The 144,179-nt window shown below is 38.8% G+C and overlaps 3 protein-coding genes and 1 long non-coding RNA gene across 10 annotated transcripts; 2 read left to right on the forward strand and 2 right to left on the reverse strand.

Annotated features, from left to right (window-relative positions):
• The first annotated feature begins 3,092 nt into the window (after positions 1-3,092).
• LOC134679254 (hemicentin-2-like) lies at positions 3,093-18,602 on the forward strand. Its single transcript, XM_063538143.1, has 15 exons — positions 3,093-3,225; positions 5,103-5,148; positions 6,319-6,392; positions 8,673-8,826; positions 9,512-9,684; positions 9,869-9,982; positions 10,865-11,062; positions 12,147-12,301; positions 12,373-12,517; positions 13,524-13,675; positions 14,197-14,404; positions 14,840-15,046; positions 16,396-16,557; positions 16,735-16,826; positions 17,899-18,602. The coding sequence occupies exons 1-15, from the start codon at positions 3,093-3,095 to the stop codon at positions 17,998-18,000; spliced, it is 2,115 nt and encodes a 704-aa protein (XP_063394213.1). The 3' UTR covers positions 18,001-18,602.
• A 12,443-nt stretch (positions 18,603-31,045) lies between these two features.
• LOC134678734 (longitudinals lacking protein, isoforms H/M/V-like) lies at positions 31,046-86,224 on the reverse strand. 5 transcript variants are annotated; one of them, XM_063537414.1, is made up of 10 exons: positions 86,078-86,224; positions 81,741-81,780; positions 79,684-80,256; positions 78,937-79,068; positions 77,938-78,113; positions 72,442-72,577; positions 63,372-63,438; positions 33,054-33,223; positions 31,936-32,081; positions 31,046-31,472 (listed from the first exon to the last, which is right to left on the reverse strand). In XM_063537414.1, the coding sequence occupies exons 3-10, from the start codon at positions 80,245-80,247 to the stop codon at positions 31,280-31,282; spliced, it is 1,584 nt and encodes a 527-aa protein (XP_063393484.1). In that variant the 5' UTR covers positions 80,248-80,256; positions 81,741-81,780; positions 86,078-86,224; the 3' UTR covers positions 31,046-31,279. The 5 variants fall into 5 exon arrangements, with proteins under 5 accessions (XP_063393484.1, XP_063393482.1, XP_063393481.1 ...); XM_063537412.1 differs by lacking the exons at positions 31,046-31,472; positions 31,936-32,081; positions 33,054-33,223 and adding an exon at positions 54,782-57,359 and having other exon boundaries at positions 72,442-72,571; positions 77,947-78,113; XM_063537411.1 differs by lacking the exons at positions 31,046-31,472; positions 31,936-32,081; positions 33,054-33,223 and adding an exon at positions 54,782-57,359 and having other exon boundaries at positions 77,947-78,113.
• Positions 41,301-53,645, reverse strand: LOC134679482 (uncharacterized). The gene is made up of 2 exons (XR_010100333.1): positions 50,594-53,645; positions 41,301-50,552 (listed from the first exon to the last, which is right to left on the reverse strand). It is a non-coding gene; the product is annotated as an uncharacterized LOC134679482 (long non-coding RNA).
• Positions 86,225-87,070: 846 nt separating the features above from the next.
• Positions 87,071-117,207, forward strand: LOC134678729 (serine/threonine-protein kinase PRP4 homolog). 3 transcript variants are annotated; one of them, XM_063537398.1, is made up of 11 exons: positions 87,071-87,224; positions 93,021-93,085; positions 95,046-96,033; positions 98,178-98,315; positions 99,842-100,084; positions 102,856-102,944; positions 108,672-108,818; positions 109,847-110,000; positions 111,208-111,322; positions 112,299-112,675; positions 114,309-117,207. In XM_063537398.1, the coding sequence occupies exons 2-11, from the start codon at positions 93,075-93,077 to the stop codon at positions 114,513-114,515; spliced, it is 2,469 nt and encodes an 822-aa protein (XP_063393468.1). In that variant the 5' UTR covers positions 87,071-87,224; positions 93,021-93,074; the 3' UTR covers positions 114,516-117,207. The 3 variants fall into 3 exon arrangements, with proteins under 3 accessions (XP_063393468.1, XP_063393470.1, XP_063393471.1); XM_063537400.1 differs by having other exon boundaries at positions 87,101-87,120; XM_063537401.1 differs by having other exon boundaries at positions 87,173-87,190.
• Positions 117,208-144,179: the final 26,972 nt, after the last annotated feature.

Below are 144,179 nucleotides of genomic sequence, written 5' to 3' on the forward strand. Positions count from 1 at the left end.
GCCCATTATGGATCGCTTTATCCACATTTATCCACGTGATAAAACAACTGTCACTTTTTAACTTTGCGGGATAGAAAGAGACGGACACCGTTTTATCACGCTGTCACGTAGACAAATGCGACCATCATATCCGTACTGTATGGCCTATTATTATGGATACCTTTATCCACGTGACAAAATATCCGTCACTTTTTAACAGAGCGCGATAGAAAGTGACGGATACCGTTTTACCACGCTGCTGTCGTGTGGAACGAACATCATATCCGTACAGCCATGGATACCTTTATCCACGTGACAAAATATCCGTCACTTTTTAACAGGGCGCGATAGAAAGTGACGGATACCGTGTAGAACGACCATCATATCCGTACAGCCGGGCTAGCACATGATTAGCGCGACAGTATCTCGCGGCGAGATAGACTACCCGTTAATAAATGAAACTAATGCTAATAATGTTTAAAAGAAAGCTTAAGTGTCATATTTGCGAGATTTTATTAATATAAGAATATAATTATTATTCCTTTATATTAGGTATTATTATATAATAACACGCCAGCTGGCAACCCCCCTTTAGGGCCTTTAGAAATCGGCTGCTGTACTTTATTGGCGCTCGCAACTCCAGGGGTGTCGCATGCGCGTTGCCAATCTTTCAAATCTACTAACAATATGTTAATTAATTGTACATGCATAATTTAGTAATTTCTCATTTAAGTGAATTTTGTAAAAACTTTTGAGAAATAAAGATTCTCAAACCTGAATGAAAGAGGGACTCGCTGCGAGATACTGTCGTTAACTGGTTACCCAAGATACAGGCTATGCCTAGTTTGGGGACCCCTGAGGGCCTACCGCGAACCACGTTCGACGTGTTGCCTCTCTGTCGCGCGTGTAAATTCGTACGTAAGTGTGACAGGGAGGCAGCACGTCCAACGTGGTTCGCGGTAGGCCCTCTGTTCATACAGTTTTATATAAAAGTGTCGTTGTCTGCATGCAACCTTGACTTCATGTATGTTCCCACTGTTAAACCCATTTTTATACACACGAAAAATAAAAATAAAGTCATTTTTTTTATTGAGTGCTAAAAGTTACTGAACTCTGCTCTGCAGTTTACAATTTTACATGCAGTGTGACGCAGCCTTAACGACGAGGGTGTAATTTCATACAGATTTTATTTCTGGCTCAAAAAACTAAAAAAATAATCTAGACCAAGTAATATTTTAATGGATTTGCAGTAAACATGATTCCCTTACCTTTCAGTTCGGACTTTTCTTTATTTTTTCCATTTCCCCTTTGAATCGCTTAACTCACAAAGCAAGCACTTCATCAGAAGATTATTACAAAACAATCGCTTATTATGAAACGCTGCAAACGTATTTAACCCTTATTATTTTGAGTTAAGGTTCATTCATTTTTAATAATAAAAAAACAAATACGAGTTTTCGTGAATAAACAGACGAAATATCGCCGACAAGACCTCCAAATGGTAATTGCAAATGCACCTCCCTTTAACATAGAAACGGATTAACTACCAAATATAACACAAGCGAAAATAAACTCTATGTATAAGATATAAAAGGTTGATTTTAAAACAGTGATGTTTAGTCTACTTTCCTCTTTGATTGGCGCAGCGAATAATATAATGAAAGAGTTTTAATGAACTCCTGATATGCAGCGAGGGGAACTCGAACTAACCAATCACTAAAGGCCTTAAGTTCGTTACATTTTCACCAAATACTAACCTTTTTTACTTCGGCCGTGTGATAACCGTGTAAGTATATTTTTTGTCAATCAAAAATGGACTTTATTGGTAATCCGAAGGGTTGGTTTTGCATTGGGGTGTGTGGTCACCTTTAGAGGGTAAGTATATTTTGTAAGCAGACACCGAGAAACTTACGCGCGGACAGACATAATGTGGATTAATATTAAATTACACGTTTTGTCTAGTAAGGGTGATAGTGATAACTGACTGGTAATGAAAGACTGACATTGTAAGGGAAAATGTAGGTGCAGTCGAGTTCATAAGTAAACATGTTTAATAAGCATAAACATGTTTATGTTGTTGGTGTTCGCGGCGTTATATGAACGGCGGGCCTATCATTAAATACTTTTGAAATCTTTGATGTAAATATATTTTTGCAACGTTAGCCTGTAAAGATGTTTATCAACTTGGCCGTACAGTCGCCATCAGATATTTCGGAACGACCGAGGTGGTCAAAAATATCTGAACACGCGCTCTAGCGCCTTGACAATAGAGGTGTGTTCAGATATTTGTGAGCACCTCGGCCGCTCCGATGGCGACTGTACTATGTAGACTGTTATTTCCCTCACTCAAAGAAAAGAAAGCAAAAGTAGCAATAAGTAAAAGGATTGAACAAAACCGGCCAAGTACGAGTTGGACTCGCGCACGTACCCAAAGGGTAAAAACGGGACCCTATTACTAACACTCTGCTGTCCGTCTGTCACCAGGATGTATCTCATGAACCGTGACAGCTAGGCAGTTGAAATTTCACAGATGATGTATTTCTGTTGCCGCTGTAACAACAAATACTAAAAACAGAATATAATAAATATTTAAGTGGGGCTCCCATACAACAAACGTGTTTTTTTTTGCCGTTTTTTGCGCGTAATGGTACGGAAGCCTTCGTGCGCGAGTACGACTGGCACTTGGCCGATTATATTCTCTTCGGAATAACCGCCTTAGCCTTACCGTGCTATAAACTCCGAAGCCTGATGGTTTTGAACATGCATACTGTAATTTATTTGATGGCGATACAGTACGGATACGATGATTATTCTGTCTACGTGACAATGTGATAAAACGGTGTCTGTCACTTTCTATCCCACGGTGTTAAGAAGTGACAGTTATTTTATCACGTGGATATAAAGCCATTCGTAATGCGCCTGCTGGGGTTTTTAAGCTATAGTTGGTCAAGTAGATCTTGTCAGTAGAAAAAGGCGGCAAAAATGGAAAATTTATGCGCGAAGAGATATCGTCTCATAGAAAATTTGAATATTGCGCTTTTTTCTACTGACAAGACTTGCTTGACCATCTATATTACTTAATCATAGGAGAAGCACATGTTTTTAGAATTAACATGAATATACCCTGTTGGCTTATCCACACTAATCCACCATCACCTGAAGGGCGCAGGAACGCGCCCACGAGTCATTCCGGCCCGGCCACCGGCGAGCCCACTCGCGCCAGCACTCGCCAGCTGACACGACCAGGTAAGTCTTTACTTACCTAATTAGTTGAATTACTCTTTTTGGTATCTCTTGCTAATGCAAAGCCTACTTAGATTTTTTTTATATGTACTGCAAAGGAAATATCTTAAGTAAAACACTGATTTAAACTTTTACGATTATTATCTTTAGGTATTTAAATAAAAGTAAGCAAAATCTACCCTCAAATGATTCCTAAAGCTAATGAAAACATTACATGATCGTATTAGCGTAAAATTAAGTTTTAAATTTACCCCCGGCGTTGTCTCTGTGATCTCGGAGAAGACTGGCTAAAGTTGACATCAACAATATCATAATATCAACGTCTTTTAGGGGCGCGAGTAAGTTTTATAACTTTTTAACTTGACTTAACATTTCGTACTTACCTGACTTTTTATTTTTTACTTATACTATTTTTGGCTCTATTGATTTTCATTCTCCAAACTACTGGAGCTACTACGACTACGACCGAAATATAATTTATAATTTAAGCAAAACAGTTTTGCTTGATGATTAGCAAACATATACATATTATGTGACGTTTTCAATCAAAAGGTACCACATCGGTAACACTATGATGTATAAATGTTTTATAATTCTGTTACATTTCTTTATTATAAGTACCTTTGTACGTTTGTATCTACCTATAATTGTCGGTACTGTCTTAGCAAAGCGATTGTATATTATATTATAAATAATAGAATAGAAATATCAGCCTATATACCTATGTCCCACTGCTGGGCACAGGCCTCCTCTCACTCGCAAGAGGGCTTGGGATATAGTTCCCACGCTGGCTTTAATAGGGATATGAAATGAATGCAGTTAATTGCAAAAACCGTATCATGACACTCAAAACGGGTCGATCCCCCGCGCCCTGGCCCCAACCGATCGACCCATTAGACCCATTTCATTAAAAAGCGCTAAAATCGTCCCAATCACAAATTACAACTCAATGTTATGACTCACTCTTTGCGTGTCCAATGCACTTTGGTAACACCAGTATATCTTGGACTTTCTACCCCCTCTTGTCTTTGATAAAACTATTATATTGCTTAGAAAAGCATGTAGGGGAGGGGTCAAGTTGAATTCGTAGGTGTTTTGTTTTAAATGAATCATAGGGGGCGCGTTTTGAATACGCATGGGATGTTTTTTTGATTTTTTGGTACTTGAGGCCTTGGATTGTTGTTTATAAGGCTGCAGGAATCTTTTTTGGTACTTAGCGATTTTTTTTTGTTATATGGCTGCAAGATGGAACTAGATTCGTTACTTTGTATTGTATACACGGTGTAACATGAGTAAACCGAATAAATTTAACAGCGTATTCCTGATCATATTTAGAGACAAAAATGTCCTATAAACTTTTTTGATATTCGCCTAGTTTCAGAGATATTATTAATTTAAAAAAAACAAGTTCTTATTGTTACATAGTGTAAAAGGCCTTTTTGATGGTGATGTTGCTGCTATGGGACATAGTCTAAATATCCTTATTGATAGATGTCAAAAAGTGACAAGTAACACTTTGCAAAAAATAGGTTCTACGAAAAAAAAATGTAAAAATCAATTTTAAGTGACAAGTTTGCCAATAACATTTATTTTTTATGTACAAATACATTAAAAAAACAAAAAAAAAAATTTTTTTTGGCGAAATTGACCTAAACTCATATTACATTTTTTACTTATTTTGACCTCAGAAATGCGTGGTTAAAATTATTCGGTTTCCTCATGTTACACCGTGTATATACCTCGTCTGTTTATAAGTTTTGAGACGACAGAAAATTTCTTAAATTAACGAAAGTCGATTAAATATATTTCAAAATGTATCATATTGTTTGTATCTCCTTGGATTTCAATTCACGGGCCTAGAAATCCCGGTCTTTTGATAGGCTTGCGTGGGGACATAGATGTCTTCCCCGCCACAATACAAGCAAGGTAATTAAACATTGCTTATTCAGCATAATAGTCGAAGCATTTCTCAATATTTCGGTGTACAATTTGATATTTCATATACATATTACAATTTTCTTTTAATTCCGATACTTTCCCGTGAGTAAACGCGCATTTTCGTGATCGTGCCGGAATCCCTTAAATGCCAACATATTAAATGATTATAATAAAAAACATAGAAGGCCATTTTAAAATAGTTTACATCATGGGTCTCTATTAACGATAATATGAAAAACTTTACGTTATAATAGTTTTAAGTCATAATATAATTATTGTTTGTCCGAATTTTCGTTAAGAGTCATATATAATTGGTTTATCTCAGAAACGCGTAACTTTTCAGGATTGCCATAAAACCTAACCTAAGCTATCTATATATAGAATAACCTTACAAAAATCCTGAAAAGTTAACGGTTTCAGTTTTATAACTAACGATAATATGACAAACGTTATTAAGTTATGAGTCATAACTTATGACTTAAAACTTTATGGGAAACAAAGGCACCCCAGTTTACATTCGTCTCAAGACTTATAAACAGACGAGGTATAATATGTTTTCACTAATTACGTTTAAAAAATATATATTTTATTATACAAATCTGTTGATAAATGGGAGATAAAAAATAATAGGTATTAAGCGTGGAGCAGAGTGATCTCATATTAAGATGGAGAAGTTACTTATAATTTGTTCTACAATCGTTTTTTTTTTTTAATTTTCATAAATAACTCGTAAACGGTAGCCCACAGCAAAATAATATCTGTTACGTAAATAATCTGTTTCAGATTTCTTATAAAATACTTAAGTGCTACTTTTTTTCGCTGTCAATGTCAGGATCGTAGCAAGAGGAAATCCGTGGTCTCTGCCTACCCCTCCGGGAAATAGGCGTGATTATATGTATGTATGTAATACCCTATTTTTGGTAAAATACTTTTACCAATGCCGCAGTAGGTATCTGCATATTCTTGTGAACTGGTTATTACTAGCTCATTTTCCGTGCTGCCTTAACCTTGTTTTGTCCCGGTCTGTAGAAGTAGAGGGTAGGGGGGGGGGGGGTTAAGTAGTAGTAATAATCACTTTATTGTACACAACACAGGTTCACATAATATAAAACTTAATACTTTTAATACATATTATACCTGCATAACGTTGTGTTGCAGACCAGACCCCACAATGCTGTTCCACGGCGTGATCTTCGGGCTATTAAGCATTCCAGTATTTTGCATCGACACAGGTACCTACTTACAATATAGGTACCTACCAAAGAGAATTTGAGATCTGGCGTCTGTCGGCGTCGGTCCAGCGCTATGGAAAATGACGTCGCTGCGCAGTTGCGTCGACGCTGCGTCGACGTTGCGTCGACGTCGGCCATAGAATTGTAGACGCCGACGCTCGAAAGACGCCAGATGTGGGGGGGGGCTTACTGTCAAGGTAAATTATGTAGCTACAGTTCCTACATTTACTGCCATCTTTTGACAAAAGATTAAAATTGTTAGAACGCCATTTGACTTTGAACATTATTCCTTCACTCCATCCATCCATCCATCCAAGCCATCTACTCCAAGTAGGCCAAAGGTATGGTGCAATCTTTTCGAGCGATGGCGCCATAACCTTTGGCCTACAGTTGCGTAGATGGCGTTAATTTCAATATGTAACATATTAACACATATCAGTGAAATAATAACGATCAAAGTCAAATGGCGTTCTAACAGTTTTAATCTTCTGTCGAAAGATGGCAGTAAATTTACAGTGGCTGCATATGTTAAGCTGGAAACAAATTATCGGACACGGCTGACCGTCGCGGCTGACGGGCGCGACTTAAAAGTGTGCACAGTGTTGAACATCCAGCGCGCCAGATTTCTGTCGGATGTCCGAAGGCTCAAGGTCAGCACAAGGTTTCGTCCACGGCTTACCTCCGATAGTTTGCACAGTGCAGTGTATATTCATTATCTAGATACCTATAAGTCGCGGCTGTGAGCGGCGTCCGTCAGCCGCGTCCGATAATTTGTTTCCACCTTTACTTTGACAATCCGTCTCTATAGGTACTCTACTCTCTTTGATGCCTACCACAGATTAGTATATGTTATAACATGCCTACTAACTTACCTAAGCTAATAAGGCTAATAACCACCAAATTATTATTTAGCCGATGTAGCTTTATTTGACGTTCATAAGCGCATTTTGTAATATGCCTACTTGGACAATAAACTATCTTTATAGGGTATGAGACATAGATATATTATGTACAGTCAACTACAAAGAGATGTATGCATGTTTTCACTTTATTACAATGCAGGAAAGTGTAAAAGTGGATACATATCTTTTCACCACACCAGCTCGGAAAGGCTTACTTTGCACTTCAAAAACTGATAGCAAAGTTGCATTTTATTCACATGTGAGACAAAGTAATCAGAAATGACTTTTAAATGATAAATATTTAATTACATTCATTTGGATTTGATTTGGTTTGATTTTATTTGATATTTTACATTTAATATTTGCTTCCGGTTGGTGTGGTGAAAAATTTTGTGTTTCACTCGGGGGCAAATTTTGTTTAACCCTCGTGCTTTGAAACCCTCGCAACGCTCAAGATTCCATTTTCGAACCACTCGCTACGCTCGTGGTTCAATTTTGGAATCTTTCGCTTGCTCGGGTATCAACATTAGCACGAGCGGATAAACAACAACTTTGCCCCCTTGTAAAACAAATAACTATTGTAGTCGACTGTATAACTGGCTTGCTAGCAATAACTAAGTATAGGTAACTCGGAGTAATTAACAATGGAGCCGCCATTAACAGGCGTTCCCCTCTGTCGAAAATAGGCGGCCAATGGTCAACCTCATGTCAACCATATGTATGGACTGACGTTTATCTGACATGACGTACCTATACATTTGATGTGCCCCTCCCCCGCAAAAAACGGCAGACTATTTTGTACCGAAAATTTTAGACATGGCGTCTCCGTTGGTTATATCCTCCAAGATAGGTAACGATAGTGTAGGTAGTTGTGGTCGAATATAGGTATTCCGTATTTGAATTGAAATTACCATAGTTGCTTCTTTGTCAGTTTGCAAGTTCGAGATAAGTACTTTTTATTTAGCAGAGAAGTTTGATTAATCCTGTCCACATATACTTAATTTAATAATGTGATTGAACGGTAGGTATACTATATATTTACAACTACATGCAAAAGGAGCTTAACTCTTAAGTTCTTTACTGATCTCATTTCTTATCTTATCACCCTAAATATTGATAATAATGAAAATCATTTCAACACATACGTGCGAAATTCGCAACGAGTGGCGAATATTAAAACAAGAAAAGAAGGGAGTGTTTTAAAACGACACAAGTTGTGAATTACCTATTCGCACGTGTATCGTGCAACTTTGTACAGTTCATATGGCCCTTTATATTTTCGACGTAGTTACGTAATGTGCTTATTATAGCACCTGGTGTCGTAATGGAGCACCAGATGTACTGTAAAGTAAATAAGGACGATTGATGTTGTCGACAGAAGTGGTGGTCCTCAGAGCCGTGAGAGGCCACGACGCGCGGCTGCCCTGCGGCCAGGGCAAGGTGTTTCTCGACGGGCCTGACGCCTACGTGCTGTGGCTCAAGGATGAGAGGGAATTCCTCTACCGCTTTCCTAACGAGGAGACTCAACGAAGGTACCACGTGAGCCGCACGTACCCTGCGGGCATTTAGTAACTAAATTTAGTAAAATTTTAGTTTTAGTTACCCATTTTGCATGCCAAATTCGGTGAAACATGCACACCTACTGGCACAATCGGATTAGGTATAACCTCGAAATCTCTAGAGCTCTCTAAGCTTTAATGTTGCCTTACACCATATTTTCATACAGAACGTAGATTTAGAGTAAAATCCATATTTTCTCCAGGACGGTACACATTTTCCAAGATGTCCGAGGTCCGCAAATGTCAAATAGTGCAAATAGTGTAGACATGAAAAACAGACATTTAATTAACATCAATACCAAATTTCAGGACTCTTCTAGAGATTTCGAGGTTAGTCCTAACCCGATTGTGCTATATCTTATAGCAAGGCTCTCCAAACCGGCCCGCGAAGCGTTCCAATCCGGCCCGCCAACAGCGGTCCAATCCGGCCCGCGGGAGCCAGGCTCCAGGTGTTCAGCCCTATCAGTATCAGTTCAGAAGCAACCAGATACCCCCCCCCCCCCCCCCCCCTTAGGCGCAAATTCTGATGCCCAATATGGCCCTCAGGCAAAAAAGGTTGGAGACCCCTGCCTTATAGTATCTTATTAAAATTTTTAATGGACAATTAATTATCTTTCAGACTCAACCCATCTGTCGCTAACACACTCTACTTCCCCAGATCACTTTCACTAGACCAAGTGTTCGGCACCACGTGCATCGCGGGCGCCTGCCACGACGACACCTCTCTCCTTCTAAAGCGCGTGAGCGACAGAGACAGCGGCGTTTATCGCTGCCGCGTGCACTATCAGGCTTCGCCGTCGGTGGACTATGTCATCGATATAAGACTGGTTGGTGAGTAGTAGAGTACGCATGGTTCTGCACCTATCTTTGTGGTGTTGTCCAAGTTGCCTAACGAACGACTGTTATTTGAAATTATGACGTTTAAATAGCACTTACACAGTCTGTGCTATCAAAATCGCTGCCAACTTAGCTTGGTAGGTATAATTCAGGAGTTATAGAATCACGAATGTTTCAGATTCTCCGGGTACCCCTCAGATCTACAATGACGCTGGTGAACCACTTCACAGAGGTCACATCCAGCACATCAGCCTCGGAACCAACTTCACTTTCACCTGCGAAGTTGCTGATGGTACGATTGTAGATATTATTTATTATGTATTGACTGTACTCGTAAAAGAGAGACCCTAAACTAGGATATTCCGAGCGACGGTGTCTAGTGGCTGCTGCTCGACGCAACGTTTATTTTATTTATTTATTTATTTTTATTTCGTTATTTATTAAAAAAAAACGTTGGCGCAAGTCCATTTTCCGTAGCGCTGACTTAGTATGGGGGGGTTTTCAAATGTGAACGTACTTTACAGTTTTTAAAGGAGATGTATTAACAAATTATCTTAATATAACGTCTCTTACAACTTACAACCGGTCCGTAATTTTTTGCTAATCGTTTTGTTAACGAGTATAAAATTCTCGGACGACTGGCCTGGCCTAGTGGGTATTGACCCTGCCTGTGAAGCCGATGGTCCTGGGTTCGAATCTCGGTAAGGGCATTTATTTTTCTCTTAATTTCTGAATTAGTTCCTGTGTCATGGATGTTTTCTATGTATAAATATAAGTATGTATATCGTCGCCTAGCAGCCATAGTACAACCTTTGCTTAGTGTGGGGCTAGGTTGATCTGTGTAATATATCCCCTGATAAAAAAAACCGGCCAAAAGCGAGTCGGACTCGCGCACGAAGGGTTCCGTACCATTACGCAAAATACGCCAAAAATACGTTTGTTGTATGGGAGCCCTACTTAAATATTAATTTTATTCTGTTTTGTTATAGCTGCAACGGAAATATGTACATCATCTGTGAAAATTTCAACTGCCTACCTATCACAGCTATAGAGCCTGGTGACAGACAGACAGACAGACGGACAGCGGAGTCTTAGTAATAGGGTCCCGTTTTTACCCTTTTACGTGCTTACTGTAGTACAGCCTTAAATCATACTCTTTTTCTATGTTACCCAGAGCCTGACACTCTCCTCTTCTGGCGTCGCAACGGCGTCGTGATCGAGCGAGCTGAGGCGTCGCGCCCGCGCACGCTACGCGCTGCGGTTAGCGTGACGAACGCGACGCGCGCCGAGCTCGACGCGCACTACGAGTGCCTCGCGCAGAACGCCGACGTCACTGAACCGCTCAGCGCGAGCGTGCTGGTCACTATGTATTGTGAGTACATAAGCTGCTCGTAATAGTTTTACTTTTAATATAAGTAGTACACAAGATGCCTCTGTGTTTTATTATACATATGAAGCTGCGCGGTGTTTTCGGCTACTTTTTGACCCCCCTTCCCCCTGGTGATATTTGGTGAGGTTTTTGGCTAGAAACAACCTCACGTGTATTTTTTTGAATTTTTTTCATTCGACCTAAATTTAAGAAAAATTGTATTGTATATAGAAAATCTTGTTTATTTTTCTATTTTCGTTAAATAGATTTGCTATTTTGAAGCGCAGAGTGAAGATTTATATTTAACGAAACCGAGAAAAAGAATCTACTCATGTGGTAGGTGTTTTTTTCATAGTTTCTTTCAATGTAGAAAAATACACGTGAGGTTTCCTTATACCCCCCTCCCCCAACGTGATCTATCGTGATTTTTTCGTGACCCCCCCACCCCCTATCGACGGTGGTCTGTGCACAAGCTCTGTAGTTTATACAAGCGGCGTCTTTTCTAAAACAATCGCCAGTAGTCTCGTTCTAAAACAATCGCCAGTAGTTAGCAAGAAATCGCAGTAACATTTGAAGATTTATTCGGCTAGGTACATACACTGCGGCGGTAGCTTGGTCGCATTTTTAACGCGTTGTCATATCAGTCACGTTCTAACAAGTAGGTAAGTAAGTGCAAAAGTGACATTAGTGACAGACGAAAAAAAGGAACCATGCTGCCACCGCTGATGCAACTAGGTAATAGTAGAAGTTATTCGAAGCTCGCACCCACCACCGTCGACGTTTTCTTTGCCTTTTGCATATTAATTAATATCTTTATTAAATTATCACAAATAAAAAAGAATCCAAGACGCACAACTTCATTCGACGCCATGTGAACATGCAATGAAAGAAAAGTGAATCATTCACTCAAGTGAACATTCATTCGAGTGAACCGTCTGATCCCACCTTAAGTGACGCGCGTGCGACGGATTTTACTTACAATTTCACCCGCGCGCGTGCGCCCGCTCTGTGCACGCGCGCAACAGTGGCGGACGCCCTAAACGTCAGCCGGGTTTAACCCGATTTAATATATGTAATTTAATTTCAGTGCCTCCTCTAAGCGTGGAGATCCGCCTAAACAACAATGTAGATTTTGAAGCCGGCCAACCCCGGGTGGTGGACTGCGTGGTGGTCGGCTGCGTGCCTCCCCCCTCCATCACCTGGCACCTGGGGGACACGCTGCTGAGACCGAGCGTGCATAAGGTAGGATGAGAATAACATCGAGGCCGGGTAGTATTATATTTACCGTCAAATAATAATTATATAATTTGCAGGAACTCCACGACGGCAACTACACAGTATCCTCATTGACACTAGCGCCATCTCTCCGCGACGGCGGGCGCGAGCTCGCGTGCCGCGCCCACAACTCCCATCTCCCCGGGCTGGTGTTCCAGGACCAAGTCACCCTGAACGTGGGCTGTGAGTTGTCAATCCCGGTTAGCTATACGGGGACACTGGCGCCATCTGTCGACGGCGGGCGTTCAACTCACACCTCCTAGCCTAGGGCCGGGTGTTCCAGAACCAGCTCACCCTGAACGTGGGCTGTGAGTGTACTAAGTATTCCTACTCCACGCTAGATGGCGGCACCAATTAACCGTTATGTTACACTTCGTAGAATAGGCATTTGTTCGCGAGATTTAAATTATAGTCGCACCAAGAAAAGTCTGCAGCGGATTTGATAGCCCACGCAGTGTAAGTGTTATTTATATGTCATAATTTCATAGAAGTTTGACGTTTAAAATGACACTTGCACTGCGTGGGCTATCAAAATCGCTGCAGACTTTTCACGGTCTGACTCTAGTTATTTGGAAATTCCGGGCGCTGATCGAAATATTGTATCCGTTACTAAGCATTCACAGTTTTAAATCAACTCTAAAAAAGTTTATGCTCGAACACCAATTAAACGAAGAGTGCCTCAAACTTGAGACTAGCTACATTTAAGCACCCTTGACGCATTCCTAGTATTACTGCTTTTCGTCTCTTCTACAACCGCCACTCATTTTAACTGTCATATTAACTGTAATTTTAGTTTTATTATGTAATATTGTAGTCATAATGTGTTCTTTTATAATTTAGACGTAATAGTCCATGGCCCCGACGGAAGACCAGCGCTAGCCTTTAGGCTAGCACCTGCTGAGTCGGGACCATTTCGTGACCGTGGTAGTATTACCTGTTGTTTTATCCATTAAGTTTTGTCACGAATAAAAACATTCTATTCTATTCTATTCTATTCTATTTTCATGATGTGGGTGGGTGTTGGCAAAACTACTTGTTTTGCGCTCATTTATGTTCTTGGTTAAAATAGGTAAGGGTCAATATACCAAAGAGTTACCTACCTATACTTATATATTATATATACATAGGACAAACTCTTCAAACATAATCTCGCATCAAACATGATCGAACTTGTTCCTAATCGCTTCAGATCGTCCAGTGTGCCTGTCAAGTGGCGAGGAGACCATCGGTGCCGTGCCCGGGGAGGCCGAGACAGTAACCTGTGTGGTGGAGGCGTCTCCGGAGCCCCTGCAGTTCAGCTGGACCTTCGCGGACTCTCGCACCCTGTACACCAGCGTTAAGGTAGTTCCTGACCGTCCAGTCTGCCTGTAAAGTGAAGTGGTCTTTCAAAACGAATAGGGGGTCTCCAAAATTTTTTGATTTAGTTAATACTTTCGGAAATAATCGCTCCGAAAGAAAAAAATATGTGTCCCCCCTCCTCTCTAACTTTTGAACCATAGGTCCAAAAATATGAAAAAAGTCGTCATAGGTACGCTTAGTAAATACTTTCAATGAAAACTATAGCGAACATGATTGGTCCAGTACTTTTTAAAGATGTTTCTTCTAGTGTTATGTTAGTTAAATTGTACGGTTCCACGAAAGAGAAATCATCACTTAAAGCTACAAAACCCATATCTCCCACACTAATCCATACAAACACTTTCTGGGCAACAGACGAGTAGGCTTGAAATAAACTCCCAGAAGACATATGGTTTGGGCACAAATTGTGAATCAGTTAAAAAATAAATTAGACGGTAGATAAATGGTTACAGGATTCGGGGCTGTTTATTAAACAATAAATAAAATTGTCCAACGTTTATCAGAAACTGCCGGGCCACCAGCACCGCTACAGCTCGACGCTGACCTGGCTGCCGCGAGCCGGCGACTACGGCGCGCTGCTCTGCCGAGCGACGAACTCGTTCGGCGAGCAGAAGCGCGCGTGCGCGTACGCGGTGGCGCGGGGCGGCGCGCCGCGCCCGCCGCAGTGCCTAGTCAGGGAGGCGGGGACTCTGAGGATTCAGTGCAAGAAAGGTGAGCTTCTGGAATGGACGTTAGTTAGATGGCAGAAAAGACAACACTAATCCTAAACCGTGGAGAGCTTGAAATTCCATTCAGTGGAGGAAAGATAAGTTTTGGTGTCAGAAGTCCAAATTTACGTTTGACAGACACGACAACGCACATCCTTAACCACCGTAGGAAAGACCCGGATATCAACGTATCAGAGATAAACGTATATTCTTCAAATATGCCACTTAGCGCCTCTTGCACCATCCCACTAACCCGGGTTAACCGGTTAAACCCGGGTTAACCGGTTAAACCCGGGTTAGTGGGATGGTGCAAGAGGCGCTTAGGAAAGTTAAGAATAGTTGGAACAACCCCTAGGAAATAAAAAGTCGGCGTCGTCCCACATTTTCTTGGTCATAAATTTAAGGTGTCAAGACTGTCAAGGCATATTAACCGTTTCAGATTGGGACGGCGGGCGGCCCCAAACCGTTCACCTCGTGGTCCGCGATTCCACCGGTACGGTGGTGACCAACGCTTCCGACGCCGCGGGCCACTTCCAGCCGGCGTTGGCCGGGCGCAACCTGAGCGCGGTGGTGTACGCGAGCAACAGCAGGGGCCGGAGCGAGGAGGTGGAGTTACAGATGCAGAATACGCCGGCGACCGCTTTCGGTGAGGCTTTAATGATATACGGATTTAAAAATAAAAGATTTTATCGCTGGCCTCGATCGATAATTTCTCGAACGGTATTAGACTAATATTATTAACGGATGGCTGGACGCTACCCCGGACAAACATAGAATCAAGTGTCATAGCGGGCGTCAGTCGAATTACGAGCGACCGAAGTAGTTCTTTAATTTTAATGACTTGGCCGACGCGTTGACCCAAACGGAGTCGTGGTCTCCAGCACAAGAGTAGGTACGCCATTTTACCAGATCCTGCGCGAATTCACGCACATTCTCACTGACGCCGAGCTCATGAAGATCTACCTCCACTCTATCCGCCCAACGATATTTGAGTCGCTTAACTCTTAACTTCAAACTCTGGTAAATCCATCTGTCAGATTGTGCGATTTTGGTATTAAGAAAAAGTAATAGGGTCATATTTGCTGAGAGGGTCCGTGTTTGAAGTTAAGTTACACGTTTAGGATCAACAGGATGGCGTTGTGGTCGACCCGAGTATTCTTAGAGGCAGCCAGCCCTATCTTCACCCTTCACCCATCCTTTCGAGGTGGCCAAGCTAGAGGAGACGATGTGCTTGGGTCTCACCTATTGTGTGTAGGGCTGCAGAGAGGAACCGGCGGACTATCCGCGCCGTGTCCAAGATCACCGCCTTCTGCATCTGGCCCTTGATCCAACCACCTAGCGAGAATCTCTCAGGATGTTGGTCGAGACTCTTCACTATTAGACCGTTCACTGAAACAACTATCGGGACACTAATCGCCTCGGCTGTCTTTTCTGTTTCGGCATTGTTTAAATATTATGGGACTGCTACCCGGCAGATAGAAATACCTACTGCTGGTGGAAAAATTAAGCGAAAATAGTTATTTGTTTTACAAGGGGGCAGTTGTTGTTTAACCGCTCGTGCTATTATTGATACCCGAGCAGGCGAAAGATTACATAATTGAACCACGAGCGTAGCGAGTGGTTCGAGAAATGGAATCTTGAGCGTTGCGAGGGTTTCAAATCACGAGGATTAAACAAAATTTGCCCCCGAGTGAAACACAAAATTTTTCACCGCACCAACCCGAAGCAAATATTAAATGTAAAATATCAAACACAATCAAACCAAATCAAATCCAAATGAATGTTATTAAATATTTATCATTCCAAATCATCATTTAAAAGTCAATTCAACCAGGAAACATAAGATAACAACTCAAAATTTGCATTTGATTACTTTGCCTCACATGTGAATAGAATGCAACTTTGCTATCAGTTTTTGAAGCGCAAAGTAAGCCTTTCCGAGCTGGTGTGTTGAAAATATAATTACAGTTTTTAGAGGAGACATTTTCATTCCAGCAGTGGTAGAGCCTACACCGGTCCGCGGTTGGGCACATTGGCTCGAGGTGTCGGCCGTCGTCGTCGTCGCCACTGTCGCTGTGGCGGCGACGACGCTCTGCGTGCGCGCGGCGCGGGCGAGGAGACACACGGACAACCCTGATCTGGTGCCGAGGGCGGACGGTGAGTGTTTAGGTTCCCTCCACATATGTCGACGCGGAATCAGCAAGAACGAAAAATCCGTCGACGCGTCTAATTCGTCTTACGTAATAAATGCCCTTGCCATATAAATAAATGCCCTTACCGGGATTCGAACCCAAACATCTCTGCTAATCCTAATGAACTCCTTTCTGGCAACAGGAACGTTCCATCGCGAGCCAGACTTCGTGAGCGGCGAGCGGGTGCTTGGCACGACCAACATCACCGTCAACCAGCTGGCGTCGTGTCAGAATGTAACTCGATTTACATTTACACCATTTATCCCGAATACCCCAAGAGCCCACCAACCACCAACCAACTTCCACCACCAACCACCACCAACCAACCCACCAACCACCAACCAACTTTATAATCCAACTCAAATATGTACAGTCACCTGCAATAATATGTTACTCTTCGAAGGCCGCAAAAATATGTGACACACTCTTATGGCCTCTATAAATAAGATGACCTTCCTCAAGAATCACTCTATTGATAGGGAAAGCAGCCCACCAACCACCAACCAACATCCACCACCAACCACCACCAACCCAACCAACCACCAACCAACTTTATAATCCAACTCAAATATGTACAGTCACCTGCAATAATATGTTACTCTTCGAAGGCAGCAAAAATATGTGACACACTCTTATGGCCTCTACAAATAAGATGGCGTCAGATATTTTTGCGGCCTTCGTTGTGTAACATATTATTGCAGGTGACTGTACACTGATGTACACCTGAAAAGGTAAAGTTTCGGTGTAACTAAATATGTAATTACTTTTTTTTAGTTTATAACAAAATTTATTGAATCAATATAAATGTTGTATAAAAACTTAATAACTAAAATTATACTAAATTAATAAAAATAAATATATATGTAATTGTATATTCCACCTGCAATGTAACCTGCTTCTTACATACAATAAAAAACTTGAAACTTAACCTTTCAGTCAGGGTTAGCAACTGTCAAAAGGTTTTTAAAGAAAGGTTAAGCAAAGGGTTCAGCAAAGGTTTTATACAAGGTAGAAGTACTAGTACTCGACGCTGCACTAGTATTCGACATGGGTACTTTAAGTGTGTCATGGGCAGTTTATAGTATTCTATACACTGAGGGGCATACACTAATTGTAATTACCTTTGAAATGTGAAGCTTAACTTCAAACAACGACCATCTCAGCAAATAGATATCTACATTGTTACCCTTCTCAATACCAAAATCGCGTCATCTGGCAGATGCCCGCGTACCATACTACATCCTGTATACCTACATTACAAAGGTACATACAAAAAATAAGACTTAATATTATATCTTTATTGCAGCAGTACTCGTCATCGCCAGTGCCCTCCTGCCGAGTGTTGGTGGGGTGTCCCCACCCCCCCCCAGACACGTGTCCGGCCACGCAACATTCATACTACGTATAACCCTTTAACCGCCAGTCGTCAACTGACGCGCGCCTCAAGCCTTCATGGTGAATAGGTACCTACTGTTACTTATTCTGTGATGGTGACGCGCCGCGCACGATAGGCGTGCTACGTGGACTCTCCGGGCATAGAAAACAAAAAAAAATAGCTACAACCGAATACAGAACCTCCTCCTTCTGTGAAATGGAAGTCGGTTAAAAATAATAGTCGTTTTGGTACCAAATCTGATGTATGGAGTGAGCACTCGATGCTTACTATATTTCTCTATGGTCCAGGGTATCAACACCGAGTTGCCTACTGCTATTTGGCGGACCACTTGAACGAAGAGCTTATAAAAAGTGCCTATAAATATTATAGCTTCGTTAGAACTGAATTAGTGCTTTATGACTTAAATATACATTAAAACTGATAGTCCCCATTTGAACATAAAACCCCATAATTACTTTGGCGTAGCTAGATAAAAAATCAATTCATAATCATTAAATTCACATAAGTACTTCAATTTCAAAATATATTTATTTCAATTCAATCCAAGAGACTACAGTGATCCCCACACTAGGCTTAGCCTGTAACGTGGGGATTTTGGAGGAGTACATAATACAGAATAAGTCGAATACTGCTGGAAATGTATCGTTCCGTAACGAGAAGCTTCAACAGGAACACGCATTGGCGGATCGAATCAAACTGAGATTCAGAATAATTGAGATTGAGATTGGATTGAATCATCGGTCGTCCATCCCGTTTTAAAACGACAATTTTATACACTTACACTTACAATTTTGACAATTTTATATTTTAACGAATGTTGTGATGGGGACAGCATAAATCTATGCGAATACTTGTACTCGTAAGAGCCTTAAATTATATGTATCATCACATTTTATAATTCTAGTCAAACTAGCTTTAATGTTGTAAATAAATTTTTTTATACACTGATATGTTTTTTACTAGCCATGTGGTAGGGGAACTAAAACCGATGATCGTGGGTACAAGTTTTCATACATAACTCTATGGTCTAGTGACCAAGAGAAGTATGCAACGATTTTGATAGCATACGCAGTGCAAGTGTTCTTTATAGGTACATCATAATTTCGTAGAAGTTTGACGTTTAAAATATCACATGCACTCTTGGTTTAACTCCACCTATCAAATATCTATTAGTAGCGACCCGCACTGGTTAACAAATACACGTCTAAGACCTAAACCTTCCCCAAGAATCACTCTATTGATAGGGAAAACCGCATGAACATCCGTTCAGTAGTTTTTGAGTTTACGAGTATCGCGAACATATATCCAGATTCCAGACAAACGCCGCGGGGGACTTTATTTTATAAGGTAAGGTGTAACGATATTTGACATGTTAATCCTTTGTATCCTATCGCCGCCACTGTCACGCACAGATAATAAATCAGGCTAAGAACCGTCGCGCACTGTCGACTAGACCAAAACATAGGCAACTATAATAGTGCCAGGCCTGGCCTGTAGACCAAGCTGTAGGCAACCATCACTAAAACATGTTGTGTTCTTCACAACTATGTTCAAGAGAGAGAAGGATACGATGTCGTCTCAACAGATGCTCGCAATGTGAACACTTCCATATGAACCCGTGTTCTTACTGTTCGCCGGTGCGGTCGCAGTCGCTTGTGCGTCGCCACTACACAGCGAGTCACCGAGTCGGCCGGGCGACTAGCGACTAATGGTAACATTCCATTTCTAACCGCAGCTGCGCTACCGATACTGAACGCGTCGCTGTCATAGTCAATTTTCATAGTAAAATTGACAGTAGTGCAGCTGTCGTTGGAAATGGAATGTTACCCTAAGTCCAGAAACTCCTATACAGGGCGTCCCAAGTCTATGGGACATCAAGGAAAAGTACCTTAAATATCGTAGATACGATACTTTGCTGAAAGAAGACATCATTTTAATTAAAAAACAATTTAAATTGCATTCATAGATTTTTAAATAATTGCATGGTTGAACCGGGAATCGAACCCGTCACACGAGAAAAAAATTACTCTATATAGCTTTATCATACCGATCGAAGGCTTCATCATAAGGATAATTTTTTGCTACATAACATAGTATCAGAAATAAAAGGAAGACCGTAAAATTTAACATAACGACTCTCAGGCTGCCTTACCACTGAGGAGGAAATACAAAACAAACCATAGTTCTCATCATTTATTTACATTTTATTATAAAACATACAACACCTACAATTACTCCTGATATGTCATATCACATTTCCTAAATAGTAACACAGGTATTGCAGGACAGTATACAGGGTGAGATTTACACGGTCCACAAATTTAATATAATCAAATATATCATCATCATCGTCATCATTGGCCTGTCACATCAATAAGATGATGGTTTAAATATATAGGTATATCAGAAAAGATTATCATTGCAATCATTAAGGCGCCCACTGATTACCATTCCACCGGACGATATCAGCCTGTCTGATGTTAGGAACTGTCACCTTGTGCGTTCAACTGACAGGCTGATATCGCCCGGCGAACTGGTAATCTGTGGGCCCCTTTACGTCGCTTGACGAGAGAACTTGATTTGTAATTTTATATTACCGTAGTATATAAGTGGTCAAGATGATCAAAATGATCTGCACAGACACCTTTAACGACGCAGTACAGTAATTTTAATGATATTAACCAAAATAAATATCAAGTGAAGTTGAGTTCAATAGAAATTGCAAATAATATGAATAAATATACTTGGTCAAGCGAATATTGTCAGTAGCAAAATAAAAGGCGACAACACTGTTTTCGAATAATTCTAAAAACGCGTGTCATCTATGTTTTATCTGTGGAATGTGGATCGTGAACACAGACAAAACATCCTCCAGACTGAGCATAGTCGCGCTACCCCCGCTGCCACGCATACGGTAATTTTATTTTTGAATTTCGACCGCCCGATTTCGTGTATTTCGTTCAGTAATATCTCCACTACTACGCATTTAAATTCTACTAATAGAATTGAAAACGAGTGGTCAATACCACTCGATTCCCAATTTCTATCGCTCGTATTTCAAAAATAAGCATTTCGCCGTTTTCCACCGATTTTTGAGTGCCGAAATCGAGCGATCGGAATTCAAAAATCGGCCGTCAGTGCAGCAGTTTCACGCACACGAATTAGAGCCAATCGTGCAGTCTATTATCTCCACAACGCGATTGGTTGATGAGTTCGCAGCAGCGCGCGATTTGTTGATGAGTTCGCAGCACGCACGCGATTGGTTGATGAGTTCACAGCTCGCGCGCGATTGGTTGATGAGTTCGCAGCACGCGCGCGATTGGTTGCAACTAGTTGCGTTACACTGCAAGATTGGCTCGAATTCGTGAGTAACACCTTTCTTAATGCCCGTAAAGGCCTTAGCCGCCTTAGGTATATGTCAGTGTAGCCAATGTATAGAAATGATAGCATTTAAACTAAATAAAAATAATGTTATAAAATTTATAAATACAATAAATAACAAGTATTCATTAGAGGTAATAAGAGATAATTTGAGCTGATTTATAAACTTATCTAAAATACTTTAACATTGGTTATAATTCTTAATAATACATTTTAAATATATCAACATCAATGCCTATGAAAACTAGTGCAATAATGATTTGTGTCTCTCAATAACTTTATTCGTGATTTGGTTTCAGATGAAACCTTTAATACCTATTATAATATTTTTTCAATCTAGATTTCTTCTAACAAAACTTTCTCTCATATCATACAACAATATATAAATTTAAACACGCATTACATATTTTTTTATACAAAAAATTTCGAGCAATGTTATAGCTTTTTAGTATAAACCTGCAATTCTTAATGGCACTTTAGAAAACGAACATCGAGGTTGGAATGGGCATAACAATTACTCAAAAAAAAAACATTTATAGATAAATTATATAACCTCTATAATTTCGTACCTACCATGTAAAAATATACATATGTGCGGTCTAATTGCCGCGACCCATACAAGTCATACATGTATGAAAGGAGTCGTGGCAGTTAGACGCAACCGCAGACATGTTCTCAGAGAATGACCCATGCAGTTATTATTTACATATGGTGTTACTTTTATTTATTTATTAATTGTAAAGGAAAATGTAAAGGACTATAGGGTAAATAGTTAATTACTGGCCACGAAATTGGTGGCTAGTTATTGACACCTTATAATAAAAATGAATTATGTCTATAGGTGAAAAGAATTCATCAGTATAAGGTGGCCAGTTACTAGAGTGGCCAGTAATTGAAGAATTACCCTATACTGTAAAACGTTGTACGACACCTACACGTGCGAATAGGTAATTCGCAACGTGTGTATACTTTTGCACTCGTATCGTAATCTACTATACGCAACATGGGAGCGTGAGTTTTTTCAGTGTGTGCTGGTTTTATAAACTATTGCAATGTAGCAAAAAAAGTAGTAAATGGATATGACCATTCCACTCTACCGATGATTGCCGATGGATTTCGAAAGTACATTGAATGAATGAATGCTATTTTTATATATCGCCAATCAATAAATAAGTACTATTAATGTTTTAAACATTTGGCGATGTATGACAATTACTTTATTACGTAGTTACATGCTTCACAAAAAGGAAAAATAGAATACACAATTCAGGCAGTTTGACTAAAATATTTTATACCTACCTACTTAACTTGTATAATCCTGCGGCGGTAGCACGGTCGCATTTTTATCGCTTGTCACCTTGCCTGTCACGTTATAACATGCATGTAAATGCGAAAGTGACGGGCATAGCGACAGGCGATAAAAATGGACCCATGCTGCACCGGCTGGTTTATACATTACTAATGTGTTTATTTGTTTAAAAAATTTAATCATTATTCGATCGCGACGTAGAAACTCCTAAAGTTGGAAATATTTGGTTTTCTAATGCCATGCATTTATAATGTAATTTCAATCTATTATCAATTACATTTTTATCGCACTATTTCAAAACAAAAGTAATATTTCTAACGTATAGTTTGGCCCAGGACTGTCCTTTCAAACATAGACCGAGAGATTCATACTGTCTTTGTTTTACGCTTGTAAAACCCATATATAAGCAATGAATAAATTATTAATTATAGTACCCAAAAGAAAGGGATGAGTATAGTTTTCTTTGCTCTTACTTACTGACAAGTTGTGTTTGCCAGGCAATAATTGGCAATTTTTCATTGAGCGAATTTTAGGAGGTTAGATTTATATCCGCAACTCTCACTCTGAAATCCACCGGCATATTGTTAAAGCATAGAAAGACTTCGAGTCACCCCCAATACTATAAAAATAGCACTAAATTACTAAGAGCCACTTCCACCATTCACTAACCCGGGGTTAACTGGTTAAACCTGCAGTTACCACGGTTACCAGTACTATTTGACACTGGGTTTACGGTTTAAACGCTTAACCCCGGGTTAGTTTAATGGTGCAAGTTACCAAACACTAATTCGAGATAACTTAAGTTCTTTTACAAAGAACTTTGTAATCACCATGTCAATATGTACAATTTTAAACATCACCACTGTTTTAGGGGTTACATATTTACCCCCTCATTCATAAACGCGCTACAAACCTCAATTAGCTAATAATTGTTTGTCCTTATCTGTCATTTCGACTTATGTATTTGTAAGAAAGGGATAAAACATAATTTAACAAAATCGGGCCCGTAAAGTTTTATGAATAAGGGGTTTAGATGCTAACCACTTGCTAACATCACATAATAAATTACAGATAATTATACTTAACCCTTTAGTGGGTAACGGCAACATATTTGCCGTCAAACCACTCAGATATTTTATTTTTCTCAATGAAACCTTATAATCCGTCTTATAATTCGGAAACCCCGAAATAATATATATCTGTTTCTTAAAAAACATAAAAAAAATAATTCATCCCGTGCGTATCGTTAAAGTTCTCGATTCATTGCTATAAAAAATAATGGTCAAAGGGTTAAAGTCCAGTCAAATTAGATTTTTTTCCAGGAATTAATTCCCAGCAAGCTGGAAATCGTCTTAGTACCTTCATTTGGTTCTAAATTAGTGTAATCCGAGTTTGCTCCATTCCAGGAGTTAAGAAATTTTTTTTTGCTCTTTTTTGCTTGTATGTAGTTCAAAAAAGGTGCGTCCGATGGAAAATTTGCTCTACCTAATCGTTATAAAAATTGACATCTGAGGATCCGAAAGATACTTTAACATGAATTCGTAGTCAAAGATTGTAAAAAATGGCCGCCAATTGGATCTGATTTTCTTTTGGTATAATCGTGTTACTATTCGATTTTTTTTTTCACCAGTGTCTGATCCACAACAACCTTTCAGGTAGTGACATTGTAATTGATGGTGGGTTCCTTCGTCATCGAGTGGTTTTGTCAATACAAGGTAAAAGGGTGTCTCCCAAGGCTCCTAAAATTTATCCACACCTCCGGGGATGGAGCAAACTCGGCATATACGCATATAGGACCAAATGAAGATATTAAAATGATTTCCAGCTTCCTGGGTATTCATTCCTTAAAACGCTTTTTTTGGATCTAATTTAACTGGGCTATTAACACTGAAGATGGTGGGAATAAATACAAGTAAATATTCCATGCAATGCTAGTTTATTTACGAGTAGCTCCTTAAAAATCGGCACCAAATTAATTTGCACCCTGTATTGGTTTAGAGCGATAATATTTAAAGCACGTTCATCTAACTAGGATGTGCACTTAAACGATCGCCCCAATTATCTAATTTTCGATATATTCACATTTGTCCCCACCGGGAACAGATGGGAATAGGTGCATTCATATGAATCATTCCCATATTATGTCCCTGCCTCGCGTATGGCGGCGGTCACGTGGGGCGGGGACAAATGGGAATAAACCTAACTATCAGATCAGATCTAATAAACCATTCGGAAGCAAAATACGCATATAGTAGGTCGCTTAACTCACAACTTACCTATATAAGTTTTGCAATAGACAAATATGAAACAAAGAGGTGGCTTATTATCACATATACTTTTTAAAACTATATTTCCATAAACAATGTTTGGCAGGAAAACCTTTACTTTCTCTAGAGGACTCAAAGGACCCTAACCAACACTAGATACCGTTAACCGGGGTAAATAGGGATAGCTGGAGTGAATAGGGACAACATAATTGCTATAGTAGGTGATTTTAATATAAATAAAACAGAAAATTGCAGCAATTACCGCAGATTAATGAATCTCATGTTAGAATTCAACCTTCACCAAATAATAAACCAGCCTACTAGAGAAACTTACCAGAGCTCTACTTGTATAGATTTAATTTTTACAAACAACAAACACTTTGATATAAAAATAGAAGACTTAGGAATTTCAGACCATAAAAGCTTACTATACACTTTTAAACTTAACCCTCCAGAATGCAGACCAATTCATGATCGGAAGAGATTTTTTAATCAGTCTAACATAACGGCATTTAAATTCGCTGTATCTACAATCAACTGGAGCGAAAGCCTTAAACCTGAAAATAACATAAATGAAAATTATAATATTTTTGACAGCATATTAACTCAATTACTAAATACTTACATTCCACAAAAAAATTTCATAATTAAGAATAAACCACAAAAGTATTGGCTAACAACAGGATTAAAAACGGCTTGCAAACACAAGAGACAATTAAAAGCCATTGTGAATCAATCAAATAGTGGTATTTTGAAAAAACATTGCGCAAATTACACAAAAATTCTTAAGAAATGTGTTAGTAAATCTAAGAAACTTACCTTTGTACAACAAATGAAAACTTCAAATAACAAAAATAAAACCATGTGGAATATAGTAAAACAGGTAACCAAGAAAAATAATATACAAATTCATAATAATATAAAACTAACAATAAACAATAAATTAGAGACATGCCCTAAGAAAATTGTAAATGTATTCAATCATTTCTATGCCACCGTTGGAAAGTCCCCAACAGATGGCAGCAGCAGTGGGGCTGCCGCCACCGCCGCTGTTGGCCGACCTGCGATCCAATCTTCTGTAAATTCTATGTTTTTAGAGCCGGTAACTGAAAAAGAAGTATACACGATTATACAACACTTGCCAAACAAAATAAGTTGCGGAATAGATGAAATCCCCTCAATACTGATAAAAGTCTGTATAAATGAACTCACACCCCCCATTACCAAATTAATCAACCAATCCTTCGACGAAAGCAGCTTCCCGGACAAATTGAAAATAGCTAAAATAAAACCCATTTTAAAGAAGAACGGAAAAGGTGACAACCCAGCTGAATTTAGACCTATAGCGCTTCTCCCCATCATATCAAAGATCTTTGAAAAATGTATGTCGAATCGCATATATAGTTTTTTAGAAAAATACCACCTGCTAGATCAGAACCAATACGCTTTTAGAAAAAAACATTCCACTGTTCTTGCAGCCTACAATTATATCCAAACAGTCGTAGAATACTTGAGAAATAAAAAACATGCAGTGGGACTACTGTTAGATATGTCAAAGGCATATGACAGAGTTTCACATACAATCTTACTAAATAAGTTAAATGCAATCGGCATACGCGGTAGGGCACATAAATGGATGAAATCTTATCTAACAACAAGACAGCAATATGTCGAAACAGAACATATAAATAACAAATCTGGAAAACTAGAACGTGTAAAATCCAATATATTAAATGTGGACAACTCAATACCTCAGGGAAGTGTGCTAGGATGCGTGTTGTTTCTGATCTACATAAACGACCTTCCAAAAATCACAACTCACAAGATAATAATGTTTGCCGATGACATATCTCTATTATTTCAATGTCCAGACAATAACTGCAACTCTTATATAGAACAAACATTTAATTCAGTAACGCATTGGCTCCAGGACCACAACCTACTAACTAACAACGACAAATCCAAAATAATTCAATTCCGACCTAGACAGAAACAACCCCTAAACCTACATTCTGTGTCAACAAATCTAAACGTCGAAGAGGTTACTGATTGCAGTCTATTGGGCATCACTTTGGATAATCATTTAAATTGGAAAGGTCAGATAGAAAAATTAAAAAACAAACTGTCGCGGTTTACTTATGCCTTGAGCATATTAAAAAGCAATACTAGCTTCGAATGCGCTTTAGCAGTGTACCATTCACAGGCAGTTGCATGGCTGCGTTATGGAATCCTATTATGGGGCCATAGTACCGATATTCAGCAACTTTTTGTAATGCAGAAAAAATGTGTCAGAATCCTAGCCAATATCCACCAACCAAATAGCTGTAGACCTTATTTTAAAAATCTCAAACTATTAACCCTCCCCTCTCTTTATATTTTAGAAGTAGCCATATTCGTCCACAAAAATATACATCTTTTTAAATTTTGCCAAAATGCCAGACGCAAACAGTATTTAGAACTTCCGGAGCCGAAACTAGAGATCTACAAAAACGGCCCCTATTACAGGGCTATTAAAATTTACAATAAAATTCCCGCTTATTTAAAAACATCATACAACCAATTTGCAAAAAATCTAAAAAGTAAGCTGGTCGAAAAGTGCTACTACAGTATATCTGAGTTTATGGAAGACACCTTGTTATAATTATAAGTATATGTAAGTAAGAAAACACATTTTGTTAAAAAATATTAAATAGATTACTCCAAATTGTTACCTACTCTTAATTTACTTTAAGTCATGTTATGCTTGTCACATAAAACGTATAACTTGATGTACAAATATTTTTGCGATACCCTACCAGGGTCCATGTGCCTGTATGTTACTATGTAGTCTACTCGTATGTAATATAAATATGTACATTGGATGCAAAATAAAGATCTCTATCTCTATCTCTATCTCTATCAGATATTGACAGTATTAATCTGTGTTGAAAAAAATCATTACTCTAGCATCAAAACCCACGGAGGAAACAGTCAAGTACGTTTGTATGGAGAAATGACCACTCCTGTTGGCTCTTAAACTACTCGCACAAATTGTATCATACAAAATCTACTATACATTTTCAATGTACAGGTATTTTTTAATTGTCAGGTAAATCACATTTTTAGGGTTCCGTACCTCAAAAGGAAATAACGGAACCCTTATAGGATCACTCGTCCGTCCGTCTGTCTGTCTGTCCGTTTGTCACAGCCCATTTTCTCTAAAAGTACTGGACTAATTAAGTTGAAATTTGGTACACATATGTAAATTCATGACCCAAAGACGGACATTTTACGTAAACAAATGAATTAAACATGGAGGCCACTTTTAGGGGGTAAATGACGAAATTAAAAAATAATGTTTTTAAACTATACCGTGTTACATATCAAATGAAAGAGCTCATTTTGAGAATTCCAAAAATATTTTATTAGTAATTTTAAAATAAATAGTTTAGAAGTTATTTACGAAAATAACCAAAAAATTACCATCCCCTCCCTTATCTCCGAAACTACTGGGTCTAAAATTTTGAAAAAAATATACGAAATAGTTCTTTACCTATAGATGACAGGAAAAAACGCGAGTCCGACTCGAACTTGGCCGGGTTTTTGTTTTGGGTACTAATACCAGCCATCCCTATTCACCCCGGTTGACGGCACATATTTAAACAAACATAATTATGTAAGTGCGAAAGTGACGCATGACACGACAGGCGATAATAACGCGACCAATGCGACCATGCTATCCGTCTAGATACTAGTAAACTAAAAAATATATATTCGTACACACCATATATGTACTACCAACCGCGAGGCGGCATCACTACTCATAAACATCTGTACAGTTTTAACATCAAAGTTCATATTGCATCGAAGGCATTGAAATAAATATTATAAATATTTAGTAGCTTATTAATACTAAACGCGTAACATTAAAAAATATACACTAATTTGTTAACAAACGATGAAGTTGTTCCTTGTGACGGTATAGTCCGTAGTTTCCTAACTGATCCCGAGGCCTAATCCTTTTGTCTATTGTTAAGCAAAACCGCAGTTGCTACTTACCTGCAAAAAAAATTCCTTGGCCGTTAAAACGGCTTATTGAATTACCTTACCACTCTATGGAGATTGCAAAAAGGTTCAAAATCAACTATCTATAGACAAAAGAATTATTAGGCCTCGGGATCAGTTAGGAAACTACGGACTATATGAGATGCGCCCACGTAGGTATTACTCAATGCTTAGCCTGAAGCAGTGGCGGATTTGCCCTAAGGCTCGGTAGGTCCGGGCCTAGATCGGCAATGACCCAATGACTTTAGAGGCGGCAGTCTGTATGGTGGGCGCTGTGAAAGGGGTGGCGACTACAGGGCTTGGAGCCGAGGGCGGCCAACAATGCACATCCGCCACTGGTCCGAAGAGTGTAGATTGGACAGTTACTACGAGAACATGTCTTCCGGCTTGCCCTACTCCAAAACTCTAAAGGCACGCCACTGCGATACCGTAAACCCAGGTAACTTATACTGTAACTAGGTATATAAATTGAATGTACTACTACATATTTAATCGCTCTTAACATAATGCGTAAACGTGGAATCACGGGACAGGTTTAGCCTAGTGGGATCCACAAAATTGATATATTATGTAATTACCAGATTAAAAAAAAATACTTTACTTTAAATTTTACTTTTTACTTTTACTTTATAGTCCTATGATACAACTATGGCCCAGTTTTTAACGTTGATTATTACCGAGCCTTTTTGCTTTGTGCTTGTTACATTTATTTTGTTGCTTGGATATACCAAGGAGAATAGAGTCTATAGAGACGGATCGTCAAGGTAAATTATGTAGCCACTGTAAATTTACTGCCATCTTTCGACAGAACATAAAACTGTTGGAACGCCATTTGACTTTGATCCTTATTCTATCACCGATATGTGTTAACTTATTAAATATTAATATTAACGCCATCTACGAGTACTCGACTATAGACCAAAGGTAATATGGTGCAATGTTTTCGAGCGATGGCGCCATAACCTTCATCCTATGCTCGAGTAGATGGCGTTAAACTTCAAATTCTATTTGGATATCTATATTGGATACTCAAAAATATTTATACATACGAGTATTTTACTACTGACTAAAGTTACCTGAGCTTACGTTATTTGAGTTAATCGATATAGGAACTCTCTATATGTAAAACCTGTCATTTAATTCTGCCCCATAAATGACCTGATCACGACCAGTGTCGCTTACCTAACTACATAAGCCACACTTCTGGAATGCTCCCAAAATATTTAAAGATGTAGTGCATAATTCTTTTCCATCACATTTTCACGGAAACGTACGTGTCTTGCTATATCAGTCAGTCTCAGTACAAAAAGTAGTGAGGTTGACTGAAGAAGCATGACAAATTCCAACGTGCCGAGATAATACTATGGCAAACAATTATGCACAACATCTGTAAATGCGTTTGAATCGCCACGCCGACATTTTCTGTACAGACAGATGTAGGTATATTGTATTAATATAAATAAATATAAACAAGTGATATAGATTGGCCTCTTAAACGTTATTCTCGATGTCTATAAATTACTCTGTAACTTTAAATACTAACTTAAAAATGTTAACCTTATATAGATAATGATTAATATATTTAAAAATAGGGTGTATGTTTTGAACATGTATTTGTAATAAAACCTCTATATACGTTTTATTTAGATAACGCACATTGATTTTACTCGGTTTTAAGGCGAAGTATTGCTGTTGTCGGTAATTAATTACCTGAGGACCTTACCTGAGAAGAAGGTTTTTCCGAAAGATTACGAAATTTTGCATAAAATCACGCAAGTTTTTGGTAAAAAAAACTAATTTCCGACATTTTCCGTTGATCGAGATGTGCTTTACTTCATTCGTATTAACGTCTTTTCTTTTAATATGGGCAACTTAGGATATTTTAATAGGTACTATAGTTGCACATTCAGCGCATACACAATTGAGATTTAAGGCACGCCATATACTTATTAATTTCCGAATAATAAGCAATCCTAAAAACAAAGTAAACAATTTTAAGAAATTTTGTCCCAACGACCATAAAACCTTCAATTTAATTTACTAATCACAAAAGTTTAAACGGTATTGCTCTTTGACAGCTCTTCCCGCTATAACAATACACACTCACGAGTTAAACAGGTGTTAATGCTTACAAGGGGGATCGCCCCTCAGGTACCATTTACTAGCAAATGGAGGGCATCGCCCCCTGATAGCTAATTTCTGCCACATTACCACGTTTTGGGGCTTCGCCCACCGGTAGCCCGTGTGACTAGCGTAGCTAAGATCAGTCCTAATGGTACCTAATAACACTTCACCTGGCGCTTGCGGCCGCGCTCGCGCCGGCCTCAGCCGCGTCGGGCCCCTCGTGGTACTCGTGGAAGCAGGGTACGATGCACAGGTTGGTCTGGCATTCGGGGCAGTGGTACTGAGTCTTTCGTCGGAGAATGCGGCCGCACTCGTCTACTGTGTTCCAGCAGAAGTTGCAGCTCAAAGGGGGTCCATTCCTGTGCGTGAGAGAAAGTTTAAGCTTTACCGCTCGGCTCCTACGGATGGTTCAGAGAGTCGGACCAAGTAAAGTCTGCAGAAGATTTGATAGCCCACGCAGTGCAAGTGTCATTCATAATTTCATAGAAGTTTGATTTCATGGACTGACTCTTCTGCCTTTCATGCGATATTTTGGCCTCGAATAAAAGTTTCAAGAATCATATATACTTTATTCATGTAGGCCTAGCAACAAGCATTTTAAGTTGACGCTGGTACGGTCATCCATGAAAGGCTGCAACGGCAGCTTAGTTTTCGTAATACAATTTTAATTCTCCCGATCTACACCGCGCTCGTCAAATTCAAGCAAACTTTTCCTCGAACAGTTTTTTAATTGCTTTCGATTTAGAGACAATAATCTACGCACTATTTATTTATGACTAGAAAATCGTCTTTGAGAACGTCAAGGTCAAGTCATTCACTCACCTGACGGCGGGTGTGTGGCTGGCTCGCGTGGCTGGCGCCTCCTCGAAAGAAGTGGAGGCCGAGGGAGGGTTGGTCTGCCGGTCGATGTACGTCACCGCGCGGATCAGCAGCGATCCTATCTCGTGGTCTAGAGTCCGCGTGCGGTTCTGTGAGATAAGGCAATTATAATTACTATTTATACATGGAAAAGCTCTTCAAGTACTTCTATTCTAAAGTAAGGGTTCATGATAGGTATTTATATCTTACTTCGAGTATGAAGACGCACAGATAAAAATACCTAAAGACGTAGATTTGAGGAATTATTTCATTAAACCGATGATGTCAAGACTACAGAAGTGCGGGCGAGGCGGCAAGCGATTTCCGTCCCGTCTGACGCCCACGAATCTGAGCGGCTACCGCGAAAACCGAAATTCGCAAATTGCGGGGATCTTTCTCTTTTACTCCAACGAAGGCGTAATTAGAGTGACAGAGAAAAATCCCCGCAATTTGCGAACTTCGATTTTCGCGGTTATAGCCCAGATCAAGGACACGTGTCACGTGGGCGTCGGACACAAATGTCTGCCGGCCGCTAGCGATGTGACGCGTTGATTATATAATAATATCGATAATGATAAGTATAGCGATAGACTGAGGAATTTTGAGCGACGCTCGCAGTATTACAATAGAGCATAATAGGTGCTGTACTGCAGGGATGTTGCGAATATCCGCATCCGCAACCGCATTATTTTCAACATCCGCAAATGCGCATCTGCATCCGCGTTAAATCGATGCGGAGCTTATGCGGATGCGGATGTGGAACATCGTAAGTGCTTGATAATTTCGTCATTACCTATATAACGAAATCGTCTAGATCCAGAAAAGTCGGTCAAGTTACTCTTTATAAAATATAACGTACCCGCACCTATATTCTTATTCAAATACAAAAAGTTTGGTTTTTGTTTCAATAAAAATACTAAAAAAAAATATAATATTTGACGTTTTTTAAGTACCTACCTAATTTTGACATCCGCATCCGCATCCACATCCGCGAATGTGAGCCTTTAAATATCCGCATCCGCATTCGCGGATGTCAAAAAATCAGCATCCGCAACATCCCTGCTGTAGGTAGTGTACGGTACCTGTGCGCCATATTGCGGGTAGGACTCATGTTTCCTGAGAGCGGGGGTGGAGGCGGGGCCGGGCGCAGGGGCCGCGGGCTCGGACACCTGTCTCCTCACTTCTCTCTCTTCGGGCTGCACGCGCGATTGACGCTTGAACAACTTTGAGCGCCGCTGGCGGCTCGCGCTATCTGGAAACAAGACACAGATTATTTATTACAAGCTTTAATTTAACTTGCAATGTACCTGTGTAAGTATGTATGTACTTATGTATCTATATTTGTACGGGATCTTGCAAGTTAGATTTGACCCACTTCTCGAATTGCAATGAAGCTGAAAATATGTAAGTCGGGTCGGGTGACAATGGAATATTATAGTACCATCGAGCTGATCTGATTATGGAGACGGGAGATGGCCATAGGAACTCTGTGATAAAATAACGCAAACTAATTGTGTTTGGGGTTATTAGGGTCGTAAAATTTATTAGGTAGTTACATTCGTTTACATGTCGAATTTAAAATTTGAAATGTCAATAAGTAAGCATAGGTACCCATACAACCATTTCCAGTCGCCGTTACGACGCGGTGTAGACACATCTTGTGTCGACACTGTCTGTTTCGGTCACAATTCCAGTCGCAGAGTCGTCGCCGTGTCGACACAGTTACCAGAAATGGGGAAGGGTCGACACATGACACAAAGTGACATAAAGTGTGGTCGCCGTGTGCACACATTGTTACTAGTTTGCGACTACTTTATGCCAAAATCATTCGTTCATTCGTTCATTTTGTTCCTGTCAAATGGAAACTGTCAGATGGAAAAATAGTTAAATAAAAATAAGTGACATTAATACGCCATCTCTAAAACGGATTACAAGACGTAATTATATATTGTTTGCATTTATATTACAATAGGACTTAAATTATTATGGGGAATTAAACTGCTCGAGTGATTTGATAAACTAAGTGTAATATAATCAACGCGCCACCAAATTGTTTTAGTTTAGCCGGAAATGAAATTGTTTACTTCTCAGTGCCTGTGTTCATAAATATATTATTTGATGCATTTTTAGTACTTCAATGCGTATACTATACTTAAATAACAGAAATAACGCTTTACATACTACGAAACTTGTTCATTATGATGTATAAATATGGTTTAAGGCTGAGAAATATTGCAGTCACAAAGTAGTCGCAAATGTTTCGACTTTGTGTCGACTCTGTGTAGACACATGACACGCGCTGTCAAAAGTAATAACAAAGTTATTGGATTTGCAAAATGGCTCCTTGTGTTCATTTGTTTTCAGATATTCTCAAAGTGTAAAAATGCCGTGGTCAGAGATGGGACTTAATAGATTAACTGTTTATTCGACTAATTAATGGAATAAAAAAAGTTAATCCTCAAATTTTAATCACGATTAGTTTAGTCGACCTAACATAGATTGAAATTGAATTAATCTGAACATTAATCGAATAAATTATCGATTAAATCTCGGTTGGAAGTTGACAGGGGGCCATTTATGTACGTAAAAATAATAGAAATGTCTTGCATGCAGATGGTAGCCAAACACTTTGTCATAAAAGTCGAGATGGGTGTCGATTTATAGCTTTTAGGGAGTGCCGATTTCGAAAATGATGACCATTTTGGAATCCAAAATGGCCGCCATGCACTGTGTCATAAAAGTCGTCATGGATGTCGTTTTATACGTTTTAGGGGGCCCCAATTTTGAAAATGATGACCATTTTGGAGTCCAAAATGGCGGCCATGCACTATGCCATAAAAGTCGTCATGGGTGTCGTTTTATAGGTTTTAGGAGGCCCCGATTTAGAAAATGATGACCATTTTGAAATCCAAAATGGCGGCCATGCACTATGTCATAAAAGTCGTCATGGGTGTCGTTTTATAGGTTTTGGGGGGCGCAGATTTAGAAAATGATGACCATTTTGGATTCCGAAATGGTGGCCATGCACTATGTCATAAAAGTCGTCATGGGTGTCGTTTTATAGGTTTTGGGGGGCGCAGATTTCGAAAACGATGACCATTTTGGATTCCAAGATGGCGGCCATGCACTATGTCATAAAAGTCGTCATGGATGTCGTTTTATAGGTTTTAGGGGGCCCCGCTTTCGAAAATGGTGACCATTTTGGAATCCAGAATGGCGGCCATGCACTATGTCATAAAAGTCGTCATGGGTGTCGTTTTATAGGTTTTGGGGGGCGCAGATTTCGAAAATGATAACCATTTTCGATTCCAAAATGGCGGCCATGCACTATGTCATAAAATTCGTCATGGATGTCGTTTTATGGGTTTTAGGGGGCCCCGATTTAGAAAATGATGACCATTTTGTAATCCAGAATGGCGGCCATGCACTATGTCATAAAAGTCGTCATGGGTGTCGTTTTATAGGTTTTGGGGGGCGCAGATTTCGAAAATGATGACCATTTTGGAATCCAAAATGGCGGCCATGCACTATGTCATAAAAGTCGTCATGGATGTCGTTTTATAGGTTTTGGGGGGCTCCAATTTTGAAAATGATGACCATTTTGGAATCCAAAATGGCGGCCATGCACTATGCCATAAAAGTCGTCATGGGTGTCGTTTTTTAGGTTTTGGGGGGAGCAGATTTAGAAAATGATGACCATTTTGGATTCCAAAATGGTGGCCATGCACTATGTCATATAAGTCGTCATGGGTGTCGTTTTATAGGTTTTAGGGGGTGCAGATTTCGAAAACGATGACCATTTTGGATTCCAAGATGGCGGCCATGCACTATGTCATAAAAGTCGTCATGGATGTCGTTTTATAGGTTTTAGGGGACGCAGATTTCGAAAATGATGGCCATTTTGGAATCCAAAATGGCGGCCATGCACTATAATATCTTGGAATATAAAATGATCATAGTTTTCGAATTCTGCACTCCCTAAAACCTATAAATCGACATCCGTGACGACGCAAGTTATCTTTATTTTCAGATCTAACAAATTGCTACAGAATACAAAGGACAAAAAAAGAAGCGAGGAGGTAATGAAACAAGCAAAAATACAGATGATTCCTCGACGCAATTGGATGCTTCTTAAATTGTGTCCAGATTTTTTTGTCATAAAAGTTTTTATTTTTCACATATTACTCTCACAAGTTCCGTGACATTTCGACCTTGTAATTTTTTAAGTAAATGTTTTTGTTTATCTATGAGGATCTCACTAGAATAATATAATCAAGGTATGTTTATATTTGATGATTGAAATAGTAACGCAAAAAAAATTTAATAAAATAATATTTGTGTTTATATTCCTGCCGAAGACTTTTATTTTTCCTTTTCCTTCTACACAAGTTTGGTCAAGTAATAAGAATTTAGGGCTCTCAATTTTATTTTGACTTCTACAACAGTAAAGCTACGAGGCCATGTTTGGTATCGTTTTCGTATAAATGCGCAGTACCAAATTTAGTTATGGTATCACATTGACACCATTCCAAAGTAAAAACATATAAACTTACTTTCTTTTAAACTCCTCTTCACGCTTAAACTGCTGAACAGTTTTAATTTAAATTTAGTACACATATATTTTTAGTCCCGAGACAGGACATAATAAGTTATCTCAAAAATCATCCTTTAAAGGTGTGAAATGAGGTGTAGGGGGGAATTCAGAATTTACTTCTTGAAGTTAATACTGTTTAAGTTTAGGTTTGAAGTCATGTTTTTTTTATCATTTTTAACTAAATCAAAGATGTAGACCATCCCAAATTTAATATAAATCGGTTCAGCGGTTATTGATTTCCCGTACAAATTTCCACGCCACTTTTCACACCTTCAAAAGGTTGCTTGGTTATAAGATCTATCCTATGTCCTGTTCTGGGACGCAAACTATTTCTATACCAAATTTCAACGAAATCGGTTCAGCGGTTAAGCGTCAAGAGGAGTTTAAAAAAAACCGGCCAAGTGCGAGTCGGACTCGCGTATTAAGGGTTCCGTACATTAAGTCCGACGCGCGCTTGACTGCACATTTCTAATAGGTTTTCCTGTCATCTATAGGTAAAGAACTATTTTGTGTATTCAGACGGACAGACATACAGACGCACGAGTGATCCTATAAGGATTCCGTTTTTTGCTTTTGAGGTACGGAACCCTAAAAAGATTTTTTTTAATTTTGTGGAATGGTGTCAATGTGATACCTTAAATGGATTCAGCAACCCAGATTTATACGAAAACGATACCATACACGGCCTAGCACCTTCACTGATGTAGATATATCAAGATAATATTGAGAGCCCTAAATAAACTTTCAAGAGCGGATATCTCAAAAACTATTCAACATATCGAAAAAATTGACTGAATAAACTTGTAACAAATTAAATTAACTTTCATTTTGTATAAGTGGCCATGTCGCTAAGATGCATAGTTTCCGAGATATAATCGAAAAACCGGAAAATGGGACCTTCAAAGCCCCCTCTCTTCCCCCCGCTCAAGGGCTACGGCCGGGGACTTTTGATATGTTCACCTCCTAACTTGTCCAAACCAAGTTACAGAGTCAAAAATTGTGTTCCGAGCATTTCCCTCTACAACGTTTTGGAGCATTCGTTGGCTGACCTAAGTAGCTTATTGCATTTCTTTAAAAACTTTTCTGTAAAAGGTTGACGGGTGTTGGGTGTTTATATGGTTTTCATTTGCATCGCCCATGATGACTTACTAGAATTACTTACGAGCACACGAGACACTAATAGTAGTTTGACAAACCTTGGTTTTCAAGAGGTATTTTATATTGACATTTGCTGTCACAAATTTTCTGTCAGATTTAGTCGCAAACCGCACGCAAAGTGCACACAAATGTGTCGACACCTTGTTACGGAAAAGTGTACACACGGCGACGACACTTTGTTTCGAAACAATTCTAGACACATTGTGTGGACTCTGTTACGACACATCTGACATTTAGTTACCACTTTGATGATTCTGCGACTGGAATGGTTATATGGGTACTGACACGGTGTAAGTGAATTGCATTTATTTGTATGTCATGCTTGTCATAATTTTATACTGGTAGTTTTTTATTTAGTTACATAACATATTTCTCTGAAAAACATTCATCAAAGTATTCTAAGTCATCATAAAACGGTGATTTTAGCAGGTACCTCGTTTGTCTAGGTTGCCACTGCTACGTTTTCAATAATAATCTTATACACGAGTAATTTTTGTATGTATATATGTATATCTTCAGGTGACAACCAAAACTCACTAATTACCACCACTAATTCAGAGCCATAGTCGACCATATTAGTCACAGACAAAGCCTTCTCCAGACTGAGCATAGTCGCGCTACCCCCTCTGTCACGTTCACGGTGATTTTACTCCATGTTCGAGTCGAAAGTGTCTTTGAACGGACCAATCACGGCACGGGACTTCGCTCACCTCGTCCCGGGCACCCCCGCATTTTTGGCATCATCGGTTGCATGAAATAATTGCTCTAAACTCGGTCTAATGATATTAGTACTAAAATAATTAGTAATTAGTGCGTCTTTGTTGTCACCTGACGAGATATATTATATTTATTTCGGGGATCTCGGAAACGGCTCTAACGATTTCGATGAATGGTATGGGGGTTTACGAGGGCGAATAATCGAACTATAATACACAACAACCAAACAAACATACACACAACATTGTAAAAATTGTTTATGGAGTTAGAAAAACATATTACTGATCACGACTCAAATGTCACCCAGGTCACCCTGTATACATAGGTCGATTATTCGCCATTATAGAGTTTATAGCAAGTTCCCGATTTGCCGGATTTAGGTACTTTTTAGTACGTCACAATCCGATTATCCGAGAATCCGCTGGCGGAGACCTAGGTCTTATCTCTGGGAAAACGCGCAATTTTGAATCTACATATGTTTTCCGAGCAAAGCTCGAACTCTCGGATATTATATTAAATAGATGATTCAAGTCACTTTCAGATGTATCTAGCAAATATACTTATTGGGTATACTGTAACCGTTCTTGTCTTTAAATCCAGGGCTCGATTTTACTCGCTAAACTGAGCTACTTTTTTTTACTATGGGACCAACCCCGAAATCTCGATTTCTTTTTCTTTTTCATACATTTTGGCTGATCAGATGTCGACGCTTTCTATGGAAAAGCCAAAAAAAATTCTCCGATTTAAGGGTTGGTCCCATCGTAAAAGTAGCTTAGGTTAGCGAGTAAAATCAAGCCCTGGATTTAAAGCCCCATGGTCAGACACACTCTGTATACAAGAGAGGTACTTTTGTGGGTTTGTACAGTCGCCTGGGTTGGTCGTCGTGCGTACGGCTCTAAAATGAGAATAAGGTCGTGTACATATATTATTGACAGTTGGCTTGTATAGATGTCTGTGAACTCGAGCGTACAGTAGCTGTCATACTCGTATATACCGGAGCGGCCACGGTATACACAAAACAAAGCTGAACTGTATCTTTTATTAAGACATTAGGGGTCATCCATTATGTAATTACATCACACGTTTAGCGGGAGGGAGGGGGTCAAAAAATGTGACATATTGTGACATGGGGGAGGGGGGAGACACAAACTTTGTGACGTCACTTTAACTTCATCAGTAACCGAACATTTATTTAAAATCATTTTATTCGCTGTACATTTAATTTTCTTTCCTAAGTAGTTTTAGGTTATAAAATTACTAATATTTATATCGTCAAAAATATTTTGATAAAATATTAATAATACTTAGGTACTACTTACTTAATTCGATTTGGCGATTTCGTAGAAAAAATGTGACGTCACACTAGGGGGGAGGGGTTTGCCAAATATGACCAAGTGTGACAAGGAGGGGGGGAGGGGTCAAAAAACCTAGAAATTCGTGTGACGTAATTAATGGATGACCCCATATAGGAGCATTCCACGGGCTGTCCCGCACAGACGCATTTTATTTCCTGTGTTGCGACTTTTTCGGCATTATAAGCAGGCGATTATCTTTCTGTGCATATTTTTGACCATTTGTCGTAGAAAAGGAAACTCTTATACCTGCAAATCTTCATAAAATTCGCGTTCGTACGGGGCAACGGTAAACAATTTCATGGATTACTCCTAAAGTGCATATTTGTGAGCACCTATATTTGATGGCGTCTGGTCGAGTTCACAAACATCTTTTTCTACTCCCGTACTTTTATTTGTCATTTAAAGGGTCGTGCACACACCTTTAAAACCCTATCTTATAGTTGTCAAGACGAAGTCTTTAGTCTATTCCGAAAAAAGAATGTGTGCATACACGCAGTATCTTTTTGAGGATTTCACGATACTTCGTGTAATGTCCACTTAAAAAATATTGAATGAAATACAGTTTTGCTCTATTCACTCAGCATCTGAATGGTGTAAACATATTTTCACCACACCAGCTCGGAAAGAATTACTTTGCACTTCAAAAACGAATAGCAAAGTTGCATTTTATCCACATGTGAGGCAAAGTAATCAAATGAAAATTTTGAGTTGTTTTCTTATGTTTGCTGATAGAATTGACTTTTAAATGATGATTTTGGATGATAAATATTTAATAACATTCATTTGGATTTGATTTTGTTTGATATTTTACATTTAATATTTGCTTCGGGTTGGTGTGGTGAAAAATTTTGTGTTTCACTCGGGGGCAAATTTTGTTTAACCCTCGTGCTTTGAAACCCTCGCAACGCTCAAGATTCCATTTTTCGAATCCAATTTTGGAATCTTTCGCTTGCTCGGGTATCAATATTAGCACGAGCGGTTAAACAACAACTTTGCCCCCGAGTGAAACAAATAACTATTTTGGAACGTTGGCTTGTAAAGAAGTTTGTGGAAATTGATAAAAGATTCACGTTTTACGTGCACACCGCTCGACCATGTACATATTTAAGTTTTGAATCTTTTGATCGTATTGGACTCTTAAGGTGCAACCACACGCACCGCAGTTAACTTGTGACGTTCCACGCCAAAAGGTACCTTATGGCTGCTGGCGCTTACGTCGCATAGCGCCGCAATAATATTGGAGCGGCGTTAATAATAGCGTAAGTGCCAACACCCATAAGGTACCTTTACCCGTGGGACGTCACAATTTAGTGGAGCAACACTGGGATAACCGCGAAAGTCGAAGTTCGCAAATTGTGGGGATTTTTCTCTGTCACTCTAATTACGCCTTCATTAGAGTAAAAGAGGAAGATCCCCGCAATTTGCGAATTTCGGTTTTCGCGGTAGCCGCTCTGAACTCTACAGTACCTAGGATAGTGATGGGGAGAGAATTAAAACTTCCATAATTACAAAATAACCAAAGAATTTATTATCTATTTTGGTATAGAACATTACTATGTAGTGCTACGCACGTTATTCATTTCCCTCGTGATATCTGATTATTTAAGCTATTGTAAATTCAACGTCGCTAACCTCTGCCGTCAACTAATCGCACTCGAAGGACTGAATGACTGGGGTAATAGTCCGATCAATAAGGCTTGCGTGGCTAGAATAAGCGACACCGTGATACGGGTTCCTAAATACAATACTGTGTTCATAGTTTGGAAATAGAAGGGTAGTTTTGTGTCGCGTTGTCACTTATGCTAGTTTTTGTATCCCTTAAACCGGCAATTCAGTCCAACGAGCATCTTATGTGGTAACATTTAGTGAAATAATATGATTGTTATTTTAATAAGAAAATTTGAACCGGCTACATAGACCACAATCATGGTCGCATTTTTATCACTTGTCATGTCATGCGTCACTTTCGCACTTGCATACTTGTCAGAACGTGGCAGGCATGATGACAAATGATAAAAGCCCCGACCATCTTAGCCCTACAGGTCATCATACATAGGCACCTTTTTATTAATATAATACACTGTACCTACCTATACATCCTACACTGTTTTATATTATATGCAACGGCGAGTACATATGTAGTGCACGGAAACGTACGAACGTTTCTTGTTATTTCGGCCAGTCTCGGTACAAAAAGTACTGTCGCCGACTGAAGTAGCATGACAAATACGATTTTTTCCGAGAAAATACGATGGTAAACAATTATGCACTACATCTGTACACCTTTTACAAAAGTATGAATGTGGCTCGTTTTAATGTTAAATTCGAGTCCATCTGACTGTGCCATAAAAACTCCGGGGCCTCAGGCTCTACCGAGAAAAACAATAACCGAACTATCCTTATCCGCCCATCTATCGCTCGACTATGCGAGATAGGGAGGCAGATAAAGAAAATTCGATTTTTGTTTTTCGCGGTAGAACCTTCGTTTATAACGATCAAAATTCATGATTCCAACCCCGGTGAGAAGAGATAACTTAAAAAATACTAAATTTTCAACGAAATCAGACGTGTGTTGTTATTAACTTTTTACAAATGCCGGCTCAGATTTTTTTAAATTAAAATAATATATGTAACTCGCGTGAAACTAGCGTACTTACCAGGACGCAGTTTCATGGAATCACACGATAATTATGCATCTCATATTTTACATTAAGTATATTGTGTACGCGTCGAGAACATAAATGCATTAGTGGCCATTGACAAAATAACACATAATATTTATGTATGTCGCCCGGGTCACTATAAAAAATAATAAATATACTATGTGGTAAACACTAACCGAAATTTAATTGCACCGGTATAGTTCGTTAGCATTAGATAAATGGTAAACAATCTTGATGTGTCTTTTAATTGAAAAACACGTTTTAAAAATAAGTTACGGCAAATATGTAACAATTATGAATCGAATACGATCATTTATATTCTTCTGCTTTCATAAGTAATACCTAGTTACCGATTTTTAAAGTGTTTTCAATTAAAAGTCATGTCAAGATCGCTTACCTTCTATTAATGCTAAAAAACGAACTATAATAATAATAAGTGAATTAAGCAAATAATCATTCCCAAAAAAAATTGTTTTCGTTATCCCCATATCACATAAAACAATGCAACACAAAAAAATACGTTTTAATCAAATGTTACTCATATATTACCCATATATGTGGTAGCACTATTTTCGAGTTCTTTACAGAAAATATATCCGCATTTATTTTTCACCGCGTACGTACTGGCACAGAAAAATCCAGATCTAAAATCACTAAGTTCATATCACTTAAAACATGGCTTGATACATAATCATATCAAAATACTCTCCGATATCGTGTTAGTACGTAAATTTCAATGTCATTTCAGTAACTATGTTAGGTCATTTTTAGAGCTGGATTTTTAGACATAATGTGCAACACTGCCTAATGTGTTTGATCCATTGTAATAAAATAACCCATATCTATATATTTTATTATGACATATATAGGTTCCTTGACTTCCTGGTTAGTCTTATTACAGTTATTTCACATATTACTGAAGTAATAAACGTACGAAGTAAACAAGATTTCGTCCTTTTAACACAGGTTGATTGGAAATTCGCCGTATTCCTTGAAAGGGGTTATTCTGTGGGTCATTTGCAATGATTTAAGTCCAGTCAACCAGGGGTCAAACCTCATTGGTTTTCTAGTTATTTCAGTTTTTAGTTTAAAAAACCCGCCTTTCGACTAATGGTAATTGTGAAAAAACTACTGAAATTTGGAATTAAACAAAGCATTCATCTAATAGCCAATAAACTATTGCAGATTACGTGAAATAAAAAAAGATTGCCAACCTTTCTAAAATTTTCAAAAAAAAAAAGGATTTGAATTCACAATTTTTTGTAATTTTCCCCAAACTTTGTAACATTTAAAGGCATTATTTAAAAAAAATCGTATGAGACTTGGCGTACAAAATACAGAAATGAGTTTCTCAGTTTTCCAAAAAAGTACAAATGTAGACCGCCCTATAGACCGAGCTTATAGGACGACTCGCGGTCCCGGCCGTATGGTGTATACTCGTAGGTCAAATATAAGATTGCTCACGCGCCACTGACGCCACTCCGATCAGTTGCGCCCAAGGTTACGACCTGTTAGCAGTGTGCACGGGTCTAAGAAAATAAATCGTAAACTATTCAATTCATTGGGAAATCATGGGATATTGCAGCGTAAAATGGTGTGGCAAGTCATCTAAGACTTCTACTTACAAAACAGATGGAATAACATCCCACAGGAAAGTCAAATTCATTACTTCATTGAATAATGTTTCATGTCCGCGGGGTTCATTTTATACTGGTCAAAAAGCAGAGGCGAATTATGTCCGTCCCTTTTCGTCAACTTGAAAATGCAATATGCTATCCCTTTCCCTTTCGACTAGTGATGTGACGATGATGGTTTCGTCAGTTGCGGAAACTTCGTGCTCCGTCATACCACTCATACCGTATTGTACCATTCTAGACATAATATATAGGTAATATGTTGTGTAAGTTTTTTTAGAATCCTCTAGGCCAGCGGTCGGCAACCAGCAGCCCGCGGGCCGTAATGCGGTAGGTGCGATAAAGTCATAAATATTAACAAAGTGCGGCCCGCGACCATTTCGTTGACTGCTATGTAGCCCTTGGCTGCTAAAAGGTTGCCGACCGCTGCTCTAGGCCAACGGGGCAGTTAGGCCGCATGTCACGAGATGGACCTGATGATGAACTTCAAAGAAGTGCGAGGGAACTCGGTGTTGGTTTGTGATAGACATATGTTGTATGGGTTTTTTATAATCCTCTAGGTGAGCAGTTAGGTCTCATGTCACGAGATGGACCTGATGATGAACTTCAAAGAAGTGCGAGAGAACTCGGAGTTGATTTGTAATAGGCATATGTTATTGGTCCATTTGAATATGATTTCGATACAACCTTCTATGACCTTAATAAAACGTACAAAAGAAAATTGTATGAGATTTTAGCGACACTTTTTTCTCGTATCGAAAGATTGCGATTCTGAGTGGAAATAATATAAAAATTCTAAACTTTGAAATTCAAGTTCTGGGTACTTTAAACAGAAATGCCCTAAAATGTTAAGTAAAATTTTCAGGTACATTGTTAAATTACTTAATGAAATATTAAATTAATCAATATAATTATTAAGTGAGTTTACTCTAAGTACCTATACTAAATTGTTAACAATTTTACCACAGTAAATTTCGGTATAACTGGTAGCAGTACCCACTACCTGTAATGAACATGTCCCATCCCTACGCTTACACATGTCAGCGCGCCATGTTTGGAACGACCAATCGCAACGCCGTGAGCACCCCTCCCGCACCTCACAGTTTGGTGATTTCCGTCGGGAACTAAATGGCCAAAATCAGGTTTCTATAGGCGGTGTTCTGTGCTTGAACACCACGGAGTTTTGACCCCTGGTTGACTGGACTTAAATCATTGCAAATGACACATAGAATAACCCCTTACAAGGAATACGGCGAATTTCCAATCACCCTGTATAGTTTATTCAACATTTCCCTACACCGTGTGGATATCCAATACGATCGAGTATTAAACGCATTATGGATGGGCAAAATGGGCATTGTTGACGGGTCAGTAAAAGCAATATTTGTTGGGTACCATTCGTCTCGCAATAAATAGTCGCATTTCTGTGTTTTACAAAACAGTTTTTTGGCAGAAGTTAATACTTAAAGTTAGACCATTAAAAATCTGCAGTGATTTTAATAACCCACGCAGTGCAAGTTTTATTTATTTATACGCCATAATTTCATAGAAGTTTGGCATTTAAAATAACCCTTGCATTGCGTGGGCTATCAAAATCCCTACAGACTTTTCTTGGTCTAACTCTAGGTATTTGGGTTAAAGCTTTAATAATATATTTTTAAAAATATATTTGAGGTGCAGCATATACACATGTTATAATTGATAAAAGACACCACTGGACCATATATTGTATTTAAATTTCGATCAAATTGGATATTTAAGGTGCATCCACACCGCAGTTAAATTTAGTAGAGCAACACTGTGCATAAGGTAACTTATATTTGCAAAACACAAAAGTTAACTGTGGTGTGGATGCACCCTTACAATGTATGGCAATGTTTTAACATGGAGGACACTAAGGTTCTAACGTGACGACTCCTCGTTTAATTTTGGACGTCTATTATTACAATTATCCATGCATTTAACTAAGAACAGGACAGTTTACATAATAATTGTTCACTCTAGCAGTCTTTCCTCGCGACTCAACTTGATAATACGTGATATTTGCTCCTTAATACAATATTTACATTTATATACACACTATAAGGGGTTCGGGCGGGAGTGTGGCCCGATTTTTTAGTTTTTTGTCGGATGTTCGTCAGAATTTGATAAAGATCGGTGGATAGATAGTGCCCTATTTTGTACAAAATAAGCGGAATATCACCGTATGTCCCAAAAACTTACGAAATTACCATAGTCATAAGCTTTCGTTGAAAAAAAGTACATGCAATCTTTATTGGGATTGAGATTTCGTATTTATTCCTGCCAGAATTGGAGCCTCTTCAAACCTGCCAAATTTTATCCAAATCTAAGGAAAACAAATCGGCGTTAAATAGAAAATCGTCCCATTTATCACCGCATGTTACATATATGAGACAGACATATCTGGTAGAACGGGATAGTTATAAATCTCTCATTCTGCCAATGTCTGCGATCCTCTCGACTGGCCTTATAATAGAGCTTACATTTACTATACGTACAGATATATCTCACATGTTCGCTCATACCTATATATATTGGCGAAATTTTAAAGTAATCGTACATAATAAACCTAATAAAAAGTTAAAAAATCAGTCATAAACAAAGAGATCGCGATACACCACAGCGACGTTCTTATAGAGACAATTTCCATTAGAAAAATATAATATACACTTTCGTACAATCAAAACCAGTCAATGCAGAGAAATCAAAAATTACCGGTTTTGACTGTTTTTGAGTGCAGAGGTGAAATGCAGAGTAATCCTTTGTTAATTAACTGATAAATATCTCAGTTTCGTAGCGAAACAGTTTACATTCTGCGTTTCACCTTAAGAGCAATGAAAACATAGTAGTTGTTAATAAAAGTACCCGTTTTCATTTGCATTTAGTGTATCTTAGTGACGATTGTGGCCGCTTGCGATGTCGATAGAAATTCGCTCTTCAAGAGTTCCAAGAGAGCGAGAAAGACGGATGTATTAAGTACTTCAAGCTTTTGGTGGTTAACGTTTATATACAGGGTGTTACTGACCATCGGGCTTTAAATCCAGGGCTCGATTCTACTCGCTAAACTGAGCTACTTTTATTATGGCACCAACCCCGAAATCCCGAAATTTTTTTTACGTTTTCGTACATTTTGTCGGGGGGGCCGATTTTTGAATTTCGATCGCTCGATTTCGTCACTCGAATGTTGGTGGAAAACGGCGAAATGCTAATTTTTTAAATACGAGCGATTGAAATTTGGAATCTAGTGGTATTAACCACTCGATTTCAATTCTATTTGTAGAATTTAAGTGTCTAGTATTGGAGATATTATTTAACGAAATACACAAAATCGAGTGGTCGAAATTAAAAAATCGGCCCCCTGATCAGATGTCGACGTTTTCTATGGAAAAGCCAAAAAAAATTCCCCGATTTTAGGGTTGGTACCATAGTCAAAGTAGCTCACTTTAGCGAGTAAAATCAAGCCCTTTAATTCCATTAAAGCCCCATTGTCAGACACATACTGTATGTATATATAAATTATTAAGGCCGCGGAGTCCTAACTTAAATTACAGTCCCATTAGTTGAACCTGGACTCAGGAAGCTTGTTAAGGAATAATATAGCGCTCCCGTGTTCAAAAACTTGAAGTTTTAAGTCCACAAAATAATAAATAACCTGTTTGTTATATTATTTTGATATTAATCTCAGTGCATCTCGAACGCACTCCGATCTAGTGATCCAAAAGACTCGAGCCCTGTTAGCTCTTTTTTAGGGTTCCGTACCCAAAGGATAAAACGGGACCCTATTACTAAGACTTCGCTGTCCGTCCGTCCGTCTGTCCGTCTGTCTGTCACCAGGCTATATCTCACGAACCGTGATAGCTAGACAGTTGAAATTTTCACAGATGATGTATATCTGTTGCCGCTATAACAACAAATACTAAAAACAGAATAAAATAAAGATTTAAGTGGGGCTCCCATACAGCAAACGTGATTTTTGACCAAAGTTAAGAAACGTCGGGCGTGGTCAGTACTTGGATGGGTGACCGTTTTCTTTTTGCATTTTTTTCCCTATTTTTTTTTGCTTTATGGTACGGAACCCTTCGTGCGCGAGTCCGACTCGCACTTGCCCGGTTTTTTAGGGCTCGCCTCATCTGTTGGCGCCTAAAAGGCTAAAAGCCTATTTTACTAATGAAATAAAAAAGGCTTTTAGCCTTTTAGGCGTCAAGATTTGAGGCGAGCCCTAAGAAAAGGCTTGCAGGGCTCGAGTCTTTTGGATCACTACTCCGATCTGTGGCGGACGGAAGGAGATTATTATCAAATATATATATGTACCAGTGTTGGGCAACAACTAATTGCATTACGAATTATGAAATGCAATTAAAAAACGTAATTTGAATTATGAATTGAAATTACGGAAATGTAATTTCTAATTGCATTAACTTCACTGCATTGCAATTAGAAATTACATTTTGTGATTTTAATTCGTAAAATGCATTACAAATTATACTCATTAGTAAAACATGTTCATTGTTTTATATAGCACGCTATACTTGTTTGTAGGTTTGTGTTTTAATTTTGCAACTCAATTTTAAGGAAGTTATCCTCAAAATATTCAACTATTTTTTTTACATACTTGTGTAAGTTTTTTAGTACGTGTTTTAGTTCTTACATTCAACTTTGGACGCTATTTGTGTCAGTCCAAAACAAAAGGGACCTTATGGCGGTATATTTAGGTGGGTTGATTCTTGTATTAATAGTTAGGTATATGTATCTAGATTTCAATCCCGTAGATAACTTATTTTCCGCCACAAGGTCCCTTTTTTCGATTTTAGATTTAATTGAGTAATGCAATTACGAATTAATATAATTTCAAATAAAAATTACCACGTAATTCAAATTAAATTTAATTCAATTACGAGCGTAATGCATTACAAGTAATTGCATTAAATGTAATTTAATGCGTAATGCAATTACAAATTAATTGCATTACGCCCAACACTGATATTATGTACATACAGGTTTGGTTGTTCGTCAATTTTACAATGAGAATAGTTTACAAAGCGCGCGCAAAGAGAATCGCAAGCGGCGGCGGGTTTTAATAACAGTAAATGCATACAAGGAATTCAAAGTAACTAGACACATTAAATGCTCAACTTTCGACTTGGGATATTTGACATTTGTACGGACAGTTTGCTTTAGTTAGTCGGACCAAGCTCTGCACTCTGCACTGACTTTAAACGTGTGGAAATGTCTTAATAAATTTTCGCAGGAATATGAGGATTATTCTGACACTTTCTTTATGGATTATAAAATAAATGCATTTAAAAAGAATAATGCATAATACACTTTTGGTTATCATATTACTGTGATTTGTAATAGTGATACAATTTCGTAATAAAATATAAAAAGACTTGTAAAATAGATTGTAAAAAACTGTTTTTTTTTTAATATATAAAATAGCCCTGAAGTCTAAAGACACCGACACTGGTACCTTAAGACACTTAATAAAATCTAACACTAAAAATTCAAGATACTACAGCTCAAGCTATCCAAAAAGTCGAAATCATTTCTCTGTCAGTCTACTTTCAGTTGCTTTTCGTCGTGAATGTCTCGTGGGTCACTCACTTCTGAATGATATCATTTTTGATACAACCTAACTAAATGCAGTGGATATCATGGCATCATATGGTCCATAAGCTTTGAATAACATCTAGATACTATATCAGTGGTGTCTCCTGGGTCACGGGTCGAAAAAGCAATAAAAAGTCGAACGTAATTTTTTTCCAGTGTGAGTTAAAATTCCGAATCGGCGACTTGTCAAGGAATTTGAGCGATAGCAACGTTTGGTTCTAAAACTTAAATATACAAAAATTATATACAAAATCGAGATCTCTCAGTGTGATATATAGGTTCCTCCAACAAGTATTTCCATACGCACGAATGCTTAGATAAATACTTTATATGGCTTAATTATTTTTAAAGGAATGGTTTTATAACATAATAATATCATTATAACATGTACGTAAAAGCTTGCACAGCATACTTTAAAAGCATGGTTATACTAAAAAATCGCAATTGCGTGCTATAAAACTTCGCATAAAATATAAATATGTAATGAATAAAATTACTGTAGGCCGAATTTTCACGAAAGCTGGCGCTGATTCCATGAAAACTTTGGATAGTACAGTACAAATTATACCTCCATTGTGTGGCGACGGCCAGGCTCTTATGAACCTACGCATTAGATTACACTATTGAGTAACGATACAAGAGTGTGGAAATAAGACATTCGTGAGTATAGAAATAATTGCCAGAGTGTAGTAAGTGCTTATTATGCTTGCTGCCAAAGTGTATACAATAAAATAATAATAGTATTGGCACAAAAATTGTGATGATCCGTTCACTTAGTCCAAAGTATCCTGATATGGTTGAACTTGACGCATGCCAGTTTCAAAGTATCCTGATATGGTTGAACTTGACGCATGCCAGTTTCAAAGTGACATCACGATTATATCCTTTCATTAGTAATATCATTTGTAATTTTAATGGGTTTTACGGCGCTAACTTTTGACAGCCAAAGTAAACGCATGTACGGGGCCGTACACCTATTTAAGAGTCACACGCACCTAGTCACTCCCATACGAAGAAACTAGAACAAGTATAAGTTTTACATACAACTTTTTTATTTGTATTACAATTTATTATCAACAAAAACTACTGATACCAGTACCCGTTGCGGATATGGTGACGGGTCCGTGTGACTGTTAAGCTGTCTCTCTGACTATAAGTAACTTACATATTTATTAAATAAATAACTGATATACCGTGGAGCTTAAATGTTCAGTCACTTTTAGAGAAACACGTGTCATTCGCGGACATGCGCAAGGATTCATTAATTAAAATTTAAAATATATGAATAAAAATTCAAAATTCATGACAATATAATTGTAGATACGACATCAACATCATGTAAAACTGGGTACATACAAGTACACAACTGTTTATATAATACTGCATCATTTTGGTGTAAAAAAGGAGTATAAAAATGTAAAAAAAAATTACTTCGAATACTTGGGGGGAGGTAGTTTAAAATCAATAAGCTGCCTTCCTCAATCATAAATGCGTGGATGCGAGAGATGTGTAATATATTAATAACATTGAATGAATCATATTTCTAAATTTAAGAATTTTAAAATGATATTACCGGCTTTTAAAAAATATTGTGAAGCCGCTAAACCTTCTTGGTCACTTTACGGAAACCCCATTTTATTGGCTCTAAAATTACTTTAATATGTTTATAAGTAATTTTCTAACTTTAACACCGGTGTCTCCTGGCTAACGGGACAAAACATAATATAAAATATTATTGCTTCTTTAAATTATTGACTGCTTTGCTTTTATCGAGATTAAACTCTGCAAAGTTCCCTTTATTAGAATATATATTATACTTTCGTATGCATGCTCTAAATTACGGCTTTCATGATTTTGATAAGCTGCTCAGTCAGCATGTTTAGAACAATATCTTCGGTATTCTATAACAACTTCAAAAACTGTTTGTTGGTTGTTACATTTGCCAAATTTTTATTTTTAACGCTTTGTTTATCAAAAATCGTTTCTTAGGGTCGGTTGCACCAAACTGTTTGTATCGTTAAAGAGTTCGCTAAATTTGTATGTATGGAAAGTTTCATAGTGGCGCGCCGGCTGACGTTGATCAGTCTGTCAAATGTGGTTGATGCAAATGGCCCTTGTTCTTAACTTTTTTTTTAACATACTGCAAAAACTACTGGGTTACATTAGATTTGTGACCCTTTTGAGAATGCTATTGGAAAAAAACGCGTTAATTCAAATAAAAATCAGCCAAATGCCCAAATTAAATATCGGTAAAAATGTAGCCATAGGTATGTATACATATTAAGGCCCAGTTTAATTTCTCAAAGGGTGCCAATAAAATGAGAAAGCTCTAAGTTTATAAGTCTAATAAAGCACACATCTCTCGCATTACCTAACTGCTTAAGTACATCTTACATCGAGATATCTATCACAATTCATTCCCTTATTCTAAACCTAGATATTGTGCAAGAATTATTATTTAAAAAAAAACATGCAAAACGCATAGCTATTATACAACTTATCATTATTGAGATCTACTTAAGACATTATGGCAAACTGAGTTAAGGATTGCGATGTGCCTGTACTCAGAGATATCCAAACGGTTTTTACTTCAAAATAAGTAGTAGGCCTTTGCCCAGTAGTGGGACACTGTATAATAAAAAAAAAATAAAGAGTAGTAATGTCAATACGTATGTATGGCATATAGGTCATCAATCATCATCATGCTCCAAGCCGTTTTCGGCCACGGCGACTGCGTTCAACCGCCGAGAGCGTCGCTGGTGCGCTAAGTGCTTATTAAACACTAATCGATGTGTAAATAGGACCCGATGTGAAGGCCAGCCACGCTCACTCGTATTGTCCTTACTACTTTATAACACTTTTTATTAACGACTTCTAGCTTAAATCGTCAGTTGACAAAAAAATGTCTTCTGCTTTTCTTCGGCGATTTTTTATTTCATTAAGAGCCTATCAACGTGCTCACTAGCGCCAGCGCTTAATAATTGTAATTATTTAAATTTAACGATAGATATTAAAAAAAGGGGGCCACTTGTGTTGTATTTAGTGTTTAAATACCTTTTGAATACACTGGATTGGATTTTGATTATGAATACATTGGACGCATAGATTGTCGAATCCAGCAACGTAAAAACTATTATAATGTATTCAAAAGGTACTTCAATACAAAATACAGTATTTAGCGGCCCCCTTTTTTAAATATCTATTGTTAAATTTCAATAGTCCCAATTATTTACCAGTGGCGCTAGTGAGCACGTTGATAGGTTGTTGATGGTTAGAAGTGTTAAAACGTTTCCTTCCAAACCATTGAACTATCTGTGTACAGGCTGCCAGTTTCTGTTTAACATACAAATATAAATTTAAAAAAATACGTTCGAATCAATAACCTCCTTGTTTTAAAGTCGGCCAAAAATGTAGAGGCATTTCACATTAAACACAGTAAACAATCGCTTAGCGTTTGATCATATTAAAGCTAACATCAATACAGATATGTATATTATTGCTTTATATTTATATTTTTAGTTCTATAGGACCAAATATATATTACGCCACTTTGAATCAAAGATTCGTTTATTTTACTAGAGTCCATCTAAGCTAACTTTGCACTGGCTTGGACAGGACAGTGGGGGAGTGTCATTATTAACGTCATATTTTCATAGAAATTTGACATTAATGATGACATTGCCACACATCATTGCAAATGGCATGCAGAGTTATCTTGGTCCGACTCTAAGTGTCTAAAGTGTAAGACAAATTGATGCTTGGAGTTTGACAGCTAGTGAAGATGGCGCTGGACAGCTCCGTATATTATGCGGTAACTCTGGTAGTCAAAAGTTAATATTTGACAATTCAGTCACCACAAAACCTATGGCGCAGTGTACCGCCATCTAGAGTGGCTGTCAAAATCGGGGCCCTCTTTTTTCTTAGGCTCTACACTTTTTCTACAATCTTAAGGCCCACTTGCACCATCCCACAAACCCGGGGTTAAGCGGCTTAACCGTCAACCCAGTGTCAAATTGTACTGGTAACCATGGTAACTTCAGATTTAACCGGTTAACCCCGGATTAGTGGAATGGTGCAAGTGGGCCTAAGAGTCATAAGATTTACGCAAATTTATCCGCTCCCATACAATGGAAGTGACGCTCTCATTTTAAAACATCATGCCTAAATTACATGAAACTTGGCATGAACCACTGAACACATGTCTGATAGGGGTACTATTTTCAGTAGTAGTACCTAGTAGGTATATGTATGTACCTTGTATGTTCGTGTCAAATTTCATGTTATTTCAGAATGCCGTTATAAAATGAAAGCGTACCTTCGACTTCGCTGCAACTATCATCTGCAAAGATGCTGTGGCCAATGATGGATCGTCGACTGCGTGGCTGCCACTATGTCCATCTGACTCTAAACTCTTTAGTTTAACCATGTTAAACAATAAAAATATCCATACCTTTGTATGTTCAATGAAAATTCGCAAATGCATTATTTGTTGAAACCACCATAACTAAAAAAATATTTAACGATCAGAACACTGGTAATACATCGCAATCCTTTGAGCAACGCTTCGATAGAGCCGTGTTAGCGCGTTAGCAGAGATAGTGAATAATAAAGACAGACATTCACTCGAGCTGCGTTATCGTCGTGATAGATGGCGTCACTTGTCCTCCCGTTAGGTACTTTGACCTTGCTTTCTCAAGGAGGAAATATAGGTGGCGTTGTACATTCTACATCAGATATATAGATCGTTTCATTCACGAGGACGCCTGCTTTGGCTCGTATTGTCATGTTATTACAAGTTAGATTTGACAAATCTGCGCGTCATCGTGAATGACACGATCTATATTATAACCCTCTTATTCATAAACGTTTACTAAAGTTGACAAGCCGATAATAATTGTTTGTTCCTTTCCATCACACCAATACGTCGGAAAGGGACAAACGATTATTATCGGCTTGTCAACTTTAGTAAACGTATATGAATAAGAGGGTAAGGGTTTAGCTACTGCTGAAGAATATATGGGGTGGACTGAATCAACTATTTCGTGTTGATATTCTCTCCTTGACCGCGAGCCACGAACAGATTTCCATGACCAATCACCTCCCGGGCGATAACTCGTATAGCGGTTAACGGCTATGTATGATGAACCCTCGTGGACGTCAGCTGCCGCTCCGTTGGTGGATTGAGGAATGGGAGCCACCGAAACACGTAAAAAATTGATTCTTTTAGTCATCGCCTTCCGTTTGATCATGTGTCAGATGATAGTTTAGAGTTTAGAGGATATTGTGAATAAAAAACAACGTCAGCCGGTTGTATCGAGGTGGAAAAAACGTCAGCTGATCGCATGAACATTGAAAAAATAAGCGTTTTACCTTTTTATGATAGTAATAACTAAAATAAGAAACTTTACATGTAGCATTTCATCAGGGATTCAATAAACTGATTACCCATAACGCCTACTTTGCGGACCATAAGTGGTAAGGCGCGTATTTCTTACATGTTTATGTGACCAACTGACGGTCTCTCCACCGCGATACAACCGGCTGACGGCTTTTTTAATTTAAAATACCATCTAAACTATCATTTGACACAATATCAATCGGGAGGCGACGGCTGAAAAAAAACTCACAAATCATCAACTGATTGTCTTTCTACCGCGATACAGCCGGCTGACTATTTTTTTAATTCATGATAGCATCTAAACTATCATCTGACAAAATATCAACCGGGAGGCGATGACTAACGATATATGCTCCTGGCCCATGGTCTATCCCGTCAGCTAGGCGACAATAGTGGCATAGTCTAATTAGGAGAACTATTTTACCACGTTATATTATCGTGCTTGCTAAATGGCCCATAGTGGAAAGAGCTTATAGCCACCACATAAATGCACGTTTGATTATTTTAAATGCCATAAAACGGGGATTTAAAAAGTGACCCAGGCGACCGTAACATTAGCAAGAAGTGAAACGAAATAGTTGATTCACCCATGGTTAGTGCGCCTCGACTGTTAGAGGTGATACATAGACTGCCGAAGGTCAAAGCACCATAGAAAATATATGGTACAAACAGCAACACTCAACTGTACAATAATGTACATCGGTGGGCCTTATTACAAAAGGCAAAAGGTCCACCGATGAATAGTTAACAGTGTGTGTAACGACGGTACTGAGACGTTGGTGACTATAACAATGTTAAAGACGTATTTTTTATTTTCTGATAGCTGTCTTTACTATTTACTTGTCATTGCCATGCCATGTTTTAAGACAAAATATAAAAGAAAATTACTTTACCAAGCAACTTTTAAAAATTTAAAACTCTGGGTAAATGCTTGGGTGTAACTCGGATGAAATCAAAACTGGTCATACAGTGACCCGTTTCCATTGTCCTCTAGTGTAGTACAGCTCGATCTTCGCGTTTACTGACCGCGGCACCCAATAACTATGACGTCATCAACCTGAGTAGAAAAGGCATTGTGGCGTCCCACCAGTTATTGCTATATAGAGGTATGACGTCATAGGTGGGGTTCTCTAATACTGGACCTACTTTACTACCTGGGTACCTACTGACTGTAGAAAAATACCTTTTGGCGTAGAAAAACTGGTGGTCAAAAACTAGTTTAGTCATTAGTGTCCATAAATTGCTAAATGCAGTTATTGAACGCTAAAAACTAATTACGGTCACCCAAAAACAGTTATCAGTGACGAATAACCAGTTGTTGCCCAATAAGAACCAGTTATTGTGACCAAAACCTAGTTACAGACCGCTTATAAACAGTTTTTGTCACCTAAAATCAGATCGTGTTCAGCGCGTGATCGTGAACCTTGTAATGGACGTCATCGGCTGTAGACTTGCGTCTTCTGTGGTCAAAAGGTTTTACTACAGCCAGACACCCGCAGGCCGGCTGCCCGGTAACTATTTACATCAGCATGTGCGTATAAATATCGTAGCGCGGGACTCTCGGCGGGGTGGCCGGCGGCTCGCCCGCCCACTCTTGTCACAAGTGGTACTCTTCAACGGGAGCCCCGCACGCGGTATTCTATTGCATGTTATTGAAGTTCACCCCTAAGATGTTGAGGGGGGAGTTGTGCGGGACGCCTTGTAGGTTGAAGTCTAAGGGTCGGGAGTCTATAAACCCGACCGGGACTGGGTGTGGGGGGCAGAGGACCATCTGTTGTTCCTGTAGTGGGGGGTCCTCTTTGTGTTCTGGTGGGGGGGTGGTGTGTTCCCGTTTGATGCGGGATTTGATGCTGGGTCGGTTGTTGGGGTAGCCTTTCTTCTTGTATTCGAGCCAGAGTGTTCTGTTGTTGACTCCGAACATTCGAGCTGCTTTGCAGAAGCCAATGCCGCCGAAGCGCACCGCTTCCAATGCCCTTTGGAAGTTCTCTTCTGACTGTGGGTTGGTGGCTCTGCGCCTCTTGGGTTGTTGGGGGGTTTGTTCTTGAGTGGCTTGTGGTTCGGGGCCGCAGCTCGGTCCGGGGCTGGGGCCCGTCACTCCGACCGCTTGGGCGTACTCGTTGATGTCGTTCTCCATGTGCTGGTTGATGACGTTGCCCATGTACATGGCCGGGTCGTGTTGGAGGCCGAGACACGCGTTGGAGTATCGGGGGTACGTGTCCATCATACTCCACTGGGCCCCTGGGAAGAGAGATAAACGGTTTAGATGGTTATCAACGTCAGAGTGCAGTTATACAGTCGGACTAAGCTAACTCTGCACGGACTTGGGGCAATATCTGAGCGTATCTGGCCCCCTAATTTCTTTGGACTTTATAACGAAGTGTTTCGACATCTTGGTGATATTTTTGGTTGTCCGACTAGTAATAAGCCACCAGAAATATCATTGAAATGTAGAGGCATTTCGACAAAAACGTGTCCAAAGAAGTTAGGCGGTTGAAACGCCCCTGATATTGACCCACTTTGCAGTAACAGAGTTGAAATGTCACCATGAAAATACGTATATAGTGGCATTCTCACACTGTCACTGCGAAGTCGGTGCATAATCAGCTTAGACGGACCTCTTATGTGCGATTTACATCAAACGGGAACCGGAGCGCGTTTTATTAGTCAAAGGAAATTGAACTTTTCAGCTTTAGTATCGAAGATTCAAATTCCTTTGACTAGTAAGACGCTCTCCGACATCAAAAGTTTGACATGAATCGTACAAGAGTGCTAAGTCAAAGTAAAGTGTCAAAATGGCAGTATCACGAGACGCTCTCACACACACATACATAATATGAGCTTTGGTTTAAAATTGTACCCCTGATATAACAATTATGTTATTATTTCATAGATTCACAAGATCTCGACATTTAAGGGAAAACTATCCAAATATGGCAAAATAGGAGGTACAGATTTCATAAAAAAAGACGTATGAGAACGTCTTATAGTGAAACTGCAATTTTGACCACACAAAACTTTCCTTTGACATTAGCAGTCTATTATAACTGTCGGTCTCTGTAAATATTGGCTTACTACTGTGATACACATTGATCTCCCTTCCCTGAAAAGACGTGTCCGGATACAGGTGTCGCAAGCAGTGGCGTAGCCAGGCGTGGGCGAAGTGGGCCGTCGCCCCCGGCCTCGCGCCCCATGGGGGCCTCGCGCGAGCCCTCTTCGGGCACAGTGAAAGAAAAGGGCCTCGCAGATGCGACTAGATTAGTTCACGCTACGCCACTGGTCGCAAGGTAAGGAGGCCACGCACACAACAATAATGATATTATGAAAGTATCAGTCTCACTTTAGGCTGCATTTCAGCCAGAGATGTTTTTGACGACCGATATGGCCTAGTGGGTAATGACCCTGCCTATGACGCCGATGGTCCTGGGTTCGAATAGTAAGGGCATTTATGTGTGTGATGAGCACAGATATTTGTTCCTGAGTCATGGGTGTTCTATGTACCTATTTAAGTTTTATATATTTAGTTACCTATATATTCCATAACTCTCATTCGCCTCATCTTAAAATGCGAAACCTTACTATTTCTATATTTTTATGCACTTGAATGTTTTGAACCACACAAAAAGTAGGTACAGATGTAGTGCATAATTATTTACAGTACATATGGTCCTATTTTTCCGCACTAGTGCGTAAAATAGCTCTTTTCGTGCGATGTCAAAAGTTTAAAGGGCCATATGTACTGTAAAACGTTGTACGATACACGTGCGAATAGATAATTCGCAACTCGTGTCGATTTAAAACACTCCCTCCGGTCATGTTTTAATTGATCGCCACTCGTTTCGAATTTTCTCTTTTACGCACTTGTATCGTAAATAACTATTTCCGTCGTATTTTCACGGAAACGCACGAACGTGTCTTGATATTTCAGGTCAGGTTAGGTACAAAAAGTACTGAGGTTGCTTCAGTCAACCTCAGTACTTTAACTCTACGATAGCATTAGGAAACGGATCAGGATGTTCGAGAATACAGGTGCGACGATTAAAATTCAAAACTGTATTCTCGAACATCCTGATCCATTTCGTCACTTGGCGCGTGGCGTGTACGATATTCCGCACGATACAGACGTTGAGCAGTCACTATTGAATCACCGTTACGATAATACGCTCGTACGCAAAATGCGCGATGCGTCCCCGAGTACTGTTCCATCGTGGCTAAAACTCCACTAAATGGCGCACGCCACGAACCCCTCCCCGCTCCCTTTCGTGGCCCCGTTTCGAATATGGCGCTAAAACAAATACCCGATACCCTTTCTGGACACCTTGTAGTATAGTGGCTCGTGTATTTGCTTATAGCGTTGCAACGTAAAACGTAGAATGACACAGGTCTCATACAAGTCATACATCTTACATTCAGAATACGATAAGAATTGAGAGAAACATGAATATATGAATTCCCGAAATAAGCCGACATAGTGACAGTACAAAAATGCCTCTTCCCCGAATATTCGTTTCCGTGCTGTAAATCCCTATAGATAAATTGAAGGGATGTTTACAAAAACAACATAACTGACGACACTGGTTGACACCTGAAACGATTAACAATGTTCTTAAAAAAGTGTCAACCGCTCTAAGCAGTTATGTTGTTTTTGTAAACATCCCTTCAATTGTTACACGTTTCATAATGGAATCTTACGAAAATAAATTACAAAAACAAAAAGTGACATGTTTGCGCCGCCGTTCCGACAGACTGTACTGTAGCACTAGTAGGTACAAACCGTTATCTTATACACGGTGTAACATGAGGAAACCGAATAATTTTAACCACGCATTTCTGAGGTCAAAAGAAGTAAAAAATGTAATATGAGTATAGGTCAATTTCGCCAAAATAATTTTTTTTTTGTTTTGTTTTGTCAATTTTTCGAATGTATTTGTACATGAAATATAAATGATATTGGTAAACTTGTCACTTAAAATTGATTTTTACATTTTTTTTTCGTAGAACCTAGTTTTTGCAAAGTGTTACTTGTCACTTTTTGACATCTATCAATAAGGATATTTAGACTACGTCCCATAGCAGCAACATCACCATCAAAAAGGCCTTTTACACTACGTAACAATAAAAACTTGTTTTTTTAAAATTAATAATATCTTTGAAACTAGGCGAATTTCAAAAAAGTTTATAGGACATTTTTGTCTTTAAATATGATCAGGAATACGCTGTTAAAATTATTCGGTTTACTCATGTTACACCGTGTATAATAGCCACTCACTTGCTTGATATTTTTCAGTGACCTCTATTATTGTAATAAAATAAGGGTGACAGCTGGTAGCTACAGTTACCAAAAGCATGTGAGTGGCTATACAAATCCAAATGAATATTTATCTTCCAAAATCATCATTTAAAAGTCAATTCTAGCAGCAAACATGAGGAAACAAGTCGAAATTTGCATTTGATTACTTTGCCTCACATGAGAATAAAATGCAACTTTGCTATTGGTTTTTGAAGTGCAAAGTAAGCCTTTCCGAGCTGGTGTGGTGAAAATGATTTTTTACAAACGATGAAAATGTTATGTATTTTTTTGTGACAATTTTGGATGTTACTATTTTTTACTGGGATTTGGGATGTTACTAGGATTTGCAGTAAATAAAAATTTTTACAAAATAAAATTTTATAAAATCAACCCTTAAGGGGGGGAGAAAGTTTGTAAGAATGAATATTGTACCAAAACAGGGCAAAAACGCATGGAAAAATCATTAAAACATTAATATTTAAACTTTTGAAATGTCAAATTCAGTGTTTTAGTAAACATTTTTAATCTTTGACTTTGGGCATAGTTCCATTTGTGTGGATATCGTCACCGCCACGCGCTATAAATTACTTTTTATTACGAAATAAAAACCGGGCAAGTGAAAGTCGGAACCCTTCGTGCGCGAGTCCGACTCGCAATTGCCCGGTTTTTACCGTAATGAATAAAAAACGGAAAAAAATTGCAAAAAAAACGGTCACCCATCCAAGTACCTACTGACCACGCCCGACGTTGCTTAACTTTGGTCAAAAATCACGTTTGTTGTACGGGAGCCCCATTTAAATCTTTATTTTATTATGTTTTTAGTATTTGTTGTTATAGCGGCAACAGAAATACATCATCTGTGAAAATTTCAACTGTCTAGCTATCACGGTTCGTGAGATACAGCCTGGTGACAGACAGACGAACGGACGGGCGGACGGACGGACGGACGGACAGCGAAGTCTTAGTAATAGGGTCCCGTTTTACCTTTTGGGTACGGAACCCTAAAAATGTAAGAATGCCTATTTTAAAGTGATATTTTTCAGAATAAAGAATACATGGGCTACATTTATTTAGTGCAAATCGCCACACTGTGATTGTAACATCCAAAATTGTCACAAAAAATTATATAACATTTACATCTTTTGTACAAAAATCATTTTTGAAGTGAAATATCTTTAGCGGCGCTGTGCACTTTTTTAGGTGGGGAAAAAATGTTAAACTCGAGACAGCGTAAGGCGTAACCCTCTCTTTCTTTCGCGCGGCGAAAATGTATGCCTGAGCCTGCTGTTGCGTGTAAGCGGCGCAGGGCGTGACGTCATGTGTGACGGACAATGTCATTGTTTTTTGATTTAAATGCCATCGAGTGAGTTTCCCTCAAAATGGTATTAATATAACTGTACTGTATTACTCACAGTGTGCTTAGGGGTTTCAAGTAATGCGACGAAATAACGCTAGATGGCGTTAACTTCAATTATACATAGTGCTGCAGATATTTTGCACTAGATGGCGCTGTTATTAATATTTTGAGTTACAATGTCGTTATAATTATTTCAAAAATGAATTCCTCGTTCCTAAATTATACGTAAATGATATATAACTTGCCCTAGTTGCTAAGACTAGGAAGAAATATACTTTCACACCCCCTTTTTTGGGGGATATGCATGGTACGATCTCGTATCTACCGGGCCAGATGAACTTTGTTTGACCTAAGGAACAATCGTGCCAAGCGGCATCGCCTGAGACTAAAGTTCATGCTGCTCCATACATTTGTGTTCCTTACCAAACCTACTAATACTACTGGACCAATTTAGATTGAAATTTGATACACATATGTAAGTAAGTTTGTAACCCAAAGACGGACATGTAACGTAATGAAATGAATTTTTCAACATGGAGGCCACTTTTGGGGGGGTAAATGATAAAATTAAAAAAATATAGTTTTCCAAATCAGCAAAAAAATTACAAGGATTAGGTTAAGCCATGTTTTCTTTGTTTATAATTAAAAGAGAAGTTACATTATTTATTGTTACTTATCTGCCAAACTGCATGCCAGTTTGTTGGCAGAATAACTTATTCTACCCTCCACCATTGTAAAGAAACTGCCCCCGAGTGTATTTATATTAGCGTTATACATAATTATACGCTTTACGGCAACAGGTGCAAGGTATTAACTTAAGATAGTAGACAATAGTAGTTTATGTGACTGCTACATAACCAGAGAGCGCAACTTTGGTGCCGATGACAGACGTATGACGTGAAGCGAAATACAGAGTGTTGTTATCTAGATTATAGATACTTAAACAAATAACAACTTATTAGCATCTTTAGTTTACTGATATTGAAACTTGAGTTGAGAGTTTTTATACGTACTGGCCACGTATAAAAACATAACTGTCTTTGTCATGTTAAAAATAAGATTGTTGGAAATGACAACCAATTACTGTTTACTTATTTTTTTATTAGTAAAATATAACCGAAATATTATTGTTTGAAGTCGCTATGGAGTCTTTGCAGCCGTATTTGCAGAAATTTCCTTTTCTGATTGTAAAATATGAAAAAATGTGACCAAAATTTAACAGCAAAAGTAAGCAATATAGAGAAACATTTGAAAACAACAAAGCATATTGAATGAGAAGGAGATCGTTTCGTATCGTTTTTTAATGTTTACATTATTTTTTGTGTAAATTACCAAGCATTTTTATAAATAAACAATTATATAGGTATATATTATCATTATTAAGAATCATTGAGGTGTTACAACGTTGTTTTAAAAAAACATCCTATATGCGACTTAACGTCATAATGACGTCATCGGCACCAAAGTTGCGCTCTCTGTACATAACGTAAGGCATTAAAACTCGAGTGTGGGTTTATGAAACGAACAACATTTACCTACGTGTACGTAGTTAGCTGGCAGATGGCTGGCAGTCAGTAGTTGTATTAGAAATACTATAAAAGCTTACCTTGCGGTAGACCGGCGGAGCCCCCCTCCATGGGCAATGGTTCCACGTTCATGTGGGGATCGGTGTTCTGAAATAAACGAAAAAAAATTAACCACAGACAATGAACGACGTGATTAATGACATAAATCAGCTGTCTTAGGATAAGATCGAAAGATACTTATTGCGTCTTGTTATATCGACCTTTTACGAAGAAGGATTGTAGTACATATTATTCAAAATGGAAGGCTACGCTGACAGGTGTCATCTCCATACAATTTATAACCTAATAATGACAAATGTTGCAGAATTGTATTGAATTGACATCTATCATCGTACCCTTCCGACGCGAATGTATGCGGCAACTCTAAAAATAAAAGTGTGTGTGTGTGTGTGTGTGTGTGTGTGTGTGTGTGTGTGTGCGCGTGTGCGTGCGTGTGTGTGTGTGTGTGTGCGTGTGCGTGCGTGCGTGTGTGTGTGTGTGTGAGTGTGTGTGTCAGCACCGACGCACGACTGGAGTTAACTCCTTACCTACGATTTAAATGCATTACAAAGATAAAAACTCTGCAATTTGACAGTTATTACGCACGGATGTAGTGCTTAATTGTTTTCCATCGTATTTTCTCGGAAACGTTCGTATTTGTCATGCTACTTCAATCAACGTCAGTACTTTTTGTGCCGAGACTGACTGAAATAGCAAGACACGTTCGTACGTTTCCGTGAAAATACTAAGTTTGATTTTACTCTCCATAGATTTTGAAAATCGATTCTTAAGAGCCCATCAACGTCCACACTAGCGTCACTGCTAAATATTTAAATTTAACGATAGGTATTTAACTTCTGTTTTTTTACACTTTCTAATCTTTCTATCTCTATCTCATTAATCTCACGTCATGAGCGCGCTATATCTATTTTTTTTTGCCTATCTACAAAGAGATTCCTGAAAAATGGAAGGTTTGCCTGAAATGCGTACAAAACTTCAGAACAATAAGACACCAACACTGTATATTTACAAACACAATGTCTTACATTACCAAGCAAACTTTACAGCAATTTGTCGACTTTTCTTGTCAGAGTTTAACCGCCATGGCGGTAGCAACGTACTTTCTTAAAGCCATTAAACGTATAGGCTTATTTATGGTAATAGTTCTTGTAACTACCCTCGCTCTGCTCTTAATAGATCAAGAGGAAGATGACTTTTATGAAGTAACAACAAAGGGAAAAACAAAAATGTATAATGGGACAAACTATAATACAAAATATATACTTCTATGGACGGATTCAAGAGCATCGCCTTTTAACTACTTAGGTCGCGGTTCGTATACATTTAGAGAGAAATCCTGCAGATATACGAACTGCTACGTGACTGGAAATAGACAGGAGTTGGGAGATATATCTTTGTTCGATGTAGTTTTATTCAACGGACCTCAATTAACGGCAATGTTGAAAATGAATGATTTACCAAACAGTCGTTCTCCGAGTCAAAAATACGTATATGCTAATATAGAGTCCGCGCAGAATTATCCGTTATGTCACTTCAATGGATTTTTCAACTTGACATGGACTTATAGATTGGACTCGGACATAAACTGGGGTTATTTTGTCGTTAAGAACAAGACTGGACATGTGGTGGCACCAAAAATAGATGCCACTTGGGAGAAATTGAAAAATATGGAGGGTGTTAGGGAAAAATTAAAAAAAAAATTGAGAAATAAGACGAAAGCGGTAGCGTGGTTCGCGACAAACTGTCATACTAAGAGCCATAGAGAATATATTGTGGAGGAAGTAAGAGACCATTTAAAGAATTATAGTTTGAGTGTAGATATATATGGCGCATGTGGGACCTTGCAGTGCCCCTCTTTTATAAACGAGAGATGTCTGCGTTTATTGGAGAAAGAGTACTACTTTTATTTCGCTTTCGAGAATTCATTTGGCGAAGATTACGTGACAGAAAAAGTGTTGACCGCTTATAAACATAATACGGTGCCTGTCGTGTATGGAGGGGCGGATTACTCGAGGTAAGCAGACTCGATACGGTGCCGGTCGTGTATGTAGGAGCGGATTACTCGAGGTAACCAGACTCGATACGGTGCCTGTCGTGTATGTAGGAGCGGATTACTCGAGGTAAGCAGACTCGATACGACGCCTGTCGTGTATGTAGGAGCGGATTACTCGAGGTAAGCAGACTCGATACGGTGCCTGTCGTGTATGGAGGAGCGGATTACTCGAGGTAAGCAGACTGGATACGGTGCCTGTCGTGTATGGAGGAGCGGATTACTCGAGGTAAGCAGACTCGATACGGTGTCTGTCATGTATGGACGAGCGGATAACTCGAGCTAACCAGACTCGATACGGTGCCTGTCGTGTATGGAGGAGCGGATTACTCGAGGTAAGCAGACTCGATACGGTGCCTGTCGTGTATGGAGGAGCGGATTACTCGAGGTAAGCAGACTCGATACGGTGCCTGTCGTGTATGGAGGAGCGGATTACTCGAGGTAACCAGACTCGATACGGTGCCGGTCGTGTATGGAAGAGCGGATTACTCGAGGTAACCAGACTCGATACGGTGCCGGTCGTGTATGGAGGAGCGGATTACTCGAGGTAACCAGACTCGATACGGTGCCTGTCATGTATGGAGGAGCGGATTACTCGAGGTAAGCAGACTCGATACGGTGCCTGTCATGTATGGAGGAGCGGATAACTCGAGCTAACCAGACTCGATACGGTGCCTGTCGTGTATGGAGGAGCGGATTACTCGAGGTAAGCAGACTCGATACGGTGCCTGTCGTGTATGGAGGAGCGGATTACTCGAGGTAAGCAGACTCGATACGGTGCCTGTCGTGTATGGAGGAGCGGATTACTCGAGGAAAGCAGACTCGATACGGTGCCTGTCATGTATGGAGGAGCGGATAACTCGAGCTAACCAGACTCGATACGGTGCCTGTCGTGTATGGAGGAGCGGATTACTCGAGGTAAGCAGACTCGATACGGTGCCTGTCGTGTATGGAGGAGCGGATAACTCGAGCTAACCAGACTCGATACGGTGCCTGTCGTGTATGGAGGAGCGGATTACTCGAGGTAAGCAGACTCGATACGATGCCTGTCGTGTATGTATTTCTTGGTCTAACTCTACCTATATAGTCTTTTTCAAATGCGAAGGGTAGGGTGACATTTGCTTTTTAGGGTTCCGTACCCAAAGGGTAAAACGGGACCCTATTACTAAGACTTCGCTGTCCATCCGTCCGTCCGTCCGTCCGTCTGTCACCAGGCTGTATCTCACGAACCGTGATAGCTAGACAGTTGAAATTTTCAGATTATGTATTTCTGTTGCCGCTATAACAACAAATACTAAAAACAGAATAAAATAAAGATTTAAATGGGGCTCCCATACAACAAACGTGATTTTTGACCAAAGTTAAGCAACGTCGGGCGGGGTCAGTACATACATGGATGGGTGACCGTTTTTTTTTTGCTTTTTATTTTTTTTGGTGCATTGTGGTGCGGAACCATTCGTGCGCGAGTCCGACTCGCACTTGCCCGGTTTTTTTTTTTCATTTCCTGCCATTGATATTTCCGAACAAATTTATAAACAAAAATAACTTGATATTCGTATAGAATTTGTTATTCGTTATTCAAAAAGGAGATGTTGAGTTAAATTACGTAAAACGGACTGCAATAGAGTTTGTCTTTAACTTATCGACCGAATCGATTCCGCTTGTGTCAAATCGTTTCGGTCGCGTCAAATGGGGTTGGCCGGTGGACGTATTCAGCCGATGGCGCCAGCATAGCTTGCCCTCGCCTCGCCCTATCAATCCCTAGAATTGTGTAAAATTTTTGTTTTTGACGTGATAACGTTTTATAAATCGATGAACACTAGTAGCATGCACGTATGCACTAGTGGTAGCACGAAAAACTGTCACGTTGTGGACAAGTCTCCATGGTAACGTTGTGGACAGATCTCCATGGTAACGTTACGTAATGGAATGGTCTAATGGTAATGTTTTCTTATGACGTTATCAAGCAAAATAAATTATTGTCCGTAAATCGACTTTACAGACAACCATATTTTTTTATTTTTGTAAAAAGTGATTGGACATAGTGTATATTTTTAATGGAATGTTACGCCCTGGATGCCAGCCCTTTAAGCCAAATCTCATAGAAAAAGGGGCTATGATGTAGACATGCGCGAAACAGTGCTTCGAAAAGTGATGCTATATCACATCACTTTTCCGAACACGTAATGGTACACTGAGATATCACATCACTCATCACTCGAAACATGACCCGACCGTGAAACAGCGCTCGGGCGCGCGCGAGACGGCCACATTACAGCTATCTCTTACATTACACAGCGCATCTACAGCACTCTAGTGATTCTAGGCGTTTCGGATCCGTATCAGCGATCGATCTATTTATTACGCGTTGCGTTTTGTCACCTTTATGTGAAAGATTTTTTGTTAGTTCTTATAAATTATAAAATAATGTAATTATGTAATATGTATGTAAGTTTCGGAGGTAGATAATTGCCTATGGAGCTTCCCGATATGGCGAGTATTCTATAACAATGCGTACATTTTGCTCGCTTTGGTTCTGTCTCCGTAAAGTGGTTCGTTTATAGCCATTTTTTTAAATAGGTCAATCAAGTTAAAGTCACCAATAGTCCGTAAAAAAGCGATTACTCACCAGCACTAATACATTATCAGAATATTGCCATAACGAAACTGTTATTTAGACCTTTCACAATTTAATTTAAATATATTTGCAATTTAGTTCACTCAGTCTTTATAAACAACTCGAATTTCTACTGTCAGTCTCGATATGCACTAATTCACAATTAAATTAAAGGATTAACAAGTATTAACTCGTTACTTAGTTTGCCGCGAACCGCGAAAGTCAAGCAAACTATCAAACATTTCACAACAATAATAATAAACGGTTTTCTTTTCGTCAAATTCAAAATCGCAAATAAATTACTCCATTTGACCGTGTCCTTGTTGTATTATAAAAACATTTTAAGCTCTACGCGGACGCATTAGAGTTTTAAATCTATTGCAGAAAATCATATTCGTAAAAATATTAGTGAGTGACAACTTAAACCGCGGCGATCGGCCGAGCGGACCTATCCGAATGGAGAGCGAGCGAGCACTGAGTGCGAGTGCGAGCGAGATAACAAAGCAATGATGGCATGGCATGGCGAACAAACATGACACTATCACAAGTGACATTACACATTACGCGCTCCGTGCGTAGACTTGAACTGACCGTTCATATCGGCGAGTCAATGTATGTGGAATTGAATCCATTTCGCGCGCTTCGGCCGGTCGTTGGCGCTCGCGCGCTCGGTGCGGCTCGCGTGATGGGTGATGTTTGAAGTACTGGTTGATTTCGCGGAGAGATACGTAATGCCATATTACGTGTTCGAGAGATATCTCATTTGTGATATTACGAGCATTACTTACACATGTCTACTATGATGGCGCTATATATGCAAACTTTTAACAGTTGTCATTCTACCCTTCGAGTTTGAAAAATACTATAGGATTGCCCTAATTCGCATTACAGGTCTGTTATTCTAGTACCTATAGTACAGTAAAAAAAAAATCAGTACCATTTCGTACCGTGTCAGTGACAATCAACATGAAAGTCGCTAGAGACCTCATACTGTTGTCACTGTGACAAGGTAACTACGAAACTGTCTTCTTCTTCTTCAACCTAGCGTTTTCCCGGCCTAGCGCCAGGGTCCGCATTCCTGCTCAGTTTTCTCCACTTTGCCCGGTCTTCGGCATCCTCAGGTGTGAGATTGTTCTCTTGCATGTCCGCTTTCACGACGTCCAGCCAACGCTTCTTAGGCCTACCGCGGCTGCGTGAGCTAGAGCCTTGGACAGTGAGATTCAGGCATCTATTTCCGACGTAGTCTACCGGTCTGCGGCGTATATGGCCATACCATCGGAGGCGACTTTCCTGCAGCTTATCCGCTACGTCACGGACTCCGAGGCTGCCACGGATTTATGTTCATTACGTATGCGATCTAGTCGCGTAACGCCACACATCCATCGCAACATCTTCATCTCCGTGACGTGAAGCTGCTGGAGATGCCTTCCGAGGACAGGCCAGGTCTCGCTACCATATAGAAGGACTGGTCGGATGATGCTCTTGTACACAAGGCCCTTTAGCTTCACCGGTATCCTGGGGTCGCAGAGGACACCGGTTACTTCTCGCCATTTTGCCCAAGCAGCGCTAATTCGGGCTTGGACGTCGTGATCGCTTTCACCCGATTCGTGCAGCACGGACCCAAGGTATTTGAATTTACGAACGAAATTGTACTGAAATTATATTCCTTAGCGCCACTTGCACCGTTAAACGTTAAACCGTTAATCCAGTGTCAAATTATACTGGTAACCATGGTAACTCCAGATTTAACCGGTTAACCCCGGGTTAGTGGAATGGTGCAAGTGGCCCTTAACCGTATAATATGAATACTAACGCAGCATTAGTAGCATTACTGATGTTGATGTGCCGTCAAAACCTACCAAAATTTCAAATTTACACATGGTAAAATATCGTAAACTACTCATGTTTTGTATGGGAATCGAAATTTTCCATTTCAAATTTCCGAACTTTTAGGAAACTTTGCATGTCGCACATCTGTAACCGTAACCATCATTTCAGGTTTCTTCCACCCGGGTCGTACCTCAACGCGCGCGAGCTAGGCCCAGCCAATCTAGCCCAGACCATCGCCTACCTGATAAAGCACCCAGAGGAATACTACTCATACTTCAGATGGCAGGACCACTACAGCTTCGAGTTCCGACACTCGAGCCCCGAGACGGATGACTACTGTAAATTCTGTGCGGTGTTAAATGAGTACGAGTACGAACATTACACCGCGCACGGCGACTTGAAACAATGGTGGAACGGGAACTACACTTGTGATCAGAAGAAACATTAAAATGCACATTTTGTTTTTCAAAGAATATTACCCCCCCCCCCCCCCCCCACATCAGGCGTCTTTCGAGCGTCGGCGTCTACAATTCTATGGCCGCTGCTCGACGCAGCGTCGACGCAACTGCGCAGCGACGTCATTTTCCATAGCGCTGACCAGACGCCGACAGACGCCGACGCTCGAAAGACGCTAGATGTGTGGGGGGCCCTTACTACAATATTCTGCCGCCAGAGTGCAAGCACTAAGCTAGCTAGTCTCTTATTGGAATTAGTCCGCTTTCCTCACGATGTTTTTCTTGACCGAAAAGCGGCTGGTAATATCAAATGATATTTCGTACATAAGTTCCGAAAAACTGCTTGGTACGAGCCAGGGTTTGAACCCTCGGCTCATTAACTTTTTGAATGCCACAGACGGCAATTGTCGTCAACGCAATATCGTGACAACGACGCCAAAGACGGCATTTGACGTCAATCGTTTTTTGATAAAAATCTACTGAAAAACACCCCACTTTTAGTTTGGCATTATTTATTCGCAAAACTAAATTTTACCCATGTGGCGTCAGTGGCACCGCAAATGGATGCGCCGTTTGGCGTTCAAAAGGTTAGAAATAAACATTATCTCCATAACAATATAATTTTATTTTATATACATTTTTGTTCACAAATAGGAAACTATAAGTCTATAACTAGAAATATGTAACTTTATATACTTATCTGTTTTATATGACTGTTTATTTCTTAATAAATTTATATATATATAAATATATACTTTTTAGAGGGTCGATTAGAATAGCTGACAATACATCCTTACAAGTTTGTCATAGACATGTGTATTCGGCAGCGAGTCTATCGACTGCGGAAACTACCCGGTTGAGCTTTTATCAGGTACCTATTCGCATTTTTGCCAATTTATTCGCATGACCGGGGACTGCAGGAGCACTCCACAGGCTGTCCCGTACCAGGCGTGGCTCACTCCGCGATTTCGTCGCTTTGCAACAGGTAGCTACAAGTACATCCGTTGCACACCAATTTTGGTTGCTAGCCATAAGCCGTGCGTGGCGTTGTCGCCACCTACCGAACATATCTGTCCTGATCGTAACAGACGCGTTTTGTTACAGAGTGAGTCTTCTGTACCTTGTACTACAGTGGAACCTGGATAATTGCAATCTCAAGGGACCGGCCAGTTTTTGTCAATTAACCAGGTTTTTCATTAAAGCAGGTCGTGTCAATTAACGAGGTTCAAAGAATCGTTGTGTCAATTATAGAGGTTTTCATTAATAGAGGTTGCGTTCTGACAAATTTCTTTTATGGAGGTGCAAATAACCATTTAAAGTAGATTTACACGCTTACGTTCTGGGTTTCTGGTCTATATATTGCTTCTGTCTATACTTGCACTTTTACACTACATTAATTACCACTTTATTTTCTTATTATTTGGGTTTAAAAAATTCCCTTGAATTGTAGAAGAAAGTTTTATTAGAATGTAGAAAGCATACTTTGTTTTTTATTGATCAAAACTATTTCACCTACTACAGGGTGTGATAGATACCCAATAACTAAATTAAATTCTGGATGGAGATATAAATAAAATGATCATTGCTATTAAAATATTGTTTCTGCTGCCTACAACTACATTATTTCAATTATAGAGGTAATAAGCAAGACTCGTTTCAATAATAGAGGTAAAAACAAGAGCAAAAATAGCGGATTTTTTTTGCACAGTGTCAATTATAGAGGTCTTAAGTTGCGATGTGGTCAATTATAGAGGCAAAATTACGAAAAGCACTAAAATCTAAATTGCAATTATAGAGGTTCCAAAATTTCAATTATAGAGGCCTTTTGGTCTCAAGGGACCGGGACCGGACTTTTGGTTGCAATTATTGAGGTTTTCCATTTATGCAGGTTCCAATTAACCAGGTTTCACTGTATTATCAGTGCCCGTAAAAACGCCTTTTATTTATGTGTTGCGGTTTTATTTTCGGCATTTAAAGTAGGCGATTAATTTTCTGTGCATATTTTTGACCATTTGTCATAGAAAAGGAAACTCTTATACCTACAAATCTTCAGAAAATTCGCGTTTGTACGAGACAAACGGTAGACAATTTCATGGAATGTTTCTGCACTGCAAAACATAACTGTCTAGTGCAATTACCTGATGCGTGTCTTCATACTCGCGCCTGCGCGGCAGGCTGCTGAGCGTGACGGACTCGCGCGCGGGCTCCTGCTGCTCCTCGCGGTGCTCCTCGACCATGTTGAGCGACGTGGAACCGGTTGAGCTTTTTCTGCGTCTGACAAAAGGGAACATGATTTAATGCACGCAGAGAGTGATCAATAGGGTATTTGACATTTTTTTATGAATGGTGTCAGTCGATCAGGTTTGTTTTGAGGGTCAAATATCTATATTTGACCCATTTTCTTAAAGCAATACAAAAATCACAAATGATGCTCAAAGTCTGGCACCCGCACTTTCCTGACGTAACGCTTCTAACAAAATGGCAATACATCGTGACGTCAACACGTAACGTTAGTAGCCGTTTCGATGTATGGAAAACAAGGAAATTGCGATTTTGTCGGTGAAATATTGCGTGTATGTACATTGTTGTTTTTTTTTCACGTTTGGAAGTTTAAAAAAATGAAGCTTTCAGGCCTTGTTTTTTTATTATTCCCATATATTTATTAAGTTAATTTATTGTGAATATTGTCATAAATAGCTCATATTCTATCTATTTCACTAGATTTAGTTATACAATTCAACATGTGTCAACAACCCTATTGTGTATAATGGCACAAAACAGATAAGTACAGAAGTCAATCACATGTATGTACTTTACTTTTCATACCTACGCTCGGCGGTCGCTCTAGGGTTGCGATTGTTGCGAACTATGACTTATGCACAAAAAAACTATCGTGGTAGTGGCACTCGTATCGTATCTCGTATCTAGTTGTTTGATTTATTGTTGAGGATGAAACGGGAAGAATGGAAATATAAATTAAGAATAACATTAATAACTCAAATAGGTATTTTAATTTTAATCTCATTGTTATATTACAAATTTGCCACAGAAAATATCTTGCGATGATTTCGAGATTGGCGAAATGTGCGATTATTATATTTTAAAGTGTAATAAAATCGCATTCTCATGTACAATGTAATAAATTCGCATACGCATTCTCTCTGAAACCACTGGTAGCTTAAAAAACGAGAATTCACCGGTTAATGTTGAATTTAAACAATCGTCCACTGTACAGTTATAATAACTTTTTGTTTTGTTTCTCCATTATTGCACAAAAAAGTTCACAGACGCGTGTCTCAAGCGAATGGCACTCGCGCTCGCACTGGTCCCAACTGGTCCGAGATATCGTGTCCGTGAGCAGTGTCTATGTGTGCGTTGCTCGAGCGCGCTTTGTATGTAGATTGATTTCTGTACCTATCTCTTTTGTGATAATGGGTAGTATAGGAAAATTTCAAGTTGACAGCTGAAGATGGCGGTGTGCGGCGCCGTACGTTTTGTGGTAACCGAATAGTCAACTTGCTCGCCATGTCGCCATCGCCAGCGCGCACATCTCATAGATGAACCGTATTATTCGCTCCGTGCAAAGCGGGTGGTAGGGGAAGCCGAAACGATCACAGCGCTCACTACGGCTGAAAAATAAAACTGGCCCGGCCTGTCAAATGTCTTTGCAGTAAACATTCGATGTTTTAGATAAAAATGGTCTTCACAGCAAGATGTGTTGTTGTTAATTGTGTAAACACTAGCAGAAATAGTGACTACCAATTTTATAGATTTCCAAAAGTAGTGTGAAAACAAGAACAGCGTGATTATCAATCATGTGAGTGGATATACATAGTATTATTCCAGGCTTAACAAATAGCTAAATATGTATTTTACCTAGTCTATGTCAACACTGAGTTTTGCTTGGATATTATAGTTCGTAGATTTCTAATAGTGCCCGAGCTAATCCTATTGTCTATTGTTAAGTAAAACCGTTCGTGCCACGTGCCACAACCACCTGCTTAAAAACCTGCGTACTTTGGTTACCGAGTGCCGGCGAGTCGAACACTACAGAACCAGTCTAAAATGTGTCATCGAGATGCGTAACAAAGGCGCGTTATCGGAGAGCGCATCTACACTGGTTTTTTGAGCGTTGGACTAGCCTGCGCTCAGGTTAATGTTATGTGGGTAATCTAAGATATGACGGCGCGCTGCGTACCCGCCGAAAGCAGTCGAATATAATTTGTCAATGTGATCGGCCGGTGTTTAATTTGTCTCCGTTTTCGGCTCCCTTATTCGAGAAATAACAGTGGCGACGACGAAAACTTAATAGTTACGCGTGTAATAATGGCCAAAGTAACAGTTGGCACACTTACAACTTTTAATCATGAAGTGCGTGAGTGGTCAGTGTATAAGGACAGGTTGGAACAATGGTTCCTCGCGAACGAACTCGATGAGGTTGGAGACAAATCCGGCGCAAAACGTCGCGCTATTTTGCTAAGTTGTTTGACGGAAGCAACATATAAATTTTCGCGTGATCTCGCTTTACCGAAAATAGTCGCGAAGTTAAGCTACGCGGAAGTTGTAAAACTGTTCGATGAACATTTTGCAAGTACAAGTAAAAAGTGTGGATTTGCGGAACGGTACAAGTTTCACAGTGCAGTTCAAAATGCGAACGAGTCCATGGCGGAGTGGGCAGCTCGCGTGCGTGGCCTGGCCGCGCATTGCGAGGTCAGCGCGGATTCATTCGGCGACCTGTTGCGGGATCGGTTCGTGCTCGGCATGGCGCACGGGCCCGAGCGGGATAAGCCGTTTACGACAAAAATGGCGGACGTCACATTACAAAAACCGGGCAAGTGCGAGTCGGACTCGCGCACGAAGGGTTTCGTACCACAATGCAAAAAAAAAACAAAAAAAAGCAAAAAATAAACGGTCACCCATCCAAGTACTGACCCCTCCCGACGTTGCTTAACTTTGGTCAAAAATCACGTTTGTTGTATGGGAGCCCCATTTAAATGTTTATTTTATTCTGTTTTTAGTATTTGTTGTTATAGCGGCAACAGAAATACATCATCTGTGAAAATTTCAACTGTCTAGCTATCACGGTTCGTGAGATACAGCCTGGTGACAGACGGACGGACAGCGAAGTCTTAGTAATAGGGTCCCGTTTTACCCTTTGGGTACGGAACCCTAAAAAGCATTAGAAATTTCAGAGGGCATGAGGAGCGCGCGAATGGGATCGCGGCGAGGTCGAAACTCGAAGCGGCGCAGCGGGCGCGGGAGCGGAGGCCGCGCGGGTTCCTCTGCGGGTGCTGAAGATGTCGGCGGCGCCGGCGCGGAGCGGCGGCGGGCCCCCGCGCGGCCGGCGCGGGCCCGGCGCGGCCGCGCGAGCCCCGGCCGGCGCGGGCGCCGGCCCCGGCGACGCGCGCGGCGGCGGCGTCGCATGCGGAGTTTGCGGCTACACGGGCCATCAGCAGGACTCGTGTCGTTTTAAGCGGCACGTTTGTAAACGTTGCGGCGTTAAAGGACATCTAAAACGAATGTGTTCAAAAGCAGTATCTCGACAATACTACGTCGAGTGCGGTGCTGATGATGATGAGGATGTAACCGGTAAGCGTATTTTATGCAATATTCGCTCAGTTCGAGGTGAACCCATGAAGGAATCTGTCGCAGTCAATGAAAATAAAATAACTTTAGAGTTGGACACGGGTTCTCCAGTAACGATGATACCGAAAAGTACTTATAAATAATTATTCCGTAATTTCCCGCTGCAACCGGCTGTGCATCTACAATTCGAGAAATAACAGTTAAATAGAATAAGTATGACCCTTTCTGTACGTGAAATGACCCTGTGAATAAGTTAAGTTAATAAATTAACAATTAATTAGGCAATTAGCTAAGTCTACCCATCTATGTTTAAGGGAGTTCCCTCTGCCAACAAACTGCCCTGCAGTTTGGCAGAAGAAAAACGTCTGTAAAATAGGGTTTATTTCACCTGAATAAATGATTTATTTATTTATTTTATCTTGCAAGTAAGTAGCACGTGCGGCTTTACTTAACAATAGACAATAGAATCAGCCGCCGGGCTCTGTTACAAAACTACGAATTATAATAAAATAGTATGGCTAATACAGTGTACCAACATTAAATTATTGTAATATTAGTTAGTTAAAAGTTTGTCAAAAGTACACTTTTAGCACATAGTTGTCTGTCGTCCGTCACAAGTGTCACAACAGACATTGTGCCTATTAAGCGGGAGAACATAAAATGTGTTGATTAAAACCTGTGAATAAGGTTAAAGTTTTTATAATTGCAAGCGTACGATGCTTGTGTATACCTAGGAGGAGGATCACCAAGTAAGTCGTCAAAACATAATGAAACATACATTTTTTCATTGAATTTGTAACGAAACAAAAACAAAGAAAATTTACCAAATAATATAAAATACACAGATAATTCTTACTGTTTTTACTAAGCAAAGCAAAAACCAAGTCTATTTAACATTAATATTTTTTTTGGCAAAAATTTCATTTTTGGTACAAGCTTTTATCGCCGACTGTACTTTTTTTTCCACTGGCAACTAATACTCATCGAGACAATTCTAGAAACCCCAAACACAATTAGATTTCGTTGTTTTATCACAGAGTTCCTATGACCACCTCCGGTCTCCATCATCAGATCACCTCGATGACACCATGATATTGCATTGTCAATTTGTCACCCGACTTACGTATGTATTCAAAATTTCAGCTCAATCGGAAACCGGGAAGTGGATCAAATTTAACTTGCAAGATTTGATTACACACAGACAGACAGACAGACAACGGTCAGGTGAAACGAAATAAAAGCTTGTAAAAACGAAAAGATTAGTAGAAAGTAGTGAGAGTGTATTAGATTAGGTAGAGAGCGAGAGTGTATATAGTGAATATCTTCAAGGAATAATCTTTATGTTGTTGCGCTCGTTACTTGACCGGGGCCGACCGCGTTGCGAACGCTAGGCGGCGCTGCCGTCGAGCACGGGCCCAATAAAGGGGCCCACAGATTACCAGTTCGCCGGACGATATCAGCCTGTCAGTTAAACGCATAAGGTGACATTTCCGAACAACTGACAAGCTGTGGCCTATTTTATAAAGCTACAAGTTACAATTTACAAGCGGAAGTCTCTTTCTCTGTCGGACGGACGGACAGCTAAGTCTTAGTAATAGGGTCCCGTTTTACCCTTTGGGTAGGGTCCATTTTTAGGGTTCCGTACCCAAAGGGTAAAACGGGACCCTATTACTAAAACTTCGCTGTCCGTCCGTCCGTCTGTCTGTCACCAGGCTGTATCTCACGCACCGTGATAGCTAGACAGTTGAAATTTTCACAGATGATGTATTTCTGTTGCCGCTATAACAACAAATACTAAAAACGGAATAAAATAAAGATTTAAGTGGGGCTCCCATACAGCAAACGTGATTTTTGACCAAAGTTAAGCAACGTCGGGCGTGGTCAGTACTTGGATGGGTGACCGTTTTCTTTTTGCATTTTTTTCCGGTTTTTTTTGCTTTATGGTCCGAGTGCGACTCGCACTTGCCCGGTTTTTCCGTTTGGTGGGCGAGCGTGTCGATTCCTGCAACTGCGTCTAACGCTACATATGTAAATGGTGAGTGACTCACATTCCGTACCTTTTCCGTTTGGTGTTGGGCGATGTGGCGGGCGAGGCCGAGTGCCGGTTCGAGTCCAGCGAGTCCGGCTGCGACTGCATCTCGTTGCCTTGTGAGCGGGTGAGGGAGGTCGTCTCGGGCATCTCGGTGAGGCCTTTGATCTTCAGGTGCTTGGCTGTGTCTAACACCTGTGGGGAAAATAAATCTAAAGTTAGGGGACAATGTTACGCCAGGCGTGGGTCACTCCGCGATTTCGTCGCTTTGCTACAGGTAGCTAAAAGTACAGTCACCTGCAATAATATGTTCAACAACGAAGGCCGCAAAAATATCTGACACGATCTTATTTTTAGAGCCATAAGAGCATGCCACATATTTTTGCGGCCTTCGAAGAGTAACATATTATTGCAGGTGACGTACATCCGTTCGACCCCAATTTTGGGGTTTGCCATAAGCCGCGCGTGGCGCTGTCGCCACCTAGCGGCCATATCTGTGCTGATCGTGACAGACGCGTTTTGTTAGAGAGTGAGTCTTCTGTACCTAGTACTTTCATTTATTCTGTGGTTACTCTAATAGAAGTGCTTGGACTTTAAGTGCTCCTTAATTTCGTTTTACCAATTTACCAAAGCACCTTGATCTCAAATAGAGCACGAACAAATGCCTAAATCCCAGAATCCCTAATTTTCTCAAAATACCACATTCCCAAAATGCCTAAACTTCAAATCAAACGCGAAGCTTAGTAGGTAGTTAGGTACCAATGAGTTCCTTGTAATATTTTTTGTTGTTATAGGAATACATCGTGAGAGAACCGACTAATCCAACAAGGCCTAGCTTCCGCTCTAGTTTTGAAAGTCAGGTGGTTTTTGCTTTCCTAAAAACGAGATTAGGTTGCTAGAAGCACCCTTAAGGATGCAACAATCACGCAAAATAGGCGCAATAATATGACGTCGAGTTGCGGAAACCAAGCCCGCGAAAACCTATAACTTATAAGGATGCCACAAGGAAATCGCTAACCTGTGGCAACTGCTCCTCGGTAACATTGACCTCCCCGCAGTACATGAAATCCACCATGGTTCGCAGGTCTGCGAAGCTCACATCTTTGAGGATCACGATGGGGTGCTGGGATGGGTTATCAACGAATAGCGCCTGAAAAAACAATAAATATTTACGTATACTTTTTGTTTTATAAACAAATAGTATATGACTTCAAAGGCCAGGAAAAAGAGATTAGAGAACTGCAGGATGAGTGTACATAGAGGCCAATTCAAATTTACATTTTGACATCATGATGATATCTAAATAATGTCTTGTTGTTATAATTCGTCCGTACGACTCGCACGCGACAGTGCATGTACGGACAAGTACAAGTACGATGTACGCGCGAATAATAACTAAATGACATCATTCGGATATCATTTTGATGTCAAACGTAAGTTAGATTTAGCCTCATAAATGGCGAGGGCGTTTAGTAAGACAAGGGCGGCGATTCCTATTAAAGACGAGCTCTCTCAAATAAATGTTCCAAAATTCGCTTAAAACTATTAATAGACTTGCTTAATATTGTACAAAATTTCATGACTTGCAGCACTTAAACATGATATTTACGTATAATGTCAAAGCAGGAGATCCCGGGTTCGAATCCCGGCAAGGGCATAATATAGACCTATGCGCCTGCAGATGCTTGCCCTCCGCCGCGAGGGTCACGTCCACCAGGGTCTGGGTGTTCAGCAGCGTCGTGGACATGGATATGAACTTGCATACCTGGAAGTAAGTGCTGCACGCTGAGAGCACGATCTTGTGCGCCTGCAGATGCTTGCCCTCCGCCGCGAGGGGCACGTCCACCAGGGTCTGGGTGTTCAGCAGCGTCGTGGACATGGATATGAACCTGCATACCTGGAAGTAAGTGCTGCACGCTGAGAGCACGATCTTGTGCGCCTGCAGATGCTTGCCCTCCGCCGCGAGGGTCACGTCCACCAGGGTCTGGGTGTTCAGCAGCGTCGTGGACATGGATATGAACCTGCATACCTGGAAGTAAGTGCTGCACGCTGAGAGCACGATCTTGTGCGCCTGCAGATGCTTGCCCTGCGCCGCGAGGGTCACGTCCACCAGGGTCTGGGTGTTCAGCATCGTCGTGGACATGGATATGAACCTGCATACCTGGAAGTAAGTGCTGCACGCTGAGAGCACGATCTTGTGCGCCTGCAGATGCTTGCCCTCCGCCGCGAGGGTCACGTCCACCAGGGTCTGTGTGTTCAGCAGCGTCGTGAACATGGATATGAAGTTCGGCTGGTGGTTGTTCCACCTGAGGCTGTATTGCTGCGACATCGCGGCGGCCTGAACGGGAGGTACTAGTTTATCATTGGTTGTTTGGAGTTTTGAAATCTTACTAAGGCTATGTTGTACCATCGCTCACTGTTAATTGTACATCGGTGGACCTTATGCTTTTTGTAATAAGATCCACCGATGTACAGTTAGGAGTGTTGCTGTTTGTACAAGAAAAATTGGTTGTTGAATTTGAAATAAATAGTGTATAAAATTTGGATAAATTTCTTTTATTTTAAAATCGAAATAAGCATAAGAAAATCAACACAGTTCCGACTGATATGGTTTTAATAACGCATTCACTGCCAGGGGGCGTGGCCTAGGAACAAACTTGTATGACATAGTACGCACATGTGAGTTGGGGGCAGTAAATGTGTTAAAGTACATTGAAGTAAATAGTAGTACGAGTAAATCTTAGGAGGAAAGAAAGAAATAATAATAAAAAAACCGGCCAAGTACGAGTCGGACTCGCGTTTCAAGGGTTCCGTACATTATACAATTTTTAACAATGTATTTTTTAATTGAAATATATATTTATAATACCCGTAGAGGTCGGATCAAAGAGGGGATCAGATTTAAAAACAAACTAAAGAAATGGCTGTTAATAAAAAGTTTATATAATTTAAATTAATATTTTATGTACATAGTCAATTAATAGATGTTATGTTATTGTTTTTTTGCATGCATTAAGATAGTTTATAATTGTACGCCCGAAATGGGCAAGATGATGGACTTCTGTATTATTTATAAGACCATATACCATCACAGCTTTGACAATAAAGAAATATTATCTTATCAAAAACTTAGTATTTAAGTCCAACTCACGCTTGACGGCACATTTCTAATAGGTTTTCCTATCATATATAGGTAAAGAACTATATTGTGTATTTTTTTCAAAATCTTAGACCCAGTAGTTTCAGAGATAAAGGGGGGAATGGTCATTGTTTGCCTATTTTCTTGAATAACTTCTAAACGAATTAATCTAAAATTATAAAAAATATATATTTGAGATTCTCAAAATGAGCTCTTTCATTTGATATGTAACCAGATATAGTTTAAAAAATATTATTTTTTAAATTTCTCATTTACCCCCCAATAGTGGCCCCCATGTTTAAAATTTATTTGTGTACGTAATATTTAAAAAGTAACTTATTACAGCATCGATGAATTAATTAGTATACGGTAAGATCATTGACCCAGCACCGTACCTAATATCGTCGGGTGACAAGCAAAAGTCACTAACTAACACCATTGAAATTATTGGACAATAAACCGTGTTACAAGTGTAATAAAGTGCATTGTTACTTTAATTTTTTGATAGTACTTAGTGACTTTTGCTTGTTACCCGACCTTATGTTATATTATAAATTTTATACACATACCTAATAAGTCTAATAACAAGTAAAATGTGAATAGTAATTAAATAACGAAATGACGTGTAAATGTATGTTTCTTTTACCAATAAATTACTATATCGCAGTATTGAAGACCTTTACCTGTGTTATTCAGTGTGCTTTGAAGGACTCCAACTCCTTACTGAAACCAAATAATACGTTGTGAGTAAATTACACCTAGGGGCTGTCCATAAATTACGTCATCGATTTTTGACCCCCCCCCCCCCCATAATCATCCAAAAATCATGCTTCAAATGACCCCATTTCCTCCTACTTCATGCTAACGTCATCCGATGACCAGACTCCCCCCCCCCCTTATTTGAAATGACGTAATTTATGAATAGTCCCCTATCAATAGAGTGATTCTTGAGGAAGGTTTACGTGTATAATTTGTTAAGGTCTTTTGTGACCCATGCGAAGCCCGGGGCGGGTCGTTAGTAATCTTCAAATATTATAATTTATAAACTTCAATATTTCACAAAATAAATTAAATTCGCAGTCCGCTACTGCTCAAATTAGAAAACATCAAGCGCACGCCAACATTATTGGTACAAGCTGGCAAATATAAACCTTGAATCTGGAATAATTTAGGTTATTAAGGTTCTTTGACATTAGGATTGATGCGCGGTTGTTTTGTATGTAAACAACAAAACAAAACAACTGAAATGGAAGTGGGCTGGACATACTATTAGAGGAGAAGAAAACTGGACCAAAACTGTAACACTCTGGCACCCTAGAGGGCACGAAAGGAACAGAGGCAGACAGTTCAAAAGAGGGTCTGATGAATTCCAAGACATGGCTGGAAGGACAGAAACAAAAACATGGACCAGATTAGCTCATAATAGGGAAGGGTGGAGAAGATTGGGGGAGACCTTTGCCCAAAGGCACACAGAAGCGGTTAAGCGGGATTTACATTACGAAATTAGTGTCATGCATGTTGAAATAGTTAAAGTAGTTTCGATATATGCGGAAGTAATTTTGTGAAATAACTAGTGTCGTGAAATTCACAGTATCGCAGTGACCATGGCCCCATCAGCATCGAAGCTACACGTCAGCAAAGCGCAGACACTTTCGCGACACTAAGTTTTCACGTCGCATTTACACTACGAAATTAGTTGCATGACACTAATTTCATCAAAAAATCGCGCAGAGCACGAAACTGATTTGCATTCGTGAAATTAATGCATGCATTATGAAAGTACTAAATTACACGTGAAACTGTTGGTAAAACTAATGTCACGAAACCAATTTCATGACACTAATTTCGTAATGTAAATTCACCTTTACCGTAGAATGTAGAATAAGGAAAACTGTAGATATATAGTATAAAGGAGTACCTTTTCTGAAATAAGGCTATAAAAAAAAATGCGCGTTTGTTACATGCGTGGCTTTCGAAGGGTTAATAATATACCGTCAACCGGGGTGAATAGGGATGGCTGGGGTGAATAAGGACAAAATTACAGTAAAACATGACGCGACGCCACCCGGCGCGACACTCAGCAATAAATTATATAAAAAATCGCATGGCTGTTAAAATAGCGGAAATGCAAAAAATAATTTATTTATTTTTAGTCATTAATCCTCTCAAATCTTAGAGAATATAACCAAACGGAGTGGTCATTAACAGGCGTTCCCCTCTGTCGAAAATAGGCGGCCAATGGTCAACCACATGTATGGACTGACGTTTATCTGACATGGCTATGTTTACGTTACGTATAACTACATTTGATGTGCCCCTCCCCCGCAAAAAACGGCAGACTATTTTGTACCGAAAATTATAGACATGGCGTCTCCGTTGGTTATATCCTCTAAGTCTCAAATATAAAGGAAATGTAATGAATACGCAGTCCGTAATAATTTACAATAACATCTTACGTAACGATTCGTCAAAATATAAGACTAGCTCTTAATGACTCTACAACTAAGGTATATTTTTGCTGGTGCACTATGCAGTCGCCATCAGATATATCGGAGCGGCCAAGGTGCTCACAAATATCTGAACACGCCTCTATTTCTATTATCCAGGCGTTAAGAGTTCGTGTTTAGATATTTTTGAGCACCTCGGCCGCTCCGATATAACTGATGTCAATGTACAGTTCAAACACGAGTTCCGAGGAAGTGAGATGATTTTATTTGAAATCTTTAGTTTTAATATAATTGATCAGTAAGTGCACTGTCATTTCTCATGCATTCCGTTAACGCATGCGTTTATCGCATTAAACAACCGCGTTACCATTGCGTAAAACGCGGTCTCGGATAATATACATATACTGAACAACAGACACAATGTGGCTCTCTCATACACAAAGTTGTCTTATTTGATATGTATCAGTTCTAATTTTAGAGAAGTCGGACTGAGTAGACATTTAACTTATTTTTCACCACACCAGCTCGGAAAAGCTATCTTTGTACTTGAAAAACTGATTAAATAAAGTTGAATATCCACATGTGAGGCAAAGTAATCTTTGAGTTGTTTGCTCATGTTGGGTGCTGTCATTAGACCAATGTTTTTTTTAAGTTTTTCATGATGTGACACCCATAGCATGTACAAAATATTTCGCTTATGTATTGCAGTCAGAGGTTTTGGGGTCGCGACCCACAGATTTAGATTACACACTATAGGAATTGTGGCTGATGTAATTTAGGCTGTGATGTCACGGACGGCCGATTGATTCCTAAATTCGAAGATCGGCAACGAACGGATGTGTATATAACGTCCGCCAACAGCAGCCAGCGGCAATCTTTCAAAATACATTGAACAAAAAGAAATACTACTTGAACTGATGAAGTTAGTCAAAAGCAAATTTAAGATAAATACACATTATATAAATTAGATTAAAATATAGTAATAATAATGTCAATGATGTAACTATAAGAAAACCTCTCACTTAGCTAATAATCTATTATAGTGTAGATTAGGTTAAGTTAGTCCATAAATATTTTAAATTTTATTTATGATAAACAGTTAAAAAAAACAGTAAAGTTGTATTGTACTGTAATCTAATCCTAATTTATAAAATAAATATTTGTACACAAGTTAAAATAACAAGTCTTCATTAAAGATCCACTTGGGCACCCCTGCAATACCCAGAAAGGAGCCTAGGCCTCAACCAGGCTAAACTAAATATCAAGCTATTAGAGTCATGAACCTATTCCTTGTTTAGTCTAGACCAGGAAAGGTACATTTTATAGAAACAACTATTATTTTAAAAATACCTACTTCACAAAAGATGATACTATAATTTTCAGGTCTTCATCAGCACTTCCACTTCACCAAATGTTGGTTACACAGCATATTTATGCATGAATAACTATAAAAAAAAAAATTATATGCTTATAAAACTTGAGCACTTCCCCATATTTCTTCCTATAGCCCATCATAACAACCTGATCTTTGTGGCAACTATGTCAAGTGGATGGAAACAGGCACTTGACTGAGAACTGACGCAAAGACCCTATATTTTGTTACATTTTTTTTTTATATATACTCATTCAGTGGGGCTACAACAGCACATAGTTTGACACTTTACTTATTAACCTCTTGTTCTGACCAACTTTTTAGTCATTTATTTGTATTTTTACAAGAATAATATTTTTTACTCTATTCAACGCGAACTCACGTTTTTTTTTTTTTACCACCAACACATATTAAAGGTTAAAATCAGCTCAGTTTCAACATTACAGTGGAACACATCATCACAAACATATTTGAGATCCACCATGAAAATCAATATAAGAAATACATACCATTAAAAGAAAAGTTCATATAATGTAAAGGTATTATTTTAATTAAGTCTGTGAACAGCAAGGTTAGGTATTTAGGAAAACTCATTACTAGATGTTTAAGTCATTGTATATGGTACTTTTTGTCGAAGTTATGTTCTTCACTCTGCTCTGGAGGTAGATTAAATAGTAGTTAAAGGTAGGTAGTATAAGTTACAGTATACACAGAACTTTTTTTTTACATAGGTATAAGTTGTTAGCTCCCGACGTTTACCAAAACCACGCAGTTCTTTGTGCAAAAAGTAAACAGAATGCATTTCTACTTAATGTGACATCATTTGTTTGAAATAGGTACGCAGCAATTTAAAGGGCTAAGACGCAAGATATTACCATACTCGTGAGGACACTAACCACTATAATAATATATTGCGTAGGAATAGCATTGAAGTAAATTGATATTTAGTTAATGTCTTACTTCCATCATACCCCCCACGGACTGCGCCGGTGCTTCAAAGCCAGGAATTAAACTACACTTCACATTCGAATGTTAACTTAGCTCAAAAACACACCTCAACACAACACATCACTGAATAATCTTAATAACGAATAATTAACAAAAAAAACGACCGAACGCGAGCCCGGCCAAGATGACATCAATCAATAACAATGCAATAACAGCGTGGCGTGTCGCCGCAACAGTTTTAAAGATTACTCACCCATAATATAATAATTTAATCGTCTTTTCAGTTTTTCGTCCAGTTTTCGTTAAAAATATACGTAAATTGTTATGAATCAACCCACGCCAACAATCGTTCAACCAAAACCCACGCCGATATGTGTTGCCCATGTAAAAAAATATGCTTGAGGACGGAGGACAGGGAATAGGTTGAATGCAAACACAACTATATAAACTATATAAATAACCCGGTTTTCTGTGAATGCAAAGAACTTTTGTAAAAAATAATATAAACGAACCACGAAGTCCACGAACAACCTGCACCTGGGTATAGTTTGGTTTGCATTCATTTGAAAACCTAGTGCATCTATATTTCTGAAAGTAATTTTATGCATAATAATGAAAACTATAAATCTTTTTTTATCATGTACAAAATATAATGATTGTACACGAGCCGAAACTCGTCTGTCAAGGTGTTTCGGCAGGAAAAGCCTTGGTAGACTTATATTCCTGAAATGAGGGTTCATACTTACAGACTGGAATTGGTTTCATAGTAAGAGGGTAACCGATGGTGACCGTGCTTACATAATCTTGTCCGTCAAGGTGTTTCAGCAGGAAAAGCCTTGACAGACATACATATTGCTGAAATGATTGCTATTAACATTATCCAGGCGCTATACCTACTTTAGCTGCTGTCACTAATTCCAAGCAGACGAAGTTGTGGGCCAAAGCTAGTAATAGATATTATGTTGCCTTGCTTGGGCTCTGCATCACTTTTATTTTAGTATATAAAAAAGAGATGCAAGATCTAAATTGTTTTCGAATTCCATATAAAATGTTTACGATGATTAGGTGATAACATTGGAAAGTCTGACAAATATCTTTGTCCCTGTAATCTATTTAACTGTTTAAACGCGGGGCTAATTAAAAATAAATACTACTTAAAAAACTACTAATACTTTAAAAAACTTTAGAAACTTGATTTTTTTATACTTTTTTTACTGCTTAGGTCATTATATTATTATCAATAGTACTGGCAACACTACTATCCCGTCCATCAAAATGTTCCTGTGAAATTTCACGGTAATGTCACGTTTATATTTTGTAATTTTCCACATAAAAAGTGTTCGTATATAGCTGTAAATAGTGTCAAGTAAGTTAATCCACAAGTTCCGGCGTAAATTTCCGTAAGTACTTGCCTCTAATGCCTATAAGTTATAACTTATTTAGAGCAAGCAAGCGGCATATAAGAAACTGTTGTACACACCAGGCTATGGACTAAACAACAATTTTAGTACTCTTATTCTATCATTACTACAAAATTGATAGCTTTAAGATCCAATTCTCAAAATAGCTTTACTTATGGCTAAAATACGTGTTTAGATCTTTTATTTATGAAGAGGTTACCAATAACTCACGAAGATAACTTATTCAATATTAATTTAGCTTGGTTACTAAGGATACTCAGTAACTATAAATGGGTGATTATCCTTAAGATCTTTAGAATATGACCCAAGTCGAAATATAAAAACAAACTAAAAGAGGTTACACCACACTTTTTGGTTATGTAGTGTTGCAGGTGTCTATAGTTCGTTTTTTTAGCATAGAAAGAACTTGAAAGAAGGTAAGCGATCTTGGCATGTCTTTTAATTGAAAAACGCTTTTTAAAAATCAATAACTATTACTTATGAAAGCAGAAGATAATAAATGATCGTATTAGATTCATAATTGTTACATATTTGCCGTAACTTATTTTTAAAACGTGTTTTTTAATTAAAAGACACATCAAGATTGTTTACCTAATTTCTAATGCTTAAAAAACGAAGTCTATGGGCCGCAGGCGATATGTCTGCTTATTTGCCTCCTATATTACAAAAAAAATACATATATTATGTGTAAATGCCGCAGGAATTGAAGATTTTCTCTTATACTAAACAATACACAAATTTAAATTACAGCCTGGTCAACACAGAATGAACATAAGCGGGAGGCAATTTCCTCGCGCACAAACGGCCAGGACCAGGCTATTGCAACACTATCAGTGGCGGATTTGCAGTCTTTGCCGCCCTAGGCCCCAAGCCTTGTAGCCGCCCCTTTCTCAGCATCAGCACCCATCATATTGACTACATTTAGATCAGGCAACGAAAAGATATACCGGGTGTGGCCTGTAATATGAGCAAAAAATTTAACTGTAGGCTGTACTCCTCATACTGACCAACATTTGTTCAGCAACTTTTAAAAATAACTTGTGGTTTGATTTTTAATACTCTTTAAAGTTTATTCTAAGACGCAATGTATTGCGAATTTTGTTATGTTTAAGGCATGACAAGCAACGTCAATCACAAATGATATGGCATGGCGATGGCGTCCATTGAAGATAATATTTATATTGTATGAAAAATAGGAAGTCTAAATACTTCATAATGTTTAAAAGTTGTTGAACAAAAGTGTCACCGTTTGAGGAGTACAATCGATGTTTTAATTATTTGCTCGTGTTACAGGCCACACCCGGTACATGGTGTGTCTGACCATGGGGCTTTAAATCCAGGGCTTGATTTTACTCGCTAAACTGAGCTACTTTTACTATGGGACCAACCCTAAAATCGTGGGAAAATTTTTGGCTTTTCCATAGAAAACGTCGACATCTGATCAACCAAAATGTATGAAAAACTAAAAAAAAATTTCGTGATTTCGGGATTGGTGCTATAAAAAAAGTAGCTCAGTTTAGCGAGTAGAATCGAGCCCTAGATTTAAAGCCCCATAGTCAGACACCCGGGTATGTCCTTAAACTACGTCCAGGACCCGGATATGTCCTGAAACTACGTCCAAGACCACCGGTGGACGGGCAGCAGCGTCCCTCAAATTCGGTGTACTCGACTGCGATCGCCAACCCGCCTGCCAAGCGTGGCGATTATGGCATTCACCCCCCATCATGCAGAGCACAATCAAACCACGGCCCCGAGGTTCCGGCGACCCCCGGTGCTCTGGCTATGGTAGCGGTCAGGGCATTAGCGGGGTCAGGGGTGCTAAGAATCTCCGGCAAAGATCCGGCTACCCACCCCGACGACGACTGGCCCTGGTAACACACAACATACGCACTATGAGGACTGACGAAAAGATCTGCGAGCTGGAAGAGGAACTGAGCAGGTTACACTGGGATATTGTAGGGTTATGCGAAGTCCGTAGAGAGGGGGAGGACACGACAACCCTGAAGTCTGGTAACTTGCTCTACCACCGGGAGGGCGACCAACAGTCCCAAGGTGGTGTCGGGTTTCTCGTTCACAAGTCCCTCATAAACAACATAATAACCATCGACAGTGTGTCGAGCAGGGTCGTATACCTAATACTCAGAATATCCAAAAGATATTCGCTCAAGGTCATTCAGGTATACGCACCGACCTCGTCACACTCCGATGATGAAATAGAGGCTATGTATGAGGACGTAAGTAGGGCCATACATATTTCTAAAACCTACTTTACTGTTGTTATGGGGGACTTCAACGCAAAGTTGGGCAAGAGAAGCGGTGATGAGTTGAGAGTGGGGCAATTTGGGTATGGGCAACGGAACCCTAGGGGTCAGAGGCTGGCCGACTTTCTGGAGAGAGAGGAACTCTTCGTGATGAACTCTTTCTTCCAGAAGCTGCCTCACAGGAAATGGACCTGGATGAGTCCTGACGGTTCCACGAGAAACGAGATAGACTTCATCATGACCGACAAGAAACGGATATTCAGCGATGTCTCTGTGATCAACAGGGTAAAGACCGGTAGTGATCACCGAATCGTAAGAGGCTCACTGAATATCAATATTAAACTTGAAAGGTCCAGCCTGATGAAGTCTACGCTCCGACTTACTCGAGCCCATGTTCAAAACCCTGAAAGCTTTCAACTCGAGCTCTCTAACCGCTTTGCTTGCCTAGAGAACTTGGCTTCAGTGGACGAAATCAACGACGGGCTAGTGGAAACTGTCCACACAGTAGGGTCTAAGTTTTTTAGACCCCGCCGTAAAGATAGACCTCAGAAATTGACCGAGCAAACCTTAAACCTCATGGCTGAACGACGCTCGCTACAGTTGCAGTCTCCCGATGACGCGAAGTCATATAGGCAACTCAATAGACGTATATCTAAGTCCTTGCGACATGATCTGCGTCTCTTTAATACTAACCGTATTAAAGAGACTATAAAAAAAAAAATTTGATTCTTACAATGAGCTCTTTGATTTTATATGTAACACGATATAGTTAGAAAATCTTTATTTTTAAATTTTCTCACTTACCCCCAAAAATGGCCTCCATATTTAAAATTCATTTATTTACGTTACACGTCCATCTTTGGGTCACAAACTTACATATGTGTGCCAAATTTCAACTTAATTGGTCCAGCAGTTTCGGGGAAAATAGGCTGTGACAGACGGACAGCCAGACGCACGAGTATAAGCGTTCCGTTTTTTCCTTTTGAGGTATGGAACCCTATAAACGGGGAACAAGGCGCGAAGGTGTCAACAATATACGAAATCGACGCCACACTCACGTTCGCGGCTTCGCGCCGCGATTCGCGCACAAGTTTGGATGGCCCTCCAGATATCGTAAAAATTGTAGCTTGTAGCAAATTTAACCAACTTTCATTTTGTATGATGATCATGTCGTTAGAACGCATAGTTTCCTAGATATAAGCGAAAAACTGAAAAATGTGACTTCAAACCTCTCTCTTCCCCCGGCTCAAGGGCTACGGCCCCCCGGCCGTAGCACTTTTAATATGTTCACCTCCTAGATAGTCCAAATAAAGTTAGGTAGGTACAAAATCAAAAATTGTGTTTCAAGCATTTCCCTCTATAGGTACTTTTTTTTTGAGAATTCGTTGCCTGGCCTAATTGTGAGCTATTTTTGTTAACATCAGCGAATTTTTGTCACAATTTGCCGCCCCTAATATCTCGCCGCCCTAGGCCCGGGCCTACTGTGCCTTATGGGAAATCCGCCACTGAACACTATTATAATAATAATAATAAAATGCATTTATCTTCAGACAACAAGGTCCATAGTAATGTTAGTATGTACTTAAAATAACAAATATAAACTAAAATTACAACTTAAAATTATTAATACTAAACTAATAGGTACTACAACTAAAATGCTATTATAACTATTGCAAAAAAACTTTAAATTATTATATGTCCTTCCATGGAAGTGAACCTATTTCTATACCATTTTTTTTCTAATTCACTTAGTGGTTTTGTGAAGAGGTACCAAGGTAGACAGAGTAACTTTCAAATATCACAGATAATCGTTCTGGCCTAGTGGGTTGACAACCACCATAAACTATTTTTGATATTCGGAAGAGAAGACACTGTCCGCGAAGGCTGGAATGTGCTGGCTGTAGGGAATGCAAATTGGTTATAACCGTAACCGAAATATTCGGTTATAACCGAATATTTTGACAAAATCTCATTAACCGAATATTGGAAATTCGAATAACCGGTTACGGTTATTTCCGGTTATTTATTTATGACTTAAATTGTATGTTTTTATCATCTTATGACTACAAAATCCTGCCTTTTTTGGCTGTGACGCCTGTGACTATAATTTTTGTCTTTAATAACTAAAATATACCAAATTTACTTCTCTTATTTATGAAATATTTTTATTGAATATTGTGTCACGTCCAAGGTCATATTTTACGTTTACTGTATTTGGTGTGTTTTATTAAAAAACGAAGACTTACATTCCCTAATACTGTAGGTATTAAAATAAGTATTTTTTTAATTACTTCATTGTAAATTTATATTTTTTTTCGAAAATAACCATAACCGATTATAACCGATATTCGGTTATTTTTCGCGCATAACCGTAACCGAAACCGGTTACGAAGTTTGACCGGTTATTGCATTCCCTAGCTGGCTGTTTCTTATGTATATATAATATGTAAATATGTATTTATCTCTCTATAAGTATGTATATCGTCGCCTAGCACCCATTAGTACCCTACAAGCTTTGCTTAGTTTGTGGCTAGGTTGATCTGTGTAAGATGTCCCCTAATATTTATTAATTATTTATAATTTTAGTAGAGATTGTGAGACCCCACCATCCTTTAGTTCTGTGTTGATCTATAGCCCCCTCAATGTGCCTTGAAGATTTCACACGCACTTTTTGAGTAATTGTTAGCTGTGTATTTATACAGGGGTGGATATAGGGGTGTGGCTAAGAGCTCAAAGCCCAAAAGCATTTGAGCACCAAAAATTTTGTCTTTACCTGAACATTGAAGGCAGCAAATGACTATGCGTTGTGGATAGGGTTGCCACTTTGCCGTTTAATTCTGTTTAAACGTAACATATTACACTCATATTTAGTATTAGTACTATATTTATTTGAAATATTCTATATTTTGATGCCTTATTCTGGAAAATACTATATTCCACCAAAAAATAGTATTTTAGCGTACTATATTTTTTTCCAAAAGTATATAGTACAGAGACCCAAAATGTAGTACAATACTATATAATATAGTACATTTGGCAACCCTAGTTGTAGAGATCCTTGGGGGAGACCTTCGTCCAGCAGTGGACTTCTTTAGGCGGAGATGATGAATATGATGAATGTTTCAAGTCTTCCATTGTCTTCCACCTTTCATAGTGCCACTAGTACCATCCCACTAACCCAGAGTTAACCGGTTAAACCGTTAACCCAGTGTCAAATTGTACAGGTAACCATGGTAACTCTAGGTTTAACCGGTTAACCCTGGGTTAGTGGAATGGTGCAAGTGGTCCTTAGCAAATAAGGCCCACTTGCACCATTCCACTAACCTGGAGTTATTCGGTTAAACCGTTAACCCAGTGTCAAATTGTACTGGTAACCATGGTAACTCCATGATTTAACCGGTTAACCCCGGGTTAGTGAAGGGTGCAAGTGGCCCTAAGTCCAAAATAAGCTCCAGGCAAATAAGCTCCTATACTTTGAATTAGTTGTAAACAACATTTCTTCCCTGATTTACAGACATAGTCCGGATCTGAAGTTAGTTCAACAGAGCAGGCCACTGAGTATTCAAACATGGGCAAAGAGTAAGTACCAGCTATCACCTAAATTTTAACTTACATTGTCACATTAGACTATCTTTTCAAGTTTTCATATCTTACTAGTGATCGTAAATCCCTTTCTAGCAACGATCATCATCATCATTGGCCTGTCACATCAATAAGATGATGGTTTAAACAGCGTCTATATTAGGAGCCCGGCACTTCCGCGAATGACTGCCATATAGAGTGCCATATAATTATGTCCGGATAGCGAAAAAGATATGTTGTGAGTGACTCTACAGTTCGTTTTTTTGGCATTAGAAATAAGGTTAACAATCTTGATGTGTCCTTTAAAAGAAAAACACATTGTAAAAATATGTTACGGCAAATATATAACGATTACGAATCTAATACGATCATTTATATTCTTCTGCTTTCATAGGTAATAGTTACTGAATTTTAAAAAGTGCTTTCCAATTAAAAGACTTTTCAAGATCGCTTACCTTCTTTCAAGTTCTTTCTAATGCTAAAATAAACGAACTATAGTTAATAATGTAAAACATGGAAGATATTTCGATTAAGTAGGAGAAATTATCCCACAGTCGAAAATGTCGAAATTGTCCCGGTTAAAGAATGCTCCCGGTACTGAGTTAGTATGGCGAGAACCGGGAATTCCCGGTTCCGGTACTGTGGTAAACCAGTACCGGGAGCACTCCCCAGTCCCGGTCCACCTTAGTTACTTTAAAAACAAAACATATTAGTTTTTTACTTACAGACTAATTAAAAGATAAACTGTACGTAGAAATGACGTCAAATATATGGCGGCAAATGAAAACTTTTCACGCACGTCACGTATCCGTGTTTTTTTTTATTTAATTCTTAGCCAAACTAGAGTTGGGGTCGATAGCCATCGTTCGATACCAGCTAACATGCGAGATTTGTCAAAATTGTATGCAATAGGGAATATTAGGCAAAGCTCTGCGTAGGTGGCACAACTAGCACATACAGTAAACAAACATCAATGACACATCATGCGTCACTACGTCAATCACATGGCCTCCCGTAAAACACGACAATCGTAAGTTCGGTTTCTGCCTCTCTATCACTCTTGTTTATTCGATGGATAGAGAGGCAGATAAAGAGAAGTGAAGATTTACACGTCACAATTTCGTAGAAGTTTGACGTTTATAATGACACTTGCACTGCGTGGGCTATCATAATCGCAGCAAACTTTTTTCGGTCTGACTCATATATACAGGGTGATTCAGGAGACGTGAGCAGGACTAAGACTGCGCCTTTTGTAAGTTATAAGCAACTGTTTCGTATCAGTATTAGTAAGATTAACGTTAATTTTCTACTCGTGTTGAAAAAAAAATTAATAAATTTATTTACGACATGCATGGTCACCCTAAAATTAGAATACTAAACTACTGATATTCTGTGTCAAATTGAATGTCATCACTGTCATCACGGTCTGGTTACTTTTGAAAACTCGTATCTCACTCAAGTTTGACAGTTTATTTCTTCGTAATCAAATGCTGTCATTACGGTTAAAGAGGTTTTATGGTTATTAATTGGGTCTTGTAGGGTAACCATGATTGTAGATAATTAAATTTGCCCTCACCAAAAAGTTAAAAAATAGGAAAAATTGTGGTTGTTTCACCTAAATACGACGGTGATCGGTCAATTATCAGTTACTGAGTGTGCAGGATTAGTCCTGCTCACGTCTCATGAATCACCCTGTATAATATAAGACATATATTTTCATATATAAGAAATATGCTGTAACAAAACAGTTTTATCTTAATGTTGGCCATTATTTACGGATTTTGAAGGTAATAGTGAGTTTATGATATGTGTGTAGATAAAGTGTTATACGAAAGTATGTTTGCCCATGTTGACAGAGACCTTCGCTAACACTCGGTTACAAAGCCAATTATTACAACAATGTTTGAAACCAAGCCATGATTTAATAAGTTATAACATGAAATGCTCCTTTTTCCAGAAGCAAACTCGATGCCGAGAAGGCTCCAAACGGCTCCAACGTCGACGACGAAACGCGAAAAAAGAAAAAAAACAAAAAGCACAAAAAGCACAAGCGGAGCGAAGAGGACGAAGACAAAGCTTACAAAAAAAAGAAAAAATCTAAAAAGGAAAAACATAAAAGCCCCAAACCGGAAAGTGAGACATCTCTCTCTGATGTGGAAGAACTTATAAAGAAGAGCAGAGACCGAAAACCTCCGCCAAAAGAACCTTCAATAGTTAAAGAGAAGAACGGTGACACTAGAGAAAAAGATGAAGCGTTAGAAATCATATCGTCAAATTCGGAAACAGAAAATTACCAAGAAGACTGCGCCAGCCCTGAACTAAATGTGATCGAAGATGATCTAAATCTTGAAGAACTAATGAAACAAAAGGAACTGCTACAAGCGTTCCTTGTCGCTTACTACTCGGATAAAAGTGACGAAAGTGATAGTGAGAAAAATAAAGATATCATATGTATTAACGATGATAAATCACCGGTTGCCAAAAGGTCAAAAACGGAAGAAAAAAGAAAAAAAACAAGCAAGGACAGATCCGCGGAAAGGGAAAAGGAACGACATAGATCAAGAAGGCACGAAGAAGATTTACGAGAGATCATTAATAGAGAGAATAGGAAAGAGATGGAGAAACGATTAGAATATAGGGAAAGGAAAGAGCGCGAACGACGGAAGCTTCACGAAGCTGAGCGGGAGCGGGAGCGGGTGCGCGAGCGCGAGCGGGAGCGGGAACGCGAGAGGGAAAAGAAGAGAGAGCGCGAACGTGAGCGGGAAAGAGACAGGCGTGATAAAGTGGTAAAGCGGGATAGAGAGAGTGAAGTCAGGCGTCGAAGGTCCAGAGAGAGGACGCCGCCGAGGCGGTCGAGGCGGCCGTCGGACAGAGATAGAAGGTCGAGAGAGAGACATAGAGATCGGTCGAGGGATAAGAGAGGAGGAAGCAGGGATAAACGCAAGGTAAGAAATAAGTACTAGTTTTTACAGTAAGTACATCTGGTGCTACATTACGATACCAGGTACTATAATAAGCACATTACGTAACTACGTCGAAAATTTAAAGGTCCATATGTGACGTTCCACGGCAAAAGGTACCTTATGGCGGCTGGCGCTTACGTCGCATAGACAATGATATTGGAGCGGCGTTAATAATAGCGTAAGCGCCAACCGCCATAAGGTACCTTTTCTCGTGGGACGTCACATATGTACTGCGAATACGTGCGAATAAGTAATTCGCAACTCGCTTGTCCATAGAAGGGCTATTTAGAGGACATTTGATTTGTGTAACTGAAAAGGCAACATTTAGAGCCTAGCTTTAATGCCTTAATCGTTTTTAAACCGTTGAATCGTTTTTAAAAGGATGAGATTGACAATTTGTAAAATTATTCCTTAAAGAAAAGCATAATTTTCTAAATAGGAACATTTGATGAGTAATACCATGAAGTAAGATGTGTGATGTATTCCATGCTTAAAGTGTCATGTCTATGCTCCATGTGCATAACGACCCTTCACTGTGGAAAGTGTCATGTCTATGCTCCCATGTGCATAACGACCCTTCACTGTGGAAAGTGTCATGTCTATGCTCCATGTGCATAACGACCCTTCACTGTGGAAAGTGTCATGTCCTCATGTCTATGCTCCATGTGCATAACGACCCTTCACTGTGGAAAATGTCATGTCTACGCTCCATGTGCATAACGACCCTTCACTGTGGAAAGTGTCATGTCTATGCTCCATGTGCATAACGACCCTTCACTGTGGAAAGTGTCATGTCTATGCTCCATGTGCATAACGACCCTTCACTGTGGAAAGTGTCATGTCTATGCTCCATGTGCATAACGACCCTTCACTGTGGAAAGTGTCATGTCTATGCTCCATGTGCATAACGACCCTTCACTGTGGAAAGTGTCATATCTATGCTCCATATGCATAACGACCCTTCACTGTGGAAAGTGTCATGTCTATGCTCCATGTGCATAACGACCCTTCACTGTGGAAAGTGTCATGTCTATGCTCCATGTGCATAACGACCCTTCACTGTGGAAAGTGTCATGTCTATGCTCCATGTGCATAACGACCCTTCACTGTGGAAAGTGTCATATCTATGCACCATGTGCATAACGACCCTTCACTGTGGAAAGTGTCATGTTTATGCTCCATGTGCATAACGACCCTTCACTGTGGAAAGTGTCATGTCTATGCTCCACGTGCATAACGACCCTTCACTGTGGAAAGCCACAAATGATGGGATGTTGAACTGTTTTTGTAAGTCGGTTTATTTTGTTCAAAGTTATTAAGCAAAAGTATCAAATATCCTATCCTAAATGTTAGTGTGGGATGCTACCTGCGTAGACACACTGGCCACGTCCCACCTCCAACGGACTAAAGCCTCGGTAGAGTACTTTCTACCGTTTTGTACCATTGGAGTTGAAAATCTAGGTCCATGGGGTCCCAGCGCGCATAAGTTGTTCGCAGAAATCGCGAAGCGTCATGTTGACGTAACTGGTGACCGAAGAGCTGGCGGCTACCTCGCACAAGGTATCAACATTGCGATACAGCGAGGAAATGCCGCCAGCGTCCTTGGTACAATGCCTCAAGGGCCTATTTTAGATTTAAACTAGTTATTAATTTGTTTTAGTAATACCACTGTATATAAAACACTTTAAACTTTCGCGTTTTGTACACATATTTAATTACACAAACGGGTCTACAGCGATAGTATTTTACTGTTTTTACCTTTAATTCCGACGTGGTGCAACTCAGCTGAAACGTCGGAATTAAAGGTAAAAACAATGAAATTATATCGCGGTAGACCCGTTTGTGTAATTAAATATGTACCACTGTATATATCCTGTTTGTAAATAGGAGCATTCCATGAAATTGTCTACCGTTTGTCCCGTACAAACGCGATTTTCTGAAGATTTGCAGATTTTATTTTTGATTTGAGAGTTTCCTTTTTTATATGGTCAAAAATATACACAGAAAAATAATCGCCTGCTTTAAATGCCGAAAAAACAGTCGCAACATAGGAAATAAAATGCGTTTGTACGGGACAGCCCGTGGAATGCTCCAATAAATGATTTCTTAACAATACATGATTTCAGAACTCTGGCAGCGAAGTGGCGCACCTGGTGGCCAGTTCATCCGACGAGCTGGACATCTCCATCAACACTGATGATGAGGAGGAAACCGAGGAGCAGATCATCGAGCGACGCCGCAAGCAGAGAGAGCAGCTGCTCAAGGTTGGTGTACCAGCTTGTTATGTAAACCATGACCAGGGGGATGTCACTAGAGAGATGCACTGGATATCCGGTTACTATCCGGTATCCGGCCTAGCCGGCCATTATTTTACTATCCGGCCGGATACTGGATATTGACCTACTATCCGGCCGGATACCGGATAGTGACCTTCTATCCGGCCGGATACCGGATATTGACCTACTCTCCGGCCGGATACCGGATATTGACCTACTATCCGGCCGGATACCGGATAGTAACATTGCTTGATTTCGGAGTAAACAAATTGGATTAAAGAAACAGACACGGTCATAATCGTACTTGTTTATTATTTAAAAACAATTTAATCATTCCACTGACTTGCACGCGCACTCATTTCGAACCTAGAAATGAGTCCGCGCGAACGTTTACTAGGAAACAGGTCAAACCTGCAGAATGCGCACCTGAAAAACCGAAATGTAGGTATAGTTCCGCTGGCCGGATATTCGGCGGCCGGATACCGGATTTCGGCCAATGGACAGGCCGAATATCCGGTATCCGGCCAAACAACTATGCGTTGCATCTCTAGTCACTACGCAGTTTAGGTACATTTGGCCGGCTGGCCTCCCGGGCAGGCGTATGGCAGTGGGCTGCCGCTCGACCGCACGATCGTCGTGTCACGTGGCGCTCGCGCAAAGAAGATTCACAGTTCGTGCGCGGTTATAAGTTTCATTTTTGCTGCAGGCGGCGAGTATAGGTATAATTTTATACCTAAATCCGACTTTTGTGAAGGAGTGAATTTTCTGTACGGTAGTACTATTAGTTATTCTGTGCCATGACCACTAATAGATTGATCATTGTCAAGAGGCCGCTGTTATTCTCATGTATAGGGTGTAGGGAATGCAAATCGGTTATTTTTTGTATGAAAATAACCGCGGTTTCGGTCAATAACCGATTATTTCCATACAAAAAATAACCGAAAATAACCGATTTGCATTCCCTAATAGGGTGACTGGGTAAAAATAGTTCTAGTGAAATTACGCAACATTTTTTATTTTATTATTCAAATAAGTTACACAGTATAACAGTACACACCAAGTCACTGCGGAACTAAACATACATATACAGGGTGGAAAGATAAGTCGGGCCCTGGAGGAAAACTACCTTAAATTTTTAAGCTGGCTCAATTTTACTTAAAGCAGACATTCCTTTATTTTTAAAAAGAAACAAAACTGCATTCAAAGTGTTTTTCTTTTTTTCTTCAATTTGGCTTGTCTAAAAAAATCTTAAGTACTAATGTGGAATATTCCCTATTGTTGGTCTGTGTGAGTACAGACTATAATTTAATTGATTACTCCTATTACAGACCACACCCGATATAATAATGTAACTCTAAAACACAAATCTAAAGGCTTCGTCACACAGGCGCGATTCCCGGGCGGGGCGTGAGCGTTTTATATGTGAAAGCGGCGCGCCCCGCTCACGCACCGCCCGGAAAACGCGCCTGTGTGACGGAACCTTAAATTTAGCTAACACGTTCTTTTAATTACAGAGGCTAGGCGGCGCCAAAGACGAAAAACAGGAGAAAGATCCCGAACCCCACACGACGCCACCCGCAATACCCGACCCCAAACCGGACTCTAAACCCGCCACGCCGGAGCCGAAACCCGAACAGAAAGAGAAGGAAGACATACCTAAAGAAGATAAGAAGGAGGAAGACAGAAGTCACAAGGTGGAGAAGAGGACGGGCTCGGAGTGGGACATGTTCGCGGATCAGGATAACTTCGACGTTGATGTGAGTATTGTACTTTTTGTAGTACGCTGGGATGGGTTCGGTTTACTATACCCGTACACTGACAAAACTGACATATACGGTAACGTCTATTAGCGGAGTCAGTTATGAAATTGACCCAAAAAAATTTTATTAAGCTATGAGCTTCATCACATATGATCTTTGAGTAATTCTAAGCATTTCAAGCCTGGGAGGCCATAAGGGGTGGGGGGGTACAAAGATGGCCGCCACCCGTCATCATTCAAAAAAATCTGTTCTGGTCCTGGTGGCTACTAGGGCAAGTTTGGTATCATTTTCGTATAAACCGAAGACGTAGAATTCATTGCTGATATTTGTTTTTTTCAGCTTCATAGTAATTTTGCAAGAAAAACGTAAAAAGATGAAAATTTAGGATGGAGATATTTGCTTTGAGAGCTAATAACTTTTGTATAGTAGCCAAAAATATCATATAAAAAATACTATAATAAAGCGTAATTCATGCAGATTCTAAACATATACACGTTGAGTAATATCCTACTGCAAAAAGATGGTGAAAAAATTATTAAATGACCGCAGCGCGGGTAGTTGGACTTTCGTTTATCTTGCGGACCGTCGTTTATCTTACAAAATGATCGAGTACGAGTATCTACGTAGGTATGCTTACTTTGCTAGATTTTATGATGACGAATAAAATACTTTCATCCAGACATAATTAATTATACAGACATAATTTTATGCACTTTAATTTTAATGCACTTGCAACGATTTGAGTGGGGCCTAGTGTTATTTGACCGGTGTTTTCTGTAAGGTGGAGGTAAGTACGTACTTCCCCAGTTGGGCTCTGCTCGGATAGATCTGGAATGACATCCGCTGTGCTGTGCCCTACCACACAAAGCGAGATGACATTTACAGTGCCCATACCTCTCTTTTGAACGTAGTTTAAGGATATACCCGGGTCCAAAATTGGGTCCGAGAAATAACTATTATAAATGAAATTATTCTAATAAAATAGCACTCTTATTTTTGCTGATAATATTAAAACACTATTTATGAGAGAAATTGTACTACTTAGGAAGAGGCAAAATATTTATTTTCACGATAATTTTCATGCTATAACTCACTTTAAGTAATTTTATAGGTACTTACTTGTTGTTTTTAATAAATAACTTCAACCTGCACATAACATTCATTTGGATTTGATTTGGTTTGATTTTGTTTGATATTTTACATTTAATATTTGCTTCAGGTTGGTGTGGTGAAAAAATCTGTGTTTCACTAGGCGGCAAATTTTATTTAACCCGCGTTCTTTGAAACCCTTACAACGCTCAAGATTCCATTTTTCGAACCACTACCCTTGTAAAACAAATAACTATTATGCGGAGAGCTTACATTTAGAAATCATAACAGCTATGTATATTTGTCATACTAATATAGGTTATGCAAGTATGACTTGGTGACAAACCAACGAAGCCCCGCCTCGCGGGGCTTCTATTTTCTGCTCTGAGGGATAAAAGGTAACTAACGAACCTAACCTAACCCAACCTGAAATTGCGGTTGTACATGATCTTATTTGTTAAGCGAGCCGTCCTCCTCTTTAGACATGGGGATACCTGTGTCTATTTTTTAACCTATACCAGAATTATGTCTGTGTACTGGAAACTGCGGACATTAAATATACAGAAAGCATTTTATTCGTCATCATAAAATCTAGCAAAGTAAGCATAGTTACCTACGTAGATACTCGTACTCGACCATTTTGTAAGGTAAATGCCGCCTAGCGAGAGTCCAACTACCCGCGCTGCGGTCATTTAATAATTTTTTCACCATCTTTTAGTAGTAGAATATTACTAAACATGTATATGTTTAGAAGCTGCATGAATTGCGCTTTATTACAGTATTTTTTGTATGACACTTTTGGCCACTATACAAAAGTTATTAGCTCTCAAAGCAAAAACCTCCATCCCAAATTTTTATCTTTTTACGTTTTTCTTGCAAAATTACTATGAAACTGAAAAAAACAAATATCAGCAATGAATTCTACGTCTTCGGTTTATACGAAAATGATACCAAACTTGCTCTAGTAGCCACCAAGACCAGAACAGATTTTTTTGAATGATGACGGGTGGCGGCCATCTTTGTACCCCGCCCTCCTCGACTAGACGCACGCTTCTTATCGCCTCCGAGGCTAGAAATGCTTAGAATTACTCAGAGATCATATGTGATGAAGCTCATAGCTTAATAAAAATTTTTTGGGTCATATATGGCAGCGATCCGTAACTGACTCCAGTATATGTATTAATTTACTTTCTGATACATCTCGCTCGGACTAATGTCAGCGGCCAAGCGAGCGTCACTAAGTATCAAATTTGAACTAAATCGGTTCAGCGGATTAAGCGTGAAGAGGTAACAGACAGACAGACAGACACACTTTCGCCTTTATAATGCTAGCTTTTGCCCCCGACTTCGTATGCATGGAAATAATGACAGCAGCTAAAGTAGGTATAGCGCCTGGATAACGCTAATAGCAATCATTCAATTCGCGTATTGCTTACTTCAATTATTAGGCAATTCATTAACTCTTTCTATTCCGCCCCCCTTTGCACTCTCTTCAGGGATGATTTCCGTCATAAAAACTATCCTATGTCCTTCCCCGGGACTCAAACTATCTCTATGCCAAATTTCAACTAAATCAGTTCAGCGGCTTAAGCGTGAAGAGGTAACAGACAGACAGACACACTTTCGCCTTTATAATATTAAGTATGGATTATGGATATAGTTTCTGGTGTTGTCCACAGAGCCCCACAGTTGGCAGACCGCGAGGCAAGAATACTCTAGAGAATCCGTCCCTCACAGACAATTGGGATGATGCCGAAGGATACTACAGGTATAGTCCATCTTTTCAAATTATTTATTATTATTAGTTAGCCTGTTGTGGTGTCCCACTGCTGGGCAAAGGCCTCTCCCCCTGATTTCCACGACTCCCGTTGTAGTGCCTTCTCCGGCCAGCCACTGATGAAGGCGTCCAAGTCATCCCGCCATCTACGTCTGGGCCTGCCACGTCCGCGATTCTTTTGCGGCATCCACTTGGTCTTTTCAAATTGACTTTAATAATATATTTATGAGTTATTACATACCTGCACATTACTGGATGAGAGTTGCTGCAGACGGAGCCAGTTGGAGGTGGCCTATGCCTTACGGCATACCGAACTGAGGAATATATTAAAATTAAAAATATATACAGTGTGTTTTCTGTAACAGGAGCAATAAATTAAACTGTAGGCCATTTATTCCGAACGATACAAATTACAATTGCATATATGTATATACAGGGTGCTTCCTGTAACAGGAGCAATAAATTAAATTAAAGGCTGTGTGGTGAACTAGCCTAGCGAGATAAGAGAAACAAGCTAGTTCCACATTAATTATATATTGTCAAATAACGGCACACAAGAGTCACAAACACAAAGGAAAGAAGTAAGAGTACAAAGCACAGCACAGTATAGTTGAAGAGAAAGTCAGAGTAAGCACAGAAGATAGAAAAAGCACATAAAGAAAGTATACATAAAAAGCAAAAGCTATAAGCGTATTCGGCGCGCACGCAAACCGAATATAAAGCAAGCGAGTCGGCGCGTAAGCATTAACCGTTAGCTCAGGCGGCGCGAGCGCATGCGTCCAGCCTCGAGAGTGGTAATATGCCGACTAACCGGGATTTCCGAGCGCGCACGAATGCGCACTCGGGCCGCCGATCTACGGCGAAACGAACCGAGCGATAAGGCAAGTACTCTTACGCTGCGCCCGCGTCGCGCGGAGCGGCGATTGCATTTGAATACGGTACGTTAATATTAATTATAAAAATACTAATAATTAAAACACCTGTCGCCACATCAGCCCCCCCGAGACCTTTAAGGTCGATAATAATCGGGGAAACGTATATGGCGACCAGAACGAGACACTTTAGGTTCAGAAGGAACGGCAACTGAGCTAGGCAATGCGGTCGATGACGTTTTGGTAGGGCCAGACGGTTCTGACAGAATGTAGGCAGGTTTTAACCTATCAACGGAAATAGAAACCTCCCTGCCGGCGACGTCAACCCTGTAATACTTATCCGACCTATCAACTACTCGGTAGGGGCCAGCATACGGTGGCTGAAGCGACCTACGAACAAAATCTTGTCTCACAAAAACATGAGTTGCAGTCGCCAAGTCCTTATACACAAAAACTTTGGCAGAGCCATGACGATTAACCGTTGTCGGTTGCAAGTTTTTCATATGCTGACGCAATCGCGATAAGAAATCGGTATAGTCCGTCAGTTGGTCAGGTGTCGGTTGCAATAAGTCGCTGGGAAGTCTTAACGGCTCGCCGTAAACTAACTCGGCGGTCGAAGCAGACAGATCGTCCTTCCACGCACTACGTATGCCTAAAAGTACTAGTGGAAGGGTTTCAGTCCAACAGTCATCTGCGTGGCACATTATGGCAGCCTTAAGTTGGCGGTGGAACCTTTCCACAAGGCCATTCGCTGCCGGATGATACGCAGTAGTTTGCAAGTGACGAGACCCAGTCATTGCTGCTATCTGACGGAATAAATTGGAGTCCAATTGCCTGCCCCTGTCAGTAGTGATATTTTGGGGGCAACCAAAACGCGCAACCCACGTCGAAATAAAAGCTTTGGCAACACTTTCTGCCGTAATGTCATATAAAGGTACTGCCTCAGGCCAACGCGTAAACCTATCTACGGCTGTGGGGCAGTATTTAAAACCATTCGACATAGGCAAAGGACCAACCAGGCCAACGTGAACGTGTGAGAACCTACCAGTGGGTGGCTTGAAATCATGAACCGGGGCGTGCACATGGCGTGAAACTTTAGACCGCTGGCACGGAATACACGCACGCGCCCACATCCTACAATCTTTCTTAACCCCTGGCCACACGTAACGCTCAGTCACCAACCTAATAGTATTCCTAGCGCTAGGGTGACTGAGCCCATGGAGGGAATCAAAAACTTGTTTCCGGAACTCCGATGTAATGAAGGGTCGCGGGGCTGGCTGGGACACATCACAAAATATTTTGACCGATCCAAATGAAACTTTTTCTAAATTTAGAGATGAACCGCCATTAATCAAGTCCCGAAGCTCGGTATCCGTAGCCTGTGATGTAGCCAAAACCTGTAAGTCAAGTCCGTCTGTGATGGCTTCTATCCTCGATAGTGAGTCCGCGACGACGTTCTCTTCACCCGATATATACCGGATATCCGATGTAAATTGTGAAATAAAATCTAAGTATCGGAATTGCCGCGGAGAACACGAATCGAGAGACTTCTTAAAAGCGGAGACTATAGGTTTATGGTCAATGAGTATAAAAAACGGCTTCAACTCAATCATATATCTAAAATACTTCACTGACTCATAAATGGCTAAAAGTTCGCGATCGTAGGCGCTATACCTCGTCTGAGCAGGTGTCAATTTGCGAGAGAAAAATTCCAATGGTTGCCAATTCCCTTCGACCTGCTGCTGAATCACCGAACCGATCGCGAAATCTGAAGCGTCTGTAACTACCGCTAGCGGAGCGGAAGGGTCCGGATGCGCCAGGAGAGCGGCATTTGCAATACTTGACTTGCAAGCATTGAAAGCCTCTTCTGACTCCGAAGTCCAGACAACTGGGCTGTTGCTCTTCACCCCTGGACCACTTAGCAGTGCATGGAGAGGAGCTTGCAATTTAGCAGCACCAGTAATAAATCGCCTGTAGAAATTAAGCGCCCCTAGGAAACGCCTCAGATCCTTAATCGTTTTAGGCCTAGGAAAATCTCGGATAGCCTTTACCCTAGCTCCTATAGGCTTAGTACCCTCCGACGATACTAGGTAACCTAAAAACTCTACTTCAGGTACCGCAAACACGCATTTGTTTGCGTTAAGCAGAATACCGTGGTCATTGAAACGCTCAAAGACCGCTCGTAAATGCGTTTCATGTTCTGAGTCGTTGGCAGAGGCTACTAAAACGTCATCGATAAATGGAAAACAGAAATCAAGACCCCTAAGGACTTCATCCATAAACCGTTGGAATGTTTGCGCGGCATTGCGCAAACCGAAACTCATAAATGGGAATTCGAAAAGTCCAAAGGGTGTCGTGATTGCCGTTTTCGGAACGTCCTCGGGCGCGACGGGAATCTGATTATATGCGCGCACTAAATCCAATTTGCTAAAAACTTTGCATTTAAAAAGATTATGCGAGATATCAGCGATGTGCCGCACTGGGTACCTATCGGGAATAGTCCGTGCGTTAAGAGCGCGATAATCGCCACACGGACGCCAGCCGTTGTCCTTTTTAGGTACCAAGTGCAGCGGAGACGACCAAGGACTCTCCGATCGTCGCGCAATACCCGAACGCACCATATCCTCAAATTCCCGCTTCGCGATTTTGAGGCGATCCGGTGCCAAACGCCGTGGCCTTGAAAATACAGGCGCACCTGGCGTAGTCTTGATAAAGTGCTGCGTCTGGTGTTTACATTTACGCTCTTGAGGATTACCGGCAGGCTTAATAATGTCCGGGTATTCCTCAAGTAAAGTATGAAACGGTGTACTACCAGAAATTACTTTAATCTGCGCGCAAGCACAAGCAGAAGCATCCACACCGGCTGATGAGAGCAAAGTTATTCCGTCGACTAAACGAGCATAGCGAACATCGACAAGCAAATTATAAAACGAGAGAAAGTCCACCCCGATAATAGGTTTGCTCACATCAGCGATTACAAAGCGCCAACAAAACATACGGCGTAAATTAAAATCAAGCGACAAAGTAAGCCAGCCATAAGTGCTAATGGTAGTGATATTTGCAGCATAAAGTTCATAATCAGTCTTAACATGACGACGTTGCGCACGCAAAAAACTAACCGGGAAAACACATAGATCGGACCCGGTGTCCACCAAAAACTGCAACTTTGTTTTCGCGTCAGTAACAAATAAACGCTTTGACACTGGAACACTTTCACTGGCCGCTACGAGCGACCGATCTACTAGTTTTTTGAGTACGCACAGGGGGAAATGCACTTATCTGCCTTGTCCGCATATTTGTAGTGGTACCAGCACAGGCGCTGGTCGTCGCCGCTGGGCTTGCCAGCCCGCGCCCGGCTCCTGGAACGATTACGTGGCTTGCCGCGGGACCTCGACCGGGGCTGGCCCTGTCGGCCCCGGGAGGTGGACATCGCGTCAAGCCTTGACGCCAACGCGTCAATTTTCTGGTGCAACTGGTCGATTACAGACCCAGGAACGCACGACGACGATGCTGCAGCCACCTGATAACCAGGTCCGGGCGGTGTAACTTCATGCACCTTGTCCGCCATCTGAGCCACGGTATCCAAGGGCAAATTATCCTGGTAAGCGACTATGCTCTGCAACACCGTAGGTAATCGGCTCATCCACAAATGGCGAATAAAATCATCCGGATAATCTGCACCCGCTAAGCTCCGGATATGCCGCAGAAACTGGCTCGGCTTCCTGTCACCGAGCTCCTCTTTCGACATCAACTGCTTTAAACGCTCCTGCTTAGAACTTGACAAACGAGCTATAAGTTCCCTCTTAAGCGTACCATATTTATCACTCGCCGGCGGGTTGGTTATAATGTCCTCCACTTCAACCGCGTATTTATATTCCAAAACGGATATGGCGTGATAAAACTTGGTAGGCTTGGTAGGCTTGGTTGGTTGGTAGGGGTGAGGCTTGGTACTCCTCAAACCGACCAACATTTGTTCAGCAACTTTATTATTTTGGTTATTTTTTTGCATAATACGTAGGGGATTGTTAAGTTGTTTAATTTAATAGTTATAGGTATATATTTTATTAGAAGTATTAGAACAAATAAAATTAATTTCAGAAAATATTTTAATTTGTTTTTATCAAGTAGAAACACTACTATATAAATTATAAACTGAAATAAATGTCATATACTAAGGAAAAAAACCTTAACCTTTAAAAGTTGTTCTTAGTATATGACATTTATTTCAGTTTATATAAAAACCGGGCAAGTGCGAGTCGGACTCGCGCACGAAGGGTTCCGTACCATAAAGAAAAACAAAAAAAAAGGAAAAAATGCAAAAAGAAAACGGTCACCCATCCAAGTACTGACCACGCCCGACGTTGCTTAACTATGGTCAAAAATCACGTTTGCTGTATGGGAGCCCCACTTAAATCTTTATTTTATTTTGTTTTTAGTATTTGTTGTTATAGCGGCAACAGAAATACATCATCTGTGAAAATTTCAACTGTCTAGCTATCACGGTTCGTGAGATACAGCCTGGTGACAGACAGACGGACAGACGGACAGACGGACGGACGGACGGACAGCGAAGTCTTAGTAATAGGGTCCTGTTTTACCCTTTGGGTACGGAACCCTAAAAATGAAATTTTTATTTATAAGGTAGATACAAATATTAATAATAAAAATAAACTAACTAATCTTTAAAATAAAACTAAAAACTAATACTAAATAAAATAAAATAAAATTAAATTAAAATATGTCTAAGAAATTGGGCCCCTTTGGCATGGTGCCGAGGACGCTGGCAGCATTTCCCCGCTGTATTGCTAAGCTAAGTTTATAAGTTATATATATTGTTTGCCACCAGAGTCCGCATCGGCGAATCGCTGGACAACCGTTACACGGTGTACGGCTACACCGGGCAGGGTGTATTCAGTAATGTGATAAGAGCGCGGGACCAGGCGCGGGGCGGCGCTGACGTCGCCGTCAAGATCATACGCAACAACGAGATCATGTGAGTACCTAACCTAACCTCTAGCGGCCCACCATACAAGGAAAATTGGCAATCGAATTTAAATCAACGGTATTAGAAAATAGAGTTCAATTTGTTTTGTTTTAAAATCGAACGAAAAGAAATAAAAGAAACTCTATTCCATTTCATTAAGATTTAAATTTCATTGGAGGTAATTTGTACTAGTATTAGGACATTGAACCCCAAGAGACTAAGTGAGCTGTATAGTCATTCCAAATGGGTTTGAAATATACTCGTCCACCTTCAAAGCAATTTATGAACACAAAGAGTGCTGCTATCTTGCGAGCTAACTTTTGTCTCATCATTTCCCTATTTAAGTGGAATTTGAAGAGTTTCAACTGAATTAATTTATAGTCCCCAGTTCAATGATATAAAGACACGGGGGTCGTGCACAAATCACGCGAGGTGTTTTCGGCTACTTTTTGACCCCCGCTCCCCCTTGGTGATATTTGGTGAGGTTTTTGGGTACCCCCCTCCCCCCACACAACCTCACGTGTATTTTTCTGAATTTTTTTCATTCGACCTAATTTTAAGATAAATAATATTGTATAAAGAAAATCTTGTTTAATTTTCTATTTTCGTTAAATAGATTTCTGTTTAACGAAACCGAGAAACAATATCTACTCATGTGGTAGGTTTTTCTTTAGTTTCGTTCACTGTAGAAAAATACACGTGAGGTTTCCTTATACCCCTCTCCCCCATCGTGATCTATCGTGACTTTTTCGTGACCCCCCCCCCCCCTCTCCCCATTGAACCTCGCGTGATTTGTACACAAGCCCTATAGTTCGCTTTTTTAGCATTAGAAATAAGGTAAACAATCTTGATGTACGGCAAATATGTAACAATTATGAATCTAATACGATCATTTATATTCTTCTGCTTTCATAAGTAATAGTTATTGATTTTTAAAAAGCGTTTTTCGTTTATAAGGCATGTCAAGATCGCTTACCTTCTTTCAAGTTCTTTCTAATGCTAAAAAAAACGAACTATAAGCTCTTGTTTGTTCCCAGGCACAAGACCGGTCTACGCGAGCTGGAGATCCTGAAGCGACTGAACGACGCGGACGCGGACGACAAGTTCCACTGCCTCCGTCTCTTCCGGCACTTCTTCCACAAGCGCCATCTGTGCATGGTCATGGAACCACTGTCCATGAACCTGCGCGAGGTAACTAAGGGGTCATCCATTAATTACAGCACACGTTTAGGGGGAGGGAGGGGGTCAAGAAAATGTGACATATTGTGACATGGGGGAGGGGGGAGACACAAACTTTGTGACGTCACTTTAACTTCATCAGTAACCGAAAATTAGTTTAAATTATTTTATTCGCTGTACATTTAAATAAGAAGTTTTTAAAACGATAATCGTTTTTATTCGTTTAATTTTCTATCCTAAGCAGTTTTGGGTTATAAAATTACTAATATCTATATCGTCAAAAATATTTTGATAAAATATTAATAATACTTAGGTACTTACTTAATTCGATTAGGCGATTTCGTAGAAAAAATGTGACGTGACACTAGGGGGGAGGGGTTTGCCAAATGTGACCAAGTGTAACAAGGAGGGGGGGAGGGGTCAAAAATCCTAGAAATTCGTGTGACGTAATTAATGGATGACCCCTAAACATGTGATGCTAAATAATTGTCCCACCCGCTCTCGCAAAATATCTTTGCCCCTTTCAAAAATGTCCCTTCGTCTGTTCCGATATTGTTCTTCACTTTAAATAAATGTCCCTTAGAAACATGTCCCTATTGAAAAGTGTTCCATTATCGCTTTCGCAAATTATGACCATTTGTCCCTTTCACCCTTTAACTGGTCCTAGTTTTTATACTATTTGCGTAGCCATTTTGAATTAAATGTCATTCATAATTATTGATCAAATTTCGCTGTTTCTAACAAAGGACCCCGCAGCAAACATAGGGAAAAAGTTATATATATGTATTTCTGAAAGTATACTTCTGAGAGAGTTGTGCCCATACAAAAAAAATATCAGCCGAGCTAAATTAACATCATACTGAAATTTCGTGAGATTTAACTGAAATCACTTTTTCCGTATGTTTGCTGCGGAGTCCTTTGATCAAGTCATCCAATTTCTTTGATCAATGCACACTAATTCGACACTAACTCCTCGTATGCTTTAGATACGGATCCGTGCGTGTGAATTTAAATGTATTGTTTTAAATGTCAAGGTCACGGTCATGATTATATTTGACTGGCCGCATACGACGGGCTAAGGGCCAGTTGCACCGACCACATTTGACAGACCGATCAACGTCAGCCGAAACTATGAAACTATCCATACATACAAATTTAGCGAACTCTTTAACGATACGAACAGTTTGGTGCGACCGACCCTAATTGTTCTTTTTTTCAGGTGCTAAAAAAGTATGGCAAAAATAGCGGAATCCACATCAAAGCAGTCAGGAGCTACACTCAGCAGATACTACTGGCTCTGAAACTACTCAAAAAGACTGGGATATTACACGCTGGTACGTAGAGTAAAAGGTCTTACCTTATATGTATTTTTAAGTTTTTCAGCATTAAGAGGAAAGGGGACGACCATTTCTCCATACAAACCTAGTCCCCATTTTCCTCTCTGGATATTGACATTATGGATAATATTTTTTCATAATTTGATGTATATTAACCATAACTAGGCCCCTAGGTTTGCTTCTTTTTCATTTTGTATCATTGTAAAAATTAGGAGCGAAAAACAGATTTCATACAAATATTTAAATGCTCCTAACCAACTCCTAACTTATATAATAATTATTGTGGTTGATATATACAACGAATTGAGTCAACATATTTTAAATAATGTTAATATCCAGAGACGAAAATGAGGACTACGTTTGTGTGAAAACGTGAATTTCGCGTTTGATGCAATCAAATAACTATTGGTCCTCTTTATCATGATATTACGCGTCGGCGTCGTCACTATTTAAAATGCCCACTAAACTACAGGTCGCAACCGTAACCGATTGCCATAACAGTTGATTTATATATCATAACTAAGTTATATGTCATAAAATATTCATGGGAGCACTGTCGGCGCGGCTGGTTGACACCACAGGGGATCCCAGGGCTGGCGCGTACCTCTCAACGTATTTCCCTTACGATACAGAGAGGTAACGCCGCCAGTGTCATGGAGTCCAAGCCGCAGTCCGATTTGTTAGAAGGGGTATTCTCTTTGCAATTGATTTAGTTTTTGTAGGTAAATATACTTTATAGTTGTGTTTTAATTTTATTTTAGATCTAGGTTTAACTTTAGTTTTAATATTATAATGTTATTAAATTAATGTAACCTAATATGTAAAATATAGTTTGTCAAACTGTATAACAAATAGACAGAGATAATTATACTATCTTTGTCAGTACTAGAACCCAAAAGAAAAGGATGAGTATAGTTTTCCTGGTTCCTACTGACTGACAAATTGGTATGACGAAATATAATTCTCTTTCCAGACATAAAACCCGACAACATCCTAGTGAACGAAAGCAAGCTCCTCCTGAAACTGTGCGATTTCGGCTCCGCCGCCATGGTGACAGAGAACGACTTGACGCCGTACCTCGTGTCCAGGTTCTACCGAGCGCCCGAGATCGTGCTGGGCGTACCCTACGACCACGGCGTCGACATGTGGTCCACGGCCTGCACCGTCTACGAACTGTCCACCGGGCGCATCATGTTCAGCGGGAAGTCCAATAATGAAATGTTGAAATACTTTATGGACTTGAAGGGAAAGATCCCTAATAAGATCATTAAGAAGGGCATGTTTAAGGACCAGCATTTTGATGCGCAGTGCAATTTCTTGTATCACGAGTTGGATCGGGTTACTGAGAGGGTGAGTTTTTTGATTTTTGTTAGTTTTACCACAGAATAAATAATAGTACAAGGTACAGAAGACTCACTCTCTAACAAAACGCGTCTGTCACGATCAGCACAGATATGGCCGCTAGGTGGCGACAGCGCCACGCGCGACTTATGGCAAACCCCAAAATTGGGGCCGAACGGATGTACTTTTAGCTACCTGTAGCGAAGCGACGAAATCGCGGAGTGAGACACGCCTTGTTTTACCAATAATATTGGACGTAGTTTAGCGAAAGGTAAGGTAGGTTTATCCTTAAGAAATATTTTTTTAAAAGGGTTTTTTCTGACATAAAATAGACAGAAACGTGGTTTGGGTCTTTCTCCATAAATGATTGTTAGCCATTTTAATAGTCACTAGTTGATAACAAATAACAACCCTGATTATACAGGGTGTTTGGTACATCGTTTGCCAAATTAAAACGGCAGATAGGTTGAGTCATTTGCTATCTTCCCAGGCCTAGATAAATTATTAATTTTGCGAACATTTTTTTTCACTTCTATGCCAGTTGTTCGTAAATTTCAAATTTTTACTTGCATAGTAGTAAAAAAAAACCAGGGCCAATTTTGTTTTTCTAAGCCCGAGAAGATAGCAAATGACTCAACCTATCTGCCGTTTTAATTTGGCAAACGACGTACCAAACACCCTGTATAGTTTTTAGTTATTTAAGTGCCACGTTTTACCATTTTGCATAAATGTCGCTGAATATCGTTCATGTAGCATTCGATTTCGATCGACATATTACGCTTAACACAGCATGCCGTAACCGTAAGTGACATCGGAATAGGGCTTGTGCACAAATCACGCGAGGTTCAAAAAGTAGCCGAAAACACCTCGCGTGATTTGTGCACAACCGCATAGGTATCAGATTTGTGTAATTTTAACGTGAGAATAATTAATTGATGGAGGCGTTTCCGATCATAATCCAGTGGCCCTTGTGAAAACGGGCACAAGTGAGTCGCTTAACTTCAAACACGGGTAAATCCATCTGTCAGATTGTGCGATTTTGGTATTAAGAAAACGTAATAGGGTAGATATTTACTGAGAGGGTCCAATGGATTTACCCGAGTTTGAAGTTAAGCGACAGAAGTCTCGGGCAGCGCACTAGAAAAAGCGCCTAAGTTCGAAATAACACTTATGTCCTGATATACCCAAGCTCCGCGAGACTTATGCCCTTTTTCACTAGGACCACAGATCCATTACTTGACAGAGTAGTATGATGACACAACTTCATTTATAACCATAGACTAGGAATCCTCCAGACTGAGCATAGTCGCGCTCCCCCCTCTGCCACGCATACGGTAATTTTACTCCATGTTCGAGTCGAAAGTGTCTTTGTGTGACGTCCGTGTCTTTGAACGGACCAATCACGGCACGGGACTTCGCTCACCTCGTCCCGCGCACCCCCGCATTTTTGGCATCATCGGTTGAAATAATTGCTCTAAACTTGGTCTAGAGGATTCCTAGTCTATGCCCTACCCTGATTGGCTTACATTATTGCACGAATCGCAACAAACGAGTACAGTGACCATATTGTTTGTTATTGATGGATGAAAATGTCAAAAAATGTAACAACCATATCAACTAACAATTTTTCCTCAAATTCCAGGAAAAAGTAGTAGTAATGACCAGCATAAAACCGACACGCGACCTCCAATCAGAGCTCGCGCCCTCCCACCACCGCCTCCCAGCCAACGAAGCGAAGAAGATCACGCAGCTCAAGGATCTACTCGAGCGCATGCTCATGCTCGACCCGGCCAAGCGCGCGTCCGTCAACCACTGCCTCGCGCACCCCTTCATACAGGAGAAGATATAGCACATAGCCGCTCATGTAATAATACATAATAAATAATACTATGTACTAGGTACAGAAGGTTTACTCTCTAACAAAACGTGACTATTACGACAGATATGACCGCTAGGTGGCGCAAGCACGAGCAGGCGTCCGTTCCGTAGCGGTGCGCGGCAACTGGGCGCATGTACAGTCGCCATCAGATATATCGGAGTGGCCAAGGTGCTCACAAATATCTGAACACGCCTCTATTGTCAGGGCGTTAGAGCGCGTGTTCAGATATTGTGAACACCTTGGCCGCTGCGATATATCTGATGGCGACTGTACCCTAGTACCTACTTGTACTAATGAAATAGTGATTTCAATATTTAGTTGGATGGTGAGCGTATTTTTGTAAAAAAGAATGAGATGTAATAATGAAAAAAACTAAATATGTATGTCACATTTTACAATGATTATACTAAATTGGTGGTATTATAAGTGAAATCATATTAAATTAACTAAATCAATCTTAAATTACTAAAGCTGTTCCAAAAATCATAATTAAACTGACCAGGGCACTACATAAATCACACTGGATTGACCATATTTAGTGAAAATCACACAAAAATTACTAAATGATACAACCATTCCAAATCAGTTACCTAAATCACACCTAATCAACAAAAATGGTTAGTTGACTACTCGTTCTATAAAATTCCCATAAATCTGCGACCATTGGCTACCAAGGCCTCGCCAGAAGCGAAGAAGATCACGCAGCTCATGGATCTACTGGAGCGCATGCTCTTGCTCGACCCGGCTAAGCATATATTGAAATGACAGCTGTCATCGTACCCAAGCTATGTGAAAAATACTATAAAGTTAGTATATATAAACCTAGGGGCCGATTTTATAAAGATGCCTTTACATTTTACCGTTGACATTTGAGAGGTTTTTTGACGACGATTGTTACTCGTAGCTTTATAAAATAAGGTCCTGCAGGCGATTATGTATCACTTTATCCACGTGATAACTGCTAAAATAGCTGTCACTTTTTAACTATGCGGGATAGAAAGTGACGGACACCATTTTATCATTATCACGCTGTCACGCAGACAAGAACGACCATCACATCCGTACTGCCGGCCGCCAGCGTATTATGGATAGCTTTATCCATCTTTATCCACGTGATAAAACAACTGTCACTTTTTAACAGCGTGGGATAGAAAGTGACGGACACCGTTTTATCACGCTGTCACGTAGACAAGAACGACCACCATATCCGTACTGGTCGGATAGAATGTGTGCTTAGTGTAAATAGCTTATACATATGTGTCGTTAGACTTGAAATGTATGTATCTAAACTTTACTTTGACAACAGACCTTACATGTACAGTCATCAGCAATAGCCGCAAAAATATATGACGCGCTCTTATTGCGCTCCAAATAAGAACGTGATATTTTTGCGGCCCTAGTTGTGTAAGATACTTTTGCTGATGACCGTACAACTTTACTTTTAGGTACTTTAACTTAAAATTTATAAACGTTCTTGGCGTTATTGTGCGCGTTGGAGAGTCTGTCACCTATAGTATTATTCAAACTCGAAGGGTAGGATGACAGGTGTCATCTCCATATGAGTCGCTTAACTTCAAACACGGGTAAATCGCATAATCTGACAGATGGATTTACTAAATCAATCAATAATGCGATTTTGGTATTAAGATAAGGTAATAGGGTAGATATTTGTTGAGAGGGTCGAATGGATTTACCCGGGTTTGAAGTTAAGCGACACATATCATTTATAACGTAAAAACGACAAATATCGAAAATGTTATCCCACCCATCGAGTTTGAAAAATACTATCTAATCTCAAAAACGGCTGTAACGATTTCGATGAAATTTGGTATATGGGGGTTTTCGGGGTCGAAAAATCGATATATCTCAGGGAAAAAGCACATTTTTGAGTTTTTTGAGTGAGTGACACCGCTGAACTAGTACCATTTTTAGTGCCCGTAAGGCCCGTCCTGAGATATACGTCTATGAGCTTGGCACTGAAAGTGTTACATGATTAACCCTAGTAGTTACGGAATTAAAATGTATATTTTATAAGCTGATATAGAATCTTTGGAGTACATTGCCCTATGTGTTTAACATCAAGGTTGTGTTAATATGAACCAACCTCAAAATCACGAAATAAAATGTAACAACTTTTGTTCGCCTATGCCTATTTTGGCGTTAGTCTTTCAGTATGGTCTACATATTCACCTGGCGGCGTGGAAAACCGTTTAGTGCGGTCAAGGAGTTTAATTTGAGCATCATTTTGTAACTTGTCACAGTGGCAATAGGGCAAAGAAGTGAGATCCCTAGGGACTTTCATAAATCAATATGAAAATGAGTCAGTGCGACAAGGTATGAAATGGTACGAAAATTAAATTCTTTGACTGTACATTTAACTTATTCAACTTAACTCAGACTCGCTCGGCATGGTAGGTGTGCATTGATTATCTTTAGGATCTTATTTTTTACTGGAAATTCGAATCAATTCCATGTTATCAAACAGTAGTTAACCTATAAAAGATCAGACTTCTCACCGAACCGTCTCAGTTAAGCATCAGAGGATGTAAAGTTAAGTTTAATTATAGTTAGGCGTTAATTTCAGAAGATGTAATGACGTGTCAATGAAGTTACTTAAGTTGGGATGTGTTAGTTGGAAATAATTAAATTATTAAGACATTTATGCGTGCTTTTCTTTTCGAATAAAGTCCCTATTACACTTAACATTTCATGTGACTGGTCCCGTATACGTACCATATAATCTGGACTTTAAGTAAATCTTTGACAAAAGCATACTAACGAAGGGTTAATATAACATATTTACTGCCGAGAAAACGCTAGGTGTGTTAATTTTGTGTTTGGAAATGAGGCACTTGGCCCTAGTGAGTATTATATTCTTTGCACTTGGCACTGTAAGTGTTAAGTAAATAGAGTTAGGCAAGAAAAGTCCGCAACGATTTTGATAGCACACGAAGTGTAAGTGTTATTTTAAACGTCACACTTGTATGAAATTATGACATAAATAACGCTTAAGTACACTGCTTATGCTGTCAAAATCGCTGCAAACTTGGTCTAACTCTATGAAGTTATCATTAGTTTTTTTATTCGTATTTCTATTCTAAGGTTCCATGGTATAATAATATACTCCGCCTGATACTCTCTTCCTGTCTTTTCTAGGTCACCTGACTGACACAAGCCTACGTCATCATGCGACAGCGCTATATGATAATATGCGATAGCGCTATATATAGCGGCCATGTTATTGTGACGTAGGCTTTTGTCACTCTGGGAAGAGAAGACCATGTTTTATTAGACTTTGTAAGGTTCTGTATCCATTGGATGACGTCACTGTCGAGGATAAACAAGTCTGCAGGGTTTGCGTCGTATTTGCTAAGTGGGCAGTACTGAATGATGTGCTCGATGTCCTGCACAGGAGCCCCGCAATCGCACTTTGGAGACTATCCATCCACATTTGTGCAGGAATACTCAGGAATACTCGTGGGCAGCTAGTTTGGGGTGGATCAAGATCTTTCGTGTCTCATGTACGTCAACGTCTTATAGTAGGTAGCATCCAAAGTATTCTAATAGTTCGGTAGGTACCTACACCATATTATTTGTATGGCGTACCGTACTATTTGGATGCTACCTTCAATACGACGCTGACTGTACTAGCGCTAGGTGGATGTCTAGGGATGGGATGCCGATTATCAGCCAAAAGATGGCGTCACTGTGCACGAATTGTGGATTTTCACTATTTCTCCCAAAATACAAAGTTTCATAAGATGTGTTGATATGTGCGAAAACTATAAAAAATACTACATCTAAATCGAGACATGTTCAACTCAACATTGTCTCATTTCGTTATTACCGGAATCCAACTGCAAAATATTGCAATTTCTTGCATTCACGCACACTTACGTACTTAAAGTCACCTTAAAGTCAGTGTCAAATGTCAGCACATTCGTAATGTTACAGTAAAGTAACCTAGAGGGCGCAGCGGATGAAATGTTTATTGTTGAAAAAAGATTGGAAATTAAATAATAAATTCTTGTTTGAGCAACGATTAAGAATTACAACGCATTCAGAAGCAACTAATGTTTTCGACCATCAAATGTCATGTGCTCGTGGCACCCGTAGCCTCTATTTTGAAAAAAATCAGATTGTAGCTAAGATACATGGTTCAAACCCCGACAATGCCAGTTTTTTTTTATTTTATAATTTTAGCATTCTCTTTTGAATTATTTTAAGCGTATGTTATTCTTCGAAACTAAACTTACGTGAGTAAAATATTTTCAGTATTTTAATTATTTTTTAATAATATTATGGGAAGATTTATAAAAGTATTTTTATTTTCCGATTTCAAAGGATATAAATAATGATTAAAATAATTAAAAAAAAGTCATGCATGAGGCTAATTAGGATCGCAGAATAGGTATATAAGAAGTCAACTATCGACGAAGTATAGCTGGTCAAGCAGATCTTGTCAGTAGAAAAAGGCGGCAAATTTGAAAAATGTAGGCGCGAAGGGATATCGTTCATAGAACATTTGAATTTCGCGCCTTTTTAGGGTTCCGTACCCAAAGGGTAAAACGGGACCCTATTACTAAGACTTCGCTGTCCGTCCGTCCGTCCGTCCGTCCGTCTGTCACCAGGCTGTATCTCACGAACCGTGATAGCTAGACAGTTGAAATTTTCACAGATGATGTATTTCTGTTGCCGCTATAACAACAAATACTAAAAACAGAATAAAATAAAGATTTAAATGGGGCTCCCATACAACAAACGTGATTTTTGACCAAAGTTAAGCAACGTCGGGAGTGGTCAGTACTTGGATGGGTGACCGTTTTTTTTTTGCTTTTTTTTTTGTTTTTTTTGCATTATGGTACGGAACCCTTCGTGCGCGAGTCCGACTCGCACTTGCCCGGTTTTTTTACTGACAAGATTTGCTTGACCAGGTATAAAATAAGTTTCCAAAATTTTATTGAAATGATATACCTACATGAAATAATCAAATACAACACATTTACTTAAAATAACTTTTAAAATAAGGCATATAAAATTTCCAAAAAGATGAAACAAAATAAATAAATAAATACAAAAAGAAATGAGTCTTTGTTCGTGGTTTGAACCCTGTCATGCTGTTCAACTTGTTAGACTTATACTCAGTAGCTAAAAGCCACTAGACCATTTGACCATAGTAGACCCGGGCGAAAAATGCCTTCTTATTTAAGTAACCCATTACTGTCAAAAATATCAAGTTTGAATTGATTTGAAATATAATTTTTCATTGTCGAGTTATTGACATCCAAACGTTGCGAGCATGTTGTACTTTAAACCACTTGGCAACGTCGCACGGGGAATTCTTCTGAAAATGTATGTCCTTTTATATTTTGATATTTATGGATATATGAGGATTCTTCTACTTATGTTGCAAATTGATTAAATTATCGAGAGAAAAATGCTAATGCAAAGAAAACAAGAAATATCCGTTTCATTTCTCATGCTATTGATTCGGTTAAATTGTGTTCTAATGTATGGGGAAGACAAACTAATTATAGCCAGCCTTTTATGAATGTAGTATGATACCATAGGGTATGGTGCTTTACGCACACTAGCGTCCCTTCCCCTCCCCCTGACGCAACCCCCCCTTTTTGCATGAAATATGTCCCGGTACACAGTTTTTTACATTTTTTGAGGAAAGAATATATTTTAGGAAAAAAGTGTCAATGAAAGAAATAATCCTTAATAAATTCTTAATAAAAAAGGTCATATTCATTTTTTTTATATCATGCACCTAATTCATGTATTAGCTTGTCAAAATTCGAAATAACATAGTTTTTACTTAGGGTTCGAAACTCATTTATTATACACGGTGTAACATGAGGAAACCGAATAATTTTAACAGCGTATTCCTGATCACATTTAGAGACAAAAATGTCCTATAAACTTTTTTGAAATTCGCCTAGTTTCAGAGTTAATACCAATAAAAAAAAAACAAGTTTCTATTGTTACATCCAATCCGCATTGGGCTAGCGTGGGGACTATAGCCCAAGCCCTCTCGCGCATGAGAGGAGGCCTGTGCTCAGCAGTGGGACGTATATAGGCTGAAATGATGATGATTGTTACATAGTTCAAAACGCCTTTTTGATGGCGATGTTGTTACTATGGGATTTAGTCTAAATATCCTTATTGATATGTCAAAAAGTGACAATTAAGTAACACGTTGCAAAAACTATGTTTACCGAAAAAAAAGTAAAAATCCATGTTAACTGACAAGTTTACCAATAACATTTACTTTTTATGTACATACATATATACTCAAAAAATTAAAAAATTGCGGCCAAGTGCGAGTCGGACTCGCGTTCCAAGGATTCCGTATATTACACAATTTTTAACAATGTATTTTTTATTTTATTTATTTATTTATTTAGATATTTAATTCAGGGAACAAGGCCCATATTACAAATACCTTACAGACTAACATACATATGTATTTTATAAACTTAAAACTAAACATTATTTATGCGAAACGTGAGTGAAATCTTTAAAAAATCCGTAGGAGTCGGATCAAAAACTGTAATTAAGTCCGACTCACGCTTGACTGTACATTTCTAATAGGTTTTCCTGTCATCATAGACCTATTTTATGTATTTTTTCAAAATTTTAAACCTAGTAGTTTCGGAGATAAAGGGGGAGGGGGGAATAGTCATTTTTTGCCTATTTTCTTGAATAACTTCTAAAGTGTTTATTCGAAAATTATAAAAAATATATATTTGAGATCCTTACAATAAGCTCTTTCATTTGATATGTAACATGATATAGTTTGAAAATTTTTATTTTTTAGTTTTTTCATTTACCCCCCAAAAGTGGCCCCCATGTTTAAAATTCATTTGTTTACAAACTTACATATGTGTACCAGATTACAACTTGATTGGTCCAGTAGTTCCGGAGAAAATCGGCTGTGACAGACGGACAGACAGACAGACGCACGAGTGATCCTATAAGGGTTCCGTTTTTTCCTTTTGAAGTACGGAACCCTAAAAACAATAAAAAAAATTGTTTTCGGCGAAATCGACCTAAACTCATACAAACATTTTTTCCTTCTTTTAATTTGACCTCAGAAATAAAATCTTTCGCATTTCTTGAGGACACCTTGTATAATAAGTGTTATAAAATGAATATATAACCTTTTTACTAAGAATTTAATAAGGAACTATTTCTTTCATTGACACTTTTATCCTAAAATGTATACATGAGGTCAAAAAAAGGAAAAGATGTAATATGTGTTTAGGTCAATTTCGCCAAAAAAATTTTTTTTGGTTTTTTTTAATTTTATGAATGAATTTGTATATAAAAATTGTCACTTAAAATGGTTTTTTTTTTCGTAAAACTTAGTTTTTGTAAAGTGTTACTTGTCACTTTTTGACATATCAATAAGGATATTTAGACTAAATCCCATAGTAGCAACATCGCCATCAAAAAGGCGTTTTGAACTATGTAACAATAGAAACTTGTTTTTTTTTTATTGGTATTAACTCTGAAACTAGGCGAATTTCAAAAAAGTTTATAGGACATTTTTGTCTCTAAATGTGATCAGGAATACGCTGCTAAAATTATTCAGTTTCCTCATGTTACACCGTGTATAATAAATGAGTTTCGAACCCTAAGTAAAAACTATGTTATTTCGAATTTTGACAAGCTAATACATGAATTAGGTGCATGATATAAAAAAAATGAATATGACCTTTTTTATTAAGAATTTATTAAGGATTATTTCTTTCATTGACACTTTTTTTCCTAAAATGTATACTTTCCTCAAAAAATGTAAAAAACTGTGAACCGGGACATATTTCATGCAAAAAGGGTGGGTTGCGTCAGGGGGAGGGGAAGGGACGCTAGTGTGCGTAAAGCACCATACCCTAAGGTATCATACTACATTCATAAAAGGCTGGCTATAATTAGTTTTTCAAAAAGCACAATTTGACCGAATATATGAAAGAGGGTCATTGTTGTTGTAAAAGGTGTGCAGGAAATGATACGTTTCTGCACTAGAGCAGTTTAGGTTCCAATTACAAGTACGATTTTATTATTCTTTTTACAATAAGCAATTGAAATTTGGGTATAAATGGATTTGTTATACAATTTCCATTCTGATATTTGACTCCCCATTCCATAAATTACTTTTGGCCAAATTGTTAATTGAAAATACCTACTCTCAAAAATACCTACTCTCAAAAATACCTACTATAAAAATGTATTTAAAAAAACACATGCATTTTACTTTCCTCGTATGCGAAATGAAAAGTAGAGTGTTTTAACTCGGGTGAAAGGCAGCATTTTTGAAAAAAAACCAGGCAAGTGCGAGTCGGACTCGCGCACGAAGGGTTCCGTACTATAATGCAAAAAAAAACAAAAAAAAAAGCAAAAAAAAAACGGTCACCCATCCAAGTACTGACCACTCCCGACGTTGCTTAACTTTGGTCAAAAATCACGTTTGTTGTATGGGAGCCCCATTTAAATCTTTATTTTATTCTGTTTTTAGTATTTGTTGTTATAGCGGCAACAGAAATACATCATCTGTGAAAATTTCAACTGTCTAGCTATCACGGTTCGTGAGATACAGCCTGGTGACAGACAGACGGACGGACAGCGAAGTCTTAGTAATAGGGTCCCGTTTTACCCTTTGGGTACGGAACCCTAAAAGTATCATCTACTAATGTTATTGTTATGCACAAGCAGAAGATATTATAGAATCTTGTTTATTTACAAGAAGATGACATTTTTCTCCACATACCTATAGTAACAGCACCAGTCATGGGACATTTAAGAAGAAATTTGGAGTATTTATGATATTTCCCTTATACATGTAACTGGTCTACCGCTTAGCGTGTTAAAAGATGAAAGTCCTATCCGTCTTTCATGTTTTAGGCGTGTTGTATCAAAGATATTGCAATGAGTTTCCACATACTTAACAAATTAAAACTATGTTTTTTTCTTCTCCAGTCATGGACACCAAAGCTCCAGTAATGGGCCCCCAGTAATGGACGTGGATCCAGTAATGGGCCCCCTATAATGGACATTGCTCTATCAGTATAAAATATTGAAATGGGGTATAAGTTATGGCAAAAAAATCAATTTTTGGTATAAGCTTTTATCGATGAATGTATTTTTCTTTCCACAGCCAATTATTATTGTATTAGATCCATCGAGACAATTCTAATATACCTAACACAATTAGTTAGGGTTTATTTCGATAAAATTCCCATGGCCACCTCCTGTCTCCATCATAAGATCAGGTCGATGTTATCATATATAATATTGCATTATCATCAGATTTGCATACTTAATTACGTACTTACAAAAAAATTCAATTGTATCGGAAATCGAAAAGTGGCTCAAATTCAGTTACCAAAATTTGACCCACACAAACTAACAGGGCAAGTTAAATAAAAGTTTGGAAAAACGATATTAATTTATGCGAAGTCCGAGAATACCTCCTGGTTGACGTATTTCGTAACTACATTTTACTTCTGTATTGTTTAAACATGAAATTATGCCATGGCAAGCATTATAATGTCAATTGTCCCATTATAGGAGGCATGCAGTTTTACAGCTCCTATAATGGGATTGGGCCAAATACCACTATTTTTTTTACATCTGTGGAGTCACAACATAGTGTGTTGTATACATTATCTCATGGTAAATGCAATTAACAAAACACATTCTAGTTTTCATCGAGTATTAATTAATTAAAATTTAATAAATTAACTCACCTCTCTTAGCGAAGTTGTTAAGAATTCGTAGTGGTATTTTTTTTCAGTGACACGACAACTTTTGGGTTGACGCCAATTTCTTAAAAAATAACCAAATTTAATGAAACTTTAAATTGAAACAGCTCTAAGACTCATATTTATGATAATATACAGACAGTGTTTATAAACTATTTTTAGATACTTATTTTAGAGGATTTGTGGTTTTTTGTCCCATAACTGGTTCCACGTCCATTATAGGGTCCACTACTATATATATTTTTGAGAAAAATATAGCTAGGTATTTTAGTTTAAAAATCATTGTTACAATAAATATAGGCTTTTCCAGAGAACATTTACCGAAACGAAAGCAGAATTCACAAGGGTTTTCGGTGGACGACCGTAACGCGAATGATTGTTTGGACTGACCTTTCTATAAATATATTAATGTATTTTATTGTGTAATAATCATAATAATTATTAAGTTATATTAAATCTGGGAATGAAATTATATCAGAAAGGAGATTCTTAAATGAGTAGGTATACTCGTAACATGCTTTGTGCATTAAATATACCTCCCTCTATTGAGTGAAAATAAAACAAAATACACAGGTAATCTGTGTTGCGGTTTTAAAGTGCCATCTGTTACACCTTTGACAAATTAAAAATGATTGCTTGTCAAATGAAGTCGCCATGTTAGAATTACACCGATACTATAAGCATCACTCACACAAACAAGCAATGAGGCAAAATTTTACCAATATTCAAAGGCTTTTTTCTTAATAATTTTAATCAAAATCTAGTATTTTTTTACGTTCTGCGAAGACAGAAATATATATACTACCCAAACATTACATATACAAGTGAAGAAACCCTATATAATAGGAGCTAGGGTGCCAAGAAAGTTGTATGAAAATCGAGCAAGGAGAACCACCTTAAGTGTGGAGGCGGTATATGACCGAGGGTTAGAAGCCACTGGACCTGAGTGCTTTTGACGGATCCGGAAATGCACCTCATGGTTTGCTTTAGGTGTAGGTACGTCTACCCGCTTTGCGTGTGCACTGTTTAGCCAGATAGTCCGATAGCAATAACTTTTGAAGTTATAAGATTATTAATGTTGCCTATTTTTTACATATAGTTTTCAGACCACACACTAAACCTAATAATAATAATTTGTGTCATCCTAGGTATTTGCTTAGGTAGAAATTTAGGTATTTCTTTTTTTAAACAGCATTCGGTAAAAAGAATATTCGAGATGAAATTCTTTGTTTCCCTGTAAAAGCAAAGTGGCTTCCGACGTACACACGCATTTTGTGTCATTTTCATCCACGGGTATAATGACATTTAATAAATACCTAATAGTGAACCTAAAATGCCTAAAATAAAATTATAGTCGGTAAGTGAAGTGTTGTACTTCACAGGATATTATAATATGTTATTCAAACAAATGTGTGTCAAATTCATCCACCGCTTTTATTTTTAATCTTTTTTTTTCTTATAAACATCATGTATCTGCCACAAAAAAAAATTCATGTTATTAAGTTTACGTCTACATTATTATAATGCCACATCGAGACAACATTCATAATTTGGGTCATTTTCAACAACGGTTTTTTACTATTTTTCAAAATAAAACTTTGCATGAACGGCGTACGCGGGGAAGGCTACCTACGCGGGTAGGGTGCTTGTTAGATGAACATTATGGCTCCTCTACACGATGGGCCAACGCCGGCTACTTGCTCCCTCTAACACATAAATGCGTCCCTTGGAGTGGCCGGCGTTGGCCCATCGTGTAGAGGAGCCATTACAGTGTATTTATTTCATTCGGAGGCATAATTATTATATTAAGTTTTTTCATAGTGTGGGAGTAGGAATGTTGTAAGTATATTTAAAAATAAAATGTAGGCTCCTCATACTGACCAACATTCTTGACGTTCGCAATCAAAAGATACCACTTTATCCTTGCCATAAGGACTCTCTGACAGGTTATTTGTATAAAGATACAATAAAATTTCGTCTTTATGGTAAAGGACAAAGTGGTCCCTACCTTTTGAATGAGAATGTCACATCAGCGACTGTTAAAAATAACTTTTATTTGATATTTAGTACACTTTTTAAGGTTATTTTAAGACGCAATGTATTGCTAATTTTGTGATTTATAAAGCGTGTAATTTTTTTTATAAATTTGGTCGGACTGCAAAAACTGCCAGGTTAAGGTGAGGCCGACCAAGACATACGTCAACAGGCTTATTTTAGCTATTATAATCCGTTTGTTTCATTCTATTTTTCGATGAGGTAAATTGTAGCTCTCACGTGACCCAATAAATCTGGTCAGACTGCAAAAACTGCCAGGCTAAGGTGAGGCCGACCACTTTTTTTTTTACTGTCCTCAAGGTCAGGTATCCTACCATACAAGTTTCATTCTATTTTTCGATGAGGTTTTTTTTTGATGAATTTTTATCCAACGTTTTTGCCATTTGTACAAAATCTGCCAGGTTAAGCCTAGGCCGACCAAGTGCGTTGGAAGCTACTAAATGTCAGGTACCTCTACAGGGTAGGTATATTCTATTTTTTGATGAGGTTTGTTTCATGCAGCCGGCCACCGGACTATATTTATTTGTTATTATACACCGCTAAGTCCATGTTATTTGTTTTAAATGTAGAGTTTAGAAACTAATTCGTGGTAGTAAACGATACAAATATTAGAAAAGTCCTTTACAACCTTGTTCGCTTTATACTATACTTATGGTAAAAACATTTTAGGGCGGGTCATAAAGGGCAAGTAAAATAATAATTGTCAATAGTAAAATATGTCCTTTACGACCACATTGACCATACGAGATACGATATGAAAAATCATCAAGACAAATGAAGGGCTTAAAGGACGACAAAAGACATGTAAGTCATTTACAATCATATTTATATTTAGCGGTAACCTTAACGATAATATCTATGAATTTATAATTTATAATTGGTCATTTACGCCCCTTGAGATAAGCTGTTTTTGCAAGCTCATAGTGCAAAAATTGGGTCGTAAAGGCAACTTTTTAAGAGATATAAAATTTTCACTATACAGAACGAAAGCGCTTGGAATTCTGAACAAAACTGTATATAACGACTACCGTAGGCTCAAAGGGCGTAAGGGACAAAATTGCAAAAATGCTGTTATACTCAGTATTTTTTTCTACTTAGTATATTTAACGTATCGATAACTTGAAAAAATGTCCGTTAAGCCCTATGAAAAATCAATGCTTGAACACAGTTTTCCAACGCATTTGGCCTTATCTGCCAATTCAAAAAAATGTTGTGAGACATTTTGGCGTAACTCCCAACTTTGTGTACGATACGCCCCTTTGCATCGGAAATTTTTGAGTGCTAAATGTACGTTACGCCCACAACTAATGTACAAAAAATGTACAACTATTGTATATTTATGCGAGAGAGAGATTAAATGTAAGAGATACGCCCGCGCCCCCATACTATGTATAATTTCGGGTTTATAATTGTTGCTTTTTTGTGTTTAAGTAGGATGACCTAGTTATACCTACTTTCCTTGTAAATTTTTTTGTTAAGTAGGTACTTGCATTACCTACTCATGTGCTCATTGCTTTATTTATAGGGTTACAAAATTTTGACAATTTAAACTGAACTAGTGGGTACTTTTTAGAGATGCACCGAATATCCGGTTACTATCCGGTATTGGCCTATCCGGCTTTTATTTTACTATCCGGCCGGATACCGGATAGTAACATTGCTTGATTTCGGAGTAATAAAATTGGATTTAAAAAACAGACACGGTCATAATCGTACTTATTTATTATTTTAAAACAATTTAATCATTCCACTGACTTGTACGCGCACTCATTTCGAACCTAGAAATGAGTGTGCGCGAACGTTTACTAGGAAACAGGTCAAACCTGCAGAATGCGCACCTGAAAAACCGAAACGTAGGTATAGTTCCTCTGACCGGATATTCGGCGGCCGGATACCGGATATTCGGCTGATGGTCAGGCCGAATATCCGGTATCCGGTATCCGGCCAAACAACTATCCCTTGCATCTCTAGTACTTTTTCATCAGTTTTATAAAAATAATAAAACATGACTATATTCAAATGATAATTACGGCGTTTAATTAAGGTTAGACTGATAACTATTAGTTTTGTTTGTGACTGGGTCATTGGTAATATTAATTAAGACGTAATATTAATATTTTTTTGTTTAAACCCTGATTAACAGGATTAACCTTATGAAAGTTACTGTCTAGGTATCATCATCATCATCATTAAGAGGGCCTGGCCCTCTGTCGCTGCAGCATTTTCCATTCCAGCCTATTCTGGGCTTTCGTTTTTACTCCCTGATATGAGTGGCTACAGCACCATTCTTTTATCTGTGTCATGTATGATATTCTGGGTCTTCCTCTTCCTCTTTTTTCCTCAATTCTGCCCTCCAGTATGATTTTGTTTAACCCTTCGTGTCGGAGTATGTGCCCTATACATTTGGCTCTACGTTTTTCAATGAAGTGCATTATTTGTCTTTTCTCTTTTGCCTTCTCTAGAACTTCAAGGTTGGTGCGCTTTTCTGTCCAGCTGATTTTGAGCAGCCTTCGCCAACACCACATTTCGAATGCTTCTAGACGACGGCGGTCTTGTGTTGTGATGTTCCAACTTTCACATCCGTAGAGGGCGGTGCTCCAAATATAGGTTTTGATTAAGTTTTTCCTTATGTTTATGTGGATTTTGCTGTTGTAAATATGTCTATTTGAAGTAAAAGCTTTCTTTGCCATTGCTATCCTAGTTCTTATTTCTTTCTCGCTTCTGCCTTTTTCTTCGATGATGCTTCCCAGATAAGTAAATGTGTTTACTTGTTGTAGTCTTTCCGAGTTGAGAGCGATGTTTACTCTGGAAGAATTGGTTTTGCTTGTTACCAGAACCTTTGTTTTCTTAACGTTTATTTTCAGGTTGTACTTTCGGAAAATTTCGTCCATTTTTTGTATATTTACTTGGAGCGTCTCTTCTGTGTCTGCCATGAGAGCAATGTCATCGGCAAATCTGATCCAGTGCATAGTTGTTCCATTGAAACTTATTCCTTTCGTGCACTCTTTAATTTCATGCATTGTCTAGGTTTCTTTGCATTTAAATCCATAGAAGTACGTAAACGTTTGCATTTAAATCCATAGAAGTACGTAAGCCTGGCCGCATGCCTTTTTCTCTAATATAATGTCATAAATATGCGATCATATTCAATAAGTTTTACTGAATAGACATACGAAATTTCAAAACTACTACTGTACCTAATAGTACTTTAGTATGTAAAAGTAAAATTTATAATCCAATTAACATTACAAACAGAAATAACGCATAATACTTTTTATAGTAAAATTAATTTGTTACAAATTGTTGTTTATCAATATATATAGGGTGTCCAGTAATTAATGGACAACCTTCTAACCATCGACAGGGCACCTCAGGCTGGTCCAGAAAATGCACTTATAGGTCTAGTAAAAGTTTCGTGGTTTTCGAGATAATCGCGCTTTTATGTCTTTTTACTAGTTAGCACCATACTTCACTTTAATCACCATCTAGGCCATATCTTTGTTTGTAGAAATGTAAATAGCATGTGTGATACCATTTTAGAATCAGTATTAGATAAACTATTTTTAAGAAAGTTGGGCACTCTGTTCTCCATACGTTTTTTTTTTTTCACCACAAGCGATCAGACTTCTTAAAAATGTTAGAGTAGAATGTATTTTTTTGGATTAAGGTCTTCTAAAAATACACCTTGGCTATGGAAAAACTGTATTGCCTATCGGTTCGGTTAGCAGGCCTATTTGAGAATATTTTCCAAAAAACAGAAGTTAAAAATCTTTTCATTTATGTCCTAAGCGATCATTACAGTGAAACAAGGAACCAAAATTAGAAAAGTGCGATTATCTCGAAAACCACGAAACTTTTACTAAACCTATAAGTGCATTTTCTGGACCAGCCTAAGGTGCCCTGTCGATGGTTAGAAGGTTGTCCATTAATTACTGGACACCTGTATAAATGGTAGGACAGCAGTGATTCTGTTGAAGTAATCATCATCATCATTGTTCTTAAGAGCCTAGCTCTTGTCGGTAGAGTATTCGCCATTCCGTTCTTTTCTCTGCCACTGTTTTGAGCTCCTGATACGTCACTACATTAATTTTCTCTTTGGCCTGGTCAATATATGCACGTCTCGGTCTTCCTCTGCCTCTCTGTTCTTATATTCTACCTTCAATTATAGACTTTATGTAAGTATCGTGACGTATCAGGTGCCCCAACATGTTTCCCCTTCGGTTTTCAATTGTTTTTAGCAGAGATCTCTTCTCACCTACCAAATTTAATTTAATTAATATACTTGAAGTAATATAAAAAAAAACATTGTTTTTGTAGTGTGTAAAAAAAACATTGTTTTCTTAAAAACGACCTTTTCCACGTTTAAGTATCCAAAATAACAAAAATGGGGAAAACTTCACAGTAAATACATACATCTCTATAAATTTTCAGAAAAAAAAATGTAAATTATAGTACTTAGAAGTATAGTGTTCCCTAAATGCAAGTTGCGAATATTGCAACGAAATTGTTGGATTTACGTCAACTGGTACTAATACAGTTTAATTTTTAGTACATTACGCCCTTTTTCTGATAAGATAAACATTAAAGAAGAGGCGTAAGGGACGCCTTTTTAAAAATAGTCGTGTTTTTTTGCGTAACGGACATGCTATTTTTGTAAATAAGCATTGTATTCAAGAAATCAGTTTAAAAGACCTCAAAAAGTTAGGAATAAGCCACATACAGGCATCAGTTAATTCAAACAAACAAAAAAGGTCTGATTTTATTCTCAAAATAAAACTGATTTTTGGCTCTCCTGGAAAGATATCCTGGCGTTTTGTCAGTCAAGCCCTTTGAGGCTACGATAGTGGATATTGTAACGGTGCGTGTAACGAAGCGTTACACTATCGACCTTCATACTATTTCTGGCACCATACAAATTCTAAATTCCTTTTTGAAATTCAAATCCTATTCCAAATTCCATTCAATGATTTTTATTTTCAGTTCGATCACATACTTTGATCGATAAACATCATTTTATCTAACGGACTGTACTTCCCAAGTTTCTAAACACGACCGTTTAAGTGTGATTTTTATTAGTAAACGTAATAATTCATAAGTGCGTGCAGTTCAGTATAGTGCTCGTTTTGTGGCCCTGCACACCTTCCAGATATATATCTACATCATCACCAAGGCACATATTGTAAGTTATTTGATTTCTAACCTTCTGAATTACGAAAGTATTTTTATACATACCTATCTGTTAACACGTAACCTGTATTGTTACAGGTGCCTTTTTATTTAAATAATAAATACCCCTCATCGCTCTGGATCCTGCCTTTTCATTCCCATCATCCCTGTGAGGCTCCTCTACCTGCCCCCTCACACTGGCGCCATCAACGTGCTCAAACCCGGACCTGACAAGACACCCACCCGCCCTACGACGCTGAGCAGCCCTTTCCAGTACCTCCGTGCCAGCACCTGCTCCTACCCAACAACCGCAACCAGCTGTTCCAGTCCTACATTTTTCCTTTTTCTAACAATTTTTTTTTTATATTGTTTGTAATTGCTAGCTTTAAGATCTTTTCAAAATTCTAAAAGGTTATAGTCGACCCAACTCAAATTTTCGCAATATCTCTCGGCCTAACATCATTTTATTTAATTTTCTATTTTACAACCAACCTTTTATCTAATCCTCAACCGTTTAACCAAAATTCCCCCCTAAATAACCAATTACATATACATCTATCATCATTCATCATCTTATACCAATTTATCTATATCTATTTTCTAATCCCTATTATGCCAACGTCCTACGCTTTTTGTCGCGCCACGTAACAAAACTCTTAACATAGTGATTACACAAAACATCTATCACATACAATTACACAATCCAAGATTTCCACTGAAATCTCACAAATTGGTTTCAATCCTAAGTGTTTTTAAAACTCCTTGGAGTCACTGAAGTGCGAACCAATCCTGACTTACGGCAGTACTGTTGGAGATAATCCGATAGCTTATCCTTCACCCGATTAAATAAATATACACAACTAAGCCTAATATCACAATAAACTTCTCCTTTCGATTCAATAAAAAATAAAATTTAATAACTACATATTTTATTTATATTGATAACATCAATTATTCTCTTCGTAATAGGTATCCACTTTAATAAACAATGAATCCAGCACTATTAAATAAACCTGAACTCATCTATGAGCTCAAACTCAGGAACATTCAGTTCCCAGCCACCGCGCAGGCTGATGATTTAAGACAGCTCCTCACTCCAAATTTATTCGCGGACCCGTGTTCGAATCTCTCCAGCCCATATGATCTTGAACAGGATATCACCGAAATTAGCAGATGCCTCACAATAGTTTCTTCTCAGCTACAGCTTGCGACCACCAACCAAGCGAAGCACGATAGAATAGCGGTTTTCTTATTTCATTTACATAACAGAATAGAACGTCTCCATATTACCACTGAATTATCTCCAGAAATTATTGACAACTATTCGAAAATATGCGAATTTTTGTCAAAATGTCAAACAAAATTTAACATGTCACAACCGTCAACAACAACGTCAACTTACGCGTCAGCAACCTCTTTGATAGATGATTCCACAAATTTAGACCTACTTGCTCGAAAATTAACCAACCTCTCTGAAGCAAAACCAAGCGATTTTAAAAAATTCAACTATAAAGGCGATAGTTGCCCTTATGATTTTATTCGAAACATCGAAGAGTTTGCAATAGCGCGTAACATTGACGACAAACGCTTACACAAATATATATACGATTTTTTATCAGGCACTCCTTTAGATTGGTATAGGTTAAAGAAAACAACCCTTACAGATTGGAAATCATTTAAAACCCACTTCTTAAAAGATTTCGAATTGCACGACCATGACCACAACTTACTACAAAATATACATTCCCGTAAACAAAAACAACATGAACGAATAATAATGTATTTTTCAGCCATGGAAGCCCTCTTTTCCAAATTACATGAACCCCTTTCTGAAAAACAAAAAATAGATATCCTCCGTAGAAACATGAGCCCTTATTACAGTTCCAGATTAGTTCCTACAGATGTTACGTCTATAGACACATTATTCCAATCGTGCAAATGGTACGAAAGCTGTAATACTACCTCTACTTATAGCTCTAGCAACTATACCAACATTCAACAAGATTCTAACCATACCCCCCCTTCCCAACCGTACATACCACCATTCCCATTTAATAAACCGGTCCATACTGTAACAGCACCACCTTCTACGTTACGTTACTCCTGTCCGCGTTGCAGAACAAACGATCATTCTTTAGATATTTGTACAAGTAAAAATATAGTATGCTTCCGCTGTGGCAAACAAAATGTCACTTTTGCAAAATGTACAGTTTGCCATAAATTTCCAAAAAACGCATAAAGGAGAAAAGTAACTTAAATAAAACTACTGCTACAGAATGGAACCAATGGTTAGATACCATTAAATTATTTATGTCATCATACAATACTACATCAGCACTTTTCACTCAAGATCCATACGATGAACGACCTTATGTCAACATCCAGACAAATAATTTAACTTTATGTGGCCTCTTAGACAGTGGCAGTGCTTTAACTATTTTCGGAAATAATTCCCATAAAATTCTCTTATCCCACAATTTTACCATAAATTACGACCATAAAGTCGTAGGCTCTGTAGCCGACGGCTACCCTATATACTCTATTGGTACAATTCAACTACCAATTTCGTACAAAAATATTGTGGCTATTATTACCGCTCATGTTATCCCTACTATAAAGCAACCCTTGATTCTAGGCACAAATTTTTGGAGAAAATTCAATATAGCTCCCCACATATTACCTGACATAACGTCATATTCTGATAAACATATAGATACCCTAGTTATTTCCACCTGCGACCAACACATCACTAATTATGACAACCTTTCTGAAACTCAACAGTTAATTTCAGATACTATTATTGAAAAATTTAAAAATATTTCAACAGAAACCAAACCCTTAGGACGAACCCACCTCATTGAACATCACATAGATACCGGTGACCATCCACCAATCAAACAGCGATGCTATAGGCTTTCTCCAGAGAAACAAAAAGCTTTATGCAAAGAAGTTGATGAAATGCTAAAGCTTAATGTTATCGAACCCTGTGAAAGCCCATGGCTAAACCCTGTCATAATAACTCCTAAAAAAGATGGAACATGGCGTTTTTGCATCGACAGCCGTAAACTAAATTCGATTACGCGCAAAGATGCCTACAAACTCCCACTCATTTCTGACATTCTAGATAATCTAAAAAATGCTAAATATCTATCATCGATAGACATAGCAAAAGCATTTTGGGAAATACCCCTACGCCCTTCTGATAGACCTAAAACTAGTTTCCATGTACCCTCAAAAGGCATGTACATGTTTCGCGTAATGCCTTTTGGATTGACTAATGCCCCTGCTACCCAACAACGCTTTATGGATGCGTTATTCCCTTCTGAAAACCTTGATAACTCAGTATTTACCTACTTAGATGATATTATCATCATAAGTAATACTTTCGATGAACACATCACTTTACTTAATAAAGTTTACCAAAGGCTAGTACAAGCCAACATTACTATAAACTTCCCCAAGTGTTCATTTTTCAAAAAAGAACTTAAATATCTTGGTTACATAGTTAATGAACACGGCTTTCAAACAGATCCTGACAAGGTTAAGGCAATACTTAACATCCCACCTCCCACAACTCCTCGAGAAGTTAAAAAGTTCCTAGGTACAGCAAGTTGGTATAGACGCTTTATCCCCGATTTCAGCACAAAGGTTGCACCACTAACTAAACTTACCTCCACTTCCAAAAAAGCACCACCATTTAAATGGACATCACTAGAAGACAATGCCTTCAAATCCATTAAAGAAGCTCTAGTCTCTACCCCTGTTCTTGCTTGCCCAGACTTCTCAAAACCCTTCGCAGTCCACTGTGATGCATCCAGCTTCGGCATCGGTGCCATGCTGACCCAAGAATTTGATGGCGTTGAGAAACCCATTGCTTATATGAGCAAATCCCTAACTGGTCCCCAAAGAAATTACTCAATTACAGAAAGAGAACTCTTAAGTGTCTTACTAGCCCTAGAACATTGGCGTTGCTATCTCGACAACGGCTTAAAGTTCACAATCTACACAGACCATTCCGCATTACAATGGTTTCTCCATCTAGATAATCCAACCGGACGTCTAGCCCGCTGGAGTATTCGTCTATCTACATTTAACTTCGAAATTAAACATAAACGTGGTAAAGATCATCTAATCCCTGACGCTTTATCACGCTTACCTTCAGTAGACGTTATTAACTACAATAGTTCTAATACCAATGACGACTGGTATAATAATATCTACGCTAAATGCAGTTCTAACCCCAACACCACTCCAGATTACATAATACATAATAATAAATTATACCGATACTCAAAAACCCCTTCGTTACTCCAATCTGAGTATAATTGGAAAGAAGTTATCCCACTAGAGTACAGAATACCCATTATCACAGAAAATCATTCCACCCCAACTTGCGCTCATTTCGGAACATTTAAAACATACAATAAAGTTAAATTGAAATATTTTTGGCCAGGAATGTACAAAGATATTTCAAATTTTATTGCCAAATGCGAGACTTGCTTAGCTTGCAAACACCAAACCCAACTAAAACTTGGCCTAATGGGTAAACCTAAGCAATGCTCTCGACCCTTTCAATGCATTTCAATAGATTTGATCGGCCCCTTGCCTACTACACTAAAACACAACAGATTCATCTTTGTCGTTACTTGCTGTTTTTCAAAATACTGCCTCCTCTTTGCGATTAAACGTGCTACGTCATCAGTAATCGTTCATATTCTAGAAAACCTAGTTTTCCTAGTGTACGGAATCCCACAGACCATAATTCTTGACCATGGTCCTCAATTCGTTAGTCAAGAGACAACGGATTTATTCCACTCCTATCAGATCCCAAAAATACACTATTGCGCAATTAAATGCGCCCAACCAAATCCCGTGGAAAGATATAATAAAGTTGTTACCACAGCAATATCCTCATTCATACAGGATGACCACAGGAATTGGGATATCAACCTACATAAGATACAATTTGCTATTAATACTTCCGTAAATGAAACAACAAATTATACTCCTTCTTTCCTTGTATTTGGTCGCGAATTAGTCACATGTGGATCAGCATACGATAAATCTGATCTCACAGATGATATTATATTCGCGCCCAGAGACGAATACGCTGATAATCTTGGTCTTCTCCAGCCTGTCTTCTCCGAAGTACAAGCCCGTCTTTGGAGAGCGCACCAAACCAATTCTTCATCGTATAATAAGCATCACCAACATTTCGAATTCAACGAAAATGACATCGTCTGGAAACGAAATTACGCAATTAGTAATTCTCCTAAACACTATTCTGCTAAACTTGCACCCAAGTTTATTAAATGTTCTATCCTAAAAAAAATATCACCCTTAGTATATGTCCTACAAGACATGTCCGGCAAAATGCTCGGACGATGGCATATTAGAGACCTTAAACCTTTCCCCAAAATTCTAAAATAAATAATATACTGTTTTTCCTTAATTAGATTCTTATTTGGCTCAAACTTAGCTACTTTTCTCCTAAGCTCCTAACTTGTAAAATATTGTATATAATGTTATACATTTATAATTATATCTCATCCCCATTATACATTTCGGACTCATTACATTTCGTACATACCTACTTAGTACGAATTTATACGTTCATTTATACTATTTAATTTATATAACGTTATATTACGTTCATATAACGTTATTCAAAGCTAACTCTACCAGAGTTAGAACAATACTTATTTATATATTTCTTCCCTTGACATAACGTTCATATTTACGTACTTAGGTACATACGTACCGTACAGTACATTTATTAATTCCATTAAGGAATTATCTTATGATATTTTGTAGTAATCCTACATTCCATACGGCATTATTTTGTTGAATAAATTTCAACAATCGTACTCTTTGTAGGTACACATTATTGTAGATATTATATTTAGATTCATTAATATTCAGCGGGTGGTTACTGATTAATAAGCCTTAATACTAATGGAGAGCGATTTAATGAGTACGTTCTCTACTTAAAGGAGTACTCTATTGAAACTTATTTTGGTTAAACAATTAACCAAAATTTTATAAGATGATGTATGAATGACCTTTGGTATGCATGTTTAAATCGCCTCTCTTGTATGATAAACATTGTATATAACATCCCCACCTTCTAAATTTATCACTCATACCCATATTCATTACATTATATTTACATTACGGAAAAATCCTTTGGCCATAAGCCCCAGGATTTTCCCTTCCAGGGCGACCCCGGTAGTGTAACGGTGCGTGTAACGAAGCGTTACACTATCGACCTTCATACTATTTCTGGCACCATACAAATTCTAAATTCCTTTTTGAAATTCAAATCCTATTCCAAATTCCATTCAATGATTTTTATTTTCAGTTCGATCACATACTTTGATCGATAAACATCATTTTATCTAACGGACTGTACTTCCCAAGTTTCTAAACACGACCGTTTAAGTGTGATTTTTATTAGTAAACGTAATAATTCATAAGTGCGTGCAGTTCAGTATAGTGCTCGTTTTGTGGCCCTGCACACCTTCCAGATATATATCTACATCATCACCAAGGCACATATTGTAAGTTATTTGATTTCTAACCTTCTGAATTACGAAAGTATTTTTATACATACCTATCTGTTAACACGTAACCTGTATTGTTACAGGTGCCTTTTTATTTAAATAATAAATACCCCTCATCGCTCTGGATCCTGCCTTTTCATTCCCATCATCCCTGTGAGGCTCCTCTACCTGCCCCCTCACAGATATAACTCATTTTCGCCAAAATGTCCTTTACGCCAATTGAACCCAAAGGTAATTATTATCCAAGAAGCTTGAACTATCAAAAGTGTTGGTAATTATTATTTAAGGTAAATGTATTCAAAACATCAGAATAAACAGGCATTAAATAACCTCAATACGAGTACATAATTAATAATATCTATTATAAAAAATGCTAAGAACAAAAAATACATTTAAAAAATAATGTGCATAATTTACATTAAGTATGGAAAGACTGGTTTGTGCTATTTATAATGAAAAAAAAAATGATTATATTAAAATTTATTAGTCCATATAATTAAGATATATTGAAGTTAGACTTGATTAGATATTAGATATAGAAATCAAAATATTGATAACATTAATATAAATTAAGTTCAAGAAGTAATATTTTTATTAAAGAATGAAAGTTACCTCAAGTCACGGTATTAATAAGCAAATTTTACTCAAGTGGTACCTTTTCCCTGTCATTGTCACAAGTATATGATGCGTAACCGTAATGTGTATAGATATAAACAGACTTTAATTCTCGCAATAAGATGTACTTACTTACAGTTCTTTTGCTAAATGGTGGCATTGTACAATATTTATAAGTTCTCTTTGTAGTAGTATAACTTTGCATAAGTTGCGGTAATTTGGCACGTAGGCGAAGTAAACATGCGTTGCGTACGCAACGTGTGGTTTTTAGAGAGAGGCCCTTACCCGCCGTCACGCCAAGGTCGCGCCGCGCCCGCCGCGCCCGCTCCCCGTGCATGGCCCGCGTTGCCCGTTAAGAGCCACCCGCTAGCGTCGTATGAACGCGAACATTATTATTGTATTATTTGTTTATGCAATGGATGAAACTGACACAATTTCATATTTCTTATTTATCCCGCCTTTTATATTAATAAGATGTGAACTCTAGTAACCTTAATATTCTTTTGTTATGGTAATAGCTTGTTAGAACAAAATTATCAGAAAATCTTATGAAGCTGTGCCTCAATAAGACACAAAAACATGTAATGTACATATTGACACGATTAAATGCGACGTCAGCAATTTTTTTTTACTTTAATTATTTTTTGAGTAATTTTGAATAGTATGACATAGTATCCGATTGCAATGGACGTAATTGACACAAACTATGTTTTCACATTAAAAAAACTATCCTAAATGCGACACAGTTACATGTTTTCTCTCGAATATTCTTTTCTCCAAAATAATTCAAAATAAAAATAATTACCACAAATTATTAAATAACTTAAAAAGCAAATAATATCTGTGACACAAAACAAAATGTAAGATTAACATCTTAAAACAGCATTCGTAAGCGAAAAAAAATTTGACTTTAATATTACTTTAAGTTAGGGCTCAAAATATAGCCAGCGCTACAGGACTAAGATAGGTGCGCAGCATTCCGCTGTTGAGTAGACTAGGCTAAGAGCAGTGATACGACTACGAAGTACGCCGGCTTTTGCCCCCCATGTGGTGCCAGCCAGTCAGTGCAGGAGGTTGTTGCGAGTTTGGAGCCTCTTCCCCAATTTTTCTACGAGTAATTGCGGAGCATACATGAAACTGCGGTGCAGGGTCACTCTGTCTTTTCACAAGGAACCAAAATTAGTTAGAAGGTTATCCATTAATTACTGGGCACCCTGCATATTTAGTCCTGTAGCGCTGGCTATATTTTGAGCCCTAACTTAAAGTAATATTAAAGTCAAATTTTTTTTCGCTTACGAATGCTGTTTTAAGATGTTAATCTTACATTTTGTTTTGTGTCACAGATATTATTTGCTTTTTAAGTTATTTAATAATTTGTGGTAATTATTTTTATTTTGAATTATTTTGGAGAAAAGAATATTCGAGAGAAAACATGTAACTGTGTCGCATTTAGGATAGTTTTTTTAATGTGAAAACATAGTTTGTGTCAATTACGTCCATTGCAATCGGATACTATGTCATACTATTCAAAATTACTCAAAAAATAATTAAAGTAAAAAAAAATTGCTGACGTCGCATTTAATCGTGTCAATATGTACATTACATGTTTTTGTGTCTTATTGAGGCACAGCTTCATAAGATTTTCTGATAATTTTGTTCTAACAAGCTATTACCATAACAAAAGAATATTAAGGTTACTAGAGTTCACATCTTATTAATATAAAAGGCGGGATAAATAAGAAATATGAAATTGTGTCAGTTTCATCCATTGCATAAACAAATAATACAATAATAATGTTCGCGTTCATACGACGCTAGCGGGTGGCTCTTAACGGGCAACGCGGGCCATGCACGGGGAGCGGGCGCGGCGGGCGCGGCGCGACCTTGGCGTGACGGCGGGTAAGGGCCTCTCTCTAAAAACCACACGTTGCGTACGCAACGCATGTTTACTTCGCCTACGTGCCAAATTACCGCAACTTATGCAAAGTTATACTACTACAAAGAGAACTTATAAATATTGTACAATGCCACCATTTAGCAAAAGAACTGTAAGTAAGTACATCTTATTGCGAGAATTAAAGTCTGTTTATATCTATACACATTACGGTTACGCATCATATACTTGTGACAATGACAGGGAAAAGGTACCACTTGAGTAAAATTTGCTTATTAATACCGTGACTTGAGGTAACTTTCATTCTTTAATAAAAATATTACTTCTTGAACTTAATTTATATTAATGTTATCAATATTTTGATTTCTATATCTAATATCTAATCAAGTCTAACTTCAATATATCTTAATTATATGGACTTATAAATTTTAATATAATCATTTTTTTTTCATTATAAATAGCACAAACCAGTCTTTCCATACTTAATGTAAATTATGCACATTATTTTTTAAATGTATTTTTTGTTCTTAGCATTTTTTATAATAGATATTATTAATTATGTACTCGTATTGAGGTTATTTAATGCCTGTTTATTCTGATGTTTTGAATACATTTACCTTAAATAATAATTACCAACACTTTTGATAGTTCAAGCTTCTTGGATAATAATTACCTTTGGGTTCAATTGGCGTAAAGGACATTTTGGCGAAAATGAGTTATATCCACTATCGTAGCCTCAAAGGGCTTGACTGACAAAACGCCAGGATATCTTTCCAGGAGAGCCAAAAATCAGTTTTATTTTGAGAATAAAATCAGACCTTTTTTGTTTGTTTGAATTAACTGATGCCTGTATGTGGCTTATTCCTAACTTTTTGAGGTCTTTTAAACTGATTTCTTGAATACAATGCTTATTTACAAAAATAGCATGTCCGTTACGCAAAAAAACACGACTATTTTTAAAAAGGCGTCCCTTACGCCTCTTCTTTAATGTTTATCTTATCAGTAAAAGGGCGTAATGTACTAAAAATTAAACTGTATTAGTACCAGTTGACGTAAATCCAACAATTTCGTTGCAATATTCGCAACTTGCATTTAGGGAACACTATACTTCTAAGTACTATAATTTACATTTTTTTTTCTGAAAATTTATAGAGATGTATGTATTTACTGTGAAGTTTTCCCCATTTTTGTTATTTTGGATACTTAAACGTGGAAAAGGTCGTTTTTAAGAAAACAATGTTTTTTTTACACACTACAAAAACAATGTTTTTTTTTATATTACTTCAAGTATATTAATTAAATTAAATTTGGTAGGTGAGAAGAGATCTCTGCTAAAAACAATTGAAAACCGAAGGGGAAACATGTTGGGGCACCTGATACGTCACGATACTTACATAAAGTCTATAATTGAAGGTAGAATATAAGAACAGAGAGGCAGAGGAAGACCGAGACGTGCATATATTGACCAGGCCAAAGAGAAAATTAATGTAGTGACGTATCAGGAGCTCAAAACAGTGGCAGAGAAAAGAACGGAATGGCGAATACTCTACCGACAAGAGCTAGGCTCTTAAGAACAATGATGATGATGATTACTTCAACAGAATCACTGCTGTCCTACCATTTATACAGGTGTCCAGTAATTAATGGACAACCTTCTAACCATCGACAGGGCACCTTAGGCTGGTCCAGAAAATGCACTTATAGGTTTAGTAAAAGTTTCGTGGTTTTCGAGATAATCGCACTTTTCTAATTTTGGTTCCTTGTTTCACTGTAATGATCGCTTAGGACATAAATGAAAAGATTTTTAACTTCTGTTTTTTGGAAAATATTCTCAAATAGGCCTGCTAACCGAACCGATAGGCAATACAGTTTTTCCATAGCCAAGGTGTATTTTTAGAAGACCTTAATCCAAAAAAATACATTCTACTCTAACATTTTTAAGAAGTCTGATCGCTTGTGGTGAAAAAAAAAAAACGTATGGAGAACAGAGTGCCCAACTTTCTTAAAAATAGTTTATCTAATACTGATTCTAAAATGGTATCACACATGCTATTTACATTTCTACAAACAAAGATATGGCCTAGATGGTGATTAAAGTGAAGTATGGTGCTAACTAGTAAAAAGACATAAAAGCGCGATTATCTCGAAAACCACGAAACTTTTACTAGACCTATAAGTGCATTTTCTGGACCAGCCTGAGGTGCCCTGTCGATGGTTAGAAGGTTGTCCATTAATTACTGGACACCCTATATATATTGATAAACAACAATTTGTAACAAATTAATTTTACTATAAAAAGTATTATGCGTTATTTCTGTTTGTAATGTTAATTGGATTATAAATTTTACTTTTACATACTAAAGTACTATTAGGTACAGTAGTAGTTTTGAAATTTCGTATGTCTATTCAGTAAAACTTATTGAATATGATCGCATATTTATGACATTATATTAGAGAAAAAGGCATGCGGCCAGGCTTACGTACTTCTATGGATTTAAATGCAAACGTTTACGTACTTCTATGGATTTAAATGCAAAGAAACCTAGACAATGCATGAAATTAAAGAGTGCACGAAAGGAATAAGTTTCAATGGAACAACTATGCACTGGATCAGATTTGCCGATGACATTGCTCTCATGGCAGACACAGAAGAGACGCTCCAAGTAAATATACAAAAAATGGACGAAATTTTCCGAAAGTACAACCTGAAAATAAACGTTAAGAAAACAAAGGTTCTGGTAACAAGCAAAACCAATTCTTCCAGAGTAAACATCGCTCTCAACTCGGAAAGACTACAACAAGTAAACACATTTACTTATCTGGGAAGCATCATCGAAGAAAAAGGCAGAAGCGAGAAAGAAATAAGAACTAGGATAGCAATGGCAAAGAAAGCTTTTACTTCAAATAGACATATTTACAACAGCAAAATCCACATAAACATAAGGAAAAACTTAATCAAAACCTATATTTGGAGCACCGCCCTCTACGGATGTGAAAGTTGGAACATCACAACACAAGACCGCCGTCGTCTAGAAGCATTCGAAATGTGGTGTTGGCGAAGGCTGCTCAAAATCAGCTGGACAGAAAAGCGCACCAACCTTGAAGTTCTAGAGAAGGCAAAAGAGAAAAGACAAATAATGCACTTCATTGAAAAACGTAGAGCCAAATGTATAGGGCACATACTCCGACACGAAGGGTTAAACAAAATCATACTGGAGGGCAGAATTGAGGAAAAAAGAGGAAGAGGAAGACCCAGAATATCATACATGACACAGATAAAAGAATGGTGCTGTAGCCACTCATATCAGGGAGTAAAAACGAAAGCCCAGAATAGGCTGGAATGGAAAATGCTGCAGCGACAGAGGGCCAGGCCCTCTTAATGATGATGATGATGATACCTAGACAGTAACTTTCATAAGGTTAATCCTGTTAATCAGGGTTTAAACAAAAAAATATTAATATTACGTCTTAATTAATATTACCAATGACCCAGTCACAAACAAAACTAATAGTTATCAGTCTAACCTTAATTAAACGCCGTAATTATCATTTGAATATAGTCATGTTTTATTAT

This window comes from Cydia fagiglandana, chromosome Z, assembly GCF_963556715.1.
Source record: "Cydia fagiglandana chromosome Z, ilCydFagi1.1, whole genome shotgun sequence".
In the NCBI taxonomy this organism is placed as follows: domain Eukaryota; kingdom Metazoa; phylum Arthropoda; class Insecta; order Lepidoptera; family Tortricidae; genus Cydia; species Cydia fagiglandana.

Coding starts and splice junctions, on each gene's coding strand:
- LOC134679254 (XM_063538143.1), top strand. CDS start 3,093: ATGAATATACCCTGTTGGCTTATCCACACTAATCCACCATCACCTGAA. Junction 12,518..13,523: donor AGTCACCCTGAACGTGGGCT/GTGAGTTGTCAA, acceptor TAATCGCTTCAG/ATCGTCCAGTGTGCCTGTCA. Junction 13,676..14,196: donor CCCTGTACACCAGCGTTAAG/GTAGTTCCTGAC, acceptor AACGTTTATCAG/AAACTGCCGGGCCACCAGCA.
- LOC134678734 (XM_063537409.1), bottom strand. CDS start 80,247: ATGTCGCAGCAATACAGCCTCAGGTGGAACAACCACCAGCCGAACTTC. Junction 79,069..79,683: donor CGTGCAGCACTTACTTCCAG/GTATGCAAGTTC, acceptor TTGTTTTTTCAG/GCGCTATTCGTTGATAACCC. Junction 57,360..63,371: donor CTCCGCCGGTCTACCGCAAG/GTAAGCTTTTAT, acceptor CTCTCTTCCCAG/GGGCCCAGTGGAGTATGATG.
- LOC134678729 (XM_063537398.1), top strand. Junction 96,034..98,177: donor GAAGCAGGGATAAACGCAAG/GTAAGAAATAAG, acceptor ACATGATTTCAG/AACTCTGGCAGCGAAGTGGC. Junction 100,085..102,855: donor AGGATAACTTCGACGTTGAT/GTGAGTATTGTA, acceptor TGTTGTCCACAG/AGCCCCACAGTTGGCAGACC.